Here is a 144,179-nt window from a genome sequence, read left to right as displayed (position 1 = left end):
TCAAATATGCATTAGTAAAGCAAGTACGTTTGAGCAGCAAATAAACAATGAGGAAATGGCAAAGATCTGCATGTACAGCCTACAAATACAGTAAGATGGATCCAAATCAAGTTAGTCGTTAAGATTCATTTTCGCTGTTTCCCACTCCTTCCAGATGATGGTTGCCACTAAGATAAGTTTTTATATCTCTGATGTAACTACAGCTCACCTGCACCCCTATGTTAGCATCAGAGGGCCTCATTAATGGAACAATACTGATAAATTGGAGGGAGAACAGGTATGAGCTACAGAAATTATTAAGAGACTAGAGGGACTGATCTATAGGGAAAGATTAAAAGACTCCAATACAAATAACTGGGTTTACTGAAGATTAAGGAGGGGTGGCGGGGGGAGTTGAACATGATTAGGGTCTACAAATATCTGAGGGGTATCAGCATGAGGAAGGCAGAAGAATTACTTAGTTCAGTAAAAGACAGTGTAACAAGGAGTAACGAGATGAAGTTAACAGAGACCATTTAGCACAAGCATCAGGGAGAAGCAGCTTCCCAGAGTGAGAACTGACTGGCTGCTGGAAAGCTGTGGTAGGTGCAACCCTTGGTAACTCACACAGCAACAAGGAGGCCGGGCTCAGAGAAAGCTCCGTGCCACAGCTGGATATATAAGCACTTTCCTCAGTCTGTTTAGGTCTATACTAGGCAAGCTCAAACACTCAACATGGGCATTTGCAGCCACTGTTATAAGAACGCTACAGCATCTTATTTTTTCCCCAGTCACTCCTCCATTATTCCCCTGCTAGCTACCCATGGAGAAGCAAGCCTCATCATGTGAGGTGTTTAGAAATAGATTGGACAAGCATTAGAAACTGTACTGCAGGGGACTGGCCCCAGGGGACAGATTAGATGACCTCATGCAATTTTTTTTTTCTTCTCTCTAATTTATGCAGTCTGATGAATACTCAGCTCTTACTGAAGGTTCATCAAGGGTGCAATGATTGCAATAATCATGATTTGATACAACAGTTTTCTTCCAAATTAGATGGCTAATACAGTCTTTGTCTCATTCCTGCCTTCCTCCCCCCATCTCTAATTAACTCCTCTGTGCAGTGGCTCAGGAATGCATGTAATCCCTCCTGGAAGGGTTTTTTCCTAATCCCCCATGACAGGACTCACAGCATGCTGATATGGACTCCAAAGACAGATGACTCAGTGAAACTAGAGAAGTGTGCAGCAGCTTCACACTAGTGACTTGCTACAAAAACCTACCACATTCTGCTCTGTAGCAACTATGAGTTGAGGACCATCATTTTTTGTTGGTTTGGGGGGTTTTGGGGTTTTTTTTTTTTTTTTTGTTTGGTGGGGTTTTTTTGTTTGTTTTTTTTTTTTCATACTAGCATCCAATTGACTTCTGAGTTCACTAAAGAAACAGGTCAGGAACTGTCCAGTTGTGTAGGATTAACAGCTGGCAGGTACAGAACATTAAAGGCACTAACTACTTTATGTTTTAGGGGTCATAATCTGAACTGCCATCCTCTGTACACTGAGCACCTGAGCCTCATGAGGGAACCTACTGACTCCAACCACAGCAATCAGGCTTTCAGAAAAGGTGTAGCAATAGTAAGAAACAGCATAGAAACTAACCTAAACTTCAGTCTGGTTGCTAACAGCTAAATTCACTCAATTTTTTCCTGCAATGATTTTGAGAAACAAGAAACTAATTTAAGTTAAAAACAAACAGAAACAGTCATACTATAGAACCACAAAAGCCTGATAAAGAAAAAAAATGAAAATCAGAGTGGAAGGAAACTATCTTCAGACTACAAGGGAGTGTCACAGATAGGTGAAAAACACATCCAAATAAAACTAAAGTATTGAAAGTGACCTTGAATAGTTTAAGCCAAGTCTCTTAGAAAAATACCTAAACCATTCAATAAATACAGAATTCAGCATAAAGCAGTATATATATACACACACATATAAATACATGGTCAGGTGTATAAAAGGATCAGACTTAAGGAGTTTTTAACATATTGTAGATCAGTAAATCTCACTGTCCATTCATAATGATCTCTTCTTGTTCCTCTGAAACATGCCTTCTTCCCCAATTTACAACATGTGATGTAAAAGGTGAAAAGTAGCTAATCAGTTGAGAGAATAATCAATTCTAGGAAAATTATGTCAAGCAACTGTAAAGATGATATATTGGGGACCAAACCATTCTTCTGATGTGTGTGTGTATATATATACACACACTCTACTTCTAAATACAAATAAATATACTCAATACTCTTTTCCTTGATGGCATTTGCTTGCAACCACTAATCTATTCAGTTCTATTGCACAGTATTTTTCAAAAGTGATGTGTGATTTAAAGTGCCGTTTGAGACCCCCTTACTCTCTTGGGTTCAGACTTTTCAGGACATCCTCCATAGAGAGTGAAAAAATCAGGTTTCTTCCTCTTGAGGTGTCTTAAGGTAGGTGTTGATCAGTTATATATACCATGCCTTTGGTGTCCATCCATACAGTGTCCAGGTAATTAGCTTTTCCATCAGCAAATTAGTCATGTTTATACTGCAAAGCAGCATAGATACTTAATATAGCTTTCAACTTAGACTGGCTACTGGAGTTAGTACAGCCATGCCATTGTAGAATATCACAAAGCGTTTATAGAATATCACAAAGCATTTATTCCGATTTCCCTGTACTGCTTCTGGCAAATAGCTTCTGGTGTACGAGCAAGCCCTGACATGCCCTTACTACACACTGCAGCATATTCTATATAACTCTAGATGAAGGAAGTGCCACCCACAGTGGCTGTTCAGATTTTTTTTTTTCAGCCTAAAGAAATGTCCATTACTGTCAAAAGAAAAGTATCAGATCCTGATTTAAGAGTTGCTCTTTGTTATTACTAACGAAAGAGCCTGTTTTAAAACAATAGGACAAAGTAGATGGAAAAGAGACTTGAAGATGACTGTAAACAACGTAAAAGTCTAAAAAAATCTGCATTTTAAGTGTTAATTAAAAACAAACCACCCAGGAATAATTTTTCACAAAAACCAAATCCAATAAAACAAACAAACAAAAAATCTCAATTAATGGGGAGTAGGTGATTAGCAAGATGGAGCCCGCTGAACCTCAAGCACTAAACTGGGTATCAAAGCATACTAGTAATAAATTGAGATTCTAGGTGAACAAATAAAAATCCCACCATACAACAAGTTTTAGGAATCCAAAAAACATTCATTCTAAGCAATAAAGGAAATCACATAACATTCCTAAACAAGTGATGTTGAAAAAACAAAAGTAAAAATGAGAGCATATTTCCCTAATTTATTCAAATGATTGACTAAACAGTGAGAATCACTAGTTCTAGATTTAATATTGTGCTGTACCTAGAATAATAGTGGGCTGGTGTTTGGGAGGTTGGTTTGGAAGTGGGGGGAGTTGTCACATTTTTAAGGTATCTATTGGACAGTTCTCCAACTGTTCCCTACAAGCTACCTCAGAACCATTGTGTCACTATTTAAATAAGAATCATGCAAAATTTAATCCAAATTTTTGAGTATCAAATTACATCACATTTAGCACTTGCTGTCATCCTTATCTGCAACCTGTTAGAAACGCCACGCTTAGGAGTTATTCTAGCAAAGAGGACTGTGTAGCAACATGCTTTGAAACTGGCAGGACTCTAAATGAATGACCTCAGGAAAGTCAGTTGACTTTCCCTTTTCCCCAAGAAAGCATTGGATGACAAGCAAGATGGCTAAATACACACACCACACCAAATCAAATTTCCTGATGTCAGAGCCAGGATTTGGATTTCATTCACAGTGCATCTCACCATATCTGAAAGATGATGGCAGATTCCTAGGAGGTGCTCAAAGGCTTCAGTGTAGAAGGCAGACAGACAGTGATAAGAGGCTTCAGGGTGCAGGAGGAAGCTGTGATACAACCTGACTGTTTTGAGTTTGGTATAAAAGGAGGATTATTTTACTACAGAATTTCACAGTTCAATTAATATCTGCCCGTTAGAAGATTTAACAAAGCAATTTTGATCCATTATACAGATACAGAAAAGGGAGTCAAGGTAACTATTAAAAAAAATAATGTCGAACTGCTATAGAAAAATATTATATATTGTCGTGGTTTAATCCCAGCCAGCAACTAAGCACCACACAGCCGCTCGCTCACTCCCCCCACCTAGTGGGATGGAGGAGAGAATTGGAAGAAAAAAGTAAAACTTGTGGGATGAGATAAAGACAGTTTAATAGGACAGAAAAGGAAGATAATAATAATAATGATAATAATAATAAAATGACAATACTAAAAAAATTAGACTATACAAGTCTAATGCACAATGCAATTGCTCACCACTCACCAACTGATGCCCAGTCAGTTCCCGAGCAGTGGTCCCTGGCCAGCTTTCCCCACTAGTTTAGATACCGGGCATGACGTCATATGGTATGGAATATTCCTTTGGCCAGTTTGGGTCAGCTGTCCCAGCTGTGTCCCCTCCCAATTTCTTGTGCCCCTCCAGCCTTCTCGCTGGCAGGGCACGAGAAGCTGAAAATGACTTAGTACGAACACTACTTAATGCACTGGTGTTTTTAGTTGTTGCTATCAACATTATTCTTATACTAAATCCAAAACACTACACTGTACCAGCTACTAAGAAGAAAATTAACTCTATCCCAGCCGAAACCAGGACATATATATATAGATATAATGTATAAATATAATTGCCAATGAAAACAACCGTTCTCATCTATACTCTGCTGCCGTCTATTGCAAAAGCAAAGATTTCTCCAGAAGGTGATGCTAAGCTGTGTCATCAGTGGTTCAAAGGATGGTCTTACTTCCAGCATCAGAAGAACCAAATTTGATTACAAGTCTCATTTATGAGAAGGATATGGATTTCATGAGCACAACAACTAATATTTCTTACTTTCCATTTACCCAGCTATCCACACCTTCTACTCATCTAAAGAAACAAAAACTGTAAAAGGAAAGTGACTGATATAAGCATGTCAGCTTCACATGTTTTAGTATGAGAAAATGAAAGCATTACAGATCTAATACAGACAACCATGAAGAATGTAACAAAACAAATTAATTCCACTAAATCTCCCAAAATAACTTTTCTTAAACATTACAGATAAAGATGACAACAGCACTAAAACAGACACATCCTACTTGGATAGTCAAAAATCCCTAGATTTAATAAGAGTTCATCACAAGAAGCCAACAAGAAGATAAAAAAACCCATAAAGCATATACACAGAGGAGAGGTGTTCTAAATGATAGAAGTGGAGGAAGAAAGGGAAAGGGAGGATATATAGTAGTTCAGTAAATAAAAATATGTCTGAACTATTAGGATTTTATAAATGTTTTCTTTCCTCTTTATTCTTAAGTGGCCCAGATGGGTCACTTACACAAGTAAGAGTAGAATGCATCACATGGGACTAGGGAATAGTAACTATGTGCTGTACAGCAACCAAAATTCTTTTTAAAAATAAACACCACACCTAAATCCCCACCCCACCCAAACCCCTGCTTTTACAGGATGAGAAGTCAGGGAGAGAAATTAAACTGTCAGACAATTTAAGACTGCAAGTTAAGATTATCCTAATCAACTTAATACCTGGGACTAAAGAGTGTAAAAGAAAGCAGCCATTAAATTCTTCAAAAGGGCTGTGACAACATAAACATATGATTTAAAAGTCAGATAAAGATATAATAGCCATCTCATGGACAGGGAAAGAAATCCAGTGACTCCAGAGCAACTCTGGATTTGCAGTAGTGAAGCTTAGATTAGAACACACCCTTCAGTATACTGGCTGTTCAGGCATAAATCTACCTGAACAGAAAAATATTTATCTTCAGGAAACCACGGAGCAGTCTTTAGAACCATGGGTGTATTTTTAAAGCTCTATGCAGGATATGAGCAACATTGCTTCCTTTAACGATTTGACATTGGTCTGCTCTGCAAAGTTACTGTAAAAACACCATTGTGAGGTTCCACATTTCGTGTCTTTCAATAACTTTAGATCAAATGTAACAAATTTACAAAGACAAGAAAAATATTTTTTTTTTCCCAGCCACCAGCTCTGAAAACTCACCCCAAGCTGAGTTTGCTCTTCCCCTCACCCCCCAACTCCTCCTCATTACTAATGAAAGTCCCACAGAGCAAGCCAGGTCTCTCTAGTAAAACTCCAGTACATTCCCATTACCCCTTCTGGGTTTACACAGGAAAAAGATCCACGACAGGAACATACTAAGCTATTCAGAGGCACATGAAGAACCCAGTCTAGCTACCACCTCTCCCCCACCCCTTTAACCTGTATTCCAAAATACTTCCACGTATACCACTGAGAAACAATTGCTTTACTTGCCAGTTGGAGTAGAAAACCAAACTAAGTTTCCAAAGTGTTTTTGGTATATTTTGATGACACTGAAATTGAGTAGAGAAGAATGTTTTAGTAAGTTTGCAGATGAGAGAACTTAGAGGAAAGTATTTTTTGCTGCTAGCAAATTGTATATTCCTACACGAACCCCGACAAAGCAATATTTCTGTACCTATCTTCATTTATTTCTGTGGTACGTGAACTGTCCTGAGATAAATTGTACTGCTCAAGAAAAATCTTATAACACACAGACAACTTCTCCCAGGAAATTTGGGGGGGAAAAAAGCCTCCCTTAATTCTAAATAAAAGGTCATCCAGTGATGATGCTGTTGAGGGCAGTCTGTTACGAATGTAACTTGACTTATAACTTGTGTTATAAGATAAAGAGTTATGAATCAGAAGATGAGCTGCATGGTGTAAAAAAGTCTGGAAGTGATTGCTTAGTTTGACACAGTTCTACTGTATTTTAAAATATGTAGAATTCCCTGGGTTCCCATAGAGGAAATCTCTTAAAGGATTAAGAAGTAGTGTCAGAGACAACAATATTTGTTCAAATTTATTTTCTTTTTAACTTATTTAGCCATTCAGGTTTAACATCTCAAAAAATAACTCATTACTCCTGCTAAGTACTGTCAATATGATAAATGAGAAGAGAAAGATGAGAGCACAGAAAATGAGTATGAAAGTACATAGCTTATATAACACAGACTTTATCAGTAGTGAGAAATAATTTCCAGGAATCAAAAGCTTTCCTGCTAGCCCTGTGACTTTATAATCCTCCTCAGTATGGCAATTTATTTATAGGAATAGACAGAAGGCCTCATCTCATAACTCTGTCCAATTAGATCCATCTTCCAGCTTCTCAGTAGTGTGATATTACAGCTAATGTTGATGAGGGAATGAAATACTTTCAAATATAAGAAAGACCTTCAGTCAAATAGGTCTTTACTTGCATGATATAAACATGAACAGTTGAGCAATGAAGCATACAGCGTAATTTGTGCCAATGTGAATGAGACAGCACCAGAGAGAGTTAGAAACATCAATGAGAAACTTTAAATAAGAAAGAAAAAAGTGGCTCTCTAGTTTATGAGTGTAAATATTTTTCAACAGCCAAACATTGCTGTTTCTCATCCAAAATATTTGGAAATGAGATACAGCAATCAAACAGTTCGCACAGATTCCCCGGACTAATTATCCTAGACAACCTGACATCCAACCAAACAATGAATTTCACTGCAACAAGGGCTAATAGGGAGATTTAGCAATAAAACTAGTTGTTCTTTCACAGACACTAATGTAGGTCCTACAAAAGTATCTAAGGTAGTATTTAAGATGTGCAGACAGTTGTGTGTCATTACACTGGATAGTTTAGTAAGATGTTCATTAATAATGGGTCTTCATTCATTTTATTAGGGCAAGAAGCCAATATTGCTCAATATTCCTGTGAGGCTGATGTTTTTCTTTCATTAAACAATGCATGCTGGTGCAAAGCTGTAAAATAGATGGTGACTGACCTAACGCTACAGGACAAGGTAATGCAAACAAACTTTGGTATTCTTGCCAAGCATAAATATTTTTATTCTTGGGGTTGACTTTGTACAGAATGCTGGTCCTATAATAAATTCAACTTCAGGACATTACTATTTGAATGAAACCCAAATCTACTGTTTGCATTGGAAGATTCTAATGAGACCAGTCATCTAAATGGATATGATTCAGATCTGAGACCCAGAAAAAACATTACTTTTGGTTAAAAGCCATGTCGTCATTGGGAGTTCCAACCAAATCAACCAAAAACTAGTTGAAAGAAAGATACCTTACACTATCCAGTGAACTGAAAAGTATCAAAATAATCAGCTACACCATAATGACTGGAACATTGACAGTGGTTTCTGTGATCTAGAGTAACATCCATCAGCTCACATGTAGGCAAGAAAAAAGTTCTGGTAAGTGTCACTAGCATTATTTTTGCAACAGCTATTAAAAAACAACCCTCACAGAGAACCAAATAGCCACCTACTGAATGGTCTATTTGACTTCAGTGGAAACTGGGCCCAAGTAAAGACTGCAGGAAGAGACACACAATGTTACAGTGACGGGAATGAGCAGAGAAAACAAAGGAAATTTTCAAAGAACACTGGCAGAGGGTTTCCAAAGTATAAGAGGGAATTGGAAGTTGGATGTGCAAGTCCCCTTTACTGACTTTGAAATGTTATCCCTTAAGCAAACAACAATGACCTAGATAGGACTCCAAACATGACACACATTAATACTGGAGAAACTCAGGAGCTCACGATCCATGCTAGATAGAAAAGTAACTTTGATTTGACAACTTTTGTGAAGGGTAGCTAAACCGTGACAAAGGAATGAAGATCTTTTTCATGTGGCAAAGAATGGATGTTTTCCAAGGTGCCAAATTCCTGAGTACTTCTGTTCATCAGAAAATGTTTTGAGAAACCACTAGCAGAACCTGGGACTATTTTTATATTACCTCCCCCCTCACACACCTTTTACATGTACTGGGAGTTTTAAACATTAACATCGCTCTCCTGGGACCCTTAAAAACTGGCAAGAATTTCTCAAACATGAAAAAAGCAGGGAGTGGGGAATAGGCAGTGCAAAAGCTTCCTTGCCTGTTTTGCTCATCTGGTCTTCTAAGTTCTCAATGTCATTTAACCGATTGTTTCCGAGCTGAGTAAATTAGGACCCACTCTCAAATAAATGGAAGCAATCTGAAATATTAGTTGTTGGAGCCAAACTGTTCACTACGTAAACCTCACAGTTGCATCAATTCTTAACAGCAATTGTCCTTTATTAAAATTCTGGTCTGTTTATGGTTTACAAAGTAATTCAAACTTTGAGGCATCTGAAATTAAAGTTACTCATAATATTTCAGAACAACTTAGTTAATTCACTACATAAAGAAATTGATGCATTATGGTTTTTAAATCAAGAATAAAAGAATCTTAAGTTCCCACTAGTAGGGCCTTTTGTACAATAACAAGAGCATAAAGAAGCCCTTAAACTTGTGCACAGGGAACAAAGTACAAAGGAGACTTCAACCCACAGACAAGCTTGCCTGAAGACACTAGCTGGCAGACCTCAGTCTTGTGCTGTAATTCTGTGACTTGTTGTTTCTTGTCTTTCAAACAAGGGAAGCTCTGCTTCTTCCACTGTTGTGGTTTTAACACTGCCTAAACAAATCTATAAAACGTGAAACAAATCTCATTAATTATAGTCTGAAGAGGATTATACTTATCTGTCCTAGTGAAAAATACAGCATGACCCAGAGAACATTTAAGTTAGGAATTTGATGGTGGGTACAAAGCAATTCTCTTCTAAATCAGTATTTCAAATCAAATTCAATACATTACTGATGAAGATTCATCATCATCCAGTGGCTTTTCAGTGCTTTTCTTGAAATGCATTCATAGTCTTGAACACAAAATTCAGCAATTCACTATTAGACTCAGTTAAAAGAAGATTTCAACTGGAGGAGAAAAAAGATTTTCAGATGGCAAACAATTTTGTCAACAACACAACCTTCTGAAATATTTTGATGATGCAATATTTAAATAGGATATTTAATTTAATTTCTTGGTTTTGGCTGTCAGACTATTTCATTGACTTTTAATTTTGTATTGCATTTTATTAAAATATTGGCATATATAATTTTATGTGATGTTGGAGTATTCCAAGATAAAAGCATTCTGACATCTCTAAAATGAAGTATTTCTGACTTTTCATGCCATGTTTAATTTCACACCCAATGGGGGAAGGAAAAAAAAAAATTTTTTTCAAAACATCACAGCTACCTTCAGGGACAGCAAATTTATTTCTCAGCCAGATACATCCATGAATAGTTTGACTGCATAAGCTTGCTAGTTCCTGATGCACAGGCATCCACAGAAGAAACACACCGCTATCTCCATGCCCTAGTGACAAAATCCAGAATCAGGGACCTGGAAATGAAATTACCTTCTACTACTTTCCAGTGATGGTCTGATGTATTATGAAGTATTTGGGTCATTTTGGATCTGTTCTGTGACTAGAGGAGATTTTGGTCTTGAGCACCTTTCTCCAACAGCAAAGTTTGTTTTAAGAGCATAAGGGAAGAAACAGCCTTGCAGGCAGAACATGTTGGGAGCCAACACTTTCAAAGCAGCACATTACAATTTTGTCAGCTGAGGAAATTAAAGACCTTCTCTATGCTTTTCTTGAAACCAGTGCCCAGTGTGTGTCTTCCAGTCTTCAGTGAATGCAGCCTTTGATGTGACAACACAACTGTTCCATTAGGGCTCACAAATGCATTTCAAGAATACATTTGAATGAGGTGCAGTGGTACATGTGGTGACTACCATTTGTCAAGCAACTGAAATCAGGAGGAATCAGGAAAAAAAAAAAAAAACATCCACACAAAACACCCAGAACTTCTCAACCTCACTATTATTTCATAGCCTCATGAAGCCAAGACTCCTCAGAAAGGAAATACTCAGGTAACACACCCTCATGAGCAAGCTGATAAATGACTGTTTCAGATTAATGAACTCCTCAATATTACCAGCATGTTCAATTTCAAAGTCAAGAGAAAATGAGCTTTTTCCAAAACTGTTATTGAGAGGCTCCTGCCTGGAAATGTATATTCAGACATTGTTGCAGACTACTCTCACAGAAAGGAAACAACATTGTCCGGTTACTGGCTAAAGTGTGTTTTATGAAAATAGAAATTCAATTTCAATGCTGTCAGCTATGGTATATTGATGGCATTGATGATACTTCCCTTGATCCACGAGTCTGTGAATCACCTTCCTGGGGACACAGTGGCACAGGCTGTGCAAGACAGTAGGAGTGTCACTGTCTACAGAAGGAACCCCCTTAGATTCATGATCAGTCAAGATAATCAACCCAGCTATCTTAAGGATAAACAAATCATTTCTCCAAAGTCCCACACAGTACATCTTTGTGCAGATGCTGCCCTTGATTAATACACACCTTCATTTAGCAGCCACAGCTTTGCAAGGAAGATTTTAACAGATGTTGACCTAATAAAATGGCCACCTTTTTGACACACGGCTCTTTACAAAGCAAGAGAAGGATGCAAAGGATAAAAGTCACCTGCAGTAACAAGTCGAAGAGAAGCAACTGTCTTAACCCAAAGTACATTGTTTTGTATTTACAAGTTCCTTGTGTTAAACTCAGTAAATTGCTGCTGTTTCTCCTTAAACTCACATGTCATTACTGATGAACCATATTATTTTCCTTTTGCCCCAAATTCTGTCATGCACAGAGGAAATATTTTCCCCAACCCACTTTGCACGGTGCTGCTACTTAGACTCTTTTAGACAAGAAGCACATTAGGCATCAATGACATTACCTTAAGCCAACAACTCTGAAGTACAGTCAACAGCTTTTCTTTATTATTATTTGGATAATTAAAAAATCCAACCCGTTGCCATTCATGAACTAGCAGGTGATTGAATGCAAGTGCAAGTTTAAGACCCCGTGAAGAGTTAGAGGAAACTATTCCACTTGGTGGCAGCAGTGGTCTAAAATACAATGAACTTCCATGTTCCAAAACATCAAGTCACACCTTCAAATTCATCATATAGAAAAAGAAGTCGTCTTTTCCTGGATAACCTCCCATACTTCAGTTTATCTTTTAAAGATTAATAAAGTTGGTATCTCTCTGTTCCCCCCCACCCTCCCTGTGATTTTGAACTTCATTACAAAATTGGAAACAACTTCCAAGAAAAAAAAAGTCAAAGCAGCTTCCTTTTTGAGTGAGGTTGGCATAAACGTAAAAACTATGCTAAACAGTAGTCACTTCTCAGAGGGAAATGACTTTGTTATCCAGTATATCCACTGCATTGCTCCATCAAACTTTTACAAAAAGAGGAATATGGAAAAAATGTCATCTTCTGTGGTGGGTTGGACCCTGGCTGGACACCAGGTGCCCACCAGAGCTGCTCTATCACTCCCCTCCTCAGCAGGACAGGGGAGAGAAAACATAACGAAAGGCTCATAGGTCAAGAAAGGACAGGGAGATCACTCACCAATTACCATCATGGGCAAAACAGACTCGACTCTGGTAATAAATTAAACTAATTTTCCTATCAGAGCAGGATAATGACAAATAAAACCAAATCTTAAAAACACCTTCCCCCCACCCCTCCCTTCTTCCCAGGCTTAACTTTACTCCCAATTTTCTCTACCTCCTCCCCCCCAAGTGGCACACAGGGATGGGGAACGGGGGTTGCGGTCAGCTCATCACACATTGTCTCTGCTACTCCTCCCTCCTCAGGGGGAGGACTCCTCACACTCTTCCCCTGCTCCAGCATGGGGTCCCTCCCACGGGACACAGTCCTCCATGAACTTCTCCAACATGAGTCCTTCCCACAGGCTACAGTTCTTCACAAACTGCTCCAGCATGGGTCCCTTCCACGGGGTGCAGTCCTTCAGGAACAGGCTGCTCCAGCGTGGGTCCCCCATGGGGTCACATGTCCTGCCGGCAAACCTGCTCCAGCATGGGCTCCTCTCTCTCCATGGGTCCACAGGTCCTGCCAGGAGCCTGCTCCAGCACGGGCTTCCCATGGGGTCACAGCCTCCTTCGGGCATCCCCCTGCTCTGGCGTGGGGTCCTCCACGGGCTGCAGGTGGATATCTGCTCCACTGTGGACCTCCATGGGCTGCTGGGGGACAGCCTGCCTCACCATGGTCTTCACCACGGGCTGCAGGGGAATCTCTGCTCTGGTGCCTAGAGCACCTCCTCCTCGTCTGTTGACCCTGGTGTCTGCAGAGTTGTTTCTCTCACATATTCTCAATCCTCTCTCCAGCTGCAATTGCTGCTGTGCAGTAACTTCTTCCCCTTCTTAAATATGTTATCCCAGAGGCACTGCCACCATTGCTGATGGGCTCGGCCTTGGCCAGCAGCAGGTCCCTCTTGGAGCCGGCTGGCATTGGCTCTATCGGACATGGGGGAAGCTTCTAGCAGCTTCTCACAGAAGCCACTCTTGTAGCACCCCCGGCTACCAAAACCTGGCCACACAAACCCAATACACCTTCTCACAGTGTTCAGTGGATTAATGTTCTGGCAAGAGAAGAGACACTGACATTGGGCTGTATCATCATATGGCTTTTGATGCCAGCTCCTGGATAAGCAATGTTACAGACCAAGTTCTTGTCCTTAGAGCAAGTCCTGGGTGTAAAAACTATGCCCAGGGATTCCTCCCTGTCAGCAGGAAAAGTGTACTGCCAAACTCTATCATACTAACAAAACCACCCCATGATAGCTATAGCAGTTCTCCATAGCACTCTATGTTCCCTCCAAGATACACATCACTTAACAGTAATTTACACAGCTGCAGACTAGTGCAGCACCTTGATTTTCTCCTCAAATAAAAAGAGACAAATTATTCCATGTACACAGCCTATGCACAAGTAATCTGCCTTTCTCACTGTGGTTGCCTCTTCGCTTTACCAGAGATTTTTTTGAAATTAAGTTGCTATGCTGAAAACTGCATACAGAACCTAAATGCTCTCCCAGCTTCTTTTAACTGTACTCTTGTAGGTGAACTGGCTCTAGAAATTTGCTGCCCTAAGCAAACTAGGAAATCAGTAGCGTTCCCAACTCAGCTGCTTGCACACTACAGAGTCACTGAATATTTCTCTGCTCTAGGCAGGTGGTTACCTGCTCCAAATGCATGCCTGTGCCATCTGTCCCTTGGATGAGAAAATACACAGCCCTTGCAAGAACCTCTAGTGACTTACACCAGAGCACTACTACCTATGGTCTCCCAGTCACGAGACAGGATGAGGAAGGGGCAACAACTTAGAGCAGGGAATTATTGATACTTGGCTATTAGACAAGAAATCCCCCCAAAACTGCTCTCCAGTCTTAAGTGTCTTGAAGTAATCAAATTGCAAGAGTGAGGCTTTCCTACACAGACTTGCAGCATGAGACAAATGTGGGGGACAGCTGGAAGAAAGGCACTTGAATCCAGTCAGAGTTAGCCTAGACAATTGCATACTCTTACAATTGTAGCCCTTGCAATTTATCTTCCCTTGGGCACCTTCCACCTGCTCTTTGCCAAACTTGCTCCTTGCATTTTAACTTCAGTTATCTTGATCCTCTGAAACACTTTATTAACAATTAACACAAGTCAGCTACCTTGAACTGAAACAGAGCTCTTTGCCCCTGAAAATAAAAGCACCTACAGCTTGAGCTGAAGAGCAAGGCTTTCTGACCTGGTGGCTACTGGCACCTTTGTGGACAAACACAGAGGAGAAGACGTAACATCTAAATATCAGAGGGTGGGTGCAAATGAATGCAGCAAGATGCTACATACACATGCAAGGGGTACAACCATTGACAAAGCAGCAGTGGTTTTCTCTGCATCTGTGAAGACCTCTGGACCAACAGGATCTTCATCATGTCCTCCTGGAATTGCTGCAACATCTGCTTCACAATTACCAAGAGGCTTCACAGGTGGAACTTTTCCCTAGTTTGTAACACAAGAACATCCCTATTCTCAATTACATCCTTGCATTTAATTTGCCTACAGAAGGTTTTTTTTTTTTGTTTGGATTTGTTTGTTTAGAATGTGCAAATCTGGTAAAAACTTCAGTTGTATTGATTACTTTTCAGGTCAGGGGTGGGGAAGAAGAGATCTTTTAAAATTTTAGTAAGTAGTTTAAAGCTCATTTTCCCTTTTCCCTTCGTACTGGTTTGTTTGAAAAAGCAAAATCCATTTGTTACCCCCCAATTTATCATCAAAACAAGCCTGACATTAATTGCATTCTGTTATTACAAGCGGAGGTCATATGTGCTTTTCTTAATAGAGTTTGCAGCTCTTATTTTTATAGATATTCCATGTGGGCTAAATAACATTAAGAAAGCTAAGGTCAAAGCCCAGTCATTTCAAAGGAATAAAGGGAAAGATTTACAAGACATCTGGTGAGAACAGTTTATAAGGGGAAGCAAGGCTTTTCTTCTGAGACTACACCAATTGAAGCCTAAATTGGGGAAGAAATCCCAAAGGAAGACACACTCCACTTGGTAAATCAATACTGCTCAGAGATGCAACTGATTTGATCCTGAATTTTAAATGGGTGATAGCATCTCACACTCCAGGAAGCTTCCCTACACATGCTAAGTTTTGATTTCCATAAAGCACCTTTAGGGATTTACCCCCCCTCAAGCTTTGCAACAAAGCAGTCAGACATCCTGTTCAGCGGTTGCCACTTTTAGGTCACCCCAGCTGTTGGTCACCAATCCATACCTGCCCTCACAGATATGTTCTCAGGTCTCCTGGCATAATTGCTTACGAAATCGTTTCCTAAACCACTTCAAACAAAATTATTTGCCTGGGTTAAACTTTTTTTTTTTTCCTCTAAGTTGTCTGATTTTAACCACATTAAAATACATAAGCAGTTACGCCAGTTGACCAGAGGGAGGGTTCCCCATGGCAAGCAGCCAGGGACAAGGTTGGCCATGGGACAGTAACCTGTCAACCTAGTATAGCTAAAGCCATAAGAGGGCTGACCAAAGCCTGATCTTGCTGTAACAACATCTATTTTTACTACCATAAAGCAAACAAATATTATTTTTTAAAAAATAATTCTTAGCATCATTAAAACTGTTTTCTTGCTTTTAGTGCTTGTTGTATGCTACCTAGAGTTTTGCTCACACAAGCTATTGATTGCTTGCCTGCCCATACTGTGCAGGTATTGGCTTGAATGAACACAAGCACTTAGCACATCAGCTAACCTCAGATCCAGAGTGAAGTCAGTGAGACCTAATCTGTGGTTTCACCTTACAAAGAAGTTCTGGGCTGTTTTGTTTCTGTAAAAGCAGAGCAGCCCATTCACCCAGCTCACAGCACTTCACCTCTCAAGCAGATGGGCTAGGCAAGGAGTTGCTCCACCTCATTTTTTGTAGCAGCAGCCCTGGCTCAAGCAACTTGCCCTCACATCTGCTCCACACTTGCACCACATTAGCAGGACTGCTCAGTCAATTCAGCAGCCTGGAAGGGGAGCTGATCCAGCTCAACAACCATCCCTGCCCTGGGGTCAGGATGGGTGTTCCTCAGCTGGATCTATTAGCCCAGCTCAAGTGGCCCTACTGCTGAACATGAAACTACTGCTGAGGCAGCACTGAACCCATGGGTGCAGCAGAATAAGCAAGATAGGGCTGAAAATTCAATAAACCAGCATTGCCACTAAACTTTGTATTGTATAAACACAACCTGGACATACACAGAGACCTTTTATGAGTCATTGTGTCTGCCCATACATAATTTTCTTGGGTAACACACACAGTTGGATAAGCTACTCTACAAGTGCAAAAACACCTTTGCAAAAAGCATTTCTCCTGAGCATGCCCTAGGCTATCTGCACCTCAGAAGTTCATGCAATCCTACATCCACCTTGGGCTGCAAGACGACAGTGAAAGAGATCATGTTGTTATGTCTCCTCCTCCCCCTCCCACCCCTCCAAATGCCAAAAGGTAGCAGCAGATTTAATATTGTAGATATCTGTGCCAGAGATACCAAGCTCTCAACACAGAGTGAAACAGTCATCAAGTGGTGATAAATTAAGCTCAGATTTAGCAATCACTGAAACTTGTTTGCACACTAACCTGGAGATGGTTAGGTCTATCCAGCTACTATTTGCTCTCTTTGCTACCCAGAGTTTCATACTGACCACCAAATCCCCCTCCCTGTGGGAGGTAGTATGGCTGGCTGGGACCTTGCTAACCCATTCAGAGACAGGCACCAGCACTCAACCTCTCACCTCTGTGTGCTCCGCCCCACAAGCTCTAGTACTGCCTGCAAATGCATTAGCAATGCCCTCTTCTACAGGTTACATGGCAGGACAGATGCTATGTGTCAGGATGGTAAATGGCTTGATTTTGGCAATCCTAGGACACAGGGAGAGTGAGCTAGGGATGAGGGCAGCATATAGCAAACTATACAGCCCAAAAAACCACTAGTCTGTAAACAGGAAGTTCCAAACTTCACACTAATTCTTATTAAAATGTTAAGAAAAAACAACTATCTGAACCACAGAAGTCTCTGTACAATTGCTCAAAAGCCTGCATTATAAAGGTACAATTCTCTTAATTTGTCAAAATGCTGTCTGCAGCTATATACATTGGTTGGGTGGAATTTAGTGTTTTTGAAAAGGCATTCCATTACTTTGCCTTATGTGAGAGGTATAACATTAAGGCTCTGTCTAATCAGACCTTTGCCCCTTAGCAAACTTAGGGTCCTCCTGCAGTTTCATCACAGTTCTCTATTAAATGATGTCACAGCACCTTCATCATCTTCTCATAAATGACACTATAGAGATGGGAAAAGAAAAACAAGAACAAACCAAAACCAATGCCAATCTTGGTCTGTGTGTCACAGAAGGAGAAAGAAAAGCAAAGGTTTCTAATTTGCTAGCTTTTTCCTTTTCTCTTCCTCCTCCTATTTGCTTTTAAAGTGTAATTCAGTTGGTCCCTCTTATCCCTCTCGCATCCAACGACTCCTCTTTAGTTCCAGGGGAAAATTCTCCTGGGAATCCTGCCGAGAGTTCGCTTTGGGCAAGGTTAAAAACTGCTGATATTAGTCCTTCACAAAGACTGCAAGATCCGGCTTCAACAGCATCCATACATCAAACCTGCATCATCTGCTTTAATTACCATACATTTTGATCAGTCTCCTTCTGTTGCTCTACCCCCGTAATAGTATCTCCTTTGCTATGGAATCCGAGACTGTTTCTCGTGCATCTTCAGTAACTTTGCAATTAAGTAGTCTGGCACAGCATCTTGCCCTGTATAAACTATGTTGTTCCACTGGCTTCGTATACATACAGATGCTAAAGATATGGTGGACAACCCCTTTTTCCTCGTCTCAGTGACCTATTCAACTATTATGAATATAATGCATTGCTTAGATCCTTTCCTTTTAGTGCTCATTTCAGCCGTGTCCTCAAATATCTATTTAAAGACTATGATCTATTATTTGCATGGCTTCAAGTTAGCGCTGAATCTGTACATGACCAGCTGAAATATCTGTAGCCTGTAGGTTTGCCTTAGGCTAAACCATCTCCTGTACTAGTAGTCAAACCAACTACCTTCTAATTTATTAAAGATGTGTTGCATTCACGTATCTCCGACAGCTGCTGTGGCTAACAGCATAAAAGATACAGTCAACCAGTTTGGATGAGGTTCACATCAGACTTTTAGCTCCCATCTCAAAAAAAACGGTTAGAGAGAAACCCGAGTTTAGATTTTTTTTGATCTATCTAGAATTATTTAGAAATATCAGCTAGAAATCTGGACCTCAAAAAAGCAGAGATTCTAAGATAATACAAACAGCCCAAAGTTCACAGATCTTTGGGACAGAGATCTCAGTCCCATCCTGTATCTAAAACCAGAGGATAATCAGAACAAATACAGTAAGGTCATGATAAAAGCTTAGCCTTTAGGCCAGTATCTTTAATTTAGCCATTTGGATTTAAAGATTACTGTGGATATGGCAAGGTCCTTTCCACAACTATAAGGATTAGCGTATTCAGCATGTGAGAAGGCATTATGTTGTATTTCAGTTACCCAAGTATTACTGTTCAGCACATCAATATTCCTCAACAGAACTGTTACAATATAGAAACAACACACCAGATTTGTACACAAACAGCTAGAACATTTGTAAGTCTCATTCAGGAGAGGACACCATACAGCTTTACCACAGTGTCATCCTGTGGATTTCAAGAAAGCTACTCACAGGCTCAAAGTCAGACAGACACAGGCCCAAACCTGAGAACGTCCCACAGCCCTCTTTCTGGAGGTGGTGTGCTAGAAGCCAGCATTGACTGAAGACTTAGCTGTGTTTTCCCCACTTGGTCCCTTTCAAATTCAGTGGTTTCTAGCTTACACATAACCAGTATTCTAATATTCCCCCTGCTATGACTTGGGAAGTAGAAATATATTTAACTTCCTCCTCAGAATTTATTCCTAATGCTCCCATTTCTGCTACAGTGCTTCTTATGCTAAGTCTTTAGGAACAGGTAGAGATTTTCCTTCCTTGCCATGAGGCTACTCTCTCTAGGACTACATGTTCTGACAATAACGCCCTAAATTGTTTTTAGAACCTTCTCCAAAACCCATCAACTTTATAAAGCATGCAAGGGCAGAAGCCAACCAGCCCTAAATTGCATAGGTTTGAAGAGACAATCACTACATTAACAGTTCACAGTCTCGGGCAAGAGCATTAGGAATGACCTCAGGATGCTCCCAGAGCAGAACTTTTATACCTACACGCCTTCGTGTCACAGGGTCTTGTTTTTGCGTAAGACACTTCTTAAAAAAAAAAAAAAAAAAAAAAAAAAAAAAAAAAAAACCACAAAACAAAAAAAACACAAAAAACCCCAAACAACCCAACCCTCCACTGGTAGAATTTCTACAGCCTTCCTGGGTAATCCATTTCAACATTCAGCTCTCCTCAGCTGGGAAGTTGTCTCAACACCTCAACTAATTTTTAAGAGAACGCCATTATTTTGATTTATCTGATTAGGAAGCCTGGTAACATGACACTGGAGAAAGCCTCAAATTTCACATTTCAGCTCAACATTTCCAAAATAAGTAGTTTTCTGAAAATGCTAAAGTGCACATTTTATAGAACAGACACCCAGATATGGGAACAAGACTTGCTTGCAGGAGCGAAGGATCTGGCCCTTAGCTCTGCGGGGGTGGGGGGGAATAATTAAATTCCTAGTGTTAATTCAAGTGTAGTTTGTCATGAACAAGATACAGAGAGATCAAGGATACTTCTGCAAGAAAAAGAAAAGGTAAAAGATAAAGCTTGAGGGAAAATTATCTGATTAATTTCAAAGCAGAAAATATTTATCTTCTGATAGTTCTGCAACAGTAACTTTTCCCCTACTGTCCAGGATGACTAATATACTACAGATACTATATTTTATCTGATGGATACAGACTCAGTACAGTGAGAGCTACTCATCGCAGTATTATTGAAGAGGTGCATGCTGATAAGCCTTGAGATGGTCTTGTTCTGAAGCTGAGGCAAATCAGAAATCAGCTAGCTCATAAAAAAGCAGCTCTTAAATAATTGCATACAGAAATCTTATGCATAAACTAGTTTGTGATAAGCTGAAATTTTACCAATATACTCGCTGACACAATCTGGTTTCATGTCATGCAAGTCAGAGTCAGAATTAGAACAATGACTTTGATATGTCAAGAAACTACAATTGCATTATATCATTTTCTTTAGCTGTGTCTGTACTTAAAGTTTTTGATCTCAAGGACAGTATTCAGAAATTAGTTTCTGCAGTTCTTGTATCTTCTTCAGCCTATGTAATTTTCCTTCAAAAGAGCAGTTTTATGGCCAAGATCCTAGGCTAGAACCTGGAGTCATTTCTCAGCTCTGCAGTAGAATTCCTGGGGGGGCTTTGCCAGTCATTTAACCTTTTTTAAGCCGGGATCTCAATTAATTCTGTATCTGTCAACTCAATTTCTCTGTCTCTGAAGAGCAGTACTTATTCACGTCTTGCTTTTGCTTGCCTCACCAGATAGCAAACTTTTTGAGTAAGGATTGATTTCTTAACATATGTCAGTACAGCACCTGGCACACTGAGGTCCTGGGTACGTGGCTAAAATAAACAAAACACCCCAACCTCCTTCCCCCCCACAACCAAAAACACCCCCAAAACATTACTCGATTATGTATTATGATTTTTTTCCAGCCCCATTTTTTTCCTCTAATATCTTCCAGGATCATTTTATGTGAAAGATAGCAGTAAATCTTACAGCAAAACAGAGGGAAGGCTTCATGCATCAAGCGCCAAACTCCAACCCACCTCCCTGCAGGATCTGCAAACCAGGTTGTTGTGTGGATCCAACGGAGGACACGCCGCTCAGCAGAACAGAGTCAACATCCACGTTCCAGAAGAATCAAGCGCAGAAATAGCTTTTGCACCAAAGCAAGCTCAGGACCATTAATTTTTAGGGATTTTAAAAGATGACTCACCTGCGTCTTCTGCACGAAAGCAGAACATATTTTCTAACCCTGAAACAGCAGCTATGACAACCCAGAAGGTGATCAAGGTATGCCAGAGGTGGAAGATCCTCTACTTATTCATACCCTTCCCTTGCTACTGGCCACCATGGCAGAACTGTGCATTACACTTCAGTTGGCAAAAGTTACTCGATTCCATACAATAACAGCCTGGGATGCACAAAAGGTAAGACGAGATGACCAAAGTGTCCCTTCTGGACTTATTCCCCAGCTTAGATCACAACAGAAATAAGCTAATGATATTTAGCCTAATATCAGCTTCTGGCTACTGAAAGACACAGGATTTTCTATGGACACTGCTCCTCTCCACCACACAGCAGTGGAGTTACCATAGCTCTGGCTTGTTGCAGACTGTTCCTGACAAAGCAGCTTGATTTGAGGGCTCAGGCATACCCAAGATATCCCACTAAGTACCTATTTAACCAACAGTTTCTGAAGACAAATATACCTCTGCTCTACTCAAATCTTCCTAACAGGGTCTACACTTTTCATCTCTAGTTGTTGTTGTTCCTTGGACCCACACAGTCTTTCAGGAGAACAAGCCCTTGCCTTTCAGCACTATAATTATAAACATCTGACTACCAAAAGGCTAAAAAAGTGAAGTATATAAAAGCATGGCCTCTTTTCCAAGTGAGACATTTGACTCCTTTCACCATATTCATAAACATCCAGTTACTTGAATTTTGAATGCCACAACTCTAATTTCCATATTGATCTGGCAAGTGTACAGAAACACAGAAAAGGAGGCTGTCTAAAGTCTCCTGAAAACAAGTCCCTAGTTTTCATCCAAATACTACCTTTCAAACAAATACCGCACTATATCCACACTAGAAATCAAAGTTAACATCCACTTCCAATGGATATTCCACTGTTAAGACATGAAATTCTTATTTAGCAAAAGCATGCCCTGCTAAATGCACAAACAAATAAGAATCTCTTTCCAAAGATCCCACCAAGACACAACAGGAACCACAGACCAAAGCCCTAGGCAGGCACACAAATTCTAAGAATGAGCTAAAATACCTGTTAAATTTTACAATCTAATATTGCAAGGATTTGTAAAAATATATAAAAAGTTACCACGTACTTTTGCCAAGATCATTTTCTGTGAACTTCTGCTTTTTCCTCATGCAAGAGTCTCTGCAGTTATTTTTCTAATATTTTTTTTACTTTTATCAGAAATTAATATGGCTCAGAGCAGCTTTATGTGATAGTTCTGTGCTGAGATAATACACCATGTATAATAATTTACATTAAATCTTTTTGCTAAATACATATTGTTCCCATCAGTGAACAAACGGCTATCCAAACGTCCAGATAATTTGTTTTAACAACATGTTACTGTTCTTGGGTAATGCAACAAAGCAGGCAATCACAGATGAGTGAGCAATATGCCAATAAAATTGAAAGAAATAAATTAGTATCATGGTAACACATGTGTCTTCACAATTAATAAATTCCACTCCATCAGTCTGTGATTTAATTATGCATTATGTATAGGGCTACCATGAATCATTCATGTATTCTGTTAACTAAATGGCTAGATACACAGCTTATGATGAGAATATTTACATGAAAACATAAGTGTTCATGAAGAGTAGGACACAAAGTGATCCTAAATTAATTTTTAGTTCCTAGGGTTTTTTGCAGGTGGGACAAGGGGTTTGTTTGGTTGTGGTTTGGGGGTTTTTTTGTTTGTTTGTTTTTTAAAGTTGCTGTGTTTGGGGTCTCTTGGGTGGTTTTTGGGGGGTTTTTTGTTTGCTTTTTTTTAATAAAAAAGATTAACATTTTGGCCAGACAAAATAGCTTTCTGTACACTTCAGCTGTAATGAAGTGAGTTTTTACTGCAATAGTCCACAGCTAAGGGTACTAAGCAATTCCTTAACATGCTCCTTTTCAGGAAATCCAGCTCTGTCCATTGTCTGCCAACAGAGCCCTAAATGAGGTTGCTCAAAGTAAGATCTGTCCCCGTGGTCTCTTCATTCTCCTCACACTCTATTGCGCCTTTCTGTCAAGAACCATCTCCAGCAGGAATTCCCATCTCCTGATGGGCTGACAGGGCTAGAGATTAAAGTAGTCATGCTTCCTACAGAGGAGAAAGGCACATATAACAGGAGCAGAACACCACATAGTAAGTCAGGAGTGTACGACTTGTATTTATTGCAGTGTAAAAGAATAATACTCGGTCATTCTCTGCTTGGAGGAATTATTCACTCCCTTACTCTCAGGCCTAACAAAGAGGAGACTTACCCTTTCACGGCATCTGCTTTAGAGATCACTGATGCTAAGAGTATTTTGATTAACTTTAGTGAGTTATAGATGAAACTCAGTTAGCAACAAGCACTGAGACAGGGAGGCACAACTATTTAGTGTTTGCTACCTGCCACTAAGACAAAAGGTATCTGAAATCACAGCAAAATTCAACAGGATCAGGCATTATGAGAGGCAAGAAATCCTTGCAAAGACAAAATAGGACAGGGGGTCCCCTTCCATACATCCCTTATGGCAGATTTTGACCTAGTTCTGTTAAGCTAAAAACCTCAGAACAATTTTATGAAGACCTAAGATGGTCTTGTTCCAGAAGCTACTTAATTCTAGTATCTCCCTTTATGAATTTTATGAATTTATTTTATGAATACGGCATGGACAAAGGGTTCTGAGATTTCAGTCATATGATAAAGAGTTGGATATTTCTAGATGCTTTTTGAAAGGCTATCCAGATTTATCCTCTCATTTCCAATGAGTTTTCCTGAATCTTACAAGAAAGTGCTGTGACTCCATCATTTCTTGGCTGAGGTTGAGAGAATAAGAAGCTTTAGAGCCCTTTATGTTAAACTCAGCACTAAAATGCCCTGAGTGACCATTACTTCTGTTTTTAAGCAGGAACTAAGGAGAGGATTTGGCTGCAGCTAAATTTGGATTTGTTGACCTCTTTGTCCAGAAATACCAAAAACATATTACCAAATACATCCTGCCCTGAGTTGCAAAGTAGAATACATAGTCTGCTCTGAATCTCCACTCAAGCAGTTTTATCTGAAACATCTCATTTTAAAAGAACACACCAGATCTTTATACAGTACATTACATCTGGCACAAGCAACTTCCTAACACAGAACTCAGCCCTCTAAGGCTGCAGTGCTGCTTGCAAGGTAAACGCTTTCCCACAAGTCTCCAGGGAGGTGGTAGCAGGGGACCACTTCCCCTCCCACCACAGAAGCAGCTTCTCTTTCCTGATATTCCTGAAGCTCTCCACCTTCCTGCACAGACCTCTGGTGCTGCAGGAGGCAGAGGAACTGAACATCCCTCACTCTTCCAATGCTGGCTTCCTCACGAAGCACACTGCCAGCAAGAGCTTGGTGGACTTGCCCCAGTTACAAACAGCCAACTAGTAAAGGATGGCTTCTGACCCTAGAGGCACTACAGAAGATAAAACAGAAGACCATTCACCAGTTACTGTTCCTGTGTTTTCTCTCCTGGAGCTGGTTAAAATTGTGTGGGGATTCCTCCAGCTGAAGAGAGTTCTTGGGTAACCATCCTCCGTTACCACCCACAACATATCAGCAGCAAATACTACTGTGGCCACTTTGCAAAGCTTTCTGCATAACACAATAAACTAAACACATCAAAAGGGCATACATGCTCGCATCTAGAGTACAGACTCTGGTTCATTGCCAGTTTAAAGGGGGGGGAGCGGGGGAAACCTATGTGCATTTTTTTTTTAAAAGTCGCAGAGCTAGTCTCAGATGATAGTAATAATGTCAACTGTGTAATGGCTGCAAAGAGCCTGGAGGATCAGAAGCAATTTTATACTTCTAGAAAGAAGCAATTACTTTGAGAGATGGAGTGAAGAATGTAGCTGTTATCAACAGGATACATATTTGGGGATTTAGGGATTATCTAGTGCTTGGTTCTAGGAAACCCTAAGGTTAAATCCAGTTTGAGCTCTTCGGGGTTTGAAGAATGCAGGCAGCATCTTTTCTTCAACAGCCTGGTCCTCGAAGGAACAAAGCCTGAGCTCACTACCAGAATGTTCCTGCTGGTACGTCTGGAAACACACAAGCCATCAGACCCAATGCAGGATTGTGAGTCAAGATAACTCCGGAATATCTGGAAGTGATTTAAAAAGCAGCCTGCATGCTATGGGGACACAATAACTAGAAGCAGGGAAGTGCTGGAGTGACAGCAATTGTAAGGCTCAGTTTGCGTCAGTTAGCAGTGCTGAGAGTGCCCAAGTTAAGAAGAACTTGTTTAGCTGACAAGGAAATCCAAAGGTGAGGTCAGTTTGTAGGCACATAAGGTTTTGTTATTTTCAGTCTACTTCTCTCTGCTTGTAGTGTTTATCTGGGATAGACAAATCCATGTGTTTTCAGCAAGCTATGTCTGCCACTGCCTTTTGACAGCCTGGATCACAGAATCCTTTCCAGAACTGTAAAAGGGCTCAAGACTGTCTGGGCATGCAGGAGGCAGCATCTCCCTACCAAACAGAGATGCTGTGTACTCAAGCAGTACATCATAAAAACAGAGTGAAAACTGCAGCCTAACAGCTCTAAGGACAGACATGGAACCAGAAAAGGCAAAGCTTTCTCCCAAAAGAAAGAGAACATCTAGACCATATACACATCCAAACCAATAAGACCGGTTGCAATTGGGGAACATCCAACTCATCTCAACCAGTTCCTGTTGTGCTGTTAAAAAAGCAAAGAACCTAGTGACATTTTTACAAGATGCAACAGAAAACCTTGTTCAGTTCTATAGACAATCAATGGAAAATACTGATGGAGCAGAAGAAACAGAATGAACTGCCCCTTGCAAAGTCAACCAGCTTTCTTGACATTACCATAGCCATCACAGATGTTAACTTACCCTTCAGCTCCGTGTACCATACTCATTCCTGGATAAGGGGGGGATGAAGGGGAGCAGCAGTAAATTTAAGCACATTTTATGCCCATGCCCTCCTTGTTCTAATTTTGCTCTTTCTCTCCATCACCACCTCTGTTTAACAAATCTTTTCAGGTTGTTGCAATTATCATTTATGGTTACCCCTACCCACAGTGGAAAGCTGCTGTCGGAGTTTCTTACTGGAGAGGATGTTGTGCTTCATACAGTGTAAAAAATTCATAGTGCATGCTGACATGCAATACAAGTGTCGGGGGAGCGTATCAAAAATGAGATATCTGGACTCTTTTGGGCAACAGGGTAAGGTACAGGTGGACAGACCAACTGATCCAGGCTTTCTGCTTCACCTGGACCCATGAAGCTTTGTGTGTTTTTTGAACATTGCCATTCTGCAGCCCATATACAAGAGGATCAGATTTTCATCCCCCATTTTAAGGTGTTGACATGTTTAGCTTTAGTTATGGTGAGTAAAGAATGAGACAAAAACTTTTCAGATGATGAAGTATAATCTCAGCAGTCCCTAGGTTCAAGCATGAGGAAAATGGCAACACCTGGGTTACAGGGAAGCTGAAAAGCCAGTGAAGGTGTCAAAGAAAAAGCGCACACAAGGCAGAGCTCTTACCATGCACCTAAAAAATTTCTCCCTCATTACCGAGAATGAATAAGTGTAGTTTGTGCCCAGCGGCTACAGGAACTTAGGAAAATTGTCTTAAAAGGAAGATATAACAGACATATTCCACAGAAAACGGTTTATGTTACCTACTGTGGGGAATAAAAGTTGCCTGCAGTGTGCTCATGCTCCGTAATAGATCATTGTGCAATTTCAGTCTTATCCAAATATTTAAATAAAATGTTTTAATACATAGATATTTCTAAACAGCTTTGGACAATTTCCCTTCTGTGCACTGAAGCACAGGAAGTTTTTTCTAGACCAGCTGAAAGACTCAGTAGATAAATCCTAGGGAAAATGTCTGTAGTTGTACCAGTTCAGAAGCATGGGATCTCCAGCTTCCTGGGATGCCTTGAAGCGTAAGAGCAATGTGTCTGAGCTTATTAAAGAAGTGAAAATGGAAGAAGAGGTTTGACAGTTTTCTGGCTGGACCTAGCCTATGTGTATTATGCCAAGTCTATTCTAGAAAATCACTTTAGTAAAAGGCTTCTTTATGTTTCTGAATAGTTTGGTTTCATGAAATATTAAAGACCAGCCGTCAAAAGGGAACATGTCAGTACGAACATTCCTCTCCCATACAGAAACATCCCACAGTTAAGTAACATGACAGTAATGTCACATTCTTACCCTATTCCTTTCCCATGACTGCCTGGGCCTTTGGAGAAGTCGCAGCCTGGTTTTGGGGTCCATTCTTTCCCGGACCTTTGCGTAACACAGAAGAGAAGTGGACATGGAGTAGGCCAAGTTTTCCAGCAAGAGTAGATTGTTTCAGCTGATGACAGCTATGAAATCTGAGACACTCCAGTTGTCCTGAAACATGTTGGGGGATGAAACAACACACTGGCAGATGAAATTTAACTTGCATGAATTTAAACTAATGTACACTGGCAAAACAATCTTAACTTCTCATGTACCCTCATGAGTTGTGAATATGGAGGCCTCTCAGAGGAATAAAGGCAGAGGAGTCAACCTGAAAAAAAATCACAGTAAAGTTGCCTGCCTTCTTCCCACCCAGAAGAGTTACTAAAGCAGACAGCTTCACTCCTTCTTGGCTCTGTTTAGCAAAGCTTAGAAACTATCCACAAACATATAGAAGACTTCTAAATCAAACTGTCATCTGAAATACCTAGTTCAATCTTCCCTCTGGAAACATACCAAATAAACCAAGACAATTGAAAGCAGATCTGTGAAGATGAGTGGAATCAAGAAGAGGCTGCACAGGAACTAAAAACATTATTTTTGTCTATTATAGAGCAGTCTGTGCTCTCTGCCACCACACAAGGGCACATACAGGGGCTCAAACAACATCCTTTACTTCCAGTGCATTTTTCATGCAATGATTGAAAAAGTCACCTCCTTTACACAGGCTGTTAGCACAAGCACTGCTCCCTTTTAGCACCACAGCCATTCTTGTTACTGTAGGCAGGGCTAAAGAGTAAGGAGAAGATGATCCTCCTCTCATGCTTGCTGAAGTAGCAGGCAGCAATAGATTTCTTGAACACTAGAGAGAGAAAAGCACCACACGCAACTAGATAAAACTTAGTGTTTCCCAAACCAGAGCACAAGCAGAAGGTTGGAAAGGGATAAAGATGATGTACTAGAGGTACACTATACCACAAAGCAGGGGAACAAAAAAAGGAGTTTCAATCAGCAGAGCCTATGTGGGAGAGTCAGGAAGCAAAAGATCATGGGGAGCACTGGTCAAGGGACAGCCAGAAGGTGTGTTTGCTACTTGGACACACTGTCCGCATAGCAGGACCTCACTTTGCCTCTCTGTCTCCCCACTTCCTATTTCTCTGTACATGTTCTCTCCTCTCAGGTTAGAAACTGTTATTGTGTGTTTATATAGCATCTTGTACAAGAGAGCCTAGTCACCCACAAACTTTGTCCAGCAATTGCTGAAGGAAAGTATGTATCGGGCAGCTCACTCAGCCAACTATTTAGCACTTCCACGAGTGTTATATCCATGACAGATGTTCAGTGGGAATAGGAAGAAGGGCCAGCTTCCCTTCTCTGTAAGCAGCTACAGCCTGGAAAGTTTGAGTTACCCTCTGCAAAGCTCTTCTATCTAAGCTGAGTAACTTACAGCAGGAAAGGTTCACTAATGAAGTAATGAGGTAAAAGGTTCAATAATGAACTAATGAGTAACAGGTAACACAACAATGATAAATGCAACAATGATTACACCAACATATTCTTTTGAAAGTATTAGCAAAATACAGGACTACAAGCAAATTTCAGAGACGTAAATCAATTTGGCATTACAGACTTCCAGTATATTAAGAAACTAAAATCTATTAAAAATAATTCAAATATGGTACACAGGGGATTTGTCATTTAAAAAGGACATTTTTCACAAAGCAGTATTCATACCAACCACATTATCACACACACAAAGCAGAAGCCAGCATCTTCCTCTCATGATTAGAGGTCACCAGCACCCACTACATCTAGAAGTGGCTGTCAATTTTATAATTAATCTGTGCTGATGGATCCGTTAATTGGAGCAGATCACAGTGCTCAAGCAATGTAGGTCACAATGCTTTAACGATACCAATACAAAGCAGTCAATGTTTCAAATGACCTCATGCCACAGTCATTTCTTTTGGAATAAAGGCCTCCACAAAGTGAAATCCTTGCACCTTTCTCCCTTTCCTTTCATTGCAGTCTCTTATCATAAGGAAAGATCAAGCTGAGGGCAGATGTGGGAAAAAGTCATTTGCTATGCTGGTAAATGTTAGAGGCAAACGCTGTACTGTCAGTTGCAATTTGATCTTACAAATTGTTTCATTGGAAATTTTATGTATAGCAATAAGATTTCCCCACTGCACCAAAAATAAATCTGTCCATCCAATTACCAGCAAATTATCAGCCGTTAACTTCATTAGTGAACAGTAATTTTTTCCTATCCCACAGGGGGAAAGGAAGCTAGAAAAATCCTACGCCTGCCTGACTTCAGTGCAGTTACAGGACAATTGTCTTCAATTCATGACACTTAATGTGCCCAGAGTGAGTTCCCTGGTCACCGTATTGGAGTGGCTTTGGAAGTAACACAAAGTCGTGGAAACCTGTGATGGCAAAACAAGCTCTGCAAGGAGTAACCCTACTGGAGTCACGTATACATACAGCTTGTCTTCTGGCTGCACTGATGCAGGTTCCATATGTCACCCTGCAGAGACGTCATTTCTGCATCAGACATAGCTGGCCTGAGAACATGGGTCCCCTGCAATGCAAGGAGATGCTCCAACTCCCAACATGCACTTGGACTGCTCTCAACAGCTCAGAGTGGAAAAGTTAGCTGGAGCAAGCTTGCAGCTTTAATTCCAAGTGTTTTACCTTCAAGGGCTTTATGAACAGCTAACCCCTATCTGTTCCTTGGGGAAAGCAGATATTAACTACAGACTAAGCAGAGAGATTGAAGCCAACCTTTGCACAAGTTTCCATTAATTCCAGGCGCTCCAGTTTCGCATGCCTGTTAAGAGCTGATATTTTGTCACACGCAAGAAGCCTTTTGGTCCTACAAAAGGCATAGGCACCAGCCTGCATATTCTTGATTGCCACCTACTGGCATTCTACATATTAGAGCAAGGCTTACAAATATGCACATAATAGAAACTAGACAGCTTCAGGAAATCTTTGCTTAAGTGCCCAGGGTAAACCATTTTCTAAGTCCTAGATTCTCTTAAGTACTGTGCAACAACAACAACAAAGAAAGAAAAAACAGCCTCACAAAGTTACTACTTGATGACTGATCTAAAAGATTATAAAATCAGAAACTTGGCTTTAGAAAGGATATAAAGATGCCCCTATGGTTTTTTTTTCCTACCAATGATTACCTCATTAACAAAAAGTCCATCTTCTTGCTCTACTGCATTAGAAATTTGAAACTATCAGGCTTGAATCTGCCTTGGAGCTCACTTAATGATCTGCAACACAAAGAGGTAGAATAAACAGCACCTAAGACTTTCTGTAGCACTTCTCACCAGTAGATCAGAGTACCAGGACAAGTCTCCTCCTGCACTAGGAATGCTCCTCGAGAAGGGTTTGTATACAGATATTTTGCTTTGGATCTTAAAGGAAATTAGAATCCTCAACCTCACTCACCAGACACAGAACTGGACATGAGAAATGGAAACAGTTTACCCCAGGCTACCTGACAAACCAGAGAAATGACCCGGACAGAATGCAGGTCATCTCTAATCACTCAACCACAGGACATGTCCCAAACCAGAATCCAAGCTATCTTCCCAGCAGAATGACTTCACCAGTGATGTAGCCAGCCTTGTAGGACCTCTGGAAGTAACTGTCCTTTGTTAGGACACAACCTTGCAAGACTGTCACTACAATCAGCTTTAAGTCATCAACAGTGGCTTTTCAGAGTCCAAACTTGACTGCTCACTGTCCTGCACATTACATTTACTCAGACAACAGGTTCCTCCTTTCATTCTGCTACAGCAGTGCTGAATGCCAACAAGGCAATACATAAAGCTACTTAAAACATAGAGGGAATAAAGTAAGATTCTCCAGGTTTTCCAGTCCATTAAAACCACGCTTTCTGAAGAAGCCTTTGTCGTGGTTTAACCCCAGCTGGCAACTAAGCACCACACAGCCACTCGCTCACTCCCCCTGCACCAGGATACAGGAGAGAATCAGAAGAGTAAAAGTGAGAAAACGCGTGGGTTGAGATAAAGGCAGTTTAATAGGTAAAGCAAAAGCTACACATGCAAGCAAAGCAAAACAAGGAATTCATTCACCACTTCCCATGGGCAGGCAGGTGTTCAGCCATCTCCAGGAAAGCAGGGCTCTATCACGCCTAACGGTTAACTTGGGAAGACAAATGCTGTCACTCTGAGCATCCCCTGCTTCCTTCTTCTTCCCCCCAGCTTTATATGCTGAGCAATGACATCCTATGGGATGGAATACCCCTTTGGTCAGTTGGGGTCAGCTGTCCCGGCCGTGTCCCCTCCCAACTCCTTGTGCACCCCCAGCCTCCTCGCTGGCGGGGTGGTGAGAAAAGAGAAAAGGCCTTGACTCTGTGTAAGCACTGCTCAGCAGTAACGAAAACATCCCTGTATTATCAACACTGTTTCCAGCACAAATCCAAAACATAGCCCCATACTAGCTACTATGAAAAAGTTAACTCTCTCCCAGCCAAAACCAGCACAGTCTTTTAGGCAATGCTGGAGGGACAAATAAGGGTGCATTAAAACCATACGAGGTTCATAGTTTTGCTACAAAACCACAAGAAACTAGAATACACGTTCAGCTCAGAAGTCACTGAAAACAAAACTCAAAGTCTAGAGAGTGCAGATACACAAGATGAAAACTAATGATTTTTTCTTTCTTTTAATGAATCAAGACAGTGAAAGTTTCACACAGTAAAAAGAAAAAGAAATCAGCCTCTATATCAAGCCATTAAAAAAAAAAACAAACACTTCAACATGGCCTACGAACTAAAGTCCCAATCAGTAGGTTCCTCCTAACATTACTCTACTGTTCAGCCTCAGTGCTCAAATTCAGGTACTGCTACTTACACACCTCAATACAAACTAAGGGCTTGAATAGCAGCATATGATATACATAGCTCCACACCCTTGCAGAAGCCACCAAGATTTGCAAGTTTGAAACTTAGATCACACATTAATTCCTTTCAAAATCAAGCATGGTCCTTTGTGGAAAAGAACAACATACTTTGAGATTCATGTAACCATAAGTGTCCAGTTCTCCCAGTAGCATTTTGAATTGATATAGGTTTTAGTACATATGCCAGTTTTTTCACATCTAGCACACTTAAGGGTTTCTCTGCTTTTTTTTTTTTAAGCAATTATTTGCTGGTAACAAGTAGTGATGCCTGGCAGAATTCCTAGGAAGACCAAATCTTTATTTTTTAATTTGTTTATTTTTAAATAAGTCTTTGGCAAAAGCACTGACATATGAGACAACAGTTTCCTGAACACTGCATCAAGACCAAAACCAGCAATACTACACCATTAGACACACCACCTTACAAGCTACCTCAAACTCATAAACTAGCATTTCATTCCACCAAAGTGAAAAACTGAAAATATTCTCTCTGTATTTATTTTTCTCCAAACCTCTGCTTTCTACCTGAAAGATTAATTTTTTATTTGAGGGGAACAACAAGAAAGAACAGAAGTTCCATGGCAGCACAGTACTTTTCTTCTAAGCTGCACTCAAACCACAGTTTGAACAAACGGCAGCCTCCAACAGAAAGGTGCTTAAAAGCAATAGGCCACATGACAAAATTCTAGTAGCTACGCTGACTATCTGCTGCTTTCTGATGACATTCACATTGCCTACCAGAGAGAACATGGATCAGCACCTTTATCAAGTCATTGGGCTGAAAGCAAGCTTATCACAGATAGGATTAAGACATGAACATTACATTCAGATCTTGCCTTCCCAGAGTCGAGAGCAATTTCATCCAGGCTTTGCAAACGGTTCACTTCTACTTCAGAAGAAAGTAAATCATTACTTATTTTCTCCACTTTTATTATTTTCCTGCCAACTTCTCTGTAATCTCACAAGACTCCCTACATTACGTAACTGTTCAAGCCATTCTTCCTTGTCTGTCTTTCCCCAGCAAATCAGATAAACTGACGGATCAAACTTCAAAGGTCAAATTTATCTTTGGTACTCAATACTAGCCAACTTACTTTCAAAGACTGAAGGTTGCAGCATATGCTTACACATATTCTATGTCAAAAAACTTAACTACAGTTGATGCCAGGAAGACAGGTTCCACTAAATGCTCTCCTAGTAGGACTGAGGAACAGACTTCAGTGTTACACTCACCCCACACAACACTTTAAATACAGTTAAATAACAATGCAGGGAAGTTAGCCTCTGTATTGAGCCATACACATTTAGGCTGAAATCAGGAGTTAGTCAAGCAAGAAAAAAATTCAACTTCTTATTCAACCATTCTGGAGAGAGAAGCATAGGAGCCTCCTGTGAGCCACAGGAGACAGTATTTACATACAACTGTCTTAACTGCAATATTTTTGAAGCTTTGCTAACAGAGGAAACCACGAAGCCAGACACAGTCAAGGATTCAAAGCTATGACTCGCTTTTATCTGACTAGCTTCCCAATAAAGAGTTTGAGAGACAACAGAATATAACCACTTCAATTAAATATTATGCAAGCAGCTGAATGACACTGTAGTGCACAATTAACAATAGATTCCCCACCTACCTCCTTATTTCATATTCAGACAGGGGGTCCCCACTTTACAGAGACAGTCTTGATAATGGCAAAAGACAGAACCAAACAGAGCATAAGGAATGTGCTCCCAGATGACAGTGGGGAAACCAACAGTGAAGAAATTAAAAGGCCTCAATTTCTTTCAGCTGCTAAGGAATACATGTCACTCCAGACTGGAGGCATGCAGCTTTCACCAACAGAAGTGTCATAAAGCCAGAGTTAGAAGTTAAAGGTTTAGGATCAGATCATCTCATGACCACACTAAAGTCAGTGTGGTCATATCAGAGGTAGGTATGGCCCAGCTTAACATCTGGCTATTTCAGAATAAGGCTTCATGAAAAATCAAGCAATGAGATACAGCTCCACTTCCACAAGCACTGGTTGCATTCCTCCAGTACTACTCTTGACTAGTCATAGGAGCCTCCTCCTCCACAAACACTTCCCTTTGTCTGGGCTACCATTCAGTTATTCCAGAAACACAGATCCTATTTAGCATCTGATCAAAAAATCATAATGAAGATGCAGACAGCTGGAAGTGTTGTACACAACTGCATTTTACTGTGTATCCACAGTATCCATTGATCTAACACCAGCCACCCTGTTACCTGACCACAGCACAGGCAAAGCCAAACCTGTGCTGCTAGAGAGGCGAGGAATGTCACAAGGGGCCCAGGCTCCAGAAAGCTCTTCTGAGGTACATGTATATACATATGTTACACAAACACTCTCAATCAGCCTGGCCTCCAGGCAGCTCTAAAAGTACCCAGACCCCAGATGTGTTCATTAGCCAATTACAGGATGCTCTGTGAGCTGGGAGGTGGAGAGGACAAGTTTCTCAAGTCTTTCTGCTGTGTTATACAGAAGCCCTCAGGAAAAGCCAAGAAAGCCTTCCCTGCCCCAAAGTCCTTAAATGTATCAAGCCAAGACAAACAAAAGGTTAGGGGGAAACCAGTAACACTATTCACATTCCTGAGTACAGGAAACTGAGACACAAAAGAAAAGTTTATGGTCACACCAGAGTCCTTTGGCAGCCTGAACAGATGATGTCAGGTCTCCCAAGTCCTAGAGCAGTGCTTCTCTCCCGAGAGATAAAGTCAGGCAAGAAGCTGAACCCTGCTAAGCTCCAAACTACACAGCTTATATCATAATCAGAACAACAACAAAATCTGAACTCGGAGACAACCAGTTTCCTCCCTCTGCATTACTATTAAATGAAGCAGGAAGGACTTGTGTGCACACATGTATCTGTGTATGTTGCACACCCAAGTGGCATGTGGATTCCTTTCTGGTGATTGCTTGTAGTTTTTTCTGGAGAGGAGGAAATATTAAAAAAAACAAAAAAGTCAAACTTCCAGAAAGAAGACTCTCATGCTGTCGGATGCTAGTCTGGAGAAGCAGAGGAGCCTCTGACAGGCCAGTTTCTTAATCTAAAGAATTCCACATTGGCAGCTGACAGTCCTTTCAATGAAGAAGCACCTGAGTACTTAATAACGGAGAATTAACAATCTGACAATAGGCAAGGTACTTGCTCAGGCATTAGTAAGGAAACAGAGTGACACCTTACATGAAAAGCTACTTGAATGCCATTTAAACTTGTCAAATTGCAGAAAATAGAGCTGCAAATTGATGAAATCAAGGTTATTCATTATGTGAACGAATGTCTAATTTTCTTAAATTGCATCCATTTTACACAAGTTAAAACAAGAGAGATTCTCTGCCTGTAATATTAATGCATGGGAACGATCCTGGACAGGGCAAACTACCCAGCACCACCAAGAACTGCTGTAATGCATTCAGAGATAAAACACAGGTCATACCATTCCCTAAATGAATTCCCTGCTTCAACTGGAGCACACTGTCAAGAGAGGGTGAAATTGCCAGCAAAAAAGAATCCATGACAACCATTGGTAAAACACTCCAGTGGTTAATTACCCTCATTCTTTTCAAACACAGCTCTTTCTTCTAGCCTAAATTTGTCCAGCTGCAACTTCCAGCCAGCAGCAATCACAATACACTTGTCAGCTAGATGGAAGAACATTTCTGGTCCTTATATAGGTACTTATAGACTGGCCAAGCCACCTTTAAACCTCTGCTCAATAAGCTAAAACAGATTGTGCTCTCAGAGCATGTCACTAAAGGACATGTTTTTCAGACCTTTTAATCATTCTGACAGATTGCCTCTGATCCTCCTCCAATTTATCAGCATCCTTCTAGCACTGTTGAAACGAGACCCAGGCATACTATCACAAAAGCAATTGCACCAGTGACAAAGGCATTACCTCCTGACTCTCATTTAACAATCCCTCATTTTCACATCCGAAGACCTCACTAATCCTTGTGGTAACTTGGGAACTGGTTATTCAGCAGGTGCCCTAAGTCCCTCTCTGAGTCCTCCCCTTCCCTAAAGGGTCTTCAACCCTGCAAGCACGACCTCTTTAGTTCCTAGATATCAAATTTAACTTTTGGCCCTATTAGGAGGTTCCACGTTTGCTTGCTTACTTTCTCCTATATGGTACTACCGGCTTGGAAACCTGATATCACAGAATACCATCTTCCTTGTTGAGACAAGGCTGGGAGGACCATATCTGCAGACTTTAATCACTAGTGATCTGAGGTTTTCTTCCACATTCATCTATTTAAAAAAATATTAAACAACAGAGCTAGGAACCACATGCTGCAGGACCTTACTAGAAACACACCTGCTCAGCAATGATTCCTTGTTAACCATCAAATTTTGAGACCTATCACAGCTGTCCAGTTGGTAATGTCATTAGCATGTGCCATGCTAATTCTGTATCACTTTTTTTCCAAAATGTCCTGTTGTAGTAAGTCAACTGCTTTAGAGATGTCTAGAATATTTCCTTTAATCAACTAAATTTATCAAAAAAGAGATACCAAGTTAGTTTGACAGGATCTACTTTCCATAAACCCATCTTGACTGACATTAATTATATTACTCTTTTTAACTTTTTGCTACTCAAATCCCTTTATCAGCCATTTCATTATTTTACCCAGGATAAACATCAAGTTGACACAGCTATAATTACAGGGTTTGTCTTGTTTACCCTTTCTATACATTGGCACAACATTAGGTTTCTTCCAGGCTTCTGGAACCTCCCCACAGATCCAGGAATGAACATCATCAGTGTCCCAAAGAAACGGACATGCCATCATTTTAAAAACTGCTTATGGATGCATGGGGCAAATTGGCTCCAGCACTTGCTTACCTGGCGCAGGATGTGCATCAAGCATCTCACTAAAGCACAACTAAGCCAGGAGCAAACACTGAAAAGGGACAAGTAAAAATGCTAGATGGTAAGTGCCTCAATCTAGCACACTTTCAGAGACTTAAATTACCACAATAGCATTTCAAGACTGCTTTGAGGGCGAAGGCCTCTGCAACTGCCCCCTGACCTGTTCATCCAACAGAAGCAGGGAGAGGACCCCTGAATGCTGCCCTGCTTTGCAAGGTTTGATCAGACTGCAAATCAAAGCAACTGTGAGAACTGAGCACAAGTGAGCACATTTGGGAGTGTGGTAACAACTCATCACCATGAGGAGACACCTGTTTGCTCAAGCCTTCCAGGCATGGACCATAATTGAAATCAATGCTGAACTCTCAAAGTCAGGAGATAGGGAAGCTTAGAGATGTCAGCAAAATCTAACTCTTAATGAAAAAAAGATTAGACAAGTGGAAACCAGGCTAAGAAGAGGCTAGAGGGCCTAGATGGAAGTGACAGTTGATTTAAGAGATGGGGACATGTCCAAGAGTAACAGAGGCATTGCAGAAGGGCAATAAGGCAGCAGAGGAGAAAGAAGCAGTTAACATGGAGAAGATGGTGGAGGAGGAAGAAATCAAATTGACACTACCACTGCAAAGCCAGATGTAATTGCATGAAATCAGGTTTCAAGAATCCCCTCTCAGCCTGCTTCAGTCAGCTTTCACAGCCTTTGCTCAGTGCTGTCAAGCTCCATACTACTGTACAGAGGGGAACAAATATTACAGGCAGTGAGAAAATGAAAGAGGGAGCTTTCAAGACTGAAACCTGGATCTCCTTACCACTCACTGCAGTCATGCAACTGTAGCTGCTCTGCTCTCCAGGGCTGTCATACAACCTGTGTTAACATTGGGCAGGGCCAGGACATAGGCTCCGACAAAAATGGTAGACAACAGAAGTCTTGTTGACAGAAGTGCTGCAGGTCAAGTTTGTTATTTGCCTCCTGACACAAGCAGCACGGTGTTGTGTCGTTCTGAAGAGGGAAAGTCACAAAAGACAAAAACCCAAAAAACTTCATAATTTCAAAGAACCACTCTCACCCTTAAAAGCAACCTTGGGCTTTAAGGGTATAGAAAATACATTGGAGATGGGGGCTGTGTGTTTCCAGTCTTATCCCACTACATTGCCCAAATTAATTTTGGTAGGAAGAGGAGAAAGGGAGGAATGAGATTTCTGATTCAGAAAAAGAGCAGGATCCTGAGCAGTGAGGCACTACGGTGAAGAACAGAACAGAGGTGTATTTTGAAAGTACAAGGATAACTGTACTTAATGCCAGCAACCTGACAGCACAAGGACTTCAACAGCAAGGGAATGCTAGTTGTGCCTCGCTTTCATGGTAACAGACCCAGGCACAAAAAAAAAAAGTCATCAATTTACTAGGTTTAGTAAAAAAGTTTATTGTGCTATGTTCAAAGCATATTTGTCTGTATGTAAAACAATATCGAACCCATTGCAGAGCTGGCCAAATTGGCTGGCAACTCAGAAGAGATGGCATAGCTGACAGCAACCAAGCTAAAATGTTGGGACTAAATCAAACTGACAATGTCCCTTTAAGGGAACAAGCATAACCAAACAGGTCTATTTTTAAACCACTTTTGCAGAAGGCTGCTGCCATTTCTGACACTGTTACCAGCAGCCAAGACAGCATCTGCAGCAGCAATTTCATTGAGGCAGTATAGTGGGAGGGTGCTCCTCTACTTCCCTCCCCAGCCTTATCCCAGGAATAGAGTAGTGAAAAGATTTTAATGAATTTTGTTCCAAAAAAACACAAAGCAAAGCAACCAGCATATGGCGCATTCATCAAATGGAACAACAATAGCCATGGCTGTGCACGCTCAGTGCTCTGATCTTTCAGGCATTGTTGCTATTGTTAGTCAGACCACTTGTGGCTCTAGAACATCAAAGAGGGAGAGATGCAGCCACTTATCAGTATCCGTAAGAAACTGGTATGATGACATCTACAGCCAGAGCCACAAGGTAGCAGACTCCTACTCCCAGGACAGACTGGTCTCCAGGGGACCTTTCTACCTCTCCTCCACCCAGACAAAATTCATTCCTTTTTCAGAAAGTCTATCAGGTGTTAGAAAAAAATCTTTTTATTATCATGTGAAGAAACAACACTATTCCTTGCAGAATGATTTAAAAGACATCACGATTTTTGTATTTTCTTAAACAGAATTTGCTTAGGACTTCTGTGGTCATTCCCATACAATATTAGGAAACACAAGTGTGAAGAGGAGATGTAGAACACCTAGGCAAAAGACCCATTTTAAAATACTTAAGCCCATATTATACTTAGAGGAAAAAACCCTACAAATCATATAGTAGGAAGTATTTTTCATCTACCACCTCTACAAATTCACTAAAGAAACATTGTGGTGAAGCGTCAGTTGACCTAGCTGATTCATTCAGAACCCAAATCCAAAAGATGCTTCATGCATCAGGAAGGCTGTAGTTGTAGATTAGTAAGTTCATGTTGACACAGCCCTTACAACAAGACTTGCTCATTTGCAGCCTATATTCTCACAAAACAGGGAAACAGCTGCTAATTAACAGTAGTGCTTCTGAGAGCTGAGTAGTTGCACCCAATATTGGCAACATTTTAGGTTTTCACACTAGGGAATACAGCATTAACTTGGGTCAAGCTATCTCTGCAATTCTTAAGACTTCCTTCACATTGCAGAACACAATTTAAGAGAGACATAACCTCCCCAACATTTTCCCCTTCTCCCATTAACAAGCCTCTAACATCCCTATGGCACCTTGAGCAATTGCTTGCACAGCGAAGCACTAGCAGAGGCGCATTTAAACTGCTTCAGCTGTCTTTCATGCGGTTTTCAACACCACATGATCAGCAAACACTCTATAGACCACAGCAATCCACAGACTGCAACTTCACTATCTACTGCAGAACTGAATGTTTATATGGATTGCAACAGTGTAGCACAGACTTCATAAAGCATCCTCTTCTAACCTTAAAAAGCATAATTTCCAGAGCAGAAAGTGCTCCCTTCTTCATTAGCATCAAAATGTCACTAATGGTGCCACTAGACATCAAGCAGCATCCTTTTGAGAACCTAGTATATTCTTTGCTCTCCCAGCTTTCAGATGAGTACAGCATTCAGCTGACTAGCTTTTTCAACAAATGACATGTCACAGCCTTGACACAAAAATACTTGCACCTTGTCAATCATTCACTCAGCATCAAGTTCAAATGTTCGTCTTCAGAGATGAATTTGATCTGCATTGCAGTTAATGTTAAATATGGACTCTCAGAGGAGATGAGTGTAAGTGAAAGTAAAAGTACAAAGCAAATGTGGCAAGTCAGAGAAAATACGATGCCATTTGTACATTAAATTGGCAACGCAACTTCTATAGCATGTGGAAATTCAGGCACACAGAACAACAAAAGCTGAGTGTTAGATGACAAGGATGAAAATGTAAGCTGATATGGATGGTCTCCAATTTTAAACTGGTGACCTAAACGTCCCAGCCCAAAGGTTAGCTACTGTTTTATCTATCAAGGTTGTTATACTGCAGCCATCACTATAATATAACACAGCCAGTCAGGTCCTTTATTGCCAGAGAGAAATCCATGTGTCATTTCCAACACCCCAGTTATTTCTTTGATAAATGTGTAAAACAAAGCACTATTGTGCACAGCAAGTTGCCTGTACTAGCCAAGGCATCATTCATCACTCCGTTCAAACCAATTCAGTCTGAACTGAAACTACGGTAAAAATTAAACATAGTCACTTCGGAATTATTCAGGCAAAATAATAGTAATTACTAAGTTTTGTACTTAACCTCTCTGGGTCCACGTCACAAAAATAACTCAAATATCTTAAAGATGCCTGTGAGGAAAGAGCAGAAGCCAACTAAAGGCCTAGTTTGGGATTTCCAAAAGGTCCAAAAGAATTAAATTCAAAAGAGCTGGATGCTTTAATACCTGCAGTTCACTTCAGAAATAACAATCCAAGATGCCTGGAATGACAAAGAAAGTGGTCTCTACAGAATCCAGATGCTAGCAGAATTGATAATAATGCAAGATACTAAACACCACCTTTCCTATAGCTTGTATTACACTCTTAGTGCTTTTCAGAGTCATTTTAGAGAGTCATCTTGGCCTCATTCTCCCCTCCTCCCCCTTCCCCCTCCCTCCCCCAGAGGGCTTTCCACTGAACAGCATGGTATTTCACAGTTACATTTTTAATGGAGAACTACATTTAATAGAGAAGCCCATTTTCTGGCATAGCATTGCTTTGACGTGATGTTTTTAACTAGCCTGTTCCCAGACTTTTCCCAGTCCTCCCAAATCACCCAGAGAAGCCACTTTAACCATCTGTGCATGCTGTCTTCCATGGAGATTCTGCTGGGCCACAGTTGAGTTTTTGCCAGGTATGTCTCACTTTACAGTTAAGGGTTTGGATATATTATTCCTCTCATTTAACATTGTTTGCTTCCTTTTGTCTCAGTGCCAACCATCTTAGACAATGAAAGATTACACAAACCAGTCAGCATACATCATCTAAGCTGATACACAACAGTTCCGAGGTTATTGATTCTTGTATATTTTAATATCCCATTGAACAGCCCAATCTGATTAACTCAATTTAATTCGATGCCACTCATTCATTACTTTGAGCTCTTAACTTTCACATGCTAGGTTAGCTGGGTTTCTGTCTCTTCAGTTTTCTTTTCAATCTTCTTTCATGGATCAGGTAACTCTATACGTATTTGCAGTCAAAGACCTCAGGGAATCAACTCAGGAGCAGCAATCTTCAATAAAGCCAAGTTTCTCCATTAAAGCAGGCTCCACTTAATCACACTTTGAATCAAGGTGCTGCAGCTTCAATGAGAACAGCTCCAGTGCAAGGCACTCCCAAGACTCTAGGCAATGGATAACTGACACACCAGGACACAAAAGCTTGCTTAAATGACACGTTGGGAGATTCTCTGTATCTGCTATTACTGAACATATAGATAAAGCAGTCTGCTCTTGTGTCTCTCTCTTTCGGCATTTTGATGCTTTTTCAAGCTACTTTGGGAAGCCTGGAGGCACTATGCATCCTCTTTTCACAGTGGTCTGTATGTACAGGGCTTCTTCCCGCTTTACCGTGCCAGTGCGACACAACCATATTCCCCGTTCTAAGCCATTTTATCTAAAGAGGTCTCTTGGAAATGAGCACTGGTGTGGGAGAGGGAAGGAATGTAATAGCAAGTCCTGAAGCTCTTAAAGCAATGTATTTTTCTCCTGGTTCTAAATGATTTTATTTTATCTCAGATTTTCATCACATTACCTCAAATGGCAGGAACTGGCCCACCACTCACTTTCATAGCATCACCATTACTGCAAAGCAGCATCTCTTTTAATGGTGCCAGGGCTAGTGGCTCCAGACAGAAAAAAGGGATTATGGTAGGGTGCCCATTTACCCACTGCTACCTCATTTCATCAGCCATTTATCAACACATTCTTCATTTGGAGAAATAAAAATCAATGGTAGGTGGAGCTCTTTCAGTGCATTTAACTTCCCTGGCATGATACAGGTGGTAACACAGCTGAGATCAAACACTTTTATCTTTCCTCCAGAGCCAGCTTGGCTGCAGACTAGCTGCTTCTCAATTAGAGATTGCAGTATTTCTGGCAAGGGTTAGGCATGTTTCCTACAGCTAGGATTTGCCTGGCTGGTGCTTTCTTAAAGAACATCTACTTTCTTCTTACTAGCTCATTCACCTTTTACCCAAGGTTCATAAGAAGAGAAAGGCTTGGCTCAAGTTATATATATGAGACATAAATCTATGGAAAGCTTTAAGCAGATAAGGAGACCGAGATATTAGAACACTGATGCTGCATTACAGTTTATAAACCCTGACACACACTGCAGTAAGCATTGCTCTGTTAGTTTCCTACAAGAGGAGGGTTATAACTGCATTGTGAACAAAGCCCGAGGAAGCTTCAAGAGACCTCCTGGCTTGTTGCTAAGTCATTTCTGCTCCCTGAACATCTTTACTCCAAGTTGGGATAACAACAGTTGCCTTGCACAGGGAATTTTACCAAGTTTTATTTCTTGGGATATACATGAGGACCTAGAAAAGGAGTACCATCATTCCATTGCTTTGCAGGGAGAAAGAGGTGCTGTAGTAGCTTGTTCCACTTTCAGAAATCTTTATCCCTCTCTGGGTTTTATATTTAAAATGTAAGGTAAATACAGATTAGCTATCCTATCTCTAGAAGGATTAGAGATCCTGGATTCAAAATGTTAGTGATGACTTATGTTCACATGGCACCAAAAATGAGATCTCTGTTATGGCTTGCAAGACTCACCAAGAATAGCTGATACAGAATCAAAACCTGCAGAGAAGTCACACCAGCACAAACTTTTTCTTTTTGAGTGGACAGAGTATTTTAGAAAGTAAACCAAGGAACAACAAAGCACAACTAGATGCTCCTACTTTTGCCATAAATTCCCCACAATATCTTTAAGAACTTTTATTACTTTGTGTGATTTAATATCATAGTAGAATACTTCAGATCTTTACCTGTCTCCACACCTGCAACTCTCTACATCCCCTGCAGAGTCCACAGGATGACAGTATGCCACTCTGAGTTCATTTAAGCTTCTATACATTTCTGTCAAAGCGTTAGTATTTGCTTCAGTTGGTCAGTCTTTGCAATTTGTCAACACTTCACAAGTAACGATTCAAAGTAACTAGGATGCCTGGTTTTCAAGTTTAAAGCCAAATGACTTGTAGTCTCACTCCTCATACAAAGATCAGTAACATTTGGCTGACAGGTAACGTACAGATTTACATATACTTATATACATATATAAGTGTTTAAAACACTATATACTGGAGACTTTTTTCTTCCTCCTATTCACAGGCTAGCTTCTCATCCAGTATCGTACACATTGTGTTTTGCACTTTACAAATTCCTAGTATGCATGTAACTCGATAAATCAGCACTTATAAATCAGCCACAGCCTCTGTGTTGCATCCATCTCCCCACTCCCAGCCCTGAAATGCTTTGTCAGCAAAGGCTTGAGCTATTGGTTCTGCAGGTGCATGTAAATCAATATTAAACACATGGTAGTTTAGTCTGCAGTGACTAATATTAGCTCTGCTTCACCAGTCATTTGGAGAGTGCAGTTGCCTAGGTGAGATTTCCAAAGCACTCAACACTGACCAAAGTCAGCAGTATAACTCTTGTTGAGACCCAGAATACAGGTCCTCCCTTAAGCACTGATTATATTTGTTATGGACCACAATGTTCCTTAAAGTTTAGTAAGTAGGACCACATTAAAAGAGATGTCAGATTGTTCAGAACAAGCTGTTGGGTTACGGCTAACAGCTCTTTCACCTGCTGAAACCCACAAGCCTTGGCTGTCCTCAGAACAGGCACATCTTGCCACATCCATACTATGTAAAATGTATCTGTCAGCTTCATTTCTAATCTTTCCCACAGAAAAAAAATGGGTACCCAGGACTCTCACTTCACTACCCTTCACTGATATTCAATGCAAAGTGGGGTCAAATTTTTCTACATATTTTAGGTTGCACCTTGCCTAAAACTCAAGGAAGTAGAACCATGGAACTGTATAAAAGAACAGAAACACACACACATCAGAGATCAGGCTGAAGCAGCCACAATTTCACATAAGCTGTTTCCATCTCCAATGGAATCCTGACTTAATTGCATCAATGTTTCCTCTTACCAAAAAGCCAGGAAATGGCATTGCTGCTGAAGTACCACATGATTTTAGGCAAGATATCTTCATAAGCTGATGAAAAGCAAACAGCTGAAATATGATGGAAAAAATGGATTATTAGTCAACTTGGATGTGGAAAAACGCCACCAAGGAGGCAGCAGTGTTTCAGCCACAGGTGTCACAGCTTAGTATGTAGTCCCAGAGTAGACAGGGGAGGGCAGCAAATTGATCCAGGGGTGCTACCACAATCAGAGACCATAACTGATGCTTCAGATTGAGGAAGCTAACAGTATACAAAAAAAAGAAGGAACTGATGAAAACAGTGTCATCATACATACATTACCTGCCCAGCCTGGCTGTGAGGGCAGGCAGTAAAAATAATTCACATCGCAAAGTTAGCAACTCTGTTGAGGGAGACAGCATGCCTATCATGGAGTGTCATGACATAGCACAGACAAAGCCCTTCACAGCTTTGAACTGACAGACAAACCAAGAACAAGAACTATCTCCGTCACCACTGGAACACAGCTTCCTCTGGAGCAAAACACTGAAGAGATTTAACAGGAAAAATTTAACTCTGCACTGCGGCTAGTCCAAAGGAAACTGCAAAGATAGGTGAACTTAAGGAAACAGTCTGTAGCCAGAAAATAGTGAGGTACTGGAGATAACCCTGGCTGCACACAGTGATGAGAAGTAATACCACTTTTTAACGGCCACATCTGACTTAAGTCCGTGCCTTAGAAACTTACTGTGAGCCACAGCACAGTGCTGAGGCACCTGGAACTCAGCCAGTTCAAATCAACAACAAAAAAAGAACCCCAAGTCACCTACTAAATCATCACCCCACCTCCTGCAGCACCCAAAGTTTCTGCATCCAGGTGCTCACCCAACATCCTCAAGATCTTATCAGTCACAACCTGAGTGCAGCTTTCAGAGGGGAGTTACAGGGAGGCTCCAGACTGCCATGACAGGAGACAAGACTGTTATAGGCAGTCAGTAGGTGCTGTGAATACTCTGTCAGACTGGATCCTTGCTCTGTACCAAGGGCACCTTTTTACAGTCCCCACCAATATGAAATATGCAAGCTATTACATTTACATACTGCCTTCACGTTCCAGCTGCTTTAGGAACAAGACAATAGTCCACGGAGAACGTGTCTCTGCTCTTTCCTCTTGTTCTTTCGCATACCCTTGAGCTGCACTGCTCTTAGCCAAATACCAAAGAAACCAGGCTTTCATCCTCCATGGCAGCACTTTACCCCACAGGGAAACACATCAAAGCTGTCAGTCCCACATGCACATCACCATTTACTGAGAAATTGCCCTGTTCTCTCACCCACCCACCCCTCAACAGATGAGCAACTTCACCACATGCATGTCAGCCTTCAGTACGAAATGGAAAAGCCTGCAGCCAAAGCAACAGCTGCCACAGCTGATTTAGCCATTGGTAAAAAAGGAAGTGAGTGAAAGACAACTGAAACTCTGTAGTCTCTGCTGTTGTTCGTATTACAGAAGGCCTTGATCAGCACTGTTACAGATAGAGTACCTACATACACTAAGACTCTGGCTCAGGGCAAATTCCCAATACAGGAGTCACGCAAGAGAATTAGTATTTCTGTTTCTACAACCCATTAATTCAGTGACCACATGACATGACTAAGGTCACAAAACGAAAACCAGGATTTGTATCTCCTCTTCTCTGACACTGGTCAGCACTAGACCAGGGAATAAAGGGCCATTTGAGTGCAAGAGCTCCAGCAGCCCAAAAGGAGCCTTTAAGAAGGAAATCCAATGGTCAAGCCTTGAAACTGCAGTTGTCAAAATGGTAATTCAAACTTCCATGCTAATGCTCCTAGGCTGCTCCCAGGCCCTGAACTGGCTCCATTATCTGTACAGAATGGTGCAGTATAGGTGAAGACATGAACGCCGGACCCACAGCACGCATCCAGACCAGGCAATCCAGCAGGTGTTTTGTCTCTCCTGAACTTCACTTCTCCTAAGCCTTCAGCAGAAAGCTCTACACACGATCTTAAGCCCCAAGTTGTAGTGGTTTTTTGGTGGGTTTTTTGTTGTTTGTTTTCCTCCTCATGGAGCTTAGTTTACAGTCATGGACAATCCACTGAGGAAAGCTATAAGCCTTTTGGCTACTCCATTAGCACCAACTATGTGCTCCCATATTCCAGGATGCTGCTGAAGCCACATAACTTCACAGCCCTCTCTGCTTTGAAGGAGGCATTTGCCCTGCCCTCCAAGCATATCTGTGTTTGTACTGCTGTGGTAACTAATAGCTCCAACCAGAGGATGACTCCATGATGCCAAATGCAGCACATGTGCATAATAAGAAACAGCTCCTGCCCCCAAAAGTGGTCCTAATTTAAAACAAGGTGCAATGAGGGGGATGAACCAAATACAGAGGACAAGGTAAGAGGATGGTAAAGCTATTACATGAACAGGTGTTTTCATTGACTGTCTCTACTCACCTCCTGTTTTTCACAGAGCTTAGCTGCCTACAACCAACACACCATAAAGACTGAAACCATGAATTGGGGTTTGAGGCTTTTTTTTGGTCCAGAAGAGGGCAGAAATATAGCATAAAGCTATCCTAATCCAGCGAAGTTCAGCTGTTCCAATGCACTTTCAAGCAAGCAATTACAAGTGATAGGGTGATTCTCTAGAAGAGTGTTAGGGGAGGCAGGGATTTAAATGCCGCTCTGAATTTTACAACAGGTGAATGTACTTATCTACCCTGACCTGGCCCTGCTTTTTATGACTGGCTTATTCCATTCTCAGATGCCTAAAAAGGACAAGAGAGAGAAAGAGAAAGCATGGCAGTATCCCTCCTCTTATCCCTGCCTGCAGTAAAGACAATGTTTAATTTATAGCATGCCCACTACACCCCCCCTCCACAGCTTGTATCACTCAGAATCCACACCAGAAGGGCATGACATTTCCTCCAGATTGCAATATGCCCATTCATTTTCAGATACCAGTGCTGCTGCTTAGGATGACTACTGCACACCAGGAAATTACTAGGAAAAAAAAAAGAAAAAACCAAAACACCCATGTGTCAACAGAAAAGCAGATGCATGTGCCACCTCTTTTCCAAGAAGATTATGCTAGAAAACTGGGCAGTGATCTGAAAGGATAACTTCAGATGAATAGACTCATATGCAGCCCATGTACTTAACCTGTATGCCAACAAGCAATATAGCACAGCTCTGCTATTCATCCCATCTGATTGTAGAAGGGTGGGAGTTGGAAGCTTTGCACTGCCAAAATGCCAGCCACTAGCCAAAAGGTACATTTGGTTGCTTGTCAGTGCAGCAGATGTGAAATGGGCATCCTTTCCTTTCTCTGACCTCCTCAAGGACAGCAAAGGCAGCTCCAGAGAAGGAAATGAGAGGTCAGCAAAAGTAACTGATTTTCTGGAAGTTCTGCTTTTTGGCACTATTCCTACATCATGTTTTTCCACCAGAAATTTGTCAAGAAAATAACCCCTTAAATATTTATCTCTTTCATAAGAAAATCCAGGGAGCTGAGGACATTCAGATTAAAGAAAAAAAGAGATACAGTTATCAATAGCAGCAAGTAGGGTTTGCGCTGACAGGATTAAGAGGAGGGCTGACCAGCAGGTGGGAACACTGAACATGTAGGAACACCAAACATGTAGGACTGAGACACCACAGAGCCATGAGCCCATATGAAATCTCTCAAATCCCTCTTACAAATACCCTGCTTACTCACTGCCTGTTGAGACACTAAAACATGTAATGGGCTATCCCAAACCTGGAGGCACATTCTTTAAATTCAATGGTCTTTTAAATACTGGGGAGAGAAGTTGCTCCACCTGGCCATGCAGCATGGAGATAAAATACTGTGACCATAAATACTGAAGGAGACGACAGGAAGGAAGGAGTTTCACTTCATGCCTCTACTCGAATCAGCGCTGGGGAAAAATAGGGTGCAAACAGGCAACAGAGAAATCTGTATGTAACAATTCTACCCTTAAATGAGATTCCTCTTAATAAAGATATGACAAAAAAGTGATCTTGCTCTTAACACAACAGTAAAATATCTGCCCAATCCTACCATACTATAAAACAGTAAAAAGAGGGAGTTAATTGCAGCAGCTATTAGACAGATTCCATGCAAAACAGAGACAGCAGAGATGTGAGCAGATGTACAGAGGAGAGACTTCACAGGGTTACTATCACGAAAGAGGAAAGGACACTTGCTTCTTGGTATGCTCACCACCACCTAGAAACTCCATCAAAAACTGCCAAGCCAAAGATATGCAGTTTGGGCCTTAAAAAATTACAAAATTTTTACATCTGCCTGTTAGTAAGAGCTCCTGTATTACACATAATTGTAAGCAAGCTGACTGGATAAATCCACCAGTGATAAGCTTTTTAAAAGTTACTAATTTAATCAACCATTGTAATTTCAAATCAGGAACTGCATTTAAAGCCACTGGGACACTGAAGTTATTAAAAGTGGGGTTTATTTACAGAGCCATTCTTAACAGCATATTTATTTAATAAAATATATGAAATTGTATGTGCTATTAATAAGCTCATTAGAACAGTTAACGCAAGCAGATTTCTAAGTTAATACAGTAATTCATAGCCTTCTCAGAGAATACCTCTCCTTCCCCATTCATGGGAATTCACAGAGACCAGCCTCCTATTCTTAAAGTCAGGCTGCAAGAAGGATATTCAAAAAGGTTAACAGGAATGACCAACGTTTTAACCTGCTCTATCTAATCAGAATAACACAAACTTTAACAACATGCTCCACTTAGTCACAACTCCCTTTTTAAAAAAACAAAAAACCAAACCTAGGGCCAAGCTCTTCCGTTACCCTGGGACATCCAGTTGACCAACACTGAATGGTACTGGCAGAATTTCACTTTAGCAAGGCTGCAATGCAGTAATAAAGATCAGATGGAAACATCTACATACACAGAACACACTTCCATCTACAAAAACACCAACACCACCTCCAGGCTAGAAATGCCAGGAGGCACTAGAAACCAGTTGTCTCAATGAAGAACCAGGTTTCTCAATAACTATATTGTTATTGTGTTCACTCATTTACTTTCACATAGATATCTATGAGACTCCCCAAGCATTCCTGAAGTGAATTAACAATAGTCTTACTATATTCCATTTCCCTTTCCAGCTTAGCAAAGATGCAAGGTGATAATGTGTCATAGTTACACATGCACACACACCTCCGCATGCAAAGCAAGCAAAAGCTAAAAAAAAAAAGTTTTACACTGATCACGGAGAAAGGCATGTCTTTCTCCCATAACAGCTGGAGATTCATAGCCTTCCATCTCTTCTGCCAGTAGTTCCTCTACCTGCTGTCTCTATACAGAAGTAGGACAACTCAAAAAAACCCATACCAATTCCTGCAACTCAGTCTCTTATTATGATACTTCAGTAACTAATGCCCATCCTTTCTCCAAGCTTCCAAAATTCACGAATGCTCCAGTCATTCACTCCATGCAATATGGGACATTTACAACCCCGACACCTATGTCTGACCTAGTAATATAGAGTCAGAGAGAAACAGGCATTTACAGAACACAATTCACTCATCTTTGGAGATTTTTGGACATCTACCTTGACAAGCTGTGCCCCCAGAAATAGCCGTTTCTCTCCACTGATCACAAACAGGAGTCTAGACAACCTGCTCAGGCGCGAGTGCCTAAAGATACTAAGTTGAACTCCCTGTAAACTCAGGTTTACAGAGCACTTCTTCAGAGACAAACAGCAGTTGGAGCAAAGATATAAAATAAATAATTTTGTAGCCGGCACCAGAACTACACCTGCAAATAACATTAAGAAGTCCCACACTAATTTCCCAACTCAATTTACTTATCACAGTTGCACAGTCTTTGGGCTCAGCTCAGAGCCCAAGACAAGGGTGTCCACGCTCCATCAGACTCCGCATGGTGACAAGAGCGGTCCTCCAATGCCTGCACACCTTATAGCCTCATTGCTTTCTTCTTCACCTTACATGCATGGCCTCAGATGAAAAGATAAAACTTCTTTCAAAGCATCTAGATTGCTCCTCTTTTTTCTCTTACTTCATGGGTCCATTAAGAACAGACCAGTTGACACCTTTGTGCTTTAAGATCAGAAATAGGTCTGATCCAACAGACTAGAGCCAGGCTTTCAAGCACAGTGAATATTTGGGTCTGCAAGTTTATTTCAGCACCGGAAGACCTACTACCACTTCTAAGGACGTGCCAATACAGAAACCCATGGAAAAGGTACAGAATTGGGAAGGAGCGGTCAGCCTCCTATTTCCTAGGCTTGTTATGGGACACACAACACTCAATCTGTTATGCTGCTTGCCCTTTTTAAGTCCAAGCTGATCGCACAATAAACACCAAGTCCACATGTCATGCCTTATTTTAGGTATACAACAACTCTGTGGATGCATAAACATCAAGAAGCTAAACAGTCCATGAAAGACACTGCAGCTAGGCTGGAAGAGCTACTAAACCCCATTTGGTCAGAGAAACTGTCTCTGCCTTGGAACCAAACAGCTTTGATTTTCCAAAAGGCATTTCATCAGGAAGGTGTACGGCACACAGTAATTACCCATGCTCTCAAAAGCAGCGAGACAGATGACCAGCTGCATACCTATCCTCCTCCTGGCCTAGCTCCCAAGCACTCTGGCATTTTCCACTGTTGCCTACATGAATTAGACAGAAGACAAAGGCAAACTGCATTAAGGTTTCTGCCAGTTGGGTAGCGCTTTGGGTTTTAAGGACCACAGCCTAGGATTCAGTTACAACAGTTACTGTTTACAACATGCTACAAATACCCTGTTAGGAAACACAACAGCTCTCTAACTGCAGAGCTGCTCTGTACTGTGAAATATGTCAGCAGGACTTTGCCAGGGTACAGCGATGTTAAGTATTCTGCACGCCCTTGAAATCCAAATATTCATGCCACCAAGTCTAGCTAGCCTCTCACATACACTCCCTAGATGGGAAATTGAAGGTGACTAGATTAAATTTTAACTTTCTGTTTGTTTGTTTTTTTTTTTTTAATTTCAAATCAGAACAGTGCGTTCATTGTTCTGTATTATTACCTTCTGTCCATATAACACAGGACATGCAAAAATCTAGAGGCAAATTAGGGCAGATTCTCTTCAGTGGTATGATGGGACCAAAACTTCAATTTACTTTCTCCAAGTTACCTGTTACCCCCGAAGCCTCATTCGGAAAAACATTTGCCTCTTTTTGAGGGAAGAACACTTACAACAACAAGCAGCTGCTGACTGAATTGCCCCATTACAGCTGCTCCTATTTTCACAAGAGACTATGCTATTTCAAGTATTCCTTTGCCTAGCAGAGTCTTTACTGACATCATGCCGGTACAGTGTAATTTATTTCAGATAAAGGAGATCAAAAGAGAACAAAAGTAAAGCTCCCAGGAAAGAGCACAGCATGACTGTGTTTCCCCTCTGTGGCAAAAAGCAGCAACTTCAAGAACAAAATGGCAGAAACCATCTTAAAAAACATAAAGGTATAGGGGGGAGGGGGAGAAAAAAGAAAAGAAAAAAAAGGCTAAAAGACTCGCAGTTCTACAGCTGTACTTGTCACCCAAAAAGATACAAAGAATAAGGGACTACCTGCTAAAGAAGAGAAGTGCAACAGGGAACGTAAGGTGCAAAGGACTACAGGGAACGTGAGGTGCAAAGGAAAGACTGCAAAGTAAATTTCTCTCAGGCATTTCTTCAAAGAACATGGCAAATTCAGGAACAGATTCCACAGCAATTGTGCAATGTAACCCGAAAGAGCCAACTGTTGTCCAGGGATATTTATGATGCTTTATACAGGGAGGCTATTATCCCTTGGAATGGACTACAGAAGAATCATTTTGCTACCTCACAGGTCCAAGGCTCTAAAAATCTGTGTTACACTTAGGAGAGTAAAAGTGAAGTATGCAGAAGTGATCAAAGGAGAACAGGCTGGTTTTATAGCCTGCAGGGGAAACAACTGATCATATATTCTTCCTATGACAAACAACTGAGAAAGTAATTGAGAGCCTAGCAGAAACCAATGTTGTTACCTCAGCATTATTGATTTTAGGCAGACATCTTAATCTAACACATGACAAAACTTTGGTCATTGCAGTAAGATATAGCTTTCAAGGAAAAATGATATTTATAAAGGTAGTTTATGGTTCAGTTAGAGATTCTTATGAAGTCAAGCCCAGGCTATAAAGGAATGGAAAGAAAGGGACTTCTTAAAAACAAAATGGATAGAAAGTTCGATTAAAAAGTGAAAATATGATTCAAGTATACTAAAGCAGAAGGATCTTCTGATCTTCAAAACACTAAAAGGAAGCAGTAAAAACATAACTTTAAAATACTATACTAAGAAAACCTTATTCTTATCAAAGGGATGACTGGCACTGAAAAATTCACAGTTCACCTGTTAGGGGGTCTTTAAAAAAATTCTTACCAAATTTAACAGAAATGTTCCATTTGTTTATACTAAAAGGAACTAAGGTTATTTAAAATATATATTAAAAAGTGAAGCCAGAACAGAATAAGAAGATAAAAGTCCATATAGCCCTTTGTTAACATTCAAACTCAAAGAAATACAACAGTAAAGAAATAAAAACTATTAATACTAAAGAGCAAAATTATATAAAATTGTAACAATCATCTTAAGAATATATGTAGAGAGAAAAAAGTGAGTTCAGTTCATAGCAACTACTAAGAGTACCTCTTCAACTAAAAAAGAAATAAGTGGGGAAATAGAGGGAGCATTGCACGCAATTAAAAAATTCTTTCCTACCTTCCCTCTGTTCCTCCTACAAGCAATCTACCCCTTACAATGTCAGGCATTGCTCTCTGCACCTCTCACTCTCCTCTGTTTCCTGGGGGTATCTGAGCCATCCCCCCCCCCCGTGCCTTTTCAGCCTGAAGGGGGTAATGCACCACACATGGAGTTTCAGGTGATGACACTAATTGGGCTCTCTTTCCAGCAGATGTATTTTACCTGCTAAATCCACTACTGCCTTCTTCACATTTGCATCGTATTAGCAAACCACAGTTGACTAATATAGATTGTCCCTTCTCTATTCTTCCCAACTGACAAACAGTCTACTAGGAATTCTTGATTTTAAGTCCCAAAGTGAATAGCCTGGCATAGTTTTCACATGCTTGTGACAAATTCTTACTCGTGAAATGACAATCTGACCTAGAGTTCTCTAGGAACCAGATCTAGTGAGATGATCATTCATCGTTCTTTAATATGCTTGGGGCGGACTAAGAACACCCCAATCCTGCACCTCTCCTGCTGTCACGCTGCTGCTGTTGCTTTTGTGCACTGGAAACTCTAGGACAAATGCTCTTAAGGGAAGGGAAAAACCATTGGCCTTCCAAAACTAGCCTTCATTTTTGCCATCCATTCACACAGCTGGTATGAAACAAATCCAGTCTGCTGGCCTTTGACACCGATTTCTTCATATGTCAAAAAAAAGAGGCAAAAGATAATGGCATGGGAGAGCCTGGTCAATGAGGTGTCACAGCTATGGTTGATTTGTTCACTGCTTCTTTCATTTTATTACGTGTATCATCAGAGTGATAAGGAGCAAAATTTCTCACATTTTGTTTATGCACTACACAGTTTTTAAGGCTTAAGTGGAGCAGCATCGAGACTTTGAGCAGGCTTTGTAAGTAAAGCAGAATGCTCTGCTCAGGTTGTGCCTATTTCCATCACATGGGAACCATTTGCAGGAGCAAATTAATACCAAGATTTATTCCTCAGTAGCAAGCACCCATTGCACCACTGTCCGTGCAGTTGTTCCAAGTGTGAGGCTGGGCCACGACCTGGAAGGAGATCATTCAGAACAGTCTGTCACCTGTTTTGAGAAATTCAACGTGCCTCTGAACCACATCCTTCAATGAAAAACTCTCTTTGTCAGGAGAACTGCTTCTATCATTGGATCTGTCAAGCTGAGCCACAGAACGAGCTATTTCACTGGGTCTCCCCCTGTCAAGCTCAATTTGAGTTTTACAGTCCTTGATACTTGTGGGATATTTTCATAGAAGCCATTAACTTACTTTGCACTGGGAATTATGCTGCTTGGCAGGGGCTATCTCTCCTCACGATACCTGCATGTCCAAAGTTGAACCTAGTCTTGTAATGAGATGGCAAAAAGTAGTCATATATATTCAAAATGTTGGCCTGTAAGCCAGTAAGGCCTGAAAATATTTACCAATATGTCAAAATGCTTCTAGCTGAAAACCGTTTCTAAACCATTCGCTGTTTGCAAGTTTAATGGCTTAAGGCTTATGGGCCCATGAATCACCAGCTTTCTTAGCAGCAGCATTTGAAATGTTGATACCTTAGCCTTGAAATAGATGTGAAGGTACCACAGCCTTTACAAGCTGTTATCGAAAGACATACTTTAAAAGCTCCCACAGAAGACTGAATGTGATAGAAGTAGCTGAGCAGGATGAAAGTAACCAAACCAACTTAGTTAAAGTCATTGTTCATGTCTGAGTTCCATTTTAGTGATTACCCTCCAGTTGGACAATGAATCATATGAAAGGAAGCTTTGATACTTACAGTTTGTCTGATAAAAAATCCAGATTACTTTAGAAGCAATGATGAGTATTTGGGAAACTATTAGTCTTATTTCAAATTACTGAATTCAACTATCTGAAGAAAATTTTGGAGAGCAATTCCATTTATCACAGATTTTAAAAAAAGATTGTACCTTTCTTACAATCTCAAGATTTTCAGTTGAGAAGACATATGAACATTTATGGCAAAAAAATTGCTGCAACAGATACATGTGGAATGAGCATCTCTAAGGTCAAGGAGGTTATGCCAGTAAATGGCAAACACTGCATCACAGAACTGTAAAATGAAATGTTAAGTGTACACTATACTAGAGAGATAACAGGGACGGAACAGACAACTACAATAGCAAAACCAACTAGAAGAAAAAAGAAATCTCAATTGTGAATAAAAAAATAATAATTCTATATACAGTCCTCTAAAATACGCTACCATCACTTGATTTATCTACGTCTTGCAAGGGGATATACACCGTGGAGTGTAAAATTATAAAATATGTACATGTTTTGTCTACAATGCTTAAGATAGACAGATGAATGAACACATAAATATGGTAAATAAATTCTGCTTCAGTTTTAACCAAAGAGATTATGAAAACCCATTAAAATAAAATGAACAATTAAATACAATAGAATGCTTATGGGTTTGTTTATCTGTGAATAGCTTAAAAGGTTTGGGAATCCACAGCTTTCTGTTTTTTCTGAGTAACTGGCCCCATCTATACAGGCATTTATCCACCATGTCGATGCGTACAACTTGCAGATCTGCCTCTTCACTCCTATCTCCTTGCAGCCAGATTAAAATCCCGATCTGTTTCAAATACCTCTCTGAGGATGGCTAAAATCAGGTCAGCCTCAGCTCTCCAACCTTTCTCCTCCCTCAATATAGATAAAAATGACCATTTTGCCTATCACTCAACTCATAACTCTTCATTTTCAACTAATTTCTCTCCAAGCCTTCACATTCAAGCATACAAAAACAATCAGAAAGATTTTGACATATTTCCAAGATTATTTCTGTATGTTCATCTTCACAGCTAAAAACTTTTGTCCAAGCTCTCATCACCTTGATTACTGCAACTTCTTTCCCCAGCTCTAATCTCATTCAAGTCCCATTCATCCAGAGTGCCATCTCAATCAGCATTTTCAGCAATTAGTCTGACCATGTGAATGCATTCATGCGTTCTTCTTTGGCTCCTCCTTGTATTTGCGTTTTTACCCATTCTGCACTCATATTTGAGGTAAACTCCTTGTAAACAGCTCCAAACCTCTTTTTCTGCCTCCTGAATTCTCCTTAAAACTTATCTGCTCTGATTTCTCCTGAGAAACTTGATTATTAGGCTACTGCCAAGCACACTAATCAATACAATCCAACTCCTCCTTACGCTTCCCGCCCATGACCATTTTTTTACATTCGTATTGTAAGCTTTTGGGGGCAAAGACCACTGTCTCCTCTTCTTTCTGCTGTACATAAGCTCCAAACACATTTCTACTTTACTCACTGAACTAAATACATGTAGTATTTACACTTGCTTCTCAACGTTTTGTGCAAATGCTGCCATGTTTTAGAGGACTGTGTGACTGCTATCCTCATTGTAAACAGAGGAGAACAATATGTGGGTAACCAAGATTTGAAGTAAGCACCATTTAAATTATGCTTGAAGCCACACCAGGAACATTGCAGCTTGAAGGAAGCAGACACAACATGCAACTCCACTGAATTCTTTCCAATGTCATAGGCCAATATAGCTTCAACAAATACATAGGGGTTATTTACAGTGAGTTGTGCTGTTCAAACATCCCAATACACACTTCCTTCAGGGTGCCTGTGGTGTACAATGATTTTCCACCACAGAGTGAATATGATTTTCAAAAGAGTCATCTAAACCCACCCTGGTCTAGTAAAACCATACTAGCTGCCACTAGGGTTTAGTATGCATGTTGCCAATAGGTCTAGTAAAACCGTGTCAGCAGCAACTATGGTTTAGTGCATATGTTGCAGGTAGGCTTTCAATCACAGCGTGGACAACCCCTGGCTGTCCACACTGGACAGTGGCTGAGCCACCCACAGATTTTACTTCTTTATAGTGCAGCAGTAAGACAATCAAGGTGGTTATATATTGCTCTTTACCACCACCTTGGAGCAGACCACCAAACACCACCAACGTCCTGGAAGGCACAGCCTGCCAGAACACATGGCTGAGCTCAGGTAGCAGACACATGGAAGAGTGAAGAGGGGAAGAAAAAAAAAAAAACAACAAGGAAAAAAATTTAAAATATGAGGATAGAGGAAGGGAACAGCTTATTAAACTCACAGCAAGTCATTTAGCATTTTACACTGGTGCCTCAGTTACTAGGCACTACTGGTCTATCTAAAAATAGCTGCAAATGAAAGGCGGAAACCCAGAAGTGTGACGACAGCCTAATCAGTAGGCTAATGCTTTGCCAGTCCCATTTCTACGGTAAGTCTACACAGTTAGATAACACCAAGGTGGATGGTGTGCAACATTCTCACATACAAAAATACTCCTGGAAGGAAGGTTTCAGTAGAAGAACAGACTATTGCAGATATCAATTACCCAGTGACTGTGAAGCCATGGATAGATTATCAACATGAATAAAGTGAGGATTCGCACACCCTGAGGTCAACCACTGACTAGCCAGTCTGAATCCTGTCTGTCCTATTCCTTATGATTCACAAAAGTGATCATGTTCTGGCTCTAGTCTGAAGATGCTGCCAAAACCCTCCTACCCTTTCAGGAACGCTGTTCCAGGGAGAAGACACTTTCAGGCACAGCAAATATGCCTACTGACTACAACACTGGGAACAATCCTGATCTCCTGTGAAATCTGTGCAACTGGGTTGACCTTACAGATATAGGGAGCAGTCGGGTTTGTATCCAAGCCCACTTCACACACAGTTTTTATCTCTAGGTAGCCTTCACCTTACTCAGCACAAGTAGTAGGCAGAAATCTACCAAAATGTTTAAATGCTCAAGTAACCACAGCACACTGCAAGCATGTGTCTAATTAATCTGATTAATCAAAGTTTCCTGTTCAGTAATATACCACAGAGCTATGTAAAATGAAAACTGCAATGGCTCAAAGAAAAGCAGATGGCTCCTTTCTATTTAGCTGGAAGACTTCTTTTGCCACTCTAAGAAAGTGTTTTATCTTGACTTAAATATCTGTAAATCAGCTTCCTTATCTAAAGGAAACAAAACATTGTCCAATACACCAACATAGTAAAACACCTTCTGACACTGCCACCACAGGTAAGCTATTACTACATAAGAACTTGGGGCAAAAAAAAAAAAAAAAAAAAAAAAAGACACATGTTTAAGCATGCTAGCAATTCTGTTCACCAGTTCTCTTGGAGATTTCAGAAACTTGACGTTTCCACAGAGCTTCAAGTGAGGCAGCTCGCCGAGTTAAGAGTCGAGAGGCCAACACAACATTGGAAGCTTACAAACTTAAGAGTGTTTCATGAAAAAGACAGCGTATCCCACAGTGACTCTCCCTCCTGCTGCAGTTGTAGAGAATAATCACTAGATGGAGCTGCACAGTCACAAATCTGATTTATGGCCGCTAGAAGAGTTTGTTGTCTCCTACAGTTCTGTTTGGCCTAAAACTGACGCATTTCAGCCCATCCCGATAACTCATCTTCTGAAAGATAGGATGAAACGTTTTCATTTACAAAAGCAAAATGTACACAGAGAAAGTGATGAGATGCTGAACGGGGAAAAAAAACCCAAGAAACCAACAACACTCACAGCTTTCAAAATCAAATAAATTTTAAAAGTGAACTGAAAGATATTTTACCTGCCAAGACAGATCAGATGTCTTGCTTTGTTCTGCAAGTCAGAAAGCACAGCAGACTCCTTAGTGCTTGACATGATTAGCTGCAGCAAAAGAAATACAAGAGCTCTGAGCTCAAGTCTTTGTAAATAAGGTCTAGCACACGCTAAAAATGCAGTGATAAGCAAACCCATTTCCCATAAATGCCCTGGTGATATACTTAATCCTTCACTTAAGATGTACTTACAAAAGAATCTTTTTCTGCTAACTGCCTTGACACTAGACAGTTTTGCTAGCATAGTAACATGGTTGAAAAGTTATCATCCTAATCTACTGGCACACAATTCATCTGGCTTTCTAGAGATTAACTATGTGCCAAAAGGGAAGTTTTACTTGCTTTCGTCCTACATCTGTTGAGGCCAAGTTGCAACTCACTCCATGCCTGCGTATTCCTGGTCTGTGTGCAACATTGCTAATTTCACTTCCTGTAGAGCGACAAAATGATAGATCTTCACATCTTGCTTGGGTTTTGCAAAATCCAGACATTGCCAACACTTCACAAAATGAAAACCAAATCCCCGGCCCAGCTCCAAAAGGCACTGCAGGGTCCTTTCAGCACGTATCTATGTAATGAAACAAAAGCACAGAAAGGTTTTTTAGCCTGATTTCTAAGAAAAGAAGATGGCACAGTCACTGTTGGTTTATATATCAATTCCCCCAGCGACAGATCAGGCCAGAGAGGAGATCCCTTAATAACCAGGCTGTCAAACAGTGGCAACAGTACTGCTGCACCTCGCCTGGAAGGTGCTGCAGAAGAGGGCTAAAACTGGAAGGTGCTGCAGAAGGGGACTGAAACAGCAGCAGAGGAAACCAGGCCCCGTTCCTCCTCTCACGGACAATTTTCCTTGATCCCTTTCACCTGGAAACTCACAGTTCTTTTGGTCACAGGACTGAAGTCCCACAATCTTACATGCTTTTTGGGAAGGAATCTGCTCGCACCTCAGCTGCAAAACACATCTGTGCTAGGGGAAGGAGAGAGCGTGTCTCCAGGGCTAATTAGAGGCCCAAGCCTCTCACGAGGACATTTCTCTTAAGAGCTCCGCCGTCGGAGCCCATTAGTAGTTCACACAACATCTGCGTGTGTTTCAAAACGAAGACTGCGGTGAAGGCATACCAGAACCAGCCTCTGAGGAGGCGGCGGCGGCACAAACCCCAGGTGCTGCTTTCGTCACTTTACACACCGTTACAGAGCACGTCACTCGAAAAGCAGGCGCGCATCTCCCGCGGGATGCCCATCCTCCCGCCCGCCCGCCCAGCATCGGGCACCTCGGGGCGCGGGCGGTGTAAAAGCCACCAAAATCAACCAAAGCGGCGGCTCCGGGAGGACACCCGCCGCAGCCGCACCCGCGCACCGCCCCGACGGGAGGAGGCGGCGGCCCGGGGCCGCCCCGAGGCGCACCGCGCCGCCGCCGCCGCCACGTGCCGGCCGGCCCCGCCCCGCCCCCCGCGTGATCGGCCCGGGCCGCGCCGCGCCGTTCTCCCCCGCCGCGCCGCTCCCCTCCCGGCCCCGAAATGCCCCTTTTCAGCGTGCCCAAGGAAGTGGTCGTCGGGACGGCGATGCTGGGGATCGCCTTTGCCACGGGGGTGTTCGCAGGTAAGCGGCGCCGCCCCGCACGCACATCGCGGGGGGGGGGGGGGGGGGGGGGGGGGGAGGGCTGCGCCCTCCCCTTGTCCCCACCGGGGCCGGGACGGGGACCGCAGCGTGCAGGCAGGTCCCCGCCGAGGCCGGGTGGCCGTCGGGGGAGCATCTCCCTCGGCGCTCCCCTGAGCGGGGCTGTCCTGCGGGCCGGGATTTCGCTGGGCTGCGGCGGTAAATACGCTGATGCTATTAGAGCCCAAGCCGCTCCCTGTAATCCAGCTACTGCAGCGTGGGGCCAGGGAGCCGGCGGGGTCGGGGCCAAGGTCCCAGCCCTGCCCCTGCCTGCATTTATTTGGCCAGCCAGGAAACGCCGTGGTGGTGTCCTGGTCACAGCTTTCTCTTCTGGTAACAGTGTCGCTTCCATTCCCCGGGGTCAGAGGAAGTGCGAGGCCACGATCGGGCTGGGGAAGGAGGCTGGTGTTGGGTTTGTAACGCAGTCGCTTGCTTGCTTGCTTACTTACCCTTTGAACAACAGGCAAGTTGCTGAAACAACTCCTTGCAACAGGCAAGTTGCTGAAATAATCTACACCTCAGTGTGATCGTCTGTAAAATAGAGCCATTAACAGAAAATAAAACCTCGAAATGGAAGTGTTCTTTTATAGCAAACAATTATCAGGAGATGTAGAACTGATTTTTTGTTGTTGTTATTTCTTTAAAATATTTGCCCCATTTGGTACAAGAAGCATCGGGCATCAAAGCTGAGATCAGTTCTGTATTTAAGTAGACAAGCAATAATCCTTAAACTTCAGCTTTCAGCACCTACTTCTTTTTGTACACTGGTTTCATGCTAAACAAGCCATTGAGCAATGCCAGATTTTCCCTGGCTAGAGGGCAGGACACTGCCATTAGGAGAACACAGGGCTTGAGAAGATGCATCAGCTGACAGCCCTAAAGACCAGCAGCCTCCATCCATCTGCAAAACAAGGTCCCCAGACTAAGAAAATAGTGTGCCTCATTCATGCTTCTCTCCTTACGCTTGCTCTTTGAGTTTTGATGTGGTTACTTGTTCTGTAAGAATATAACAGCTTGTAGTCTTCACAGTGGCCACTGAACAACACAGTATCCAAGCCTTCCCCTTGTCAGCCTTTGCAGACTTGGGCTGAATATCTTGGAGGTTAAAAAGAAGGAGGAAAAAAAAAAAATTATAGTCCACTGAGCTGTCCAGCTACATTGCATTTTCCTTTTTCACTGGATTTTTCACAGCAAAGGACTCTTTAACTTTTAGCAATACTTAAGTGCTTGCTTTATTTAAGCAGGCAGTAACTGAAAAACGTAAAAGTTCTTATTATTCCTTTTTTTTTTTTGTAGGTAAAAGATACCCTTCTTTAGTTTTTGGGACACCCAAATCATCCAAGAGTATTATTGGGAAAAGTGGTCCTCTCTGGCAATACATACTGGATCACTCTTTGCGGGAACATCCAATTCTAAAGAAGCTGCGACTGGTCAGTATTTTATCCCCCAACGCACGTTTTCTGTTCGGTGCTGTTACTGTTCCACTAGAACCTTTTGATATGGCCCACACCTCGTCCTGAACTGCTGGACTCTTTGTGATATTCCTTCCTCCATCTTATTTGCGTACACATTAGAATTTGTTTTGAACTGGTAATACCCAGACTCTTCAATGTTCAGGGCTACCTAAATGAGTATTTAATAGTATCAGCATATGTTTTAGACATGTCTTTTTATCCATGGCTCCCAAGCCCATGTGTTTGGGCTGCGCTTGATTTTGACTTGAACAGATGATTTCTGTTCATTTTAGTTGGCATATAAGGAAACTGTAGCTCAGAGAGGTGATGTCCTCCAGCAGGCTCAGAACAGACCTCCTGACTCATGATGATTGAGTCATTTCAAGTGAGACAAACTACTCCTGTATAAAAACAATTAAATGGTAAGTACTGGGTCTGGTTGGTTGGAATGAGCCCTAGAGGAAGAAAGGAAATGGGAGGACTGTCCTTTCCATTCAACTGCCGTGGCACAGCCCTGCTTCTCCTCCTGCCCCCTCCTCAGTGCCAGGGGCCCTCCCACCCTGGCACGGGCACAGCTCCTCCAGCTCTGCGCTGTGTAGCCAGGACCACGTGGTCTGACCTTTGGCAACAGACTTTAACCTAGCAGTTCATAAAACCATCCTACATGGTTTTCCATTCCTTGGAGTAATAAAAGCGTAAGTACAAAGGTTATAATTTTTTTAAAAAAGAGTGCATCTGTTTATGTAAATTCACAGAAATAAAGGACTTCACAGTCAAGTTTCCTCTATGGTTCTTCATCAGTTATAACTATTGCCGAGTTTGCCAGAGCCAGGGTAACTTTGGGGCATATTACTGCTTTGAATGATTAGCCACTCCTTATGACATACACCCTGCCCTCCTTAGTTATTGTTAAATTCAAACCAATTTCTGGCTCATAGATGGAGCACGAAACCATCTAAAATGAGAAAGGTAGAAGTATCTGTTTTTCTTGGGGTTTCTCCTAGGTTTTTTTCCCTAGGATATTGTTTTGGAAGCTTTGGGTTTTGTTTGTTGTGATGTTTGTTATTTTTTTCCCCTTTCTAGCTCACCGCTGATCATCCCTGGAGTAAAATGATGGTGTCCTGTGACCAGGCTCAGCTTATGGCAAATTTGGTCAAACTCATTAAAGCCAAGAAAGTTATTGAAATAGGTAAGAGTGTCACTTTGTCCTCTCTGTAGCAGAATAAAGCTCCTGGCTGTGCTTCTCCCAGTACAGCCATGTTTACATAAGATAAGATACCTAAACATAGTAAGGCACTGCATACCTGTCTCGGCAAACAGGTGGGCAAACTACAGTGTGAAAAGTAGTGTCTGATTTGCACTTACTTGCCACTTTGTCTATCTGTGCATTCAGTAATTCAGGCGTCAGCATGGATGTCTCATCAACTCTGAGGCAATCTGAAAAAATAAGATGAACAGATCACTTGGATCTCCAGCAGTTGCAGGACAGGGTGTATTCTTTCCTTCCTGTATCAGTTTCTTGCCAGAAGGAAATATTTTGCTGCACAGGCCCTGCATCCGATCCACTTTCCCTGATGCACCTATGTTAGCAGGATGTCCCAAAGCCAGACTGATGGTGAGCAGCTAGGTATGGGTTCCCACCATCTTCGTTCTTGGCCTGGCTGTTATGATGCCCTGGTATTTTGCTGCTGGTCCAGTCCCTTTGGCTCAGGATTTAGCTCCACTTTTAAATAAGGGTGTTCCTCAGAGATGCAGGACCAGACTCTCCCCTGTGTGTCCAGGAGACTTTCAGAAAAAGCCAACATTAAGCTTTGCTTAAAAAAAAACAAACAAACAAACAAAAAAACAATTCCTCCCAACCTACTGTTACATTAAAATAGAGGGGAAAACCTTTTGTGTCCAGTAACAAATGGCCATCCTTGACTCCATTGGGGTTTTTATTCCTGAAGGAAGCCCTGTAGTTCACTATTTTTTTTTTTTTTTTTCCCCCCACGCACAATACGGTGTCCTGGTTTTGGCTGGGACAGAGTTAACTCTCTTCGTAGTAGCTGGTACAGTGCTGTGTTTTGGATTTAGTGTGAGAACAATGTTGATAACACGCTGATGGTTTAGTTGTTGCTAAGTAGCGCTTATCTTAAGCCAAGGATTTTTCAGTTTCCCATGCTCTGCCAGCAAGCAGGTGTGCAAGAAGCTGGGAGGGAGCAGAGCCAGGACAGCTGACCTGAACTAGCCAAAGGGCTATTCCATACCATAGAACATCATGCCCAGTATATAAACAGGGGGGAGTTGGCCGGGAGGGGCGGATCGCGGCTCAGGCATCGGTCAGCGGGTGGTGAGCAATTGCATTGTGCATCACTGGGGTTTTTTTTCCTTTTTTTCCCCCTCTTCTTTTTTGTTGTTATATTCCTTTTCATTACTATTATTATTGTATTATATTATTATTATTGTTAGTATTATATTTTACTTTAGTTATTAAACTGTTCTTATCTCAACCCACGAGTTCTACCTTCTTTCCCAATTCTCCTCTCCATCCCACTGGGAGCTGGGGGGGGAGTGAGGGAGAGGCTGCGTGGTGCTTGGCTGCTGACTGGGGTTAAACCACGACATATGGTAAGTGTTGATGACTCCTATGATTTTCCTAGGTGTTTTCACAGGTTATAATACCTTGAATATGGCACTTGTCCTGCCAGATAATGGCAGAGTTATTGCCTGTGATATAAATGAGGACTATGTCAAAATTGGAAAGCCACTGTGGAAGGAGGTAAGCAGCCTCTCTTCTGTTACATGTTTGGGACAGCTGCATTTGCATGTCAAGGGATTTTGGTATCTTAGACTTGCACATTCACATGGAAGCATTCCTATCATTAAAGGAGGCTGAGACAGTTCAATTTGGAAAGACAAATAAGTGCTGTCTGGAACCTAGAAATAATAGGAAAAATATCGGAACACCAGTGACTCCCTGAGTGCAACCTACTAACAGGTTATTTCTTGACCACTTTCATCAACTCTCTGTTCTTTTTCATTCTAGGCAGGGGTAGAGCATAAAATTGACCTGCGGATTAAGCCAGCAATTCAAACACTTGGTAAGTAACCTAAAGTACTTTTTTTTTCCCTTCCCTAGAAATAGAAGATGGATGTAATACTGATGAAATCTAAGACCAAATATGCTTGTGGATGTGATCCTTTTGCTAACAGTGAGACAGCTTCTCTTACATTAAAAAAAAACAAAAAAAACCCAAACAGAAAACTTCACAACTTCAGAAGTTCACAGTTTTCCTACATGCTAGCAGAGAGGAAGAAAATGCTTGTCCTGTGTAGTGGGCTGTCCATCGCCTTGTTTAATCTATTGTCAGCTGCTTCTGGGAAAGCCGATTAAAACAGATTAATTAGACAAAGCCCAATTTCTCTTATCCATTGTCCATTCTAAGCAAGTATTTCTTTGTTATAGAAAGGAAGGGTTTTCTGAAAGGGCTGAGGTGCAGAAAAAATACAGATGCCAATATAAAACTTAGGGTATAACAGTTGAATTGTGTCCAGAGGAGTTCAAACTTAGGATGTGCCAAAAGCATGCAAAGCCATTAGAAAGGCAATGACTTTTCTCATTAAAGAAAAGAGAAGATGTGGGGCAGAGGGAATATTAATAAATATTCTGAAAATGCAACAAAATTGCTAGGAATGGAGGAGGCAGAAGAAGGTTTCCAGCAAAGGTGTTTGATGGATCTACAGATCCATCCATAACCTTGTATTACTTCCAAATTCATCCATCCTTTCTAAAGAGGCAAATATTAGCAGTCTGCTAGGATGCACTGTCCTTGAATTCTGATGGATGGCTTTGCCTAGGCAATGCTTCAGACAAAAAGATCCTCTGTTGGCAGAGGATAAGGGCAGATGAGAGGGGTGGCCAAGAACCTTAGGAAGGCAGCAGTCAGCCCCTCCGCGACTGGCAATTTGGAGTTCTTAGTCAAGAAGTCCATTTAGGAGAACTTAAAACTGAACTCCACTTGCCTTGGCCCAGAGAGGGACTACTTACAGCAATCTTTTGCTGTGATAAAGATCTCTGACAGAGTTTGTTCATGACCTGTATCATGACACTTGATCATCAACGAGAGATTAGCATTTAGGACCTGTTCATAAATGTGAGAAAAATCCTAATCCACTTAAGAAAACAGTTCTCAGTCTGCTCAAAAAATAGCTGAAGGTGTAGAGTGTGGCCAGTTTCAAACTGCTTGACTTATTTTTACTGCATCTTTCAGCAGTCCCAGCTATATCCTGCAAGTTTAGAACTACTCCATGAACTTCCAAGTAGGCAGAACTCAGTAACGGAGTGTTTTATGGCATACATCATGCCTAGATTGGTTTCTGCAGGATAAGCTTTTCTAGTAATTAGCTGTAGAGGAATAGGCTGCCTGGTCAAGGCACCAAAACCGTTATTTAATGAGAACTTGAACACAAATGGACAACTGCCTCCTACACAGCATTAACAAGGGTGTAACGACTCACTTTGTTGCTCATCTAGATGAACTGTTGGCCAGTGGAGAAGCGGAAACCTTTGACTTTGCTTTCATTGATGCGGATAAAGAAAGCTACAATGAGTACTATGAAAAATGTTTGCGCCTCATAAAGAAAGGGGGAATAATAGCTATTGATAATGTAAGTACTGCAGTTGTAGTGGTAGTAGCACAGGGAGTTACTGCTTTTGCCTCTGGGAAAGGGAAAAAAAAAAGTCACAGTGGGATTCTAGTAATGTGATTTCTGACCTGCAACTCAGTTGCCAATTGCAACATGTTTGTTCCATGTTTTACAAAGGAGGCTTTTAAAGTTCAACGAATTCCTAAAGTAAGCTATATGGAACACTAATATAAGCAAGGAATAAAACCTTATAGAAGTAAGAAGTAATGTGTTAAATTTATATTAGTACATAAACAGCCTGTGATAACAGAAACTTATCAAATTTTTTGTAATTCATTACAGAGAATGCTCTATATTATTCTGATTTGTCTTGTAGTGCATTTTCTACTATGTACAGTACTTATGCAAGATCAAAGGTAGCACTTGTAATCAGTAACTACTAATAAGTTATCAATTAATAACTTTTACTACAAACAAAGAATGATGTTAAACTTCAGGGTTATGGTGGCAGCTGAATAGGGGCTTTTAAAGATACCTGTGTTTAATCACATCTTTTTTTTATTTTGGCTTCTAATTTGCAGTAGAAGTACAATGAGCCAATTCTGCTGACTCCCAATCTCACTTGCTTGTGAGAGCTCCATGTCAGAGACCACTAGAAATCTGAAATACAACAAATAACACCAATTTCTAGAAAATATGCAGGACCTTTTCCAAAGCTTCCTTTGTGGTCCAAGGAACATATTGGAACAAATGAGGTGCATGACATTTCTTTTTTCAATAGGTCCTTTGGAGTGGAAGGGTGCTAAAACCAAGAAAGGATGACTTGGCAACCCAGAGCATCCACCACCTCAATGAGAAGCTTCTCAGAGATGCACGAGTCAATATCAGCATGCTCCCAATGGGGGATGGAGTCACATTAGCGTTCAAGTTGTAACTGGAGGAAGCCCAGCATATGGGAAAAGACAAGCAGCATCAAATCATCAGGAAAAATGCAGGCAGCAGAGTAAAAAAAATGGTTATTTAACCTATATCTCTACTGGATAGCATAGCCTGGGAAAGTAGGTTTAGGAGCAGCACAATCCTAAGGGCAGCTAAGTTGGGAAGAGAGACTTATTTTGAGATCTACTATGGTTTCTTTTTTTAATTGTAATAAAGCAAGTAAACTCACATGAAGTTGTCCTTGTAAGACAGTGGTTGAAAAAAATCTCCCTCTGTAGAACGACTGAGTTCCAAGTGAGTCAATAAAAGTCATTTTCTGTCCTAAAAGAGGCTACTGAGTAGCAGAATAATCAGTCTTACCATAAAAAGGAAAAGAAGCATTTACTAATGTTAAAAGCCATAATAGAAAAATGGATTTTTTAATTAAATGTACATGACATCAAGGAGATTGCTAGCCTTCTCAAACTAACAATATTGAAAGTCACTGGTAATCCTTGAAGGGTACTATGTAAGAAGCCTCAAATATAGACTGTCTGGGGGGAAAAAATTGTCTTTAAAAGCATGTCAAAGGACAAACAGGATTTCCGATACAGAACACTCCCTAAAATCTTTGTGTGCAAGGTTTTAGTGTTGGACTGGGTTTCTTTAGCCTAGGTAACAGTGCAGGTTCTGACTTTTTTGAACTCAGAATGAGGAAGAGCAAATGGGCAAGAAGAAAACGAAAACAATTCCTCTTTCCTCTCTCCCTCCCACCTGCCCACCAAAGAAGCAACTTGCTAGGTGCTTGTTTCCTAGAAAGTGGCAAGCACAGAGCATTGGTGGCAAGTCTACAGAAAGAAAATGATGATTGTATGAGGATGCAATACAGCTGTTAACTGGCTATTCAAATAATGACTGCAAGCAGAGATTCCCTTCCCTAGGCAGCATGTAATAAAATGATGCTTTTTTCACACCTTAGTTAAGTATTTTTCCTACAGTATTCTTAATTCCTGGTTAACTTCATTTGCTGTTGTCATCCATTACTCTTGTTTCATCCTGATGCATTCTACAAAATTTTTGATCAAGAAACAGTACTTGAAAAAGCTCACCTTACCTGGGACCAATGCAAGAGACTTAAGGGGGTGGGAGGCATATTCTGTTCAAGCTAGAGAATAAGAATCCAACTAATTACTTCTTTCCATGGTGAATTACAAATAGTAATAACTAGTTTTTAGGGCTTTTTAATTTCAGCCTGAAATTCTTATTACACAGAATACCTAATTAAACAAGAAACCAAAACTAGCATTTTACAGACAAAAGCTCCACTGACTACTGTTTTGGGGGATTGATACACTGGAAGGGTATCATATGTATATTGACGAAAAAGGTCACTTTAGATTTGTTGGCCTCTTGTAGGGAAGCTGTATCAGAGCTAAGAGAATCTTTCTTCCATTTACTTAAATAATGCACTTGAATGACTCAAGGCACTGGGGGACAAAGATTTCAAGTCTCAGAATTGTTAGAACTAGCTACTCGGCTCATATTTTTGAAATTTCAGCTGAGTGGGTTGGGTTCTGATAAGCAGCAGAAGTTCAGGGCACAGGTCTTAGCTGTCTCAGACACTCATGGTAGTATACTGCAGTGGGAGAACAATGAAGAAAGGCAGTGTTGCCTGATGGTTTCAGAGTGGGGCTATGAGTGAGGAGATCTCAATTCTATTTCTGTCACTTCCACTTAAAACCCTGATTCAGCAGAGCATGTCAGGATGTGCTTAAGTACTTTGCTGAATTGAGGACTGGCTGCTGTAAAGTAAAATCCATGCCTGGGAGAAGGCCAGGACAAGGTGCATATGGCCCTTAAATGAGGTTTTAAATAGGGCATAAAGCTTACCCAATTTCTTTTTCTGGGTACAGTTTTACCCTCAGAGCTTCAAGCTTCCGTGTGCCTCAATTTTCTTATCTGCATAAAAGAAGTAACACCTTACCAAACTTTTAATGACTATAATAGCTCTCAGATGGAGTGGCTAAAGGAATATACAAGATCATTAAACGTTTGCATGCAAAGCTTCTGGCCATGTTCTACATTATAATTTTACTTTTTAAGTAGATAACAAAAAATTGTAAGGGTTACAAACACAAAATGGGACACTTTAACAGCTGGAGCAGCCTCTCAAATATTCCTGCTTTCAGAGGCTGTAGGCTGATAATCATGAACGAGCTACAAGCTGTTAAGAATACATCCCCTGGCCTAAAAGTACCATAATGGCCTTTCCCAAACATGCAGAAGTCACTAGAAGATTGATCACAGATTCTGTAACTGTTTTGCTACTAATTTCCAAGTTGCAAGAATCGTCTTGGTAAAGCCAAGCCAAAAATAGGCAAGCACTGTGAGTATTTTTGCAAGAAACTGTCAAATAACAGTTTAGCAACATTCAAAACCAGATACAAACAATCATAGTTCATGAATTCAAAAACTCCTGTTCCTTGAATGGTGGAAACTGGCAAAGTTCCCATCACCTATGCTAGAGGAAGACCTATCGAGTGCCTGAGGCCGAAGCCATGTGCAGCGGGCTAGCATTTTGCCTCCGCTTTGGACTCTGCTCCATTTTAAATATGCAGAGCATAGTGTGAGCATTTAATCAAACCTGTCTCCATCCTGATCACGTAATTACCATTAGAAAGAATAGCAATGTGTCCCTAAACTATAGATTGATGAGCCATCTGTAAGCTGAAACAAAGAGCAGAAGGAAGCTTAATTGAATCAAATATTTAGAATACATTACACTCTATCTTGTAGTTACTCAGAAGCTGGCCTTCTCTTCAGGCTTCTGTCCTGCGCATCTGGAATTCATCACCGCTAACTGCATTTAATCCTTCAACCTTACTATAAAGTGACTGCTGATAATATATAATTATGGTTTAATTCAAGTGGTGAATCAGCTTTGGGGAATTTGTGGGGACAATGGGAATTTAGGCTTTCATTAGGTGGTGAGAGCGGACCGCACGATAATGCAGTGCAAGTCTTTGTCTCTCTCTAATGGCGAGATCATGTATGGGAGCTTATGGGTTTGCTCACCCTTCCCAGGTAACACGCCTGCCTGAGCCACTGCTCACACTGTAGAGGCTCAGGATTTCCCACCCCTAAAGAGGAGCTGACCTGGGGGCACAGCTGTTGCCCAAACCCTACCACTCAGCTGTTCATGCAACGCTGACATCTCTTCTAGTTGCAAGGGTTGACCCCAGAGAGGCCAACACAGGCGGCAGATGTACAGTTGGGACTTGCTCAGAAGCAAATAAAGAAAATTCTCCCTAGTGCAGTAACTCCCAGAAGCCACCATGAGAATGAAAGCATGTAATCCTAGCTGCTGGTCAGGTATCTCAGTCCCTGCTCCAAAGATGTCACTCGAAACGGTGTGGTGTGATATTTGGATGGGTGACAGGGAAAGGAACAGAAGGCTGTTTCAGAGCAGACTTTGCATCTCTACTAGCTAATTAAATGAGCAGATGACACTCACTCAGCAGTGCTGCATGCTCCCCCTTTGCGCTGGTCCTCTCCAATATACCCAAGGAAAGACAGCAAGAGCATGGAGTTATCTACAGCATGGAAAACACTCAGGACTCAGACTGGGTGCTCAGAATCTAGAGAGAGGGCTGTCTCCAGAAAGAAACAACTCGCTCTCCAAGGGTAGACACAGGGGTTCCTGAATGCTCAAGGCTCACTTCTGCATTTTCAATGCTGCAGCTTTTGATCCTGCTGGGACGTGAGGGGGACGAAGCAGGGAGCATCATCGGTCTCTCACATTACTGCAGGCCTAAAGGAAAACTGGGCTGCTGGGTATAGCATAACTTAGAGACATTTGTTTGAACCTCTGACATTGCCGTCCCTCCTTCTTTTAACAAATTTATGAAGTGTTTTTAATCTGTTTTAATTTAGCCACATTGCACACAGACAGCACTTTCTGTGAATTGCTGCTCATGGAAGACAATTAGCAAGCTTTCTGTGATAAAGTCCTTAGGATACAGGGAAAGGAACATGAATATAAACCTCATCCAAATCCCTTCCTTTGAAGCATGAGCAGCTCCCCACATTCCCCAGAAACCTTGCAGCTCAGACCTGAGGCACACACCATGTCTCAGGCACTGCAATCTTGATATTTGGGTGGCAACAGCAGCAAGTGCCATAACTTGCAGCTGGCTCCTTTTTGACTACATAGTAGCACAGGTAGCTGCATCCCTGCTTGTGCTCTCTTTATCACTTGAAAAAATCCATCCTAAATGACCACAACAGGGCTAAAGAAGCTAAGAGGTAGTGCAGTTTTAAGAGACTGTTCTCCCTACTAGTTGAGATGAATACAGCTTGGTTTTGTCTAACCCGTCTACTGAAACTGCACAGGCCTCCTCCATCCCTGGCACCACCCTTGCACTACCCACGAGGAACATGGCCATGCTGAGCAGCTCCATCTGTTCTTCCAAACAACGGGTACGCCAACACATTCCGATAACCTATGAGCTCCCCACACACAAGAGATCTGGACCCATCTCTGGGTGGTTTGCAGCACGTTTGATTTTACTGCTCATTTCATTTTCACAGGAGCAACAGCACTGTCACGTCCTTCCCAGAACAAAAATGTGGAAAGCCATAAATAAAACGAGAAGCGTCTTTTGGGGAGGGATTTCTGATGAGATCCCAAACAAGAAGTACTGAGCAGGGAACAACAAAGCTGATTCTTCCCTCTTCGCACACCTAAGAGCTGCAAATAAGCATTTCCTGCCACAGCGAGCACTGAAGTTTCTTCAGAGAAACTTAAAGGTAATAAGTGTTTTGTTTCCTTGCCCATCAGTTACTCTGCTCTTTGGTCTGCCAACCCCTGCCCCAGGGCAGTGGCATTTCTCTGCTGCTGCTGCTGCATGTTGTGCCTGGTGATTTGTACTGAAAGGCTCTGCGCGAGTATAAAGCATTACCTCTGCATAATTCTGATCACACACAAATTAGTCTCATGCATTTGCAGCTACTCGTGGTTTCTAAGTCACCTGTTTTATAATAATAATTTTAAAAGTAATGTTTTGAAAAGGAAATGAACAAACATAAAACCTGTAAAAGAGGGAAATTAATGTGGGATTTCAGACAAGTTATTTATCTTCCTTTTTGGCTCAGTGCAATACTGTAGGGATAAACACATAACTAGCTGCTTTAATATTTACTCCTATTATAGGAAAAGTAAACATTGCTGATAAGTCACTGCTTTCCAGGATTAGATTTTGTATTTTAGAGACTGCTTTAAATTAATGCAGAAGCAAACATTATCTTTTCTTCTTATTCATATATTTCCCTAATGAGTTCCAAGCAAATTGTGCCTACTTATATTTTATGATTTTAAATAATTAAAACATTTTATGGAGGCAACTAAAATTCTCCCCAGAGCTAGCAGAAAGATTATTGATTGAACAGATCTCAAGCTACAAGGAAAAAATTATTATTTAGTTTAAAGGCTCATAATTTTATTCCTATTCACCTACTGAAAAACCAAGAGACTGTGCATTTTTACAGCAACCTTTTGAGTTACGCTCTGGTAGGGACTTGGCTTATATTGGTGAGCTGAAAATAGTAAGTTTTTGACATAGTGAAATTAGATTTGCAGAAGATAGTTAATGAGAGAGTGTTATTGCTGCTGTCACAAGTAAATGCAATGCCTAACTACTGCATACGCACTTACTCAGGATAAAGCCTGGCTGTACTTTCACACCACCAAGAATTTGAATCAAATCCACAAATGCAAAACATCGACAGAAGAAGTCCGCTGTCAGGGGAGGACCGGTTCACAGGACACCCAGGCTCTACATGTCACGTTGCGTGGCATGGCCACAGGAGTCCATAGGGTTACAGCCCAGATGTTACTGGCCTGTAGCACAACCCCCAGCAAGAGAAAGGGGGTTTCTACCAGCACGAGAAGAAAAACAAACCAACCAAACCACAACAACAAAAAAGAAACAAAACTAAAAGAGACAAATGCATTTTAAAACCAAATGCAAAGAAAGCTGTAGAAGGGAAATGGATGCTTGCAAATCTAAATGGAAATAAGAAACAGTAACAGCTGGAGATAAAATTTAGGCTTATTTGTAAGGAAGCTTATGCTTGTCCATTATGTCACTTGTGTCTTTTAATGTGTGGTTTTTTAGGAAGCAAACATTAGGAGTTTACATTTAAAGGTAAGCAAAACACATTGCTCCTTGGACTAGCTAAAAAAAAAAAAAAAGAAAAAAGGAGAAATTACAAAACTTAGGTGAGTATATATAAAGATCCAAAATGCTGACTTCTAAGCATTATCATTTACCCTGCAGGTCCGACCCTTTTCCCTATAACAGCTAAACTCACACAGGCTGTGGCTTACAACACTCAGTGCTTACTTCATTTCTTTATAAGGTACATATTTTTGCATTTGCCTGCTACAAGTCGACATTGCTGATGTCTGCTAGAGGTCAAAACCTGAAAAGCAGGAAGAGCAGTAACAGCTGCAACCAGCAGAAGTAGAAAGTTTCATCAGATGGTGATGGACACCTTTGAATCCAGGCAGAGCTGCGAGGGCTACGTGGGGACAGGGAGCGGGCAGTGAGACCTCCACACTGCTCTGTGTCGAGGGAACCACATCTGCCTCCACTTCTGGCAAGGTCCAGCTCCACGGACAGAGGTGAGAAAGGGTCCCTCAGGTAGGTGCCTTCACCTACAGCTTCCACCCAGCTACCGATGTCTACTCGGCCTCCCAGGCACATCAGCAGGGTATTGGTGTGCCGTTTCCACAGTGTCACCTTCAACGTCCTCTAGCCATGTAAATGTCAGCTGCTATAAAACGCTCTCCCAAGACACTTAATCCGTCTTTTCACTGTAGAGTAATTAGTGGGGTCGTTCCAAAGCAGAAAGCCACAGTTAATTGTGCAGCTACTGTGCCATCGTGTATTATATCAAAGAGATTAATACAACCTGAAAGAAAATGCAGGGCCCTCCTTGGTTTCCTTTGAACAGCAGAGCTAGATTATATTCCAGTGAGCCTCAAAGACATCCCCAGTGTGGAGGAGCATTAATTCACTATCAAAGTGCAATTACAAAACAATACTCACTAGGTCAAACTCCTGACAAAACGGTTCCCGTACAAAAAGCTGCAGTTTCTCCATAGATGTGTAGAGCCAGCTTCTGCGTCACCTCTGGGTCTTCCCACGGCTGTTGTGGATTTTAGGCACAGTCATTTCCTGGGAACTATTCCCACCAACAGGCAGCAGTCCCTCACCTCAGGTCGGAAGGACCATCAAGATAGAGCCAGTAAGGTGTCCTGCTGAAGGCCTGAGCCACAGTACCAAAGCTGAGCTCCCTTGGCCCCCATCAAGGACTGCTGTGTGGGATCAGACCTATCCTCACAATCCAAGACTGATTCACATTATCACTGAAGACTAACTTGAAAGAGGCAAAAGCACAGTCACATTTAATCAACACCCAGAGATCTGGGGCCCCAAAATTCCTTCTGGTGTTACAGAAAAGGTCCCAGGTGCCACCAAGCCCGTCACTCTCCCCTCTCTAATGCAGCTTTGGTTACTTTGATGGGTGCTACCAAGTTTTCCTTTCTTGATTTTCAACATAGCCACTCACATACCAGATATTGAGTGATGCCCTTTAGCTCAAGCTTAGCTTCAAGTGTATATTTAAACTTCCAGACATGGACTATGGTAAACTCTTAATGAAAACTTCAGACTTGCTGCTAGGGTCTGCCTGTTGACCTTAGGAACTATTTATGGTCACCTCCACAAACTGCATTAAAGGCACATGATTAAGGCTGCAAAGCTAAGCACTCAGAAGGTTACAAAAGACTAATTAAATTTGCACAAGCAATCTTAATTTTGACCATCCCTATTACATATAGGCATTATAATATAGATTTTAGTTTTATGATCAAGTATGTCTGCACTCTACTCTTACATGCTCCTTCCTGACCTTATTAGGTCTCATCTTACTTCTTTTGCCTTCAGGCTAATAAACTGATAAACCTATAAACAGGCAAATAGCTGGCTTTAGGCAGCCTGTGCCAGTAGAGGATTCCTAGGTCTCAGAAGGGCCGAGCAGCCTTGTGCCGTGGTCACATTTCTCCAGCAGAAGAGGTGGAGGAAATTAGGGAATCACCAGCAGAAGTTACAACTGCCTTTTTTGTGTTTAATTATCTTTTCTTTCTGCTTTGTGTTTATCTTATTTCATCTCCGTAAAAGAAAATTGGACTGTAACAGCTACAGCAACACCAAACCATTTCAGCTAACTCCCTGTACTTTTCCTCCAAGGGATCAAAGGCTATCAAGTAGCAGGGGAAAAAAGCAGAGGAGAGGTAAGAATGTTTCTATGCAACAGAAAAGTTATCTATCCTGTGAAGGAAAGTATTAAAGCCTTTCTTTTCCTGGAAAGTTTACGTTTTGAAGGCTTCTCCGCTTCTCTTTCCTTCTCTCCCTTGCTGCTAACCAGGCTGAGGTCTTTGTGCCTGAAACCCTGCCCCTCAGGTACCCATTTGCTGCTGTGCAGGCAGCTCAGCTCACACGGCCAAGGCAGGCACGTACCCACTTGCAACAAACATCAAACACCAACACAGCTGCACTCTGCAGTGCGGCCAGTGTGTAGGGGCCAGGTGTGCCCCAGCCCCACCAAACTAAGCACACGTCTTACAGTGACACACCATATTTTTAATTCAAGAAATCCCAGACAGAAATAGGAGAGCGATCTCATTTCAGGAAGAAGAAACTGGATTAGCCTAACACGAAAGCCTTGCAAGGCAGTGGGCTCATGCTTCCTGCAGAGCACCACTCTCTGTGCTCGGTAGTGAGTGATGCTTTGCCAAACATGGGGGGACCAAGAGCAACCACCTAACTCCCTGACACTCCTCTTGGGATGGGGGTGTGCTGTGAGTTAGGAAGAGCTGTGCCTCTGGGAGAGGCTGCTACAAATGACTGCGGTGGGACTGCATGGTACACCTCTCTGCTACAGCTTCCCACAAAAGAAAAGGAAATGGTAGGAAATGAGACTTTGAGCCAGACTGTTTAGACAGCCCACGAGAAGGAGAAATTTTGAAGCAGAAGGTGGGTTAGTTGGGTTGTGCTGGTTTGGCAGGAAGACCTACCAAGACTCTGGCATTTATGCATGCTCATGAACTCGCCTTATGATGAGCAGGATAAAGTTAAACCAGGTGAGCTTCAGGCTGTATGAGTGGGCTGTAAACAGTTTCAATGGCATGCTGATGTACTCTAAATGCAGAGACAACCTTTGCTACAAAGCATTAGGTCTCACCTGAAAGCCTACCAGTCTTGCACCAGGACTGAATGTTGTACCAGATTTCCCAAGGAACTTCAAAAAAGTAAAACAAAGATAAAATATTTCCTCAAACACAGTAGATGAGATCAGCCTTCTGTTACAGAGGCTGCAATACAAGCCTACATCCACACTAAATTACAGTACTCTGAAGAGGTATTTGTGAATTGCAGTTTACTCAAAAACATTTCATAAAACATTGATTCCTGTTCACACTCACCTGGTGCCGTCTCTGCCAGCGAAGACTCTGCAGCTGGCAGTGTGGAGGGCCACCACCTCCGATTGCCACATCCACGTGGATGTCTGTTAGAGCTGATCCCATTCAGCGCAACCGATGAACCTCCCACGTACGACAGCAAGCAGCCTGCATCCCAACACTACTACAGCGAACGCCACTACACCCTCCTCTGCTACAGGCAGGCTTTTGTCCAGGCTAAAGGACACACGTCAAGCACCACCACCAACAAGGGAAGGCAAAAACACTCCCTGCCCCGCTCCCCAAAGCACATGCTGCCCATTAGAGAAATGAAAATTATATCAGGTGACTCTCGTGATCAACTGTAACCCACCCCATCCACTCAACAAGGTAGCAACGAAAAAATTCACTATCACTGTAAGTTTGGCCTGGGCCCAGGCCCAGCCCCCTGCACCGGGGCAGCTGGCAGTGCACCCACTCCTCCCACCCCCCAGCAGCCGAGGGGCTCGACGCACCTGGCAAAGAGGTGTTTGCACGCCCTGCTTGTGTTGCTGCACAACAGCTTTTTAACAGCCCCTCCGTGTGAAGGGGATGGTAGTACAGCAGCTCCTCACAGCAGTGCTGACTACCCAGCGACTGCTTCTGGTAGAAGGCTGCTGCCCCATGGCACCGGCGGCTCAAGCAAGTGAAAGGGTACGTGTGCTTCACCACAGCATCCCCATGGGACAGGCCCTAAGCAGATTTGCTGGGCTCTCTTCCCTGTCCCCATGCTCCAATTGCTTTATTGGGACTTAAATTAATTGCAAAGATGGGGGAAGAGTTTGTGAGCTACGTACATTGTGGCAGTGCAAGGTCCCTGGGCTGCAGCCATACGCCCACACTGCTGGCATGCCATGTGGCCACCACAGGGTCGGTCCAGCCCTGCCGCAGTGCCTGGTGCCACCAGACATGGGAAGATCACGAGTCAGGCAACATTTTGAATCCTTCCCCTTTGCCTTCTGGTTTTTGGCAGCTGGTGTGCCCTGTCGTCCTGTCAGCAAGCACTTCTCAAACCTAAGGGTGGCCAGAACATCTCTTTGGAAATCAAGGGATCTTGAGCCATTTGGAGGTTTCTAGAAAAGTATTGTCAAGTCAGGAGCAGAGCAGCAGTTGGGAAGATAGCCTGCTTTGTTAATGAATTTTGTTTCGATAGGAGAGGGGATGCACCCAGGAACCAGCTGCCGGCAGTCCAATGTAGAGAACAGGACCAACTGCTCCTTCAGAAGCTCACGTGCGCTGCCCAGGTCTCTCAGACACAGGGCTGGAGGACATCCGAGTGCCAGCGTACGCAGGGGTTTTCCTCCTCTAATTCTATTTCTTTAGCTCAGAATCAGGCTTAGGCTTACTGCAGTTATTATCTTCCCGCTGCTTCCCTCAGTCGGTGAGCTAAGGAAAGGTACCCGAGAAACGCCCAAGGAAGCAGCTCTTCCAGAGGTCGTCACGCGTGCTTCCCCACAGAGGGATGAGAGGACACCAGCGGCCACCAGATGGCGCCGTTGGTCCGTGGCCGCGCGGGCGGCGCGGGGCTGCCGCTCGGTGCGCCCCCGGCCGGCGGGAGCAGCCCCAGCCCCCTGGTCTGGCCTGGCCTGGCCTGTCTGCGGCGGCGACCACAGACCTTCCAGCTGCTACCGTGGCAATTACCGGATTGGGCCATTAGAAATAGTAAATTACAATAACGCTCTTTCAGCGGCTGCAGGGGAAAACGTCTCAGTCACATCTATGCAGAAAAAATACCCCTCCCCACACCCCTTACCCACACAACAGCCAAGCCCTAAACACAGCACTGCAAAACTATGATTTCTTAAATGAAGAAGTTATGTGTGCCTAATAAAAATCCAGTTAAGGTGTGTTTTTAATAATTCTGCCATGGATCAATAAAAGGCCCAAGGACAAAGCGCAGTGGTTCCTTGTGAGCTGCTTCCTCAGCTCTCCCACCTGTGCTAGGTCTGGCATCAGGCTGAGCACTCCTGACTGACTCACACTAGCGCACACACACACGCCTGCTCCATGAAGCACACTGAGTAAGATTAGTGAGATTTTTGTAACAGCCATTTAGTATTTTAATGCTTATAGGAACACAGGCAAAGTAAACAAAAAAGGTACTGAGTTGCTAACAATGCAAAATCGTTAAACAGAGTAATTACTTTAGCGTTAGTATCTTCCCCCATGGATCCAGGGCAAAAAACACATCCCATGAAAACACCCACAAACCCTTGAAAGATTTCTGATGTGCACTACTGTTAACCAGCAGTAATTGTGCTGCAAGTATTGCTGTGGTGTTGGTTTCAGCAGAAAATTCTCATTTAAAAAACACATGCTGTAGTAAAGGTCAAACGTTTGGAGCTGAAACAAAGTCTGACTGCTTGCCATCTTTATGGTCTGTCAGTGCTTTTCTCAACACCAGTAGATAAATGAGTGTAGATATGAACCAAATTTCACAGTGTGTAACACCCCACGTTTTGTCTAATAGCATTTTTATAAGTTTTAATTGCATATTATTTTTCAGAAATTGCTGTGCAAAAAAGTTTGCCTCTTTTTACATGAGCATCAGCATCAAACTCGCAGCTAAAGTAGAAGATGCTGTACGTTAGGCTTACAAAAAATAATTCAGTTGTTTATTGCTTTCCATTTGACCCAGTAGCACATGGAAAGACGGACACAACAGGCAACTAAAAGGCAGGCCCAGGAACAACCATGAGAAGGGAAACATCACTAAACTACAATGAATGCACGCTACAATAACTGATATAATCTGTGTTTATATTCCTATTTCGGACCAGGAACAGAAATATCCCACTGCAAAGGGAGGCTGACGGATACAATAAAACCGCTTGCAACAAACGTAGCCCTGTGATGCCACATAACCCAACTAGCTTTGTCTTTGCATTTTCCTTTCTGCCAGTTCACAGGAAGCATTCGTACCTGCCATTAAGACACTGCTGCCATGGGTGCGACCCAGTATTTGTCATCATTAGTGGCTTACCTTGCAAAGAATTGCTTCTGTCTTTGCTGACTGGTATGATAAGGAAACAAGGACCTTTGACATAAGCAGGGCTGAATCATCCGTGCATGGGCTGTCTTCTGTTTGCTTAGTTCTACTTCCTATAGAAGTGCAGTCACCGTAGATTAAAATGCATCTTTGTGCCCGGGAGACAGACTACTGCAGTAATAAGCCAGCCACCAGAACAGGACATTAGAGGGCAGTAAGCACACTCTATTACCACCTGGCTTTAGCCCAGCGATAGCCAAGGGAAAGGCAAAAAGAGGTACCCCAACGTTTGGGGGTGAAAGGTCTCCATGCCCATTCCGAAATAGTTCCAAACAAATTTCCTGGTTTTGAATGACTGCAGTGTGCAAGAGGCAGATTTAAGAATATACCACACCAAGCTGAACCACGTGAAGAGTGCAAGGTTAATTGAAACAACCTGGAGAATTTCTACAGCACAGCAAGAACATAAGTGTTCGAGTCACTCAGACAGTAACTTGCAAAATCCAGGGTGTCATTATCTCATGTGAAAGGATTTTTATTTATGAAAGCGTGCTTAAGTCTCCTTGTAATATGCACGCAGACAACCCCTACTCCAGCTGTACCAGGCAGGAATGCAATGCTACAGTTCACACAAACAAGATGCACAGCCATGCTCAGGTCATTGGTTATCTCAAGTGTTTATTTTATTCAGAATGACACCTGAGGAAAGGCTGGCTAGCACTGAAAGTTATCATTAAGGCTTTTTACATGTTCTGACAAAATGGAGCTATTTAAACTACACATTCCTTACCACAAAACTCCAATTACACCACCAGCTTCTGTAACACACTTGAAAAGAAAGTTTGAAAGCCATTTTTGTAAGCCTCACTTGAGAGATGTCAAGAGATAGACACTGAACTTCCTTTTCATGCTCAAAGTAGTGATTTATGACAGAATATTGACATTTTGACAGTTGTCTTAACTACTGCAAAGCCCTTTATTTCTCCAGTTGCCTATCAGCATTATAACAAATGAAACTACTTAAGGTTTAAAGGCTGAGGACTAGTAAAGTGATGCACATGAAAACAGAGTAAAATGAACAGGTTCAAGCTTTCCATTACTAATTTGTACAAAGAGTTGAAGAGAAACTCTGCAATATCTGCTTTTATTTCACTTGCCCATTTTGTGACCTCAGGAAAAACAGCTAGAGGTGAGCAGGTAGTGAAGAAAAGGGTCAGGGCACTTGTTTCTTTAAAAAAAAAAAAAAACAAAAAAAAAACACACAAAACAAAACACCACCACCAAAAAAAGAAGGGAAAAAAAGTGTCAGACCACTACAGCCCTATCAAAAGTTTCCAAAAACTGAGAAACATCAGCCATGCTGGTTTAAGGATGCAAACAAGGCATTGTTCATAAGCAAAAGACAGAGTCCTTTATTTGCCCAGGTGCTACAGCTGGACAATGCATACAGGCACACAGCATTTTATTTCCCACCCCCCCACCCCCCCCAGAAGAAGCCTGGGTACACTTTGTGATGCACCAAAGATGGTTATACTAAAAAGAGAACCCATACTAAAATTCAAATGTCTGGCCACACAGTCTCTAGCTGTAAGTGGTCTAGCACATAAGAACACTTCAAACTAAAAATACAGTTTATGAACGTTAACATGCAAGAGAGAGCAACAAATTGCACTTTACATGCTTCTTCCATCACCAAGTGGTGGAAGCGCTCCTCAGAAAAGGGCATTTAGTGACAACAGCAGTTAAGGTACTCCAAAGCACAAATGCTGCCAAACCTTCTCTTTGTCATGTAACAAAACTAGTCAAATACACTAGACTAGCAAGCCTGCTCAAGAGCCTGAGCTGGAACCCTATCTTCTGCAAAGAGGCTGGCTCACCTCTTCCACAGCTAAAGCCTAAACACAGGCAGTTTACAACAGAGTACTTAACTTGAGAATTTGAGTATGAGGGCAACAATGCAATGCAGGATGGAACAAGACCTCGAGCAAATCACCAGAACTTTTACGGGGGTTAAGTCTAATCCAGCATGAACCAAAAACAGCTTGCAAACCAGAGATAAAGCTTCCTGATCATAAGCTAGCCACCTGCCCTATAAAGGAAGTTGCTGTGAACTACAGACTGCAAGACTAAGTATCAAGATACCCTTCTCAGCTATGAGAGACTGTAAGAAGTAGGCTCCAGGCACTCCCCTGAACTCAATAAATCCCCCTTCTTAAATGTAAGCACTGTAACTACACATATTTAATATATTCCACATTAAAAGCATTCACAGCTAGTTATGTTTGACCTTAAGGGATGTTATGTTCACAGACCAAATATCCCTCGTAATTCTATTCTCTCTTAATTCTATCCTGGAAAAACATGAGAGTTTTTCCATTATTCTGCATGTTTCTGGATTTAAAATGGGTATCTGCCAAGATTTATTAGTCAAAAGGGAAAGCAAAATCGGATGCATTTTCCTCCATCTCCACTTAAAATTAAGCCTTTATTTCAGTCATTTTAAGCAGAAACCTCTCACAGCAGTTGGGATAAGCAGGCTGTTATACCATTACACTGTTACATTCAGTTGCAGAGATATGTCTCACTTCATACAAATATAAGCAAAAGGTGTGTTTGTGGTGAGGTTTTTCACCCCTTGGGCAAAAGCATCAAGGAGCAGTTCTTAAATCTCTCAGTGTGCCAAGTACATCATTCTGCACTCTTTGCATCAGGAGGCCAACAGTAATGCAGTAAATCTTGCCCGTGGAACACAGGGGGAATTAAACCGTCGTGTCATGACAAATCTTACCTGACAGAACAGCACATTCAACTTGCTTGAGGAATCCAACTGTTCAGTGAAAACCATCTATATTCAGTGTTGTCATGGGTGGGGGTCCTTAACTGCACAAAGGTATAGGGCACTACTTCTTGGATTATTTTAAGTTAAAAGTTAAAACTTAACTGAGCACTACCCTCGTATCTTAACTCTTAAAGTATCTGAGGCACAAGTATGTGTGTATACTTGTTTTATTCATAATTTGTCTTGGGATACCAAATGTATTTCTACTTCAGGTGATTTAACAAAATTGTTGACCTCATTTCAAAACATCCACTGATCCATTTTTCATTCAATGGCAATATCGAATGTTAAAAGGAACATAAAAACAAACATGCACACAATTGTACAGTTTTCATAAATGTCTATTTCATTATTTGTGGGTAGCGCATTAAACAGTTAAATACATTTAAATAATGTTTAAGTGACTGCACTAATGCAGAATTTTAACTAGATGGGTAACCAATTTAACTAGAAACCAGCTAACAAGTAACTGTCTAAATACTTCAAATACAGCTCTTGTTCTAGGTCATCCTTCTTGGGAAAAAAAAGCCTGCTGGTCACATTGGAAATACATTTTAAGGCCAAATTCTTCTGATATCCCTTCTCTGCAGCAGTTTCTTCGCCTTTTTAAGCCTCCAATTCCAGACCAAGACCAAGTTTATGGCCACCAGCATTGATGCTCTTTCCATCTATCAGGGCAGACAGTGTAAGCTTCACACCTGTAAGATTTTTAAACAGCATGTTTACAACATATAATCAGAGTAGCTTTCATGCAACTCAACCTCTGTCATTACAAGTCCCCGTTGTAGCTCTTCTTCTATTTCATTATTCCTCTAAAGATTTCTACAGAAGAATCCATTTACCCATGAAATCTATTGAAAGCTAGTCATGTGAATCAAGCTAGATGCTTTTTGTAAACACTGTGTTATAAAGTCAATATAGAGTCTCTAATTGGTAAGTACACAAGAGCCCTCCTTTTCTACATTAAGGTGGGCAAAGAAGGAGGAAAATTATGCATAGAAAGACAGACACTTGTACCAAGGAAGGGATGGAATGAAACTATGATTTTTATTCGTTTTCAGATAAGGAACTAACCAATGGTAATATAGCATTAACAGGTGTTTTCATATTTAAGCAGAACAAGTAAAGTTCTGGAGGTTTTTTTACTAAATATGAAGAGCAGGAAGTGTGTTCTTTTGACGATTAATCACTATTTCAAGACCTGCTATCATTCAGTACGATATGACTGGAAAAAGCAATGCTAAAAAAGACTGCTTTGCACAGCCTAAAGCTAAGCTATCAAACACAATACAGTCCACTCCTACACAAATCAATGAGGAATACGATGCAGAAATACCATTAGATACAATGGAATTTGTCTTGTTTAGATAAAGGTTTGACGTGCAACATAAGTTACTGTAAAACATGTACTTTGCCTTCAAGACAAAATTATTCTGAAGAAGGGAAATAGTTGCATACAAATGCATAGATCTCAAAGATTTTCTTTGCGATGCATAGAAGATACGTATGTGACAATTCATGGGATAACTCTTACCTGGCCTCAGGGTCTGGGTGTAACCCACTCCAACTAGACTAGAATTGTTCACTTTTGCCTGAAAAAAAATGGAAGACAAAAGCAATTGAAATGTTGTAAATGATTAGTTTGTTGTTATCATTCAGAAGCTAGAATAACTATGGCAACACTGCCATTACCAACTTAAGCAAATTTTACATGTTCTTTCAATATCTCTGTGCTTACTGGATTCTCTCTTCCCAGCTATGCCCTTGCTCCCCAATTTACAGCTGAAGTAGTAACATATTTAAGAGCAGACAGAATGTAAGGGCAGGGAGAACTGTTACTGGAACGTAGTTTGGCAGGTGAACTTCCCCACTCCCCCCTTTTCAGAAGGCCATAGCAATTTACCACCACAGTCTCCCAAAACAAGCCACTTCAGAAGAATCCTCCATGTTCATATTATTACAAAAGAATTAGTATCTTGCAGGTCCAATCAGTCAAGCAGCAAACATTTCATAATATCATCATAAACAATATGTGCAAAATAATTTATCTCGCTTTGCATCACTTCCTCTATAGGATGATTCCAACAATACAGGTTCAATTCTAACTTCATAACATACGGAAAACTTTTCTGCGTATCGCCTTTTTAACCAGTATCGCCAGAGTTCTTACCATGAGAACGTGACAGAGCTCCCCAAAAACTGGTTTTAAAAAAATTCTGTAAACTTACGGAACTAGACATGAAGAGGGTTTTTTTTCCTTTTTTTTTTTTTTTTTTTAGTAAATACATTAAGTCCTCTAGAGTAGCACAACATTTGACAGTCAGATTCTAAAAGAGACTTTGCTGTATGCAACATTACAGAATTTAAATACTGCTGGTTTAATTATAACTGCCTGGATTGTAAGAGTAATTCCTACAAGACTTCCTAACCTATTACCTTCTTTTGTACTAATAACAGACAGACTCGCAGAAACTGAAAATACACTGTGCTTAGCATAACCCTTTTGGTTAGAGCCATACTTACAGAGATAGAAGCAGTGGAATCCAACTTGTATTTAGCTGCAATGCCAAAGCGAGTGCTGTTGCTACCTGCTGTCCAAGCCAGGTTTACAGCAGTTTCAAGATTGTCACTCACTTTCTGGTAAATTGACCCACCAAATTCTGAACCATCATTGCTGCACAAATTAGGAAAAACGTTAGTTTCCTATATTTACATAATCCCAACTTTTTTTTTTTTTTTTTAACTACTTCAAATTTTTATTCAAATGAGAATTCCAAGTTTGAGTTGTTTCACATTTTTTGACAGGAGAAGGGGAGGTGAATAAAGGCTTCAGGGCAAAACTAAACTGCAATAAATCAAGGGAAAAAAAAAAGATATTTCAGAGTGCTACAGCTAATTCTCACACTAATGCTGAACTAAGTACTTGAATGTAATTCCAGATCACATCCTTACAAAACTAACAGATAAATGTTAATAGTTAGGAAAGGGACATTCTGAATTCTATGAATATTGAATACATATGATAGTCTTAAAGAATTAGATGACCTTTTTAAAAATCTGTCACAATGTCTGACATTATAGTCTGGGCTGCAAGAATTCCATTTCAGTTTACTAAAGTGTTTTGTAGCTTCCTCCCATACGCCTCAACTTCCATAAACCCAGACAGACACAACCCCCATCCTCCCCCTCCCAAAGGGACAAACTTCTACCTCAAAAATCAAATAAGTTATTTCCTAACTAAACGCACTGGAACAACACCAATTTTTATTAACTTAGATTGAAAACACCATGTTGTTCAGCAGGTTTTGATCAGCTTGCTCTGAAGAACATTTAAGATCTAACGGCAGCAAGTCTGAAGAAAGTTCATAAACAAGATGTCTTACACTTGTTTAGTTACCCTCTAAGTGTTTCATGCACTCTTCATCCCAGACAAGCAAGATGATGAACCTACTCAGAAAGTCCAAAAGCAAAGCTCTAGTCTTGCTCCAGAAACTACTACTGGCCTACTTAAACAGTGCAACACTAATTACTACCTCTAACAAATCTACTGCCCTTAAATTACAGTCAGATACAATTCAGTGTAATGGGAAAGCTGGAAAAAGCACGATGATCAGCTCTGCGTAACTGAACTATTACACTTCCAATTTGGATGTAGTTCACTATTTGGTAAGCTGTAGCATATACTATGCTGGAAGTGCTAACAAGCCACTGATATTTACTGTTTCGAAAAAGAGAGATACAAAGTACCATTTATCATTTATTTAGAGTTTCCTATTAAAAAATGCACTCCACTTAACGGCCTTGCAAGCACCTCTTGGTATTTCAAGCATTTGTATTCTGACTAGAAGGAAAGGTAGAGAAAGCCCGCTTCCGTAAATCTGGACACAATTTTCAGTACTTACACATTAGTGTGCAGTTGGAAGTCTCCAGTCTTGTAACCCACAGAGAAGTTATTTCTTGTCAATTTTGATTTGGCACTATCAAAAGTCATCTGATAACCAGCAAGCCAGCCTTCATAACCAAAGACAGCTGAACCATGGATTGCAGGCCCAGCAAAATCAAAGTCAACATCACAACCTAGGTTTAGGCATTCACGTTTATAAGCTGACTTAATTTTACCACTTTTCTTTCTGAAACAGAGAAACAGTTATCTTAAGACAAGGCTTGATCTTCCTCAATGAACTGCCAAATTCGAGCCACATGACTCTACACGATGTATCTAAATGCCATGCACATACATCCTCTAGACAGGGTCAAAGCACAGCTAGCCCATCAAGGGAGCACAGGGCTACCGCAAACAGGCATTTCATGATCAATGTAGAGGCATTTTCATGCCTCCTGCAATCTTCCAAGTATTTCTACCCCAGAAAAGAAGCAAAGTGGGCTGTTGTGAAACATCCAATACTAACCCTGTAGAGGAAGATGTGATTCTAAGAGCAGAAGCCTTTAGCACTGGGATTTGCTAATTTGGATCAATAGCAAACCATACAAACATCTCTGTCAATACAACAGACCAGATGAACGTTTATTGACCATGGGTTACATGGTAACACGGTACCATGTTACCACCCTACACAAGGTAAAAAGGTTAACAATTCTTACCCTGTATTTGGTGAGAAAGTTGTATCAAATGTCAACTTCAAGCCTTTGGCAATCTAATTAAAGGGGAAGAAGGTAAAGCTATAAATTCACTTCTGCTAGTTAGGTAAAACAAATAAATACTCTCCCAATCTATTACCTGATCTTCAATTGCAATTTCTGTTCCCAGAGTGTTATCTGTGTTCCATTTTTCTGTGAAAGTCAGCCCATACTCAGCCCACTTGTATTTGGTCTCCAAGCTCCCATTCACTTTTCCAGTGTCTGTGTTTGACGAACCAGATGTTGTGAATTCCTAAAAAGGACAATGTCCATGTTATAAAGAAGATACATGTGATCCTGAAAGCATTACACAGTGCCAAAAGAGAAAAGACTTTTCTTCAGCAAACACTAAGATCTTGTTATTCTATGCAACAAGTTTAACATTAGACAACTTGCGGGGGGAGAAGGGGTAACGACACAGACAAGAAGAACTAGATGATTCATGCCCACATGGAGGCCTTCCCCCACTCCCCATCTCAACTGCAGTGTTTCTGCCACTATTACAAAATGTACAGGTTTGCAACATAACTCATAAGCAGGACAGTAGTTACCATAAGTATTCTCCTTAAAAGCAGAAACAAGTTCTTGAAATATAAGTCTGATACTCCTAATGAGCAAATTAAAAATCAAACCAAGAGCCAAGAACGCTATAAGGCACATAATGTAACTCCAGTAAAATTCTTTAAGGATCACATATGTATTTTCATTATTCCAGTCAACCACCTCCAAAGATAAATTATGCACAACTGTGAAGTGTCATAGAATGCCATCATTTTTCAAATTGGGGGTGGAGTGGTTTGGTTTTTTGTTTGTTTTGGGTTTTTTGTTGCTTTTTTAAGAGAGTTCTTAGCCTAACCAATGCACCAGCCTTTCACACAAGCCATAGGCACACATTTTTACTGATATCTATAAAATTCCTATTCTCCTGACACTTTGGTTTAATGACACACAGGAAGAACATTCACGTTTGAATTCTGAGCTAAGGCAACAGTCTGATTTTATGCTTCTGGTAGAGTCTCACTTGGAATTCTTGAAAGTATTTAAAAGTTAGCAATATCACTCACATCTTATTAAAACTAAGTAGTCCCTGATGTCTCTCACTATTTGGATTCTCACAAAGAACAGAATGAATAATTTTGTGTACCGCTATTCAGAAACTAAAGGCAATACCTAGTAGAAGCGGAAGTCTGGTTTGCAAATATATGTTAAGCAGCTCTTTCCACTGAAATATTATTGCCCTTATGATTTTAAAAGTTTATTATTTCAACTTTTTAAAACATATAAATCAAAATTTTGATCTCTGACTTCCTCCGTGCACAGTATTATTTTCAAATCTACTCCTCACACTCAGCTCCCCCAGGAGACAAGGATTTGAAATCACAAGTCCTTAAGCATTCGTATTCTCACAACCCAAGACCTAATGCACACCGCAAGCGCGCATGAGACTGTTCTTTAATGGTGGCTGATCAAATTTAACCATGGCCAAGATACTTACTTGTATTATGTTAGTGAACCACTAAGCCATCCACACAGTTGCATAATTCTAGTAAGGTCTATTTCTTGGCAAGTGACATGGACTACGCAACTTCAAGTCCAAAAACCTTCAGCTTTAACTTCTTGCTTTGTGCTTTTCCTAGTGCACAGGGTATATGTGACTGCAACCATTGTGGTAATAGCTTCAGGAGCAGCAAATTATTACATTATCTCTTATCTCTGCTTTAAAACATCTGCAGTACATACATGCCAGCACTTTCTCCTCCTGGGAAGGATGGCTTATAACTGATATGGGATTCACATGAGGGCTTGGATTTTTCAGAGAGTTTTACCAGTATTACTGGTAGTCCTCGAAAGAAACAAGCTAAAATAACAACTACATCTGTAATAGGGCTCTTGCAAACTGTGCTTCAGTTGCGATACAGACTTCTAGAAAAAACACAGCATATAACCCACACACCTTGTTTCTAACAGCCAGTTACACTGTTAAAGCTTCCAGTTACGAAAAAAAAGAAAGTCTACCTTTGTATCTTGCAAAGTCTGCTCTAGAAATAGATAAAAGTTACAGGAGGCACTGCTTGCATGGCCAAGAGATCTTGCATGGAACATTACTGCAACACTTTAATACCTTAACAAGGAGCTAAAGATTCAACGTGCTAATTCACTGCCAACTACTTCACACAAGCATCAAGGTGCCAGAGATTTCCACCAAATACAAATAGCATCACAAGAAATAAATTCTGTGTACTATGATCGATATGTTAAGATACTTAAAAAAAATGTGTCAGCTATTTGTTCACCTTCAGACATACAACAAGGGACAACTAAAAAGCCTTTTCATTTTATGAAGATTACTAAACAGTGCGATACCCCTGTTACATTCAGAATAAAGTCGGATCTTTAGGGGCTTCTGAAATTGTTTTACACCAAAAGTTTATCATTCATATAACCAATAAACTACTTAACAGCACCTGGAAGGTGTCCTTTCTAATTAAATATTAGAACATAACCAGAAAAAAATTATAATGAATAAAAGGTATTTAAACTCACCACTCCGCTCGCAGATTTTGTTTTCACATCCAGTTTCACCAATCCAAAACCTTAACAAACAGAAGTCAAAGTTACACCAGGAGGCTTTAACTAAGACCATGCACATTTTCCAAGAAGCTGGTTTTCCAAGCAGTCTCAGTAGTGTGCCACGTATCTACATATATAAAAACAACCACAGGCTGACTTCAGTTAACACTCAAATTTTAGATCCCACAGTGTGTAGAGGAGGCCACTCTAGAACAAGGCAGGAGTTCTGTTCTATCATCACCACACAGAAAGTGGGGAGTAGCCTCTCAGTTGTACACTATACATTTAACTACCAAACAATGACTTTCAAGAGTAAATTTAGTGACAGACAAAATGCATTCTTTTCTGTTCCCAGGATGGCATCGCCTTTGTAGTCAACGCCATTTGAAGAACTATCCCAATGCACAAAATCTGTCTCTCAGCACCAAGAAGAAATATCTCAAAGTAAAAAACTGTAAAAGTGAAGTTACTGGGAAATACACAGCCTCTGGAACTGTAATTTAAGTAGGTTTTATGAGACTGTCAATTCACATTGTTACCCTTAGAGCTGAGTGACAGTCTTGGTGAAAAAGCCCCCATGTGCATTCCCAAAGACCAGAAAAACAGCACTGTAACAAAGCAGAATTTAACTATGCAATTGCCTGGTATTAAAGTGTTTTAAAATGTTGAAGAATTCTTTATCCCAATAGCTACTCCTCTTTCTGTTCCAAAAAAGGCTATAATGTTACAGTGGTATATATCCCCTTCTCTATCAACAAATGTTGTGGCACAGACAGATTGGTACTTGATGCTTACATTTTTGCATACTTGTACACCTCTGACATTTATGTGGCTAAAGCAGTAATATTTAGCAGCCTTCACATCAGAACAGCCCACAAAAAGCCTCCAATGACCTGTTAGTTGACAGTAATGATATAAAAACAACACACCTTCCCCCTCCCCAGAAACACAGGCATTTGAGCATTCAATTTTACATACAGGCTCAAAAAGGCAATTCATTGCTGCACCACAAACACTATGTTTTATAAAAGGTACTATTCTTACCATATCCTTTATTGAAGATATCTCTGGCAGATTTGCCAAGGTCTACATATGATGGAGGAATCGCCATTGGAGCTGAAAGGTAACAGGCTAATTAATAGTGAATCTTTTACCATTGCGCACACTCAAAAAACGCTACCACAACTCTAAGGCAGATTCATACATGAAGGCAGTTAATAGACAGATGGCCTAAACAATTACGGTATTCTGTGAAACACCTACAGATTTTCAGTGATGGTCACTGCGCACACTGTATGTTTCCTTGGCTTAGGTAATCTGCTTGTAGAGAAGACGCATTACAAGACCATGCAGTTCTTAATTTTTAAGTAGATTTCTCCATACATCTTTAATTACCAGAAATCACCCAATAGCTCACATTTCCAGAGTTGGCAGTTACCACCAAAACCCAGGAAACTGGAAATTTCAAAAACTATAATGCAGACAGTTATTTCCTGAAGTTCCACAGTCAAATTTGACAGATGCTTATGAAAATTACCTGAAAGGACTTACAAGGTTTTATTTTCAAAATGTAAAAAGAGTGCATCTCTGTTTTGCAATATCATTTCCCCCACATTTTAAATGTTAGACATACAGTTTAAAAAGGAATGTCTAATGCCGTTAACTAGCAATCAATCTGATGAAGATTTCCCCCCTATAATGTACAAGATTTTAAGTTTGGGGGGTTGTCTTGTTATTTTAAAACAAGCAACTAGTAGGAGTCCTGGGTCAGTGAGAAAAGCTCTCTAAAAAAGTCCATTTCTCAGACGGGGAGCCTCTGGCAATCTCATTGTTAAAGAACCTGTCATTCAGGACTAGCTATGACCCAGCCTCCCTGGCCCGATGGATAGATACCAGCCTAAGGTCTCACACAGGCCTGTACGGTTCTCCTCCCTGTGAAGATACATTCTATCAGCATCTTCCTTCAGTGACTGTTTACCCATGATTTCAATAGCAAAAGGCCACTGTTACAGAGGCACTGTATTTTTTTTTAAATACAGCAAACTGAGCATATTTCAAAGAGTTAATAACTCCCCCCCCCCGTGCTGTGAAAGGGGGGGGGTAGGGGGGGAGGACAACAATGAAACCAACTAGATAAGCACCATAAAAAAGCTAAACACAAGCAAACAAAAATCTTCTCTTATCTTTTCAAACTGATTGGTCACATTTGTTTTGCAGAGAAAGTCAGATTAACATAATTGACTGTTTATCTTGCTCTTGTGTGGTTTTTTTGTTGGGTTTTTTTGTTTAAGTAAATGGAAAAATATCTTCAGAACCTCAAAAATAACAAGGGCAGTACTCCTATGTTAACTTTCAACTGAAAGCAGAAAAGATTACTTTCATTTTTGTATAGTACTTTTAACCAATATATAAATTTTCAACACCTGGCTATAGAACTGCTTAGCTTCTGCAGATCTCTACAAGATCATAAGTGTATTCAATAATACAGGATCAAGGCAAGCTTTTTTTCCTCGCTCAAAAATGTTTCTTTCCATCTTTTCATGGCCTTATCTACATAAAGGGAAAACTTGCAAAAAGAATTTCCTTTAGGGCACCATTCCACTAAACAGGCTGTTGTCTCAGAATAGCATCCACATAAAAAAAAAAAGAAACAAACAAAAAACCCTTATCACACCTGCCATATACACCCTAATTTTATGAACTGCTACTATTTAAAAAAAACCAAAACAAAACAAACAACACGATTTTAGCAAGCAATGCTAAGACACAAGACTGTTTCTTATCTTTCTACAATTTCTGATGCAGTTTTCCAGAGTACCTTACTCCACCTCTCTAAGCCATAAGATAACTTCAGCCTCCTCTGGACAAAAACACTTACATTCACAGTTTAACTAAAAAAAAAAAAAAAAAACCAAACCACAAACCCTTCTTTAGTAAGGGGTTCTAAACTCTACAACCAGGTCACTATAGCAAGACATCCATCGCTTGCTCAAGAACATAAAACAAGTCTGGTTTTCCACAGAGTCAAAGTAAACTGTCTATTAAAAAAAAAAAAAAAAAAAAAAAAGAGACATGAAAATGACTTAGAGCATTTGAAGCTTAAAAAGGTTTAGCCCAAGTTCAAGTCCATAATAAATATCTTAAGTCTTGAGCAAAAAAAACTTTATAGCAGAACAGATACTAATCCTGGTGACAAGACATTAAATGGTTCCTGTTATTTATTCAATAAAAAGGAGCAGGTGGTAGAGCAAATTACAAGAAAGTGTGGGAACACTGCTCTTTCCCCTCTATATTTCTGCTGTACAGCAACTGTACAATTCATTAGCAGTTTAAAATAATTCAGAGAAGGTTTAGCTATGTATTTTTCCTTTAATGAATAGGTCTCACTTCTAACTAGCATCTTCAGAAGAACAATTATTTCTAGTTTTAAGGTTTTATACTAGCCTTTAGCACCGACGTGCTTTTGCAGTATAAATAAACGAGCTTTTCACTTTTGTTTTCAATGTTTCCAATCTGACTAGACAACCATTACAGACAAGAGATTTATGCTAAGCAGTAATGTCCTGAGAAGTCAACAAATTGGTATCTGTGTCTAAATTCAAAGGATTACTACAGTAAAAAGGATGTTGCCATTGTATCTGGCCTAGTTAAGCATCCTTCCCATTGCAAGGAAACCACTCAGTATTTGTCAGACATTCCAGCCTACAGATGCAAGTTTTGTGATAAAAAGTTAAGAGCGTACAACTGTCACGCTGCTGTTCTAATCCTATACTAACAGGGATGGATGAGAACAAAAGGGGAAACCAAGAGTTAATTTGGGATATACTAAATACCTGATAAGCCAGGGCCATCATCAGAATGCTCACTAAATGAAAACAGGGCCAAAAAAATCATTCCTTTGTCCTCCAATTTTGGCAAATTAGCTAGGTTTGCAAATTCTTATAATCAGAAGTAATTTTCTTCAACCCTATTTTGAAGTGTCTTTCACTTAAAAACTACTAATTAGAAGTGACTAAAATATAAGTACCATTTAACAAGAGGTTTGCTGTAAAAGCAACTATCAGATAATCTTATTCCTCATTTCAAAAACACAGAATCTACTTGATTCAAGTGAGAGCTCTACCCTGATCTTTGTTTCATGCCACTCTCAAAAAAAAAAAAGTTTAATTAATCTGTTACTCAAGAGCCACAACCATGCTTTCTTTTTCTGCAAAAAGAAAAAAAAAACCTCATCCTAAGAACAGAAAAATGTATTGTTATCAGAATTATTACATCACAGTTTTCCTTCGAGGTAATATTTCAAAACTTTCTCACACCCTACTATTAAAGGAATGCCAAGGACTTCTATAAAGACTTCTAACAATTTTAAGATCTCAGGATATTGAAGATCAGGCTAGAGGCTAGATCAGGCTATAATAAACAACCTAAGTACTCATGCAGTTTTAAAAAAAAAGGCAATAACTACATTGAAATTGTATTCCAGTAGTGTAAATAGCAACAGAGAAACTGAAATTATTCAAAAAATACTTTTTAAAAATACATTGGGGACTCCACTGACCTCTAGACTTACACTGCTACTAAAGCTTAAAAAAACCCACCAAACCACCTCATTGCCCTTGCTTCAACTCTCTCCCCACTTACATCTCGGAGGTGGACACACTAGTCTAGTAGCCATAGCTAGGCCAATTTAGAGACTCTATGGAGAAGGGAAAGAAAATTAAACATCTGAAAATGAACTACGTGTTCATAAACCGAAAGCTGGGGCAAAGCAGAGCCTCCCAGAAGAGAAGGACACCGAAAGGGAAAACGGGGATGCGAAACGGCAGGCCGAGACGCATGGGGAGGCGGCACACCCTTCCAGCGAAGGGCCCGGGCGGCGGCGCCCAGCGCCAGGTCCTTCCCCCGCGCCCAGGCCCGCCGCCGCCGCCGCCAGGCCCGCCGCCAGGGCGAGCGGCGCCCGCTGCCGCTGCAAGGTGAACTCCTCCACGCGGCCATCTTGGGCATCCCGGCCTGACCCCCGCCCGCCGCGCCCTCCCCGCCGCCCCTTATGTAACCGCGGCCCGGCCCGGGCCCGCACGCCGAGAAGGGCGCGGCGCCTGCGGAGGCCACGGGGAGGGGAGGCGGAGGGCGAACAACGCGTGCGGAGAAACGCCTCGCTCCCGGCCGCCCGCCCCGTTAGCCTGGGCGCCGGGGAAGGCGCCCTCGGCCCCGCCGCCCCCGGCCCCGCGCGGCCCCCAGCCCCGCTCGCCACCCCTCCGCCCGCTCGCACACGGGCGAGCCCCGCCCGCCTCTCCTGCTCCCGCGGGGCCGCTCGCGGCCCGGGCCGGCACCTGGCTAGCGCGGGAGGGCGGCGGGGCCGGGCGGAGCGGGACCGGGCGGAGCGAGCGGGTCTCGCCGTGAGGAGGCCGCGCTGCTGCAGCCGCTGGCACTGGAGGGCGAAGTGAAGGAGACACCGATCCGCCCGCCCGCCGCCGCCGCGCAGGACCCCAACGAGCCGGGGCCGCCCCGCCCGCCGCCTCCCCCGCCCGCCGCCCCGCGCCGCCGCCCGGCCGGCGGGAGGCGCGGCCGCCCGGGGCCCAGAGCCGGGGGCCGGCGGGAGACGCCGCGTCCCCGAGCGAGGAGCCTGGCGGGGGCGACGCGGTCCGGCAGGCGCTCGGAGGGGCAGCCCCGGCGGCTGAGAGGGGTCCTGCGGGAGGGCGGGGCCTACGGTGGCGGGCGGTGCCGCCCGGCGGGGGAGGGCGGTGGCGGGCGCGCCAGGCGCCCGCGGGGCGGGAGGGCGGAGCCAGCGCGGGGAGCGGCGGCTCGGGCTGCGGCGGGCTCCGCGTGCCGTTCGTCAGGGGGAGCGGAGCTGGGGAGTGACAGAAAGGGCCGGGGGCGCCCGGCGCCGCTCAGGGGGAACGGCGGGGCAGAGGGCGCCGCAGGTACCGGCTCTTCGGCCGGCCTGTGGCGGCCACACCCAAGGAGCATTTCTCCTTAGGAGAGTTTAAGTAAATAGACGTTCTGCTCCACGTGGGGCTGGGAGGCTGAAGCGCCGCTCTCGGCAGTGCTTACAGGAGGATCCATGCCCAGGGCCACTGCCCTTCCCGAGAAACTACCTGTCTTCCTTTCAGGGCCCACCTGCCTCCGGTCTCGGCACAACGACTTGTGAAGTGCTTCACCGAGGAGCCGCCGCGGCGACCAGCTCTGCAGCTGGCCAAGGTGGCGCTGGTGGCGTTTCCCCAGAGCACGCTTGTTGAAGGCAGCCCTTGCTCCTCGCAGCCCCCAAGACCCCCTCCCCACAGTGGCCAGCCCTTGCGGAGCACTGGGGTGGTGACACACTGCCCACCATCCCTCCATGGGGATGCTCGCCTTCGCTATCCTGCTTCCCACAACTCTGAAACTCTGAACATGTTACACCTAACACGCTCTCCTGTTACTACCCCAAAACCCACAGACACGCAGCAACATCCAGCAGCACAGCTGTCCCATAGCTGATCTGACGGCTTGTACTCCATCTAACAAGGTTTGCTACCTCTTTCAGACAAGCGCCACAGTCTCTCCAATTGCCTAAGCTCCATTTTTACCCTTCAGTCGCCTCCCACCAGAAGACCCCACGCACACCCCACAACAGAAGACAGCGTATCTCAGGTCAAGAGAAGCAATAACCCTCAAAAAGCTGTCTTAGATAGTGCTGTCCTGATCATAAGTAAGACCTCTTGGAGAAAACAGTCAAACGACTGTTCTGCAGCAGCCACTGCACAACTCTGCAGCAGGAATCACTGAGTCACCAATGCAGACCATTGCTAGCCCAAGGAACTGCAGGACAGGCATTTCTGAAAGTCATAGTTCTCCCCCGCTTACTTGGATTATGACATGATCAAAATTCCTCAAGAAAGTAAAACTGATTTACAAATACAAATTACATTTGCATATTATGAAAAATATATATTACTGTCCAACACTACCAATTTACCAGAACACATGGTACAACAGTAATTTTCCAGGTTATTAAAAAGAGAGCAGATTAGCAGCAAGGCCCATTGTAATGCCAGTCAACACCTGCTAGTTAAAAGATAAGCAACTGATTTTTTTTTTTGTTTGGTGTAAGTCCAATACTTTCACATCAGAAGACCCAACAGGTTAGTATGTTTCATTTTGATATTTTTAAATAAGACAGCTTGGCATTCCACAGAGGGATACGTATTGATGAATCAAGAAGGAAAACCACATGCTGAGAGAATAAATAGCAGTAGGAAAAGAAAACTAGTGTATCTTATTGTGCACGGGAACATACATTAGGTATAAATAGAGGTCTGATTAAGTAAAAATAGATTGTGGCATAAGTTGTTCATTATTTAAAGACATGCATTTATAATTCATACCCATAGTATAAATCCATTCTGAATAAAAGTTCATGAGACATCAGCTTTTTGCCTTTTTTTTTTTCTTTTAAAGATTAATACATGGTTCGGCTTTATTTTTAGCAATCCAGGAAAGTAATTACTGCCCCACCCTCAGCAGAAAAAGCTATGAATCACTTGCATTGTGAGACAAAGCAGAGACATAATCTGAGACAGACAACAGCACACAAACTCCTCTACATTAACATTCCAGGCTTCTGTAGCGACAGCTTCTGCCTGCCAGTGTTTTTCACTCTCCCCTTTCCTCACTCGTACAACCATGCTTTATTTCTCACAGCATATCTGCTAAAGCTTAGAGCGCCAAGAAAGGCACGCCTTCAGGCCTGCAATAGCAAGCCACCTAAATTATTCTGGACCTTTCTTCTTAGCCGTCTCCTCATACCATTCAGTGCACACACTTCCTGTGCAGGTGCGCTCACTCTAAACGGGCTGGTTTGCCATTGAAACTAAGCAGCTCTTGGGTTTTGTGCCACTTGCAGTTTAACTATTACCACTTCGTATGAATACAGCCATGTGTATGCATAACTGACATCACAGAGTCATATGTTTTAGTGGTGCCACTCGGAAAAAAACACCCACACGCCACTACACAAGTTTACTGCCATTTGAACACAAACTCTGCTTATCTCTCCATATATTATAATCACAATTACTTAAGTAATGTATGTGACCAACAAAAAGAGTGCAAGTGGCTACAGTGCATATCAGTGTCCATCAAACAGCTTACATAAGTTTATGTTCACTTCCAACAAGAGCCTGAAGTCATTGCCTGCTCTCCCCTCCAGATGCAGGCCTTCAAGTTTAAGATTCAGTGGAGAAGAAACCTTACCGAAAGTCTAGCAATGGACAACTGAGTAAATTAGGACTCCTCATTCTGAAACAAGTTGACCTAAGGGATATAGCAGAGATTATGAAAGTATAACCAGCAGGGAAAGGGTGGAAAATATTTGCAGCTAGCAGGAAACAAGTTCAGAACAAGCAAAGCAAAGGTTTTTTTCCACCAAAGGAGTGCCATTCAGTGGAATTACCTGCCACAAGAAGCTAAATGTTTATATGGGCTCCAGGGGAAACTAGACAGGTTTGTGGAAGAGAAATCCAGTGAGGATTACTAATTACTAATCCATTCAACTATTACATATGGCTGTATAGCCTCTTTGGAGTTAGAAAATCCCTGAGCTGCAAATGGAGGTATCATTTAAGCTTACCCTGTTCTTACACTCTCTTTTTTAAGGCACACGTTGCCTAAATCATTGCTTAATTCATCGTCTCAGGGGCGGGAATATTAGGCTAGCTACACCTTTTGTTCAATACCATACAACTGCCCTTATGCAAGCCAGGCATCTGGAAAGCCCTAAGAGGGCAACCAAAAGAGGCCCATACTGCCAGGATCCTTTAGAGTGACAGATTTAACACCTTGTAATTTTTTTTCCCATGCAGTTTTAAGTAGCCTTTTCAGTTTAGCTTAAACAATTAGAAGGAAAATTAACTAAAACCAGATTCTAAGATACACTTAAAACAGCAGGTCCACAGAGAAGCCAACACATTTAAATCATCTGATACAGATACATATGCAGATAGTCCCTTAGCTCAGAGAACAGCAGTGAATATTAACTTGCGATTTTAGAGCTGAGACGGCAAACAAAGCAAATTTGAGAAAGTCAACAAGGGAACCAACTTATTTGCAGGCCCTACTAAGGCTAATGGAGACACAGAGCACCTTAAGCTACATAGCTAACGAAAGCTGATTGCCCATAGCTCTACAGCCAAAGCAAACTAAAAATCCAATCCTTCTTGTTATGGCCTGTGGAGACACTGCGCACTCTTCTAGTACATGTTCAATGCTAAAGCACCCTATTCCCAAATAAACAGTAAGAGGGATGTGGAAAAGGTTCTGTTAAAGAGCAAGGAGAAACTGAAATGAAAACCAACCCACGCAGAAGAGCCTGTACTTATTCCTTCTTCTGGATTTATCTTTGGTTGATTGTAAATTCTTTTCCTTCATTTTTCTTTCTGTTGCAGTTTCCATTGCCTCAGGACTTTTTTTTTTTATCCTCAGTAGCTCAAGGAATAAGCAACTTTTTAACAAAGCTAACTACTACCTGATAGATCTACAAACCATCAGGTTTCCTGACACCCTGAAATAAGTAAATTAATAGGCTTCATTCCTTGGAGGAGATACCTCCTGGAAAGGGAGGGTCAATCAAGTAATCAAATGCTGATTTGTAAGCAAAACACAACCATTCATGCAAAACTCACTGAGAAACTCAAAGAGACATGCCCAGTGTTCCTAAATCACTTACGTGGAGCAATAGGTTTGAGTGATTGGTGCTCACCTGAAGTAAGTATGAGAACTACTACTCATTTCTGCTGTATTGTTGACATTTCTGCTCATGGTGCAGACTGTAGCAGTTACTGTGTCAGATGGATGCATGGCATTTAGTTTTAGAGGTTGCAAATTTTTCAGTTATCTCAAGTTTTTCATAATAAGTTGAATGAGGATTACATGCCTCAGAAAACTCAGTGCATTTTACACAAAAGAAATTACATTGCAGAGCAACAGGCCTCCAAGACTTTACTCTCCTACCTGAAAACAATTTGGTTGCCTCCATGAAACTGATTGCTTCTCTCGTAAAGCTTGACCTGGTGAGGGACACAGGTGCACAAGATGCTGAACAATGTTTTTATGGCCTTGCCTCTCACTGAAGCCACTCCACGGTTAAGCCTAAATTCTGTAAATAACACTGTGAAGGGGGGGGGTAAGCAAAGCTGAGTCATGGAGGAGAAGGAGGAACACCCAGAGGGCTGTGCCTGACCCATCGCAAGTTATGTACTGTGTTCAGAAGCGCTAACCGGGGGGCTTGGGGAGGGGGAATGCACGACAGGTTGCCCCCAAGCAAATCCTTCCCTGAGAAAAAAATGTGCTTCCCTGGCATCACAACCTTTTACATTATTTATAGGGTGTCCTTATTATGCTCAGAGTATTCTGATGATGGTCTTTACTGTAAACTGCTCTGGATGCGCAGCTCCAAACCTGAAAGCGTCTCTACAGTAACAGCACATGTTGTTGGCCATTTGATTTTTGAGGGACTAAGTTGTCTTCTTCAACAAATAAACAATATAAAAATCTTAATAATATTTGCTGTCATTCCAATCTGCACTTCAATCAATTTCTCCCTGAAGGTAAGTCTTTCTTAAGGTCACCTCTCTTTCTAGGGTGCCTGTTTGTAGCAGGCTTTACGACCATAGCAAGTGGTGGGAGGCCATTTGCAATAGTCAAGCTGCAGGGGTTTCAGGCTGCTGTAACCTGAGCTTCTGCCCCAAATGGCCTTGGACTTCAAGAAAGCTGCAGCCAGGGACAGGCTGGCTGAGGTCTGACACGGGTGCGTGCCTTGGCTCCCAGAGGCTGTCCCCTCTGGGTAGGTAAGGCAGGTTGACTCGGGGTATGGCCACACTGTGGGACATGGGTCTTCAAACAAGTGGAAAACAGCAGATTTCTGGAAGCAGACGTGTTAGGGGGAGGTCGGTGGTGCTGAGCGACAGGACGAGGCTGAGCTGGTCAGCAGGGCCCCGCACCGTGCTATGGCGGTTGCTTTTCGGTTCTGGGTATACCATTCGGCTGCAGTGGGTGGATGCGATGCCAGTGACCTCTGAGCGAGCTCGGGACCAGTCATCGCCCACCCTTAAAGAGTGTGGGGTGGCCTCAATTTTATCCTATAGGCACATAGGAATAAAGTGTCTGCTGTACACATCCGCTCTGTTCTTCAGCCCCTGCAGTCAAGACACTTTGCTGAACAATTAATTCCCTGGCTGCTGCCTTTCAGGAGCACAGGCAGTGGAGGGCAGGCCTTCCCGGCTGGCTGAGCACCGCTACGTCGGGTTGTAGGAGGGAAACTGAACTGTAGATGCTGAGATAGAGCCCAGACTTTAAAAAAAGGAGAGAGGGAAAGAGGGGGGAGTTGGATTTCTTTCCACCATCTTTGTAAAAGCAAACTGGCATCCTGTATTACACTGAGTGCTCGTCGGTAGCTCCCATACCACCTGGCAGCACATCCCATGGGGAAACAGACAACGTAGACGGCGTTGACCTAAAACTGATTGATCTGTGATCAGCTAGAGTTTCACCAGAGCAAACTGACACAGCTGGTTATCTGGGAGGAGAGGCTTATCTTGATAGGACAAACCTGTTATAAAACCTCCAAGAAGTGATTTATCTACAGATCTATTTTGACAGCTCTCATGCTAACAAATACAAAAGTAGTGACTGAATTACCCTTTCCACCTGCGTGATTTCCTTGGAAAACTGTGTAGTCAACACCCTCACATGGCATGGGCACGTGTGAAGTGAGCAACCTTTGCCAACATATGTGAATTTTCCAGTCCTTCAAGGGTTTGCATTTTCATCTGAATATAAGATATTAGAACACAAAAAAAAAAGACCTGTGGGGTAATCTACTCTCGCTCTATGGCAGATTTTTCCTCTTTCACAGAAATTTGACTATGTATATGTATGATCATGTTCTAGTTAGTTGTCAGGTGCTTAGTGCAGGTCTCAGTGCAGCAGAGCTGATGATAGTGATTCTTATAATTAGGTCTGCCTAACAACCCCCAGTAAAATATCGTATTTTAGTAATACATTATTTCATTGACTCCTTTTTATTTACTCAGAGTGGAGGTTCTAGTCCAGAAATTTGTGTCAGCCTGAATGTTTTTTCAAAAGTTTTGGTTAACATGTTCATGCTTTATGGGGGAAAAATGCTGTTTACCCAATTGAAATAGTTCTTATAATAGTTTAATTGAGAACGCTCTGTGCTTTTCATGTTGAAACAGGTATTTCAGACATCACATGGAAGGAATGCCCTTTTACTGTCTGGTAAAACTCACCTATTCAATCTATAAACTTCAGAAGGGTCTCCCATGTTACAATTTCGCAACTGATTTCTCCAAAGGATGTATTGATGGAGCATGCTTAATCTCTGCACTTAATGTAATTGGTCTAAGCCATCTCCCAGGAGCAACTGTGCATACTTCATCCCACAGCTGAAGAAGTGGGATGAGATTTCTTATATGATTTTAACTCTGTATTGTAAACCTGACTGTGATTCTGAGCAGAACGGAAAGTCCCTACAGGTAACCATTCAGGAGTGTAAAAATCCCAAATGCCTCCTGTGCTGAGGAGCAAAGAACAGAAAAGGGTATAGAAACAAAAGGCAAGACAGACAGAAGCATGAGTAAGTACTAACGCAACGGGATAATGAACTGTGACAGGAACAAGGGCAAAGGTGTCTGCTGACAAGAATGAAGAAATCAGGGCTTTCCTGCAGATTTACCTGCAGCAGTTAATTTCACTTCTCTTTAAGACTCTTTGCTCTTCGGCAAAAAGGGAGTAATGATATTGACCTCTTTTGTAGAGCCCAGCACAAAGTGACTGTTGAAAAAAAATTGTCCTGCTTTCCGACCGTTACATAACTGCAACTTTTTTTTTAATGTCACATTGAAAAACTTGCACACCCAGGTGTAAAACTAACAGAGCATGTAATAGAAAGATGGATAAGATATTGCTTAAAAGTCTACACAGACAAAAATCCTCCACATTCAATGGTGACGAGATAGGTACAAGAAACGTGACCTATCACAGTCTAAGGAGGCAATATTATTGGTATACAACCAAACCACCAGGAGAAATCATGCACCATTCTAAATAAAACTAAACAACTTCTTAGCTGTCCCCTTTTCTTTCTGTTTGGAAGGAAGATGTGTCTAGGCATACCTATTTCATACCCTGAGAATACATTGACCGCATTCTTAGAATTCAGGCATTCAAAAAATTTCTCCTACGCTGTTTTGGAGAGATGTTTGTCTGGCACTGCTGCGTATTTGTTTTAAAATGTATTCCCAGTGCTTATAACACAAATGCTGAGCAATTTCTAGAATAATGAAGTGTTGAGATAAATTTTAGATCATCCAAGAGTTCAAGCATAGCAGAGGATGGACATACAGACATGCTGCTTTATTAGAGCCACAAAGAGCACCATCTCTCTGAGCTGGGAGTAGAGAGAAACCGTGGTGTTCCTGTGGTGGTAAGCTAATGTGGATAATCTGGACATCCATAAGCACATGCCACATGAAGGCTGACCCTTGGATCCTGTCACTGTCCCTCCCCATTTTCACTGCAGATTCCGTTATAGCAGAACAATAAATAAAACAAGAGTAACGTCTTAAAGATTTTTACCAAAATAGAGGACCTCATCTTTTATACTTGATGCTTTGGTTTAAATATGCACATGACTACTTTGGGTTAAATATTCACAAGCATAAAGTGAAAATAGAAATTTACTCAGCCTATACTTCACATAGGCTTTGCCCAAGCACCCCGAAAAAAGCAATTTTATCGTATAAGTGGCTATGATCAAAGAGCATAAAGCTTAGTACGTTGTAAGGTTAAAAAAGGGCAAATTTTGCCAATTTGTATTTTGATGAAGGAACAGGAAGAAATACTTGTTATATGGGTATCTGTATATAAATGTGTTTTCAAAACTAGCCTAGACAGTATGCATTGACCTAGGAAAAATATCAAGAACTATTCTAATGACCACAATGCTGTTGTCTATGTGGCCTGGAAGGCAAACAGGCATTAACTTTGTTTCAAAAAGTTATCTTGCATTAGCCAGATATATCAAATGTGACATAAAACTAAGTAGGAGAAGTTGTTGCTAAAAATGACTGGCTTTCAGATACAGTGTGATGCGGAAACTTGAAAAGCCTGTGTTGGGGAAAATGGACGGTACGTGTTTGCAGATGAGCTTACAGGTGCAGGTTGTGGAAAAATTCAGTATCACTCACTTCATCAGTGTCAGTTACAACTGGAACAAAAGATAGATCTTTAGAACAAAGACTTGAAAGTAATGACCCACAAAATACATATTTCTTAGAAATAACGTCGCTGAGGACTGGCAACCAAACAGACCTCTGTCACTTGATGGGTATTCACAGCAGGACACAGGCCAACAGTTCAATCAACCCAGCAACAGATTAAGGAAGTCATAAACCTTAAGAGGCTAGCTAGGACATATATAGAGAAATAGCACGTGATTCATTGATCATAAGGAGTGATCACAAGGAAGGAGTCCTTTCAGAGAGAGAAGTGAGCCTTTGCTCCATTTTTGTCATGTAGAGAGAAGTTTTCTAGAAGGATGTTTTCAGATCCAGGAGGAAAGTTTCCAGGCTTCCACATAACTCATGTGATTCAAGCAGAAAATACAACCTTAAGAAATAGAATATAACAAAGAACTACAATGCAATTCAATATATTTTTATACACATTTAAACTCCACATTTCCAGCTGCATTTTGATTAAAACTTAGGTACACACTACAAAGTTCAAGTAAACTTAAACTTTTGCATGTAGTAAAAAAACGTCTTGAAACAAGTTGAATATTTTTACTGAAATAACTTCCCATGTTTTAGAAAATTATTGGAACATATTATAAACCATACTGTTTTATACTGTTTGTCTACAAATGTGTTATAAAGGTGAACATCAACAGCTTAGTAATACTTCCTAAGTGACAGTGAGGTTGGAGTATCACAGTCCTCCACTATGTCCAGGGTTCTCCTTGTGTGAATCCATACACTTTTGTCTGACAGGACCCATGAAATTGAGAAGTAGAAATGGTTTTGATACTTCAGTTACTATAGATCTGACTTTGTGCATTTCAGAAGTTTACAAAACCAGAAGCTTTCCTTTCTGTTGTGTATTTGCACTAAATCTGCCTTCTCATGTGTCTTGTTTTCAGTCCTATGTGCCAAACTGCGTTAAGTTATCCAACCTCAGGCATCCCTGTTGAAAGGATTAAAAAAAATTCTCTTATTTTACTTCAACCCTTCCATTCTTCTTGCAGACAGGCTTGGAGATTCAACCAAGCCACAATAATTATTGTTCTGAGTCAGGCTTGAACTGTTGTGCTTTTTTATCAGTACAGTCTCTCCCTATTTTCCCACGTAATAGGGATAAAATTTAAAGCTTTTTATGAATGAAATAGAAAGCTACTAATTAGAATAACCTAGATATATTCATTACTTCAGAGATTAAAAAAAAACAGATTATGCTGTACCAAGGTTGCAAATAATAGCAGTAATCGAGATCTAGCTATGCAGGAAGTCCTATGGTCGGTGTTTGCAATCCTGCATTTCCAGTATTATTAAATCAGTAAGTACCCAAAAGTCATCCTTCAATATGCTAGATTCATCCACCAAGATTAGATATTCATAGGAGAAAGCTGTAATGAGATCAGAAGATAATCATGTACGATTTATTATACAGTACACTAAAACAGAAGTTACAGAATGACGAAGATAAAACTTGCAAGATGCTTGTACACGGAGATCTCTGTTCTGTTTAGCCATGGGAAATAGCTCCATCAAGCAGCAGCCTAACGTGCCTCAGCTTAATGACATCGTGATCCGGGCTTATGCCATCACTGAAAATTCACCCAGCAGCAGTAAATGGAAACATCTACACTTTGGAAATGTGAACTCCATCAGACAAGAAGTTCACGGTTTTTTCAAACCCTTAAGCCAGGAAGGGCAGAATAATCTACCCTTTGAAAGTCAAACCCTGTGAAATTCAAGCTTTTTGACAGTGTCTCAGGTTGGGAAAAAGCAGTAACAAAACCCGGAACAAAAATCCTAAAATAAAGACGACCTTTGCATTAATAAACTGCAGTTTCAGGCTGTATATCCACCAACACAGTCCAGGACAACTGATTCAGTGATACAATGGACTTCTGAACTTTGTGCCATTATATGCCCGTTAACATTTGTTCAGTACTACAGCATAAGATTAACTCCACTAAGTGCCAAATACAGCATGGGTCATATTGCGTACAACTTCACCCCATCCTGGGGGATCTCAGCTGAGCTGTGGTTGTTCCTGTGAGGGATATATTCTGTCTCCAGGCTTTCATGCTCCCAGCACCATTTTCAATATACTCAGCAGCTTTCTTCTGACACGGGCTGCCATTAAAGTAGTGTGAAGTGATGCTGTGGATGCTTTCTGATGCATCTGCCTCCCTGCCTTTTCTCTGCAGTGTGCAACATACCAATCAATATACAGCCTTGCCTTCTCCAGGCTTCTACGACTGGCACTGCCAGCAGCTCGTAAGGTTTTTGTGAGCTGGCTTATGTAGACTGCTAGATGTGTGGGACCAAGAACAATTGTGTACGTGTTGTTTTTCTCTTTTTTTTTTTTTTTTTGTAGTTTTACTCAGCTGTTCATTGCAGGCACAAACAGGCAGTTTTACTAGCAGCGTGTTTATTTTCTTTGACTGCAGTCCTGATTTCTTACTGCTTGGGGAATTTATATATAGGAGACTATGATTTGAAGATACTTTTGCTGTTTTAAATAAGCTATCTGAGAAGCCAGATGTGGTATAATAGGTTTGGCTGATTAAGCCCATTGCGATCTTTGGCATGCCTGGGACTACTTCTGTGCTTTCAGTTTCCAGGAGGATGAATTTCAAATGTGCTTTGAAATCCTCAGAGCAGGATACAGATGTTCAAGTGACAAAAGCCAGCGCTCAGTAATCTTAATGCACAAGCATACTTCTTTTGGCAGGATCCTGGCACTCCAGCTGTTACTCCAATCTGCTGGCCGGCTGCTTTCCATTAATCACTTCTGGCAGAAGAAAAGGCCTTCCAAAGATCCTTCACCTTTGGCCTATACTCAAGCAGCAAAAATGATGTTGCAGCATATAAGGCTTGTGCCAGAAGGGATCTTCAGCCTAACAGAGAGCATGATTCTGAGTTTTTTGCCATGAGATTCCCCACAGGTCCATCCTGGAAGACTCAACAATCTTATCAGCCACTCCACATCTTAGGTTTCTATATCTAAATAAGGTGTTAGTCCTCAGTTACCCTGCCTGTGTTTGTAGCTAGCTGACAAGTTAGTTCATGCCTAGCAGAGATCTGTAAAGACAGTATCACAGGGATGATGATTAGAAGACAGATAATGTGGCACAAGCTTTTTAAGACTTCTGTGGTTGAGGGGGAAAAAAGGAGGAAAAGGAATCAAAAAAATATGGATGCAAATCCAAGTCAACTTCATCCCTTTCTTTCCTGCATTTGGGAACATTAATGTACAGAAATCCTTAGACAAAACTGAATTCCTTTTAGTGACCTAAAAAGGAGAAAACTTTCCAAGAACACTACATTTCACTCAACATTAAGATTAAATGTTTAAGAAATTCAGTGTACTTGATTAAGGAACCCAAACTACCTTTATTCTGCTTCTGATAAATGCCCTTAGAAATGAGTTTGTCTGTCAGTGCACTCTCATTAAGCTCCCTCATTTCTTACAAGGAAGGTAAGAAAGCCTCCTCCCTAAGCCAGCATCTTTCTTACCTGTCTGAGGATGAATTCCCACAGTTCTTCAGCTGTTAGATTGGAGTCTGATACACCAGGGATCTGCATCCCAACCACCTACTGCCCCAGGATTCAACTGGGTTTAAATTCCCACATCTTACACATCTGGGGACCAGTGCCCCCTCTTAAGAGCTGAAACAAAGAATGATTTTGAAAACTATATATGCATTTAGTCTTATGTGAGGGATTTCTTAACATTAAGTCAAAGAGCTGAGCCAGTTTCCTTAGGATTCCTTAGTCTTTGTGCAACTCTAGGTGTAAACTCTTCCTGCATCTGATGTAGTAGCATTTATTAGTATTGGATTAGGTGGCATTGGACTTCAAACACCTAGACGGGATGTGAATATGTACACCAGGTAGCCAAAGGTAAGCTCAGGCTACTGTCTTCTCATGGATTATGTGCTCACCACACCACATGCTGGCAGGGAAGATCCTGTGACATCCTTTTGTGCTGCAGTGATCTGGGCTATTCTGTCATTCCTCTCCAGTTCCCCCATGCCGCAGGAAAAGCAGAGGAGGGATTTGTGCATATAAATAGTACGTGGAGAACCAAGGGCAAATCAATAGCCATTAGATGATATAGTCTACATCCCCACTGAAAAACCAAAGTGAAAACGACACAAGTTGTGAACCATCCATCAACCACGCCAGCTAGCACAGGTTTGAATTACTCAGATGCATTTGGATGTGGTAGAGAGAATGCCCAAGTAGGAGCCTGTCTATGGATTTAGCTACTGGTGTAACTCTGTCTTGTAGGCAACTATTCCTGGAATAAAATAAGTTAATTCTGGCATATACACCCCAGTCCATTCCCAGTCAGTGTGCACACATCAGTGCAGCAGTGCTGCCGTGATTTGGTCATGCCATCACACCAGCCCGTCCCTGCTTTGACAATCCCAGTCTAAAGCATCAAGGCAGCATTTCTGCAGCGCTGGGACAGAGATGGCACCCGCGTGGTCTTTCATGTTGCCAGCTGGCCAGAAGCAAACACCAGCCTTCTGCTAGAGCTCTAGTTTTCAATTACTGCAACCCACAGCTTGGAGAAACAGCCTGATTAAGAGAAAACTGGAACAACCAAACAGAAGACCACCTTTGTGAAAGACGACCTTTGTGAAGGAGTCATCTCAGGAATGGCCAGAGGCCTTCAGCAAGGCCTACGTTTAGCAGAGCCCATTGCAAACCACTGTCCCTCTTCCTCTGCTGTCTCCTCTTTCTTATTTAATGCAGCCTGCAAGACAGCAAACACTTTTCTAGGTATTTCCAGTCTCATGATTGACGGCTTGCGATTGTTCCATGAGGGGCTGTTACAGCCCTTGGCATTAGCCAGGGTGGCTATTTTTAGTAGGCAGGACAGCAACGGAGGTAGAGCCTTCGGCTGAGTACACTGCAACCCTCTGTTACTCACAGATTGAATCACTTTTTGGCACCCTCATTAAAGCATTTGGCTAACAAACTCTGTTTGCTGTCCTCTTCAGAAACACCGGTATCAGCAAGCAGTTCCCCTGCAATACACTGAAGTACTGTTTTATCCTGGGGTGGGGAGCAGGAGAGCACACCTTGCAGAGTCATTCATCAAGGCACTGTTAACTGAGGTGACATCCCCCAAAGTCAAGTTAGTATCTCACAAGAGAAGGCAGAGCTTGCTAAGATACGCTGAAACCTACTGAGAAGCAAAATAAGGGCTGCAAGAATCTAGGCCTCATTTGGGCACAGACTACAATTTAGTTTGGCCAGAGCCTGATCTGGTGCAAAATAACATTTGCGGTTTTACAGAAGCTGGAGCTAGTGCTTTATGTTTTTATTGCCTTCTCTCTCCATAACTTTGGCTCTTGTTTCTAGGTCAAACAGTCACTTCATGCAAACAATTCAAGCGTGCCTCCGAAGGCCTCTTGGAGCACAGCACCGCCATAACCCTGCTCCTCAGGCAGGACCTACTCTCCTTTGCTTTCTGCCGTAACATGAAGCACAGCTTGTGCTTACCTTGGAGCACAGGAGGATGAGAACATCACTCACCTTATCTCTGGCAGAAGCATGCACAAAATAGTTTTTGTGATGTGTAACAGTTTTTATGCATGTGTATCAGGTTATTGTTCTGTACATATGCAGTATTACAAGCCTCCCCCCAATAATAAAAAAAAAAAACCACATCGAGGCATCTTTTTTAAAGTGCCATTAGTATACAGGAGTCTTAACTTCCTAGCTTTGCCAAAAGCCCCCCACAACCCTAACATCATGTAATAATTTGAATCCAAAAACTTAAGCTCTGGAGGGGACCTTTATGATGAGACTTGTAACGAAGTTACAAAAGCCAGCAAAATTACGGGTTACAGTTTTATCAGCCCCTTTCAGTGCTTCCATTTGTACACCAGAGGGACTCCTTAGCGGACAGTCACCTCTTGAATGTTTTTGGTAATCCCCTCGAGCTTCATTCTCCACTCCTTCGCCATATTTGTGAAATGAATTGCTTTTCCCTACATTTACTAAAGATCCCTCTTCAGTGCTACAGTAAGATAGCAAACTTGTTGCCTGCTGCCGTCTCCTCTTCCTCTCTGCCCCTTTCTTTTTAGGGCTATTGCCTCCAACTATAGTATTTGAGAATCTACCAGTGATCAAAGGACACAGACTCAGTTTTGACGACTTCATCTAGCAGAGTGAGGGGAAAAGTTAATTGCTTTTTTATACTTAAATTGAATGATGCTTCTTTGAAAATAAGTGTTTCCTACCTCCTTTCAAATTGATCTTGCTTGCTGTGGTATGCTAGAGATTAGAGCTTGAAAAGAACCTTTTGAGAAACTAATGACACTTAGAAAAAAAAACTGTTACTGAATTGGCTGTCAATATTTTGCACAAGTCAAATGATTACTATGAACTGTCCAGTGAGTACCTATCCTAGTATCAAACTTCAGTACAGTTTCAACAGCAACAGGAATTATTTCAGTATTTGGCAGCTGTTTAGCAATCCAGAGAGAACCAGTAATTTCACCAGAATGTCATAGATCAGTGCCAAAATAAAAAGCAAACCAGTCATAGGTAGCTGCAGACTTAAGACCGTAGCTGTAACCTTTAATTACTACATCACCCAGAGCAGTTATTTCTCCAGAAATAGTTTGAAGTATATGCACATACTTGTAACAGATTCACATAGTATGTGCCAACTATATTTTGTCAGCATTACCGATTTCCATACTGGAGGAAGAGCTCATAACACCATCACACCTATGCTTTTAAGAAATCAATTTCAGTTAGTCCAAAGTTAGTTGTGAAAATATGCTGTCTTTGAACTACTTTGACAGCTCTATGAAAGGCCAAGATTAACAATTCAATATACATTTTCAATGATGAACAGTAAATGAGACTGACACCTGCACATTTAATAGATAAGAATAAACTACTTCCTTGGAGAAGTTCACTGAAGAGATAGTATGCAATGATATAATTAAACAGTTTGCAGATCCTACAGGTATTTTAATGCCATTCATTTAATTAATCAGGAGAGTAGTTTCTGTTCTGTACCAGATTTCCTTATGAGGGTTTTGAAAATAAATCTGAACAAAGTGGTCCGAGAAGGACAATCTGAAGTTGATTATCCCCAGATTCTATCAAATAAGAGTGTAGGCTAGTAAGAGGTGTTTCACCTGCATTTTAATACCAAACTTAAGCCCATCTGTATAGATTCCATTTTAGTTCTTCATTACAGATAGCAGCAACTATTTCTCTTTCTAGCTGTGGTTGTAGTAGTAACACTGAGAAGTGCAAGTTACTGCGGAAGGGAAAGATTTTTTATTCAAAGTTCACATCTCTAAGCAGTATTGTAACATATTCTGGGAATCAGGCAGCTATTTTCCCTGGAAGTTTTCCCAATCTGTTTGACAACGCACAAAGCACCTACTTGTTTAAAGTTGCCTACAACACAATCTACTGCTTCCCAGAATATTACACCACAGCCCACAGTAAGTACTCTGCAACTGGTACACTGAACCTTATTGCTTTTGCTTCCCCTTCTGTGTAATTTTTTTTTTTTTTGAGAAAGGTGTATTGCCACACCCATTTTCCTTTTTGAAGCTGGTCTTTAACAACTGATTAAAAAAAAAAAATCACACTGAAGAAGGGCTTCATATTCACGATTCATTCTCTAAATTGTCAGATTGATCAAGATTTTATAATTCGGAGGGAGGTAAACAAAAAACTTTCTAACAGTTCAGTATGTTAAGTTTACCTGGCTCACACTAATCGGAGAATGTTTTAGCTGGATTAAGGTCACAAAATGTATTTCAAAATTGCCATTTACAAATATGAACATACAACTCCAATGCACATGGCATACCTGGTATACTGTTTAAGTTTCTCCACGGGAATGAGTGTACATCCTTTCACATACCAGATGACTGAAATCCATGACTGAAAGTAACAACAAGCCTAACATACAAACCCATTAGAAGAGTATGTAAGTTTTCAGAAATTAACTTTACTTTCAGTTTTTATAGACTGTTGATTTACTGTAATGCTGTTCACCACCAATACCTAGAGACATTAAAGTTACCTCAGCTGAAGAGTCTCTGAAAGCCCTCTTGGAATACTTAACTGAGATATTACAAGATGGAATACATTTTCTAACTTTTTAATAACAAAAATATTTAAGTGATTTGCCAAAACAATTTACAGCTGGCAAAACCATCAGGCATTATGATGATATATGCATTACACAGCATGCATTTTCACACCAGTAAAACAGAGCTTTGGGGAAAAACAACTTTAAAACCTGGATTACTCAGGTATACTTCTATGGTCACAACGCTAACAGGGATAACGAGCCATCATTTTACATATAAAATAAATAAAACATTTGTCATCTTTCAAATATTTTATTTTAGTACTTTTAAATATGTTTTAATACAACAAAGATATAAAACCATATATTAATTCAATCTGGGTTTAGAATCAAAACAATATTTACTTATTTACAGTACTCACTTTAAACTTCACTGGCATACCTTCTAGCCATTAGGTAATATTATTTTCTCTGTCGGAACAAAATTGAACTAACTGTTCAGTGTGAAAAGCCATGTTTCTACATCCCTATTATGTTAAGTACCATGTACAATGCAGTTTGTGGTTTCTCACATTTGAGAAATTTCTCGTATTTGACAAAACTGAATGGAAAGAGCAAAACTAAGTTTAGTTAGTCTTTCTAACTGCACGGTCACTGAGCTAATACGTCAGGTTATTGTGCTCCACACTTATCATCTTAAGTTCTTACACACCTATTACAAACTGGCTTTAAAAATGTTCATGTCACTGAATTAGGTACATAATACTGCAAATTTCTTAAGATACAAGTGGTAAGTATGCAGGATATTGCTATATGGAAAGTTCACTGTTCACAATACTATAGTGTTTGAGGGGTTGTGAGGGGGTTTTTTGGTGTTTTTCTTCATATAATGAACAAGACATCAGCAGGTTCACTCCTAAGGACTTTTTCCCCCCCAGAAATACTGTTTCAATTAGAAGAGTGACAATGTCAAAGATACATCAGAAATAGTAATCTGTATGAATCATCAGTGGTCTATCAATGAACCCTTGATTGATAAAGTCTACATGCACAAAACAATTCAGAGGGTAAGCTGGCTCACTCCTAGGACTTCTGCCAAATATAATTCCATCTCGACAAGACTATGATGTTTTTTGTAGTTAGTCAAGTTTCTATAAAAGTATCCTAATTATTCAAAAAAACCAGAAAAAAATCAATATTGTCTGTAAATTACTGCGAATTCTCCCCAACTTTTCAGTAGAAACTACATGGACAGGATGAAAAACTATCATAGTTGTTATAGGTTACTTTTGTTATACTCCAGGTCCACAAAACCTACGTTTTTTTCCCCTAAGACATCTGCTGTTTCTTCAAATGCACAATTAATGATTAAGACTCAGCTCCACAATAGTTTTGGTGCTTGAAAACCTAGTGGACTTTCGTATATCAAAAACCTAGCTAAATAGTAATGAACAAGTGTAGCACAAAATATGCAAGCACTGCTTAAAAACCCCAACGAGATACTAACTGTTGCAAAGAACGTGTACTGATGTCCAAGTTCAACCCTTCCCTCTTTCCCTTCAATACTCTTTTTGGCACTACATGAGACACAGTCATACACAAAAGAAGATTATAGGAACCTGTGCTTTTATCCTCATTAAAGGGATTCAATACTTATAAATAACCTTATTTAACATGCTTGCATCAAAAAATAACTTTTTTTCCCCCAAATAATTTAACTGACTCTTGCTTTTTAAAGCAGCTAACTATCAAGGTTTTATTTTGATGCCCCTTTTTTTTTTTAAAAACATTTATTCTCTCAGAACCCAGTTAAGTAGTAATTTCTTTAAAATTCTACTGGGATGTTTTCTTCTATAGTAAGGGGGGGGGAGGAGAGAAATCAAGGAAAATTAAAGAAAGTGACATTACCTATTCCCATTACTGTAGCAATATACCACGTACAGCATGCACTTGGCCTTATCCAAGAAAATGCTTAAAATGGTAACCCTCACTGAAGTCAAGAGCATTTAGTGATTTGCTTAAAGTTAAGCATATCATTTGCTTCATCACCAGCAGTATACTTATAGGATCCAATTCTTGCTAGTCTTGGATATTTAAATACTTCAGGCCTATCTACATTTCTGTACCAACCCTTTGTATAAGTGTTACCTTGTTTACCAGAGGACACAAAGGTAATTAGCACATATGGAAGCTTTCTATATCATTATTTAAGAACAGTTGGAGGAACCTTGCTTAAAGATCCTTCCATAAGCTTTTGTCAGTGTAATCAGAATTTGCTAAAAAAATGCATCTATGAAAGTCTAATTTCTGTATGCAGGTGTAATGTCATAAACCCGCTAGTTTAAGGGATCTTCCAGAAAGGAAAAACTAAAGGCAAAAAGTTTAGGAAAGCTATTATAAGCAGCTGTGTCATAAGGTACAACAACAACAACAAAAAAAAAAAAAGGAGGGAGTGCCTATATGTCTGTCACTTGCAGCTATGTGCATACATATCCCCAAACTGATAATAATAAGGAAGAACTCAAGACTATTGTCAAGTCTCAAATACTACTAGATTTGCTAAGCTGCCAAAAAAATGTGATCCTCCCCTTCTTTTGTATATACAGAGTTATTCAGTTAAGACTTTTCTACTTGATTAGTTTGTGCACTTTGTGGTACTAATATTGTTAGACACTTGCACTTGCTGATGTAACGCAGTAATTCATTCATTACTCTGAATTCAGATTATGTGTGTGCTCCCACAGACCACAGAATATGACTTTGCACAAAATAGGTGCAGCAAGTTAAAGGACAGCAAAAAGACTGGTGCATGAACATAAGGGAGAAGGACAACCCTGAACATACTTAGCATTAAATCCAACGATGCTCTGCTGCCTTTACTTAAGTGTTTGTTAGCAGCAGAGAAGCAGCAAAATGCTTTTAAAACATTGACTCTTCAAAAAGGATGTACAGAATTTTAAGTCTGTCAGTTACTTGCAACTTGTTTCCATCTCATTAACAATAAAGCTTACATTACCCACTTTACAGACTGACCTGTGCTTTTTTGCATGTGAGATCATATTTTTCTGTCTTCTACCAATTTTAAGCCTTCCTCTTGCGTGTTTACAGACAGGCAAAATGAACTTCCAAAATAGAAGAGGACAATTATCCTGACAATGTTTTAACCCACTTCAATGCTCACAAAACCAGCCTCTGTATATTACTTATCTTGGACTCAGATATTTAGCATCAAGGGAAACAGCACAAAAGAACAAGTTTCCTTTAAAAAACACTGATAGGCAATGCTGATTTAAAACATGGATTTACTTAACAGAATTTGAAAAATTAAATTAGAACAACAAGAGAAGCCTTAGGTTTCAAAGTATATGAACTTCATTTAAAAAAAAAGTATTGAAATTATAGCTTTACTTTATGTAAACATTGTTACACTGGGCTGTACTTGAAAATTCTCCTGCATGTCTAAGTTGCAAAATAATTTTTCAGTTTAGACACAACTATGCCAGTTAGCACTGACATGGTTCTTTTCAGAATCAACAGCTTTGCAAGTTTAATTGCATACCCCTCCACATGTTATAACTCAGAATACAATCCTGCACATCCTGAGAACAGGTGTTTCCTAGAGCTTAAAAAAATAGTATTCATAACTCTGTGTGCATTGCAAAGGCAAATATAAATTAACAAATAGAGCTCTTTGATTATAAAGTCTCAAGAGGAATGTTCAAATTGCCTTTCTGAAATCAGAAAGGTAAGAACAGCAAATGAAGTCTTTAAATCTTTCAGAGTATTTTCTCCTTTTTTTCTTAAGTGTAAGCATACTCCCCCAATTTGGATGGCAAGAGCCATCAGGCTATGGCAGATTGAACAATATAGTATTGAACCTGCAATTTTGCTAAAAAAGTGGAATGTTACAAATATAAAAGTCCGCAGAACAGTACAATGTATGTGTGCTCAATATAGTTGGCAGAGATACTCTAAGATGCACAATTCCTCTCCCCTGTGGAACAGGAGCTAAATTAAGTTACAATAGTAATATACTACGAAGTTGGTACAGTCCAGGTTTATAAAAGGAACACAATACAGCGAGGAGTAGCCCACAGTAGGTTACAAGCCTCCAAATACAAAACTGTCTTGCAAAATTCCAAAGGGATTCTTTTCCATGCAAACATAAGTACATTGTGGCCATTAAGTCAGCTTGTACCAAGCTGGAAATGCTTCGTGTAACTTTCCAATGCTGACTTACACTACCTTTTGCACATACCACCTATTCTGAAATTGCAATAACCAAATTAAAAGGTCTATACCATTTTTATGATTTGCACCTTTTACCTATCAGTTTTCATTTAGCATAAATCTAATTCCAAGTCTCTACAGCCAACATTAGTATTGTCCCCTTACAAACCACCGCATAAGAGATCACCAACTGTGTGACCCTTGCTTATGCATTATGGACTCGGAGTGTTGGTTTGGGGTTTTTGGGGGTGTTTTGTTGTCTTTTTTTTTTTTTTTTTTTAAAAAACAACCAAAACTCAACTGCTTATGGTACTTTTACCTTTCAGTGTTGTAAATGAGCAACTTGATTTAAGAACTAGTCTCTTTTCATACTTGTTAGAACATATACTGTGTGTGTTTATATATATAAACAAATATACTGTGTATATATATCCAGAGATATTCACCATATTGTTAACACCAGAGTGCTAAAACATACATCAATATGAGCACTATTTCCAATACTCACTATTATTACTTTTCCTGAAAGAGTTACTACATGCATTTTCCCCATCCATTTATGGGACAGTACGATATATGAAGATAACTGTTCTGTTTTTCCAATGCTAAAGAGCTGCTCCTAAAAAGCATGCACAGGTTTGGGTATAAACAATTAAAACCACACAAAAGTTACTTTGTGGCTTTAAACTCACTAAAGCTAAATTAACTTTACTTTCAGTGGATGTAACATTTACTTTAACTCATTTATTTAAACACAAAAGGGAAAACTTCCAAGTGCTAGAACAACCATATAGACAACTGATAGACTAGACTAAATAAGCACTCATTAAAAAAAACATCATCACTGCATAGCCACAAGGCAGAGTTTCATTTTTGGCAACCTGTATGCAGACCATTTATACTGTCAATTATACTTTAAGACTCATTATTTAATAGTTAAGAGACCCTTTTAGCAAGGAACTATACTGCTTTCTTCATTATGACACAGTACTCCTCAATCTTTAAGTATACACAGAGTTTGTTTTGAAAATTACATTTATGACTGTTTTAAAAGAAAGTCTTCATAAAGTTCTAATTTTTTAGTCAGTATATGTAAAGGCTGGCATGTCAGGTAACGGCGATTATTTGGACCTGTAAAGAGTGTATGATATTCAGTACAAGCATATATTTCAGGTTAGAGTTACATAAACATTCACACAGAACCTTACTAAGGGTAACAGTATTCTGGTTTATATTCATGGTTCACCAATAGCCTTTACCAGTCCCTGCATTGTTTTCTATTTTAGCAACAAGAAAACAAACCACATCCCTGTGAAGTATGGGAACTCCATTTTATGGCTAAGAATCTAAGAAACAAGACAAGCAGGAGGAGATCACAGAGTGAAAAATGTTACTTTACATCCCCCTCCAACTAGCCTTGTAGGATCTTAGTCATAACGCTTCATAAAAATCTGAACTGACCCACACACTCTTCAGCCAATCAATCTTTTCAGTATAGTAGGTTTTGAAAAGGGCCAGCAATACTCATTGGGAACAGTACCATTGACATTGCATTCAAAAAAAGAAAACATTGGAAACCAGATCCTTGCTCTCCTACTCTGTTGATATGCTCTAGTATTAGCCAGTGTATGGTAATACAAAAAGAGTCTTGTAGTGATGTAAAAGGCAATGAAGACGTCTATAGAATAATGTTCATGTGCAGCCAAAATGAAGAAGATTCCAAAGAGATTCAGGACCCAGGACAAGGTGTGCAAGAAGTTCCAGCTCCTTGGCGTATCTAGGAGAAAACAGAAAGTGACTAACCTCGAATGTCTCAAAAAACCTGAGTCATTATGAAATCCGGGCCTAAACATTGCAAGTTTTTACACAGATTTTTCATCCAAAAATGTGATGAAGTTACTGTCTTCATCTGGAAATATTGTTTACATCTACAGGTCCAATAAATCCAATGAAAAGAGCCACACAAGTTATAAATGTCTATCACTTCCTGACTTCATTTACAAATACAGCTATTATGCATTTCTGGATTAACAAAGCATCCTAAAATGGTTTAGGACCATGCAAAGCAGAATTCTTTGTTCAACCAACTTCTTCTAATGAAAATCATGCCTTTTCCATGTAATAAGGGGGAAAAATGTCATAAAGCATACATTACTCTGTTATTGCAATCCTTCCATCATAGCTGAACTCGAACTAGTTATCTTAGCTTGCTATATAATGTATCAAACCATACCTCATATTTACAGAAGAGCACTATTGTTTCATATATTCTCACTTATTATGAGGGTTGGTATTTTGGCTTTATGGATTATACTAAATGTACAGCCACCTAGCCGGGTATTTTGCCTGACAGGGGTCAGTGGCAGATACATAGGGAAGTGTATAGGAACAGACAATCATAAGTATCTTCCCTAGTATTCACCCAGTGGCAAGCTAGAAAGCCTTCCTAATTTTCTTGGCTCACATGTTCTTTCAAATGTGCCCTATTCATCCTTCCATTAAGCTAGGTGGTGCTGTTCCTTTTCTGTCTGCAAGTGAACTGTCACAAACCTGAGAAAAAGCACAGCAATCTGAATTTATATTTGTTTGCTTAAATGTTACACTTTGAACTTTCTGAGGAGGTCAAGCAGCAGATATTCTTAATACTTAAGGACATTTAAGTATTTACAGTCTCGCAGCCTTGGCTGACAGCAAGCAGTACATATTCTGAACACTTAAGGACATTTAAATATTGACACTCTGTACTTACATTCTGTGACAAAGAAGTTGAGCATGGTCAGGACGACAGTGTGGCCACTGAACATATAATCTCCACACGTATGTACTCCAGTCAGAGTCATTCCAAAGCCACTCCATATTGCAAATGCCCGCTGGAGTTTTGCCCAAACATTGCCATACAACTAGAAGACAGTGACATTAACCTTTAGTAAGTTCCAACCCCACTGCCCAAACAGTATGTCCTTAAAGTTAGCTGTATAGCAGTATGTATGTTTAATACCATTTATCATGTTGGGTCTTCTATTAAAATGCACGTTAGCACATCTTTGGATTTTATTGTGGCAGTGAGTCACATCAGTAACTACAATTACTAACTGTATTCATCATACCTCTGATGAATACTGGAATTTAGAGCAAGAATTTTGTTGCAAGTGATTTACATACAGAGTTTGCCATCTTTTTTTGAATATATTCAACCTCCCTATGTGTCATTGTCAAGCTTCCAATATATTCAGCCCAAACCTCTTCTAACTAAAAGTTAGGATAAAACCATAAAATCCCACATTCTATGGAACATCCTGTATTAGAAGGGGTGAAATAATAATAGTTGTGGTTTGGTTTTTTTTCAAAACCACACATCCAACAAGACAAAGAAGTGATTACTCCACTTTCAGCCTTTCTTCATGAAGTCAGTATCTTAAGTGCACACTTCTCTGACGTATTGTCTCCGGTTTACATTGTGAAATATTCTGAACACCCTTCCCCAAGTAACTATCTCCTCTCCAAAGTTGCAAGTGCTTCTAAGACCCCTAAGGATTCTTGCCTGCATAATGGCAATTAATGAAGGGGTGTGGAGGGGAATAGGAGAGAAACAACGCTGTTCTTACAAACACACATCTAACATTACGGTCACAACAATCAATCATATCTTAAATAAAATTTTTAAAAAAGGAAACAAGAAAAATAATTTAAAGCATTTTAAGTTTTTACCTTTCCAGTACACTGCAAGTGCTGGCCTGGCACAGAGAGTGAGGTAACAAACATTGTAATGCAACGTAATAAGAATACTGTCCCCATGAGGCTGCACAGCCTTCGCAGAAGTATAGATCTGGGAAAAGTACATAGGAACTGATTGCAAGAATCCTAATATATTGCACTTTTAAATCAGGAAAGTTATGATAAAAACATTTCCCTGCACCCCAGCTTAATCCCATGAAGTCCCTTCATCACTGCTGCAAGTTTCACAGTAAAAAAATTTTCTTTTTTTTTTTTTTAATATAGTACTGTAAAGGTATGGTTCCACATGACAGGGTGAGACACTGTAGCAAGCTTACTGTCACCAAAAGGTACAGCTCCACTTCTCTGCAGCTCCACTTGAACTAGCTTTGGCACTCATACCTTCTGTTGACAAACTGATTAAAAAAATCAACAAACTGGTAAAAATTTAACTTAAAATACGCACGCACACAAAAGGGTTTTCCACCCTTCAGTGACAGCAAGCTGCTAGGCTGGCTCAGTCATCCCATGGAATTTCATTCTTGTAGGATTTTCTTATATACAAAATTGTTACAGTATGAGTATATACTGACAACTCTCTGAAATACATATGTTCTGAACGAAATTACATATAAATCTGGTAGAAAAGTAAATTCAGATTACTCCTTTGTAAGGTTCAAAAGTCACCACTCTTGATTAAATCCTCCCTAATCCATTTTAACATGGACATATTAGAAGCTTACAAGATTCTTATTGAATGGAAAGTCTTAAACAATCATCATAAGTTCTTGTTACAGTCCTTTCTCTGAATCAAAGTACCAGTTAACTGGAATTTTATATACTGTACCTGTGTTTGTGAAGCAGAAGAACCAACAGCCAAATGTAGCACAGAATTACGCCACATACTTCAGTCATTGCAAAAGCCCATGGTATCCTAGGGACGCTAAAAAAAAGGATGAAGCAAGAAAGTTAACTTACTATAAAAAGGCTTAATTTTTCTTTCTAGTCTCAGTATTGAGAATAAAGGCATATAAAGTTCTAACTACAAAACTAACTTGCATTAATCTGACAATAGTTTAAACTACAACCAAAAATTATTTTGTTAGACTGAATGAAATAGAATTTGAACTATTTTTTAATTACATTATCTCCTTTCTAATAATGTATTTTCAGCAGACATTTACACAGAATTCACTAAGTCAAAGAAAATCTCTAGTACACTCTCTTAATTTACACATGTGATTTACTAACAGGATGTGTTACTCTACCACTGTTTCCCAACAACCTTTTTCATTCTGTCACAAACTTGCATCATGTCAATTATGCTGCTTATGCTTATAAGAATGCCATGTCAACACAATTAATGAAATGCTGCAAAGCCTAAAATCCTAAATACTTGTAACGAAGCAGAACTGCACAGAAAAGCGTTAGGAAAAATAAAGATTCTTTACAAAGTTAGATTTCAGTGATAATCACTATATGCAAACCTTTTAGCCTTGCTTGTCAAAAGATTTAAGACTTTCTTGTACACATACGGCACCAGTAACGATTTCCACTCTGCAATTTCACAAAATACAGATCGACAGATTTCAAGAGAGGCTGCTCCTCGTAGTTTTGTGTTCCCTCTGATACAAAGGGGTAGCAAAGTGCTGCTCAAATGCTAGCTTTGTAGTAATCCCCTCGCATTTTGTGAGCTGCTGCTTTCTGACCTCCTCCATCCTCCTGCCCATTGAATACCACGTTAGTGCCCTGGGAACAAAATCCAGTAATGCCATAGCTCCCGTTCTCTCTCTACTCTTCCACGCTGCTGGATGTGGTCCATCCTTGCTGAGTTATATCTAAATTTATGGGGGATTCTGCACACTTGCTCAAAAGATTAGACTCCTACTGACTTCATGAAAACCATTAATGAAAACAGAAATTACTGGCAGGAATAAGGAGATCACAAAGACTGAACTCTTAAACAGTTTATCTTGTCTTTTAAAACTCTCTAGGCAGTAAGTTCTCTATGGTGCAAGTGCACTTCCTCGAAGGGAGCAATTATCCTCTATTAAATCTGTAGTCAATGACTAGAATTTCACCTTTGCTATTATGTCTCTTTTCTGCCTGAAGTGGAGCTTTTCTTTAAAAAGTGAGCAGGTACCGTGTAAGTCACAACAGTGTTTTAGTACACAGATACTCTACTGTTAAAAAAAAGATGCTGGTCTATTCAGTCTACTTCAGTTTCCCTAAACGATCTTCAACAAGCTGACAGTAGGGAGACAGCAAAATACAGTATTAATGCTATTCCCCTTCAATTTCCTTGCTCATTGGCAGACCAAAATACTCCTTCATCAAAAGTTTTTCTCTATCAAGACATGTTATGCTTCATAGCAGCATCTGGATTTCAGAAAAAGCATATGGCTGCTTATCTATGCCAGCTGACCATCACCCTTTTTACTACGATGAGAGGATGGATGAATTAATTCCTGTGCTGTGATTAGCTAAAGATGTAGAATTAAATATAAGTTGGGTAGAACAACAACTCAATTTATTTTCCCGAGAAGACTAAATCTCTGTATCTAACTGATGCGCATTAATCTTAGCAGAAGGGTTTACTACGCTCTAATTACTATTTTGCAGAGGCATCTTCAGGAGCATATGAAACTTTGAGAATGAAGAAAAGACAGCCTATACTTTAACCATCAAGTCACCATTTTGTTTCAAAAGAAAATTTCTTACCTATCTAGAAATATGTCTGGTAGAGGTGGATATGTTTGCATGTCAGGTACTCGCTCATGGACTATAACCATAACGAATGATGTAAAGCCAAACACTATGAAGACATACACACAACTTAAAACTGTCTTCCAATACTCTGGGTCTAGTCTTCTAGTAGAGTGCTTGTTTTTTCCATTTGCATACTGACACTGATCACCATTCAAGTCAGTAATTGGTCCATCATAGTCCCGAGGTACTTCACCATTACAAAACCAATCTGTACCCTGCAGTGAACCAACACTTGGGCACGCTGTGCCAATGTGACTATCGCTGTTGTAACCCAGCTCTTCTAGGACATCAATATGTTGCTTCTGTAGTTTGCGTATGGACAACATTAGCCTTTTGATATCCCCTAGGACTTTGATTTCCAAAGGAGGGGATCGTAAATCATACTCAGTAAGTGTCAGCAGTGTAATTCCATCTAGCCTGTGTCTATTGCACAAAACATCCACATATTCACAGAAGCCTTCTTCCTTCAGCCACTTGGCCACATTCTTGGTAGTCCAACGTCGAATGCAAAGCTGGTTATTGCCCGCCATCATCCTTCTCTATCCGCCAATAAAGTTGACCTGTTACATATTGGAGAAAGAGACAAGATCTGAATGTTTAACCAAGATTACTGAAATGTCAGTGTATTTTGTGCGATTTTAGATGCTTAATTAGCCAAAGGCTTTTTATAAGAGGAAGCTAAAAACCAGATATACAATTTATTAGGTAAGTAATATAAAAATGCTTTTAAAACATTTTTTTTATTCGAGCAAAACTATATTAAGATTACCTCACTTGTTCCTAAATAGAAATTTAAAGCTACCAAGAAGCACAATATTTCCTAGATGTACCCAGTCTACTTTTATTCTTTTGTTTAAAAAAAAAAAAAAAAAAATCTAAGTTTGTTAATTATACTAGGCGATGAAAAACACAGATTATACTGTTTAAATACCAGCTTAATCATTAATCTTTTCCACTGTTTGCAGTTCATAAACTAAGCAAGAAAGCATAGCCAACAACTGTGTAAAACTGAATTAAAGCTAAAATAATACATTACAGGTCCAATACATTCCACTGTTTTAAAATATATACTGAAGCTTTGGTGGCATGACATTTCCCCCTCACCCCTCCCAAGTAAACCTAAGACTAGGTATCTGCAATAATATTGACCTGAGGCATCTTAGTTGTATGTTGATGGTGCAGCCATCATATTTCTATCTTTGTTTGATCTCAGTAATTAAGATAGATGCTTATTATATTGCGAATCCTTTAAAATATTCAGCTTTTAAAATAACATTACTAGAAATTAAGCATTAGCTTTAATTCCAAAGCATCTTCAAAAGTGATGTGGTAATAGATAACATCATAACACACCAAAACCAGAAAAGATGTATTCTCTTCATACAGATTTCTCAGTAATTGTTTTCTTGACTAGAATATTGCTTGAAGGAAGGCAAGACATCTCAGCAACATTTTAGTCACATGGAGGTGACAAGTCACCAGAACAGCTTAGAACAACAACCAGAAAAAAAATTAGCCACAGAATGTTACATGGAATACATGAAAAAACTTTGAAAGGCTACCAGTGATGTAGAAAATAATAAAATGCTTATCCAATATTTAAGACCCATAGCAGTACAGAATGGATTTGTGCATAATTTATATTTGGTGGCTTATGTACAGCTACCATCTAAGAAACAGCTACAATTTCACAGCTCTTTTGTACTTGAAAAAACAGTCTAATTAACTAGAATGCTTCAATCATGCCAACTGAATCTCAGAAAATACAAGACAGTACAATACACCAGTGCCACATACATCATTCAGGGTTTTCAGAATGAAAGCAAGGAAACAGTCTATTTAATCTATTATTTAGCTTCTGTATATAGTAAACAGGTACTCACACCCATCATGAACATTCAGCGCAGTTTTACATCTTTTTCAGGGGCACAGCTCTTCCAAAAACAGAAGCTCTTTCCTTCTCACTTCTCTTTTTAAAGAGGTACTGTACCTATTGTTAGAAGTAGCTCTTATCATAATTATTGGATGCAACTTTTTCGTCCAGCTTACACCTAATAGGACCACACGCTATTTTATTCTGTATCAGAGAAGATTCAATTTGTCCAACGAGATTTCCCAGCAGTGCAAAAGAAATAGTTTAGAAGAAAAGTGAGTGCACAAATCAAAGTTGCCCTTCTAAAAGAATTAAGGGAGTGGTACTTGTGAAGATATTCTCTCTGGAGTTGATTGTATATTAACAACATGTACTTAATGCATAGTTTTGATTTCTCAAAACTCCATATACAGTCAATATGTATATAAGCTTTAATACCTTGATTTAAATAGTTGCCAAAACATCCATAAACCACTACTAGAATCTCTGCATTTACTACTCTTCCTTCTCCATATAAAAGGGTATTTTCTCATTTCTACGTTATCTTACTATTTTTGAAAGTCTTGCTCAAAACAACTGTAACAACTACTTTGCTCAGACAGCTATTAACAAAAGAAATTATGACATTTAATTTGTAATTAATGATCAGTTAATTGACCTTTTTTGTACTACATATTTTTATCTTACTCCAGTAAAACAAACAAACTTGAGTTGCTTATCTGGACTTCCAGCTTTCCATACTCAGAAATACAGATGAAATACTGAAAAAAACCTGTTAATCACAGTGTTTTTTATAACACTGTAATCATCACAATTTTTCTAAAAACAGTGAATTTAGACCCACCAAAAATACACTGAACTTACTGATTTGTCTTCTAACCAAAGCAACTTCTGAGGGCAAAGGCAGGAAATTCTCCCTAACCTACAAGAATTCTGTTCATTTGTCACAAGTCAAGTAGCCTAACACCAGCCTAGTGTTTCTTCATCTGGCATTGCAGGAATAAAAATCAACCTTTACCAAACGTGAAATAAAAGTAACCTTACAACACTGAGTAATGGGCTGGCCCTAGAAGAAAGTCTACATTAACCTGAAGATGCACCTGATAGGACCTGCTCCTGTTTTTAAATGCTGTCAAAGACAAGACATTTAACCAACTGGAAAAGACAAATAAATCAACAAAAGAAACAAGCACTTACACAAACTACAAACTTAAACCATTCTACACAGCTGGTACCTAATTTTGTCACAACAGCTGAGTTCAGTTTTGATGACAAGGCAATTTCTTCAAACTCAGAAACCGCCTTCTCCTTCAGACTACTCATTTAGTGCTGCTTTTGTAGTTTAAAGGGTAAAAAGCACTTTACCTAATAATCTTACCACCTGGAATACAATACAGATCTCTGTGCCCAACTGCTCCCGTTCATTTTTGAAGCTTAAGAATGAATGCTACGTAACATTTCCAACACTACTAGTCTGCAATGCAAGACTAACGTAGCAGAAGAGACCAAGTCACCTAGATAACTGTACTTGTCTTCTGAAAGAAAACAGTACTGGTAACCACTTCACCTTCTACATTACTGGTTCTATCGCTGAAACCAAATAATGGGTAACATTATTTAATGATGAACAACATGCATGAGTAACGCAGAGCAAGCACAGACCTAAGCGTCAGAGGGCAAAATATACTTTTCGCCTGACATCAGCAATGTCTGTAGCTAGCTAGTTGATTACTTTCCTGCTACTGTGACTTTATACGTACTGCTGATGAGCTGACTAAGTATCATGTGTCCCATTTCCCTTTTTCCTTTGCCAGCCTTTCAATTAACAGCATGAACACAACTGAATATGAACTTCATGCGCATGTGTATAAGTATTTATATTTTTAAAAGAAAAATGTTACTTTATGAGCCATGAACATTTCTACAATTTGGCTAGGGCATTTTAAGAAATGAGATGCCTCTCAGAGGCCGAGTGTACCCTAGCTGTTAGCACAATAATTTTCCTAGATGTATATTTAAATATGGAAAATTAATCTCTCTCAAAATGATTATCCACAATTCTATCATGTTTTCCTCTACTGAATTACTGCCAGTCAACCATTAAGTCCCTAACTTTCCTAGCATACAAACTTTGAATCAGTATATTGAGGTAAAAATGTGGAAAGTTGAATATGATTATCACTACTTGAGCCAAGAGTGCTGGTTTTGGCTGGGATTTGTGCTGGAAACAGTGTTGATAATACAGGGATGTTTTAGTTACTGCTGAGCAGTGCTTACACAGAGCCAAGGCCTTTGCTGCTCCTCACCCCACCCCGCCAGTGAGGAGGCTGGGGGTGCACAAGAAGTTGGGAGAGGACACAGCCGGGACAGCTGACCCCAGCTGACCCAAGGGATATTCCATACCATTTGACATCATACTCAGCATATAAAGCTGGGGGAAGAAGAAGGAAGGGGGCGGACATTCAGAGTGACGACGTTTGTCTTCCCAAGTAACCGTTATGTGCAATGGAGCCCTGCTTTCCTGGAGATGGCTGAACACCTGCCTGCCAATGAGAAGTAGTGAATTAATTCCTTGGTTTGCTTTGCTTGCGCGCACGGCTTTTGCTTTACCTATTAAACTGTCTTTATCTCAACCAAAGAGTTTTCTCACTTTTACTCTTCTGATTGCCTCCCCCATCGGAGGGGAGTGAGCAAGCAGCTGTGTGGTGCTTAGTTGCCGGCTGGAGTTAAACCACACCACCAAGGAAAAGGAGCATTAATATCACACTAACATTAGGCTGCAATCTTTTTACAGAAACAAAACTTGATTACACCAGAATCATAGCTGAAGGGTTAAATAAGATCCTAGTTATGTCTGCAGCAGTTAGCAGAACGCTAACTGGATTTGTTTATTCCAGACACGCATGCAAAACTCTACCAGCACCATGACTGCTTCACCACCTGCCCTCATGTGCCTGGGCGAGCCTGTGGCTCTCCTTGCTAACATGCCTCTTGATTTTTTTCCCCAGCTAGCTTCAATTCTCACCAACCTTGAGAGGAATTTTAGGAAGGACACTGAAGAACTATGAGATCTCAAGTGATTTAACCTACATTTCTTTGTGGAAGGTTTCAAGCTGAAGTTTGAATACAGGCAATTCCAACTCAGCTCATCCTTTGCTATGTCTGCTGGCCCAGAAGCACAACATCTCACACCTCAGGGGGAAAGGTTTTTCTGTAAAAACGCTGCTGGTTCGCAATGTGGACAAGACCCAGGTTTGAGGCCTTGGCTCCCCAGCGCAAAAAAGGCATACACAAAAACGTGCGCTGAGCCAGCCTGCAATAATAAGGCTACTGTCACAGACCAATTTAGTAATGCTGTGCTGGAAAAAGAACATACAGCACTGCCTTGTTATGCATGAAAAGTCTCAGATACTCTGCTGACTTGCATCAGAAGCTTGTCACTTGCTCTTCCTGTAAACTCTAAATTCTCCAGTGCTTATTTAAAGCAAATAGCACCAAATGTTTCATTGCCGTATAGTATACAGTGACTTAATCCTTACCTTCTAAATGCCACCATATACAGTACAATATCTTGTAAACAAAAGGATAAAAAGAACACTTGCAAAAACAATACATGATTTTTCAAGGGTTTTTTAATACAATAGCTACTATGCTATATATAAAACTGATCAAACACAGCAAAATGTGCACTGTGAGACTGAAAAATTGGATAAGTATTTTCCTGAAGCATGCATACAATAATTTCAAATGCAGAAATATTCCTGTAAAACTTGCATTTGGTTTTACTCAGTGACTTTGCTATCAGAGTTGTTTCATAAACATTTCTAATAAGTGAGATTATCAGCAGTATTTTAACCATACTCAAAGGTCTTAGTGCTATTTATGAAGGTAAGATAAGAAATCTCATAAAGTAACACTTTTTTAGTTTATTGTATGTCTTAGGTTTTAAGCCATCAAGGAAGATGTGCTTTTCAAGAATTATTCATTGAAGGGCTTCATTGTGGAAAATATAGAACTGATACTGTAAAATCAAAGATTAGCTCCATACGCTTAGACGAGTCTTTCTGCTGGAACACCTCCATGCAAAACTGACAGCAGCTACTACAGAAAGCTCTGAAAGCTAAATATATTTGTCTTAAGAACCACTAAGTGCAGTTACATATTGCAGCAAGCTGAACAGAATACATACTGCTCCCTGACTTTTACACCTCATTAAACCAAATGGGTTGTACTATACAAGTGAACACTAAGAGCGGCTCAACTCCTAATCTACTAACCAGCTAACAAAACATTTTTTTATCCTACCACCATAATTCAATGCACACAAAAGTGATTTTTAAACAACTGATCAAGTACTCCACCACTCACCTTAGGATGTAATTCACAGTATTTCATTAGTATTTGTACAAGATCTTGAACATTTCACATGCTAAATGTCAAGTGTCAAGTATTTTTTCCTCCAACTTCAAGAAATAGTATATCCATCTCGTAACAGAAAGTTTGCTACTCTTTATCCGTATACAACGTAGCAGTAAAACAATTCAGGTTTGCTTTTCCCCTTTTATGTCTTTCTTTTCTTCCTACCCCCCCATCTGAGGATGGAAATAGAGGAAGGCATGAACAAACTCTCCATCCAAATTAATACCAGAACAATACCTGAAGTGAAACTGTGTTTTGTTCTTACTCTCCACAATCATTTACAACCTGATCTTTCTGGTCTAGTGAAAATCTAGGAGCCTTCCTCATTTTAGATGCATTAAAATAAATAAGAAATAAAAAACTTAAGAGTCACATGATTACCAAATAAACATTTATAATATAGTATAGTTTATGGATCTCAACCAGCTTAGTGGGCTGCAAAACTGAGCTCTGTACGAAGAAGAGTGATAGTACAGAGCCTGAAAGATTGCAACTCCTAGGCCAAGCTGTGTTTTTAATTGTATACTACCAAAAAAAAACCCCAACCAGCCAGCAAAAAGAACAACACATAGAATAGCAAACAAGATAATTTAAAATTCCTGCTCTTTACAAATCTACAGAATGTTTCCTTCACATCTAAAGTAGCACTTTCGCAACAAAAACTTATGAGACTTCCCACAGAATTTCCTTCCACTGGGTATAAAAATCACTTTGCCCCAATCCTGTGAGTTAATTCCACCTTTTTTCTATATCACAGAAAACAAAAGGAAGAACAAGACTACAGGAATTTCCTTACCTCTGATATCCAGCAAGAGGTACCCCCTACCAAACAAGAAGGGCATTTAAATGCCAGGAAATGTCTTGCCGAGTTCTTGCCACTCCAGAGCACAGCATGATCAGCTGCTCTGTGGAGGTGGCACAGACACCGTGTCCAGCTGCACGAGGGACCTCTGTGGAGATGGAGCATACTTAGCGCAAGTGGAATCTTCCATCAAGTCATCTTACAACGCAGAATGTGTGTTGGGTTTTTATAAAACGAATTTTACAAACTGAAGCATCCAGTGCAAAAAACCGTGAGACCACTTCAACTCCAGTTACAAACCAACAAATATGGACATTAAAACTGCCTCTCATTTACCTCTTCTTCCATTAACTTACAGAGCTGAAAAAAACCTACCCTTTTGAAGTATTATTTTTAAAAATAGCCATCAGCAATCAAGTGAATAGTCTGAGAGGCCACCTAATGCATTAGCAATGTAGATTTGAAAGACTGAGAGGATAACAGTTCCTGCAGAGTTTCAACTTTCTAAACATGCGCAGGCCTTAAACTCACACGAAATCTGTCCCACACAGGCAGACTCCTCCATTTAATCCTGAGACTCGAACAGCATGCATCCAAACCAATCACAGCACTTCTCCATGCTGCCTTGTTAATTATCAAATCCTACATGCTCAAAAACTTTTTTACTCAAAACTAAATACTTTGCCCTCAGAAAACCCACCAATTTCACTCCATTGGCAGAGAAAACAGTAAGATAGCTGAATATCTGTTTTGACCTGGTACGACTGTTTTGGTAACTGTAAGACTGACGCAGAGCACAACTACTCGGCATCATTTCCAGAAACGGATTTGTTTCCTGTGAAGGCTGACACAGGAATTCGAAACCAAACGACTTCCCTCTCCTACCAGCCTAACAGACCTACTACAACGAAAAAGCACAGTAGCAGCACGACCCCGACCTACCTGGTATCTGACCCATTCTACCTCAGCACACTGCGGATCCTGCCGCCTCCCTGATAAACACGTTCACACCCCGGCTGCTAATGAGGCTCTTCCTTGTTGATCATTGTTGAAGTAGGAAATTTACAAAGTTCAGAACGAAATCGACACAACCAGGCACAAAACCTAACACGCTTCATCCTCTCCACGGCAGACGAAATAACTTAAAGCGAGAAACACGTATGACTTCTAGTTTCTTAGCAGACCGGTTTCCTCAAAAGCTGCCACCGAAACCCCAGAGGTACGCCGCCGACAGCCTGTCTGCCGTCACGGGATGACGGTCAGACCTCGAGAGAGCGGTGTCCGTGAAAGATACGCGCATTAATTACGGTGGAGCGGATTTTAGTGCAGACAGACAATACAAGAGGCCTTTTCCCCCCCTCCTGCGGTAGATGAAGCTGTCCTCCTCCTCCTCCAGCACAGCCGCTGGAGTGAAGCGGCCCTTTCCCGCCCGAGACCCGCGGAGCCCGCCCGCAGCCCGGGGCGCGCACACGCCGCCCCCGGCCCCGCCGCAGCGGGGGCAGCGCCCAGGGAACCCGGCCGCTCGGCGGCGGGCTCCCAACGCCGCGCCGGCTCTCCGCGTCCCCAGCCGGCAGCGGGGCGGCCCCTGCGGGCCCGGCGCCGGGCACAGCACTCCGCTGCGGGGCGACGCATCACCCCCACGGGGAGGAGGGGAGCGTCCCCCCGCCCCGCCTCGCCTCGCCTCACCTGCCGCCGCGGCAGCAGCCCTAAGTGGCGGCGCCGCAGCGCCCGGCCCCGGGGCGGCAGCAGCGGCGACGGCTCCTGCGCGCCCTCCCTCTCTCCGGCGGCAGCGGCGGCGGCGGCGGGGGCCACCGCCACCACCCCATCACCCGGCCGGAAGTGGCGGCCGGCAGCGCCAGCGCCTGGCGGGCGGCGGAAGGGGCGGGGCTGGCGCGGGGGCAGCTTCCGGGCGGGGCCGCGGCGGCGGGAGCGGGATGTTTCATCAGTGCGGGGCTGCGGCGGCCCGGCCTCCCGCTGCCCGCCGGTCTCTGCCGCCCTCGGGCTGACTGCGGCGGCGGCGGGCCGGGGGCGTAGCGCAGGGCCAGGCTGTGGGCAGCGGGTCCCTGCCGGGTTGTTACCGCGGGCCTTGCCGAGACGGGCTCGGAGCACTTGAGGGGTTGCTCCCCGCTGGCGCCTCGCCGCTGGGCCGAGCGGGGGCTTCGGCTTCCTGTGCCTGCGGGCACGTTTACACCCTGGTATCCCTTCATTAACCTCCCCGCTGGGTCCAGGCCCTGCAGCACGCAAATGGCTCATTGGACTGCCTCGGCCCTGGACTCAGGGGGATGAAGGTCTTAGATATGTGGAAACATAGTCACAAATCCTTCGAGCTGTGTAAGAAACTCCAAATACGTAGATGGTTGGCAGCATATTTTTTAGAAGTCATAGGACAAGAATAAATCATCCATAATCCCCACAGAGATCAGCTGAAGGGAGGAGCAACGGTATCTTGCTTTTCTAACTGAAGAAGAACAGAACATGCTTAAACCAGGCTAAGGGTATAAAGCTGTACTCCTGGAAGATACTATAGTGTATTTTTTACCAGTATGATCTTTCTGTCCATCTCTGGGAAGTGCCTTAGTACAGCCTGGATGTGAGAAAGAGATGGAGGTTTCTAATCACACTAAATAGGATTTTTCATTGATTTTTTTACGAGACATGAATAAACAGAGTGACGTAATTTAAAAACCCACTAGTGTAGTAATGAAAATAGCCCCATCCTTCATTTAAAGGCATATGTCAGGACAAAATAGCAGAGAAAACTTACAGGACCCCTCATCCTGTCAATTTTCATATCAAGCAATCATTACAAAACATTTCTCTTCTCTTTAGATGCACCATTTTTTGCACCATTATTCTTTTCTAATGCCTGTAGAAAAAACTGGCAGCTGGCCGACAGCACTCAGTCATTTATCCAAGGTGATCCAAAGCACAGATGTGAACAGCACAGATGACTTACAAAAGCTTTAACAAGGCACCATAACTTCAGGAGCTCCATAACCTATAAATAATACAAATGGAGTGGATAGGAGGAGACAGACGAGTTAGAAACAAATGACTCCAGAATAAATTTATTTTGTATACCAACTGATCGTGGTAGCAGCCAGCCCTTTGCAGCAGCATAATGCAGTCTGAAGAACATTCACAATTTGCTTTGTTGATGATGTAATTACTATGAGGTCCAAGACAAGTCTTAAGTTGTAGCTTCAGTTGAAGTAAAAAGCAGGTGCCAATGTAGCTCCATTAAGTTAATGACACTAGCCTTTTCAGAGAACTTGGCCTTGTATTCTTTCTTCACAGAGAAAAAAAAGGATCTTTTGCAATGCTTACCTGCCGCTCCAGCGAAACAAGGAAATTTTGCATTTCAAAATGCTTCAAAGCTACATCAAGTTGTCAAGTCACGGAGCAATCTAATGCAAATGTCCACGATCGTACAATCTCAATTGTAATGGGCTATATACATTTTAAATAGATCAAATACAGGATATTCAGAACAGAAACAAGCTGGAACAACTTCTGCTCATTGCCACATGCCCTGATACTGGTTCAGAGATGCTTATCTCTAAGCAGTCTGTTCCATCCTGCTTTTATTTTTTACACTAAATGATGTGTAGTTTCCCAAATGAGTTGCTGAAGTTGGAAGAAATGTTCCACTTTCTTTGCCAGTTTAGCAGCCTCTGCAAACAATTTAGGAATTAAGTGCAATTTCAGTCCTCGCAATGTTCCCCTTCTTTCCCTTTACATGCACTAGATGAAAAACTGACAATTCTGAATTCATCAGTGACAAACCATAGAACACATACGTATGAATCTGAAAAAACCAGATTCTGTCTTCCTGTTAATAATGGACCTGTTAATAAAGTTGGTTGAAAGTTGAGGTAATTTTGCTTAGTCCAGGTCCACATATTCATATTCAAAATAACTAGCAGTTATCTGACAAGGAAAACAAAATTATATGAGAGCAAGGCAATTTAGTTAAACAAGATTTTGTGCTTTTCTACTACATGCATTCTTTGCTTTTTCTGCCATGAAGTTTTCTTCACCAACTGCCAGTCAATCACAACTTTTTGCACACTTCCAGGTGCCAAGTTGGTACAATTTACAATACATTGCCGCATTTGCTTGTATCTGAAAAACTAGTTTAAGCTAAAAAATGTAAAAATAAGTAAAAACTTATTTTACTTAATTAAGTAAAAAAATTAAAAATTGCCACAAAAATAACGATAGCAGGCTACAGAGCTGTCTCATCAGAATGGGTCACCGTGTCAGTGTCTTAAGCACAGTCCTGGAGCTAACTCACCTTTTGGGATCGCATTCTTAGCCTTTTCATGGGAGGTGCCAGGAAAGTGCTGCTTTGTTCAGAGTGCTATGGCTTTGTTGTGTGGGTTTGTTTTTTTTTTTTTAATATAAACATGCACTAGAGTCCACTAGCTCACCAGATTGCAGGAAGGAAGCAAAAATGAAAGCCGAAGTTTCCTTATCCTGTTTCCCTACACTGTTTATAGCAAGACCAGCAATCCACCTACAAACGACTTCCCAAATTCAGCCTCCAGACTTTAGAAGTCCAGGTTGGAAAATGAGCCATAATTATATATACACGTGAATCCAGGACTATCTGAAGTCTGCAGGCCCTAAGGTATGTTGTATCAGCAACAGATTTCCATGCAGTGAACCCCTGGCCAAGAGTCGCATCCGCAGTAAAAGTGGAGAAGACAAACGTACGCAGCCTGGAGAGAGCTCTCTGCCTGGCTATGGAGGCCGCTGGGCTGGTTTGCAGCAGCGATTTGGCAACGTCATCACTGGAGAAAGCCTCAACCAGTTGGTCTCCAGCTGAAGTTATCACTGCTAATGGCATTTTTCTGCTCTGTCTAGTTTCATCACCTAACAAATATTTTGAAAATGATCAAATTAGCTTGCACAGAAAAGTGATAAAGAGCACAATTTAAAACTTGTAACTCTTAAATGAAAGTAGACATGTAATAGCTGCTTAGCCACTGCACTTCAAAGCTGAAAACTACTTCTCCATACTAACATGTGATGTTCTTTAAAAGGGTGAATTATCTAAATAGTTTGTGCTTTATTTAACAGAATTTTCCAATAAACCTCATTCCGTCACTTTGAGTTATGTCACTTCATGCCATGTGACATGAATGCATTGATGTAAGTTTGACAGGCAGTGCCAATGCTGACATGTCAGTCTGAGAAGTTATGACAAATGATATGTTACAGATATTTTTAAAATTACTGCAGATTGCCAAGAAAAAAAGTCTTTAAAATTTATAATTACACTGGGTGCATCTTTAGATTGAAAACAATTTATTCAATTCACATAGTTATATTGATTCAATGTTCAGGCTGACAATAAAAAAAAAGAAAGGAAATTTATATTGAAATTTATATTGAAATTTCCCAACTACCTCTAGTTACAATATATTATATAGCAAAGGAAAATGAGATGTGTTAATGTAATGGTGGTTTTTTTTTAAACACTCTGTCATTAAGTAATACTGTTAGCATTTAATAATTTGAAATAATCAATCTATCTCAAATAAATCTCAAGACCATACGCAGGAAAGAAAGGCCCCAGCTGAACAGAGAATGAATTGCTTATGAAAATTCTCTTCCAGCAAAGAATACAACATGGCAAGGGAGGGATCTTTCGCTAGAAGTGCTAATTGATCTAAATCATGCTTTTTTCTTTTTCTGGGTTTTGGGGTGGTTTTTTTGGTAATCTCATCTTTGTACAGATCAGGTCCTGCCTTATAATTTCTTCGTAATCTCTGTACTTCAGTTGAAGCATACTTATATCAGTCATGTGTGAACTTTCAAGCATCTATTTTGTCTTCAAATTTCTTACTCCCATAATGGAAGAAAAAGGGAATGAATGCCTAAGAACTAATCAAATTAGTGAAACATAATTATTTTTTCAAGGCAGAAAATGAGCTTATTGGGGGGGGGGGGCAGAAAAAAAGGAAAAAAAAAAAGAAGAGTAAACTCCATGTGCTAATCAGACAAAATTGTTCCATACGTTAAAAATACATTAATGTTGCAGAACACCAGAAAACTTTGTCTCACTTAGTATTGACCTAAATATACCAGAGTTCAGTTAGTTTGACTGTCTTCAATAGCTAACCGTCCCGAAAATCAAATCCCAAAAACAGGCTGATGAGTGAAATGAGTAGATCTTTTGCAGTTGGAGATGGCTGTATCTATAGAATCATAGCTAGCTGAGCTTCCATGCTGTAACATTTTCACTATAAAAACTTTCTTCTTTCAGGATATGTGAAAGGAGTTTGATTTTGGCCCAGTTTTCACTGGAGAGATGGAAGGGTGTCACAGACACAGCATCAGTGAGTACCGATAGCAGTATTTTCAACAGAAGAGCCTCCGTGAATGTCCTGGTTTTGACCACTGCACTTTTTCCTGGTAATGCCATGTTGCGTGCTACTAGAGCAGTCCATGGCAGTTTACACTGTTGCCACCTAATATGTTATTAGCCAGGGAATGTTTGATTTAGATTATTGCACCAAGTACTACCTACAAAGTAATCACAAAGGCATAGTCCACTGATTAAAAGAATGCCTTCTGTTGGGTGTTCCGAAATTAATCATGCATTAATTTCAGCTGAAACAGCAGCTATTTTAAATTGCACACAGATGTTTGGCTTAGAGCTGCCCACCATCCCAACAGTCAGGAGAATGTCCAAATTCTTGGCATCTCAAAAAGTCCCTACTGCACAGAAAGCTGATTTTGCCTCTATTCAGTGTGACCATATATCTGTTGCTTTTTACATCCATCCTTATTAGCTTTAAAAGGGTCGGGAAAGAAGCAAAGCTGTGGAGAGGCAAACCCATCTGGACAAAAGATTACACCTGGAAGGAATGTCCTGCCAAATTTGAGGACAAAGCTAAGTTCATGCTTTCCATAGTTTTTTAGCATTTGCATTCAGGCTACTTTTATATAAACTAAAATACAACAATTCTTCACAAAGTCAGAGAATCACGGCCTTTCCCTGAATGTTAACACAAGGACAAAATAAGGTGCTCCAGGAGCAAGAAGTTGATAGAACAAAGCCTTCAGCTTCACTTAGGGGAGTTAGCACTTCTGCTGAGAAGGATCTCCAGCTTCCTGGGATTTTCCTGTCAAAGTACATTGCTAAATGCTGTGTAAACACATGGAAGGAGAGCTATATTCTGAGACATCCAAGCCCAGTGCCATGGGGAGAATGGCAGGCAAGGGAGAACACAGAGCGGGAAGAGATGGTCTCGTTCTCTCTGTCAGGTTACATCCTGTGGGTTAATGCGTAACGGAGCTGGTCTGAAAGCCCGATTTCTGCCTCCTGACTGTTTCGAAGACAGCTCCTGGCAAAAAGAGTCAGTAACACAGCTTTACCAAAGTCATGTTTACAGACTATTAAATGTTTACAAGATGCTAGGTGTGGAAGGCCAGAGTTTTGAAGCAAATGGGCGTATGCCATACAGATGTTGGAGGCACACAGGACTTAGAGATCATTCTTCTGGAGTTGATGTCATCCTGCTCAAAAGCTTTCATGCTGCAGATGAACTCTGAATTCTTAGTCAGTGCTTTTGAGGTAGAGGCCAATAAAAGTTTTACAGCTGAAAAGGGCCAGAATTAAACATGAGTGTCACATTTCTGACAGAACTTGATTGGCAACAAAAGGGCTGGGCTTACATTTAAAAAAATCTGCTACTAAAGCCTCAGCTTGAGCCTCCACCCAGAAAGCTGAGAAAAGTAAACTAAACAACTTCACCTGCTCAGTCAGTTAGTTTTCCTCATTCATAAGCACAAACGAATCAGCTTAAATAGCACTAGTTTACCAAGGGAAAAAAGAAGAACAAAACAGAAAAACAAGGTAACATATTAAGGACATATATGTAGTGCTTGAAGTATAACTAACCATTTTTGCGGTTCTCTCCTTTGCTGCATCTGGCCAGCTGGTTGCCTCACTCCCAGCAGAGCCTGGCTGCCTGTCCTACTGTCCCCTCTAAATAAGCACTGCAGCACTGTTGCTTGCAGTTTGTCATATTTCACCTTTTAGGCCAGAACATATATGGCAATGGGAACTAACAGTCTCTTTGTATACAGGAGGCTCTTAAACAGTTTCTTCTTCTCTAAATCCACAGAATTTTAACAATTTCTGCTTCATGAAAGACTCTAAACAAAGTAATTTTTTTTTTCTTGCATATAACTTTTGCCCTCTGATGCTGGCAACTATTGCCTTGTATTAGGGTGCTCTCTCACCCTGAGTACTCCTAAGCATAGTTAATTAGTCCAGACTTTAATACCTGGTTTCAAATGGCTCTCCATGATATGTCTCTTGATAAAATAAAATAAAGCAAACCCTCTCTCCATCATAGTAAATCAATGCATGTGGAATAAAGGTGGTTCAGACCTGACCAAGAGTTCTTTCCATTCGTTGCCCTTTTTCTACATGGGATAATATCAGCAGCAAGCTTATCCTCTTGGGTCACCTCCTCTTCTGGACTGCTTTGGTAGAGGAACCATGACTCTGCATGTGAGCTGCCAGGCTTACAAAGGAAAAGGATCAGCATTTCATGTGTTTTGCCCTGTAGCTCCATCACTGACAGTTTTGCAACCCCCTGCCAGGAGTCACACATCCTGCAGACCAGAAGCACAGGTGCTGCTGTACTTGAAAAGGCCCACTAATACTACAAGTTGATATGATGGGTCTCCAACCTGTGGCTCACCAGACCTTCCTATATAAACTAACTCAGTGGCTTACAAGTTTCACCTGACAACCATTATATTCACGTTCTTTGTTCTGTTTTCAACAGAGGGAGGTATCATACAATATGTGGCAGGTGTATTGTATTAACATAGTGATGAAAGTAGTGACTGCAATAGAAAAGATTAAACGTGTAATGTATAGTTAGGCTCAGATAATTTTACTTGGTGAAAAAACAGTAGCTTCAAGAAATAAATTTCTCTAGATTATTGGTGATAGGCAAGACATCATCATCTGCTTGGTGGTTAACCTCCTGGTGACTATGTCGGTAGGGCCTGCTGGTGCATTTCTGACCCTTTTGCAGCTATGTTTTTAAGCACCTCAAAATAAATGGGAGACAGTTGTTACTGGGAGAGAGTTGCCACTCTTCGTGCACTGGACAGGTTTCTATTTTTCCTTTATCAGGCCTTTAATTGCTTGTGATGAACAGCCAGATCTCACTGACTGCTGCTGCTGCATTGAGGACACCACTGAGGACAGTCCCAGCCATGTCGTGGTGGGCGTCCTGTGGGCAGGGGGCTGCCGCCACACATGGCTGCCACCCCCGGCACCGAGGCTGCTCTGTGGCAGAGCAGTGTGGCTCTGGGGACAAGCCCTGGGGAGCGGACTGGAACCAGTAAGGACCCAGTAATGCCCGGTTTGGTACATGCATCTGTTTCAACTGGCTGTGCCTGTCAGGGCAATGCACAGGCGAGTAGCCAGCCCTGGGGAGGGGGCTCGGGGGACGCCGCAGCGCAGGGGCGGCGTGGCTCGGTGGCGGGAGCCGCTGCCCGGCACCTGCCACAGCCCATCTCCCAGCCTCCCCCCGTGACCGCCCCGGGGGCTGGCAGCACCCCAGCGCACAGCACCGTGCCTCTGGCCGGTGGGAGCGGGGTCTCTCCCTGGCTCTCGGCATGTCTGGGGCAGAGGCGCTGGGCTCCCGGGGACCCGAAGGTGCTGGGGCATGCACGGCGGATGTCCCCTCCCTTAAAGAAATTGAGCAGCTCCTGAACACCGGGCGGCCCTCTTGCAACCACGTTGATGAAGTGTGGCCTAATCTCTTCTTGGGAGATCTGTAAGTACAGCTTTACGGACACACCCCCGCCATACGTTCTGTCTGTTAGTATGCCTCATAGGCGCGGCTTTAGACAGCTCATAGTTTTGCTAATTGCTGTCTTCTACACTGCGGACAGCACGGTTTCTGAGATAAAAGTATGACTTAAGCTGGTACTTGCTTCTCAGTTAGCCCTTAGAAGCAATGCACGGGCTGACGCTCCAGCAAATGGCTTGGGAGACGCAATCGCAGCGCTTCTCCTGCTCCATGAATATCTCTGCACCCGTCTCGATGTGTTTGTCTTTGTCTTTTCCTTAGAGTAACAGCTCACAACAGATTTGTTTTGTGGAAGATGGGTGTGACCCATGTTTTAAATGCTGCCCACGGCACAGCGTACAGCCATGGAGGCCAGGACTTTTACGGAGCGACCATTGATTATTATGGTGTACCAGCCCATGACCTCCCAAGCTTTGATATAAGCCAGTTCTTTTTCTCTGCGGCACAATTTATCCACAACGCCTTGAACACACCAGGAGGTACGAAATTATTGGTCACATTTCTATGTGAGTTGGCAGCCTCTCGTAACAAGTCAGCTCCGTGAGCTCAGTGGTGGACAAGTCACTACATGGTCTGCCAGCTGCTGGTCACCTGCACAGTGGGTGGCAGGAGGAGGGCTGTGTACATGGATGTACTCTAACTAGGTCCCAAAAAGCTGACGTGAGAAAACAGGTGAACAGTGCAGGAGACAGACCAGGGCAGAGAGGAGAGGAGGCAGAGTAGAGAGAAAAATATCTGGAAGGAAAGGCTGGTTCAAAAAGGGAGAAGCAAAACTGTACATTTAAAATGGACACCCTCTTTTGAGACCCTCTTATGGCAACTGTATTTGTAAGAACAAATGAATAAAGAGACAAAAGTCCTGATTTCTACAGCCACCAACTGCATGAAGAGGCTCATGTATTGCAGATGAGCTTCCTGTGTGAACAGAGCCTGCAGGGCTGTGCCCCTGAGGAGGTTTACCTTTACCCAAGGAGATTTATAGTGTGTTGCACAAGAGACTGAGCTTCTTGGCACTGGTGCAATAGAATACTAATTAACCTGTATTACATAAAAGACCATTTCTTAGCATGAGTAAACTGGCATTAATGGAGCTGTCTCAGTCTGTATCACAAGTTCTGCCTTCAGAAGAGAATTACAGTCACAGCAAATTGCCTTATTATGCAATGGTACTAGGCCAGTCATTTTTCTCAGTGGCTAATGTGTTAGTGCCATCCTTTCAGGCCGGACTTTAGCATTCTTCTTCACCTGAGTAAGCCCCTCTGAAATCAGTCTGATTTTCTTCTTGCTCACAACAGAACAACTTAATTGCTTCAACAGGGTTTTCTTTGATTTACCAGTGTTTCTGAGATCACATTGGGATCTCATGGCACTTCTCATACAAGTGAGTGTAACAATTGCAAGTTAGACTTAATTGTTAGCACTTCATGTGATCTGTCAGAAGGGTAAGAAATAATCATGTTTGCGGTGTTACTCTGACCAAGCTGGAGAAGGCAGAAGGGGTTTGCCTTCCCTTTAAATTAAACTTCATCCACTGTACTGCTTCTCTTCTATGGTTATAATCTATTTTTTTATTTTTTTAATCAGCTAAAATTTTGGTGCATTGTGCAGTTGGAGTAAGCAGGTCAGCTTCTCTAGTCCTAGCATATCTCATGATAAATCACCACCTCCCATTGGTTGAAGCCATCAAAACAGTGAAGGAACATCGATGGATTTCACCCAATCGCGGCTTTCTGAAACACCTGCGAAATCTGGATATTCAGCTACGGCAAAAGAAGGACTGCTGAAAGGGCAAACCCATTTACAGTCACTTTTCTGAGTTTCAGCCTTCATAACCATTGCGCATATACAGCTTCCTATGATCAATGCATGTTGAAAAAATGAAGAAAATTATGCATCAAAGAAAAAAGTCAACAGAACTGTAAATGGATTAATTCTGATAGCTCAGTTCCTCCAAGACCAGCACAGCCAACATCAGCACCGTAAGCACTGTGTGCTGCAGAGCTGCTGTCCCTAGCGTGGTGCTACCAGATCACTCCACTGGAGTGGTTAAGATGGACCGAGTTTGTTCCTGGTTTGTGCTAATGCCAGAGGCAAGTTCAATCGTTGCATCTAGCTGTACAGTATGTTTGAGTCCCCTTTACTTGGGAGTGTAACATAACCAGCTTCCTCGGTTTGGTTACCGTTCTCATGTGCATGTTCTTATAAGAAAAGCCTTTTGTGTTTCAGGCCTGGTGATGTGGCGAGGGCAATTTCTTAAGAGCCCAGGCACTGCTACAGAAACATTCCTCTTTCACTGGTCTGCTAAATATTGCAGTGCTACAGAAAGCTGTGACAGCCTGAAGACCCACACCAGCAGAATAAACTTCTGTGCAGCTCTCTGCAGTCTCTGGGTCAGCAAACCCACAAATCTTTTCTTGTGTAAATATGTTTAAGCTAGATAATGTATATTATGTAGTATATTGAGGACATTAAAAAAAAAAGATGTCAGATCTTCAAAGCATTTTGTAAGCTTGAACTCATCAGTTCCCTCTCCCTCCAAATTATCCCAAATCAGTTCTGTGTAAGAGCTTTATACCTCGCAAAGCAGCAGAGTGGTGGAGGAGGAGCTGGGTTTGCTTTGAAGTTCTCTGTTAGAGTTAATAGGGATTTATATGAGTTAATATTTCATTATAATTTATACTTCATTCACGTTACAGTAGGTTTTAGTCTGGAAACCTTTTGAAGACATGGCATTGAAAAATCTGAAATTCATGTGAGTGAAATAATGCATCTTAATGGCTTTAGGCTGGGCAAAATTAGACACATGTGAATAAGATTAATGGAACCTCCCATCAGAATAATGCTTTGCATGCCCTGAACATCTGTCCCACAAAGCCACAGCTGTGAAACCTGCTCCTGTTGTAAATTAGTACCTGCTCTTGGAGATACTGCTCATCCTGGGAGAGTATTGTTTCACCAGGGTAGAGAAGAGAAGAGTACAGAGTGAAGCTGAGTCAGTATGGCATCCATGCCACCAATGACATGATAGTGATCATGTACAGCAAGACTGACTTACCCCAGTGGAGGGAATGAATTAGTTAGAAACTCTTTTCAAGGTCACTGGCAAATCACAGAAGTGTTTTTAATCTGTGGAGTGTGTTGCCTGTATTTCCTGCCTG

At 41.2% G+C, this 144,179-nt stretch overlaps 4 protein-coding genes across 7 annotated transcripts; 2 read left to right on the top strand and 2 right to left on the bottom strand.

Annotated features, from left to right (window-relative positions):
• The first annotated feature begins 61,246 nt into the window (after positions 1-61,246).
• Positions 61,247-68,639, top strand: COMTD1 (catechol-O-methyltransferase domain containing 1). The gene is made up of 7 exons (XM_050899036.1): positions 61,247-61,332; positions 62,686-62,819; positions 63,927-64,032; positions 65,486-65,604; positions 65,872-65,926; positions 67,360-67,493; positions 68,254-68,639. Exons 1-7 carry the CDS (start codon positions 61,251-61,253, stop codon positions 68,404-68,406), a joined length of 783 nt encoding a protein of 260 aa, XP_050754993.1. The 5' UTR covers positions 61,247-61,250; the 3' UTR covers positions 68,407-68,639.
• Positions 68,640-83,410: 14,771 nt separating this feature from the next.
• On the bottom strand, positions 83,411-100,445 carry VDAC2 (voltage dependent anion channel 2). The gene is made up of 9 exons (XM_050898799.1): positions 100,322-100,445; positions 92,037-92,108; positions 90,966-91,015; positions 88,522-88,674; positions 88,386-88,438; positions 87,686-87,913; positions 86,307-86,457; positions 85,318-85,375; positions 83,411-84,481 (listed from the first exon to the last, which is right to left on the bottom strand). Exons 1-9 carry the CDS (start codon positions 100,416-100,418, stop codon positions 84,390-84,392), a joined length of 954 nt encoding a protein of 317 aa, XP_050754756.1. The 5' UTR covers positions 100,419-100,445; the 3' UTR covers positions 83,411-84,389.
• Positions 100,446-113,669: 13,224 nt separating this feature from the next.
• SAMD8 (sterile alpha motif domain containing 8) lies at positions 113,670-132,911 on the bottom strand. Of its 4 annotated transcripts, XM_050898675.1 has the most exons (8): positions 132,854-132,911; positions 131,162-131,315; positions 125,957-126,063; positions 124,026-124,633; positions 122,152-122,247; positions 121,299-121,416; positions 120,340-120,490; positions 113,670-119,367 (listed from the first exon to the last, which is right to left on the bottom strand). In XM_050898675.1, the coding sequence occupies exons 4-8, from the start codon at positions 124,604-124,606 to the stop codon at positions 119,063-119,065; spliced, it is 1,251 nt and encodes a 416-aa protein (XP_050754632.1). In that variant the 5' UTR covers positions 124,607-124,633; positions 125,957-126,063; positions 131,162-131,315; positions 132,854-132,911; the 3' UTR covers positions 113,670-119,062. The 4 variants fall into 4 exon arrangements, with proteins under 4 accessions (XP_050754632.1, XP_050754634.1, XP_050754635.1 ...); XM_050898677.1 differs by lacking the exon at positions 125,957-126,063; XM_050898678.1 differs by lacking the exons at positions 125,957-126,063; positions 131,162-131,315.
• Positions 132,912-140,824: 7,913 nt separating this feature from the next.
• LOC127017857 (dual specificity protein phosphatase 13-like) lies at positions 140,825-142,805 on the top strand. The gene is made up of 3 exons (XM_050899152.1): positions 140,825-140,985; positions 141,283-141,500; positions 142,606-142,805. The coding sequence occupies exons 1-3, from the start codon at positions 140,825-140,827 to the stop codon at positions 142,803-142,805; spliced, it is 579 nt and encodes a 192-aa protein (XP_050755109.1).
• Positions 142,806-144,179: the final 1,374 nt, after the last annotated feature.

The sequence above is a fragment of the Gymnogyps californianus genome, chromosome 6 (genome assembly GCF_018139145.2).
Source record: "Gymnogyps californianus isolate 813 chromosome 6, ASM1813914v2, whole genome shotgun sequence".
NCBI lineage: Eukaryota > Metazoa > Chordata > Aves > Accipitriformes > Cathartidae > Gymnogyps > Gymnogyps californianus.
This window is presented reverse-complemented; position numbering and strand designations above follow the sequence as displayed.

Excerpts from the sequence above, each read along its gene's own strand:
- COMTD1 (XM_050899036.1), top strand. The coding sequence starts at position 61,251 with ATGCCCCTTTTCAGCGTGCCCAAGGAAGTGGTCGTCGGGACGGCGATG. Across the intron at positions 61,333-62,685 it reads TGCCACGGGGGTGTTCGCAG|GTAAAAGATACCCTTCTTTA; the intron begins GTAAGCGGCGCC and ends TTTTTTTTGTAG. Across the intron at positions 65,605-65,871 it reads GAAAGCCACTGTGGAAGGAG|GCAGGGGTAGAGCATAAAAT; the intron begins GTAAGCAGCCTC and ends TTTTCATTCTAG.
- VDAC2 (XM_050898799.1), bottom strand. The coding sequence starts at position 100,418 with ATGGAAACTGCAACAGAAAGAAAAATGAAGGAAAAGAATTTACAATCA. Across the intron at positions 91,016-92,036 it reads TATCTTCAATAAAGGATATG|GTTTTGGATTGGTGAAACTG; the intron begins GTAAGAATAGTA and ends CTGTTTGTTAAG. Across the intron at positions 84,482-85,317 it reads CACCCAGACCCTGAGGCCAG|GTGTGAAGCTTACACTGTCT; the intron begins GTAAGAGTTATC and ends AAAATCTTACAG.
- SAMD8 (XM_050898675.1), bottom strand. The coding sequence starts at position 124,606 with ATGATGGCGGGCAATAACCAGCTTTGCATTCGACGTTGGACTACCAAG. Across the intron at positions 122,248-124,025 it reads CCAGACATATTTCTAGATAG|CGTCCCTAGGATACCATGGG; the intron begins GTAAGAAATTTT and ends CCTTTTTTTTAG. Across the intron at positions 119,368-120,339 it reads CAACTTCTTTGTCACAGAAT|ATACGCCAAGGAGCTGGAAC; the intron begins GTAAGTACAGAG and ends GTTTTCTCCTAG.
- LOC127017857 (XM_050899152.1), top strand. The coding sequence starts at position 140,825 with ATGTCTGGGGCAGAGGCGCTGGGCTCCCGGGGACCCGAAGGTGCTGGG. Across the intron at positions 140,986-141,282 it reads AATCTCTTCTTGGGAGATCT|AGTAACAGCTCACAACAGAT; the intron begins GTAAGTACAGCT and ends TCTTTTCCTTAG. Across the intron at positions 141,501-142,605 it reads CGCCTTGAACACACCAGGAG|CTAAAATTTTGGTGCATTGT; the intron begins GTACGAAATTAT and ends TTTTTTAATCAG.